Below are 144,179 nucleotides of genomic sequence, written 5' to 3'. Positions count from 1 at the left end.
TCTTCTGTCCAGGAATGAAATTGTGAAGATAGTAGAGAATTAGTTACTCTAGGACATCTTAGCAATTCAGTGGTCAGCCATTATTTTTGGTTGACTTGTACCAGATGTAATGCAGTACACTTTATCCTCAGTGCCACCTTGTGTATTATTTCATTTTGGGATTTTTTGATTTTTTTTTTCTCTCTCTCTCTCCAGAGAAAGGATTGTGGCATTGAGTTATGTTTAAAGGTTGCATTTTAAAACAAAGCCAGAATGACCAGAGACATTAAACAATTTATCATTTGTCTCAGACGGCCAAACAAATCTTCAGACCCACTGTGGGGAGGACAGTTCTATTCATGCGGACACAGCAGGACATGTCTGCAGAAGATATACCCCTGGGTGAGTGAGCAGTTGGTCGACAGGCCTGTTGGTGGATCCCTGCCTGGGATTGTGTCGGACACATTGCCCCACTGCCTCCTCAAGCCAGAATTAACAGACAGAGAAAAAGGATAAATAGTTCCAAAACCTAGAAGCTTAAAGTTCTGGTTTGTTTTTAAGAAGTATTGTTAATGCCAAAAACAGCGCCGCCACCCCGAGAGAAGCAAACCTGAAGATAGAGAGAGAGAGAGAGAGAGAGAGAGAGAGAGAGAGAGAAAGAAAAGAAAATTTGCATTTATATAGAAACATAGAAAGTAGGTGCAGGAGCAGGCCATTCGGCCCTTCGAGCCTGCACTGCCATTCAATATGATCATGCAACCTCAGTACCCCACCCCTGCCTTCTCTCCATACCCCCTTATCCCTTTAGCCATAAGGGCCACATCTAACTCCCTTTTGAATATGTCGAATGAACTGGACTCAACAACTTTCTGTGGCAGAAAATTCCATAGGTTCACAACTCTCTGGGTGAAAAAGTTTCTCTTCATCTCGGTCCTATATGGCTTACCCCTTCTCCTTAGACTGTGACCCCTGGTTCTGGATTTTCCCAACAATCAGGAACATTCTACTTGCATCTAACCTGTCCAGTCCTGTCAGAATTTTATAAGTTTCTATGAGATCCCCTCTCATTCTTCTAAATTCCAGTGAGTATAAGCCTAGCCGATCCAGTCTTTCCTCGTATGTCAGTCCTGCCATCCCGGGAATCAGTCTGGTGTACCTTCGCTGCACTCCCTCAATAGAAAGGATGTCCTTCCTCAGATTAGAAGACCAAAACTGCACACAATATTCTAGGTGTGATCTCACCAAGGCCCTGTACAACTGCAGTAAGACCTCCCTGCTCCTATACTCAAATCCCCTCACTCTGAAGGCCAGTATGCCATTTGCTTTCTTTACTGTCTGCTGTACCTGCATGTCTACCTTCAATGACTGATGTACCTTGACACCCAGGTCTCTTTGCACCTCCCCTTTTACTAATCTGTCACCATTCAGCCTTCCTGTTTTTGCCACCAAAGTGGATAACCTCACATTTATCCATATTATACTGCATCTGCCATGCATTTGCCCATTCACCTAACCTGTCCAAGCCCCCTGCAGTCTCTTATCATCCTCCTCACAGCTCGCACTGCCACCCAGCTTCATGTCATCTGCAAACTTGGATATATTACCTTCAATTCCTTTGTCTAAATCATTAATGTATATTGTAAATAGCTGGGGTCCCAGCACTGAACCCTGTGGCACCCCAGTAATCACTGCAATGCCATTCTGAAAAGGACCCGTTTATTCCCATTCTTTGCTTCCTGTCTGCCAACCAGTTCTCTATCCACGTCAATACATTACCCCCAATACCATGTGCCTTAATTTTGCACACTAATCTCTTGTGTGGGACCTTGTCAAAAGCCTTTTGAAAGTCCAAATACACCACATCCACTGGTTGTCTCTTATCCACTCTACTAGTTACATCCTTAAAAAACTCAGGACGTCCCAAAGCGCTTTACATTACATCAGTGACAAGTTCGTTGGCTGTAGTCAGTAGAATTTGTTTTGATTGTTACAACTGATCTCTGGTCTCGTCTTAGCAAGTGTTTCAGCCCGTCTTCAAAAAGATTGGAGAAACGCACGTGAGATCATGTGTGAAAGACATGCTAGTCAGTTTAAAATCACAGGGGTTACCTCAGTTTATGTTAGCTTACAATTAGATACTGAGATTTGCTACCAAATGATTAATAAAATAACTGCAGTGTTTGAATATTCATAAGATAATGGCACGAGATGGAATTAATCCAGGAATAGTTGAGTGAATGAAGTTCAAAATGAACCATGTGTGATTTTTTTTTAAACAAGTCATTAAAGGCACATGTTGTAAATTGAAATCTAAATTAGTTAAATGGTAAGAAAAAAGGGTGGCAAACTGTTGTATCAGTTCTAATCGAAGTGGACAGTTATGACCAGTGGAGTACCTAAGGAACAGCACTGTTCATAATGTTGATAGATGGTGAACATACTTAAAAGTAGAATATCTTAAGTTTTTTTTCGGTGAGAATCAAGGTGTCAAAGCCCATGGTGAAGGACACCACAGGTCACTGATTGGAGCATGGGAAAATACATCAGGAGCGGCGAGTGATCAGGGCCCAGGAGAGGCGAGCGACTAGGGCAGCACGGGCTAGCCCACACTGCAATATGTGTGCGCACTAGGTCTGTGCAACAAAGCTGGTCTCCAGTCGTCTTGGTTAATCCTTGCCACTGGACCAAGACCTAGCTCTGTCAAACCAGTATGGTGGCTGGTGTGCAACAGCCACCACACGTTAAAAAAAATCCACGCACAGGCATCTTCCCCCCCCTTCAACATGTAGTTCGGATCCTGGAATATTAGGTCCCTCATTGAAACACTGTGACCTCATCCCTTTTTGGCGTGGAAGCAAGTCATCCTCGATACGAGGGATCGCCTATGATGATGACTGGTGTTACAGGCACACCCTTAAATGCAAGACACTCATGCTGTTCACATGAGTGACTAGCACCACAGTATCGAAGAGAATATCTAAGGCAGACTTTAAACAGGTAACATTTAAGATATGATGATGATAATAAACAGCACTACTGCTGAAAGAGATGTCTGGCTTGAATATGAGCCTTTTATTGAAACTTCAGAATTTCAGGATTAAAGTCCACATTAATTCTTCCTGTATGTGCAAAGGCACTCAAATTGTAAGTCCTATACATAACCTCTGAATAATAATCACTGTTTCCATTCATGGTTCAGATTTACATGAAAGAGCAAAGATCCTTTCCATGACTCCATGTATATTTACAGCGAGTACATTGTTTGTGACCTTCAGGGTTGTTTGTACAACTGTCACCTGGTTTATGGTTTAATTGGGTGCTACAATTTTTGGTGTTATGCCATGAATTGATGTCATATCATGTCATGCCTGGTCACTGAAAACCCAGAATTAGCTTGTATTTTGAAAGAGCTCCAGTTTATATTTTTTTCCCCAAAAAGTAACCCATGTAAATGAAACAGACAGGAACATTTTATGCGTCTGAATTGACCATTAGTAACAATTTAGCCAACATCAAAACCTTGTGTATATAGCTACATGTTGGGAAATAATTATAGTTGTGCATTACCAACTGTTATTAAAATAATATAAATTAACGTAGTCTAGTGTTTTTCTCTCATTTTCACTTTGCTTTAATTCACCCTCCCTTTCTGGCCCATTTAAGACTGCTAAACCACATGTACACCAAAATCAAAATGAAGTGGTTATATTTAAGATTGTATTTTAATCCACGGATGTAGTAGAACTGTTCGGTTTTTATTGGTGACTAGCTTTGCACCATAACATACTCTTAATATTTTTGTATATTAAAGTTGTATATCGCAGACACACAGAAGTTTTTCTTTTAGGTACTCAATTATTTTTTCATTGTGGCAGGTGGTACAGGAGAGTCCAACTATGTAATGAGGGAAGAAGAAGGACTTGCATTTATATAGCGCCTTTCATGAATTCAGGACATCCCAAAGCACTTTACAGCCAATGTAGCACTTTTGAAGTGTAGTTGCTGTTGTAATATAGAAAATACAGTAGCCAATTTGTGCACAGCAAGCTCCCACAAACAGCAATGTGATAATGACCAGATAATCTGTTTTAGTGATGTTGGTTGAGGGATAAATATTGTCTCGGACACCGAGGATAAATTCCCTGCTCTTCTTCAAAAATAGTCTTTTACATCTAACCGAGAGATCAGACAGGGCCTCGGTTTAATGTCTCATCTGAAACGCAGCACCTCTGACAGTGCAGCGCTCCCTCAGTACTGCACTGGGAGTTTTTTATTAATTCGTTCATGGGATGTGGGCATCGCTGGCAAGGACAGCATTTATTGCGCAACTCTAATTGCCCTCGAGAAGGTGGTAGTGAGCCGCCTTCTTGAACCGCTGCAGTCCATGTGGTGAAGGTACTCCCATAGTGCTGACTTTTGTTGTAGTGGTTTGATACAACTGAATTGGCCATTTCAGAGGGCAGTTAAGAGTCAACCACATTGCTGTGGGTCTGGAGTCACATATAGAGCACACCGGGTAAAGATGGCAAGGTATTGGTGAGGCCACACCTGGAGTACTGTGTGCAGTTTTGGTCACCTTACATAAGGAAGGATATACTAGCTTTGGAGGGGGTACAAAGACGATTCACGAGGCTGATTCCAGAGATGAGGGGGTTACCTTATGATGATAGATTGAGTAGACTGGGTCTTTACTCGTTGGAGTTCAGAAGGATGAGGGGTGATCTTATAGAAACATTTAAAATAATGAAAGGGATAGACAAGATAGAGGCAGAGAGGTTGTTTCCACTGGTCGGGGAGACTAGAACTAGGGGGCACAGCCTCAAAATACGGGGGAGCCAATTTAAAACCGAGTTGAGAAGGAATTTCTTCTCCCAGAGGGTTGTGAATCTGTGGAATTCTCTGCCCAAGGAAGCAGTTGAGGCTAGCTCATTGAATGTATTCAAATCACAGATAGTAGATTTTTAACCAATAAGGGAATTAAGGGTTATGGGGAGCGGGCGGGTAAATGGAGCTGAGTCCACAGCCAGATCAGCCATGATCTTATTGAATGGCGGAGTAGGCTCGAGGGGCTAGTTGGCCTACTCCTGTTCCAAATTCTTATGTTCTTATGGCAGATTTCCTTCCCTAAAAAGGACATTAGTGAACCAGGTGAGTTTTTCCCGATAATATGGTCATTTCATTATCATTATTACCGATACTTCCCCCTAGCTTTTTAATTCCAGGTTTATTTAATTCATTGAATTTAAATTGCTGTGGTGGGATTTGAACTCACGTCTCCGGATTATTAATCCAGTAACATAACCACTATGCTACCATACCACTAGATTTTTATGTTCAAGTCTCTGGAGTGGGACTTGAACCCACAACCTCTGATTCATAGGGAAGAGTGCTACCAACTGAGGCTCAGTTCAGGTGGTGGTGGTGGTGGAGGAGGAAAACACCAAGATGGTGGATGTGTTGGGGATTCAAATTGCAAGCCTCGTTAACCAGGTGTCTAAAATCTGACTTAGTATCAGGCCTGCTCCTTAGATGGGCCTTTGTAATATTGATGCCAGTCCTACAAGAGGTTTCAAGTTCAATCTGTTTTACACTCACCGTCACAAATATACGACAATTCTACATTATAACTCATAAAAATTGCATGAATGTGTGCAATTTGGAAGATGTTTAGTGCTCTACGGATTAAAGAGATTAATTGATTTATGTTGTATTTTTAAGTTTGAAAAATTTATGGAATTCTAAAATGTTCTGTAGTTTATACAAGATTCATTTTTAAACCTGCTGCTGGTTTTTTGAAAGTTTTTTTTCTGTTTTGACGCTGGGTTGACATTTGAAATAACCTATTTCCAGGTGTTACTGGACCTACTGTATATTTTCTGTCTTTGTTACAGATTTTCAGCATTTGCTGTACTTTTCCTTAAAAATGCAATACCTGAATCATGGGTTGTTTGCAATTAGTACAAAGCACAAACATGACTTATCATTAATATTACTTCTGAAAGACATTGCAATCTTTAAAACCAGTATGAACTTTTTTTTGAGAAAGTAATGATTTCTATTGAAATAAATTCAGAGACGTCTACACCCGTCATCTCAGCAATGCCACCAAACCTGATTAGCAAGGTCATCAGGTACAGGGTACAATTGATATTTAACACTTTTAACTGGTAGCCTTTAATATTATCTGAAGCAACATTCCTAACCTGTCTCATTAAAACACACTAAGCACTCCTACACACAGCAACAGTGTCTCATCTAACTAATAGTAAACTCTCCCTTTCAACATAGGCAAGGTGTGTATTTGTATTTTCACCTGCACAACCAGGTAAAGGAAATGAAAACCTCACTTGACATTTTAACTCTGTACTTAGATCTTTAAGACACTCCCAAGGAATAAAATATAATCCAAAAAAAAAACTTACCATTCTGCTTCAGAGTGAAAGATAGAAAGTTTTAACCTCTCTCAAAATCACTACAAAACATTTCCTGTGAACCCATGGCAGTTATCCCAGAATGCTTTGGGTTTTAAGCTCCTCCCTGCCTGTGGATTACACATTAACTGGCAGTAAAGCTGCAGAGTAGAGAATACCTTGTCTTTGTTTCATTATCCTCGGGCCTTATTATCCTGATCCTTAACATTTCATGTTTTGTACAGATAGGATAGAGAAAAGCTGATCAACATTGTAAGTAAATTAAAGTACATATTAAGATTTGATTTATTGCTATTTTCGTGGCTGTGCGAATGGCAAACTTTGGAATGCCAAACTTTTTGAGTTTTACTGTCAATAATAGTTTTTGGTGACTGAAGGCCAGACAAATGAAAGTAATTTACACTGTAGCTCATCATTAGGGTGAGCATTAATGGGCAACTATGTTGGCCTGTGAAATTTTTTCTAAATATATTGGCGTAGAAATTCCGCTTTCTCCTTCCTGCGGACATTTGACTAGATTTTAGAGAAAAATGTGCACCTACCCGAAGCTTCTGCACCCGCTCGAGTTCCCGATCCACAAGCCTCCTCTCCCTGCACATCGCAGCGTGTGCTCGTAGGGACATGCGCAGGAGTCACGTGTGTGTGGACACCTAATCATAGGTAAGTATTTTCTCATTCATCATAATGGGAAGTTGGAATTCCCATTATTATGAATGAGAAACCCCCCCCAAACACCCAAAACACTAATAAAAAATAGAAAATATACACTACATATTTAAGATTCATTTAAATTAAAGTTATTAATGTCTTATAAAAGAAAATATTTCCCCGATTTTTAAAAAGGTTTTTTTAGTTATGTCTTAAAATAAACTTACCGTAGTGGGGAGGATTTTTAACAATAAAATATGTTTTCATAACTTTATTTTAATATGTTTTTGTGTGTTTTAAAACACTTGCGCCTATAAAAGTAGGCAGGCGCAAGATTTTTGAGGACATTTGCTGGGCAAGATATGCGTAAATATCACAATCTTGCACGTACAAATGTCCTCACTTCCGATCTGGCTACGACCTGTCAAGCTCCAGCTTGACAGATCAGAAAAGCCGGCTTTCAGCGCATGCGCATTGCGTGCTGAAAACCGGCTTTTCCAATGCCTTCCCGGGTCCGTAGAAACTTCGTACGGTCCCGAGAACGTCAGAATTTCTACCCCATTAACTTTTTTCCAGCTTCTCTAACAATTCAATCTTTAATGTTTAGTTTAACCAAAAAGCAATCTTACAATACAACTAACCAGCGTTTTATGCTTATAAATCAATAATACTTGTCAATGTCTACTCTTGAAATTATGATGGAGACTCTTGTAAAGTTGACTTAACTTGTTCAGGTTAATTTATATCAGGAGCACAATGAAAAATATTGACTGATTTTCAGTTGTTACATGTTGTGGAGAATTGTGAATTCCCACAGCAGGATTTTCCGCAAAGGCAAAAATTCGAGTGGAAAAATGGCAGAATGGGATTCACACTCATTGAATGGAAGTGGCTGACTCCACCCAATTTTCTGGGATCAACTTAATTTTCATTTTGCAGCTGAGCTCCTGGCAATAGTACCACCTCTGATTGGGCGCTTGCCATTTGCAGGGTTGGGAAATTATGTGCTGCTTCAGCATTTAAAAACCTTTAACACCTTGAATGAGCCACACCATCAAAAATTGTTTTGGCCACACACCTTCTAATTTACTTATCATAAATGTCTGTAAATTTTGAATGAGAGCCAAAAGGTCCCCAGTTAGGCGAAGAGGCAGTGGACATGCTTCCTCACAAAGGCAAAGAGAGACCATACTGTTTGGGTTAAAGAGACGCGGGCCCCGTAGGAAAGCAGCATGGTAGCAGTGGCAGGTGATGGCCAGGGTAGTCAACGGTAACAGTACTGCACCACGTATAGCAGCTCAATGCCACAAAAAGTTAATGACATTACAAGGGGAGGCAAGGTAAGACACATCTGCAGCACCTTGCAAGGATGCATTATACAAAGCATGCCAACCTTTTATTGTAATTTTCCCTCACTCTGTATTGTGCTAATCCATTAATGCCCAGGAAGTAGCAGGGTTCATTTTTGCTCCCCCCTCCTTCCCAAACCTTGGCCAGATCTTCCCAGCCCTACAAGTGCGGGATTGGAGGCGGGCCCGCTTTCAAACTGGGCGATTGACAGCGGGGTGGAAATCCGCTCTGAACTCGCCTCCATGTCAGTTTCTCAACTGTCGGGTCTGAGTGTGAATTGCAGACCCGACACCAAGCAGTGAGCCGGCCAATTAAGATGCTTAAGAGATAATTTAAAGGTATTTAAAAGGATTTTGCCCAGGCACTAAACATTTTACCAAGTTTTCAACGAGTTTCACGCCAGGTAAACGTGTTGGGTTCTCAGTGACTCTCTATTGCTTTGGCAAGTTGACAGCTGCAGAAGTGGTATAAAAGCTACCATTTCACAGTTGTTCACTTTCCAATGTCAGAAGCTGAAGCTGAAGCATCGTCGGAGGCGGAGCGGCAGTTGGGAGTTCGTTGCTGAGGCCTACAAAAGGCACAGCAGGGAGTCCTGGGAGCAACGTCATCGGAAGCGGAGTGGCAGTTGGGAGTTCGTTGCTGAGGCCTACAAAAGGCACAGCAGGGAGTCCAGGGAGCAGCGTTGTCGGAGGCGGAGTGGAAGTCGGGAGTTCGTTGCTGAGGCCAGCCGGTGCAGCTGCAGCAGGGAGGCTAAAAAGAAGTAGAAAGAAATCGAAAGGTGACTTCAAGGGGGTAAGTGATTGGCTGGTGATAGGTAAGTAGTTTTTCTTTTTCTTTTCTTTATCAGTAAGTAACATTTATCATTGTTGTTGCCAATTTAAGTGTATCTAAGGGTTAAGTCATGGCAGGAGAACTCGGACACGAGTTATGCTCCTCCTATACTATGTGGGAAGTCAGGGACGCTTCCGGTGTCCCTGACGACTACGTGTGTAGGAAGTGTATCCGCCTGCAGCTCCTGACGGACCATGTTGCGGAGCTGGAGCTGCGGGTGGATTCACTCTGGAGCATGCACGTTGCTGAGAAAGATGTGAATAGCACATTTAGTGAGTTGGTCTTACTGCGGGTAAAGGGTCCACAGCCAATGGAAGACCAACAGGAAGAGTAGTGCAAGGAAGGTAGTGCAGGGATCCCCTGCAGTCATCCCCCTGCAAAACAGATACACCACTTAGAGTACTGTTGGGGGGGATGACTCATCAGGGGGGAGCAGCAGCAGCCAAGCTCATAGCACCGTGGCTGGCTCTGCTGCACAGGAGGGCAGGAAAAAGAGTGGGAGAGCGATAGTGATAGGGGATTCAATTGTAAGGGGAATAGATAGGCATTTCTGCGGCCGCAATCGAGACTCCAGGATGGCATCTTGCCTCCCTGGTGCAAGGATCAAGGATGTCTCGGAGCGGGTGCAGGACATTCTGAAAAGGGAGGGTGAACAGTCAGTTGTCGTGGTGCATATAGGTACCAACGATATAGGTAAAAAACGGGATGAGGTCCTAGGAGACGAATTTAGGGAGCGAGGAGTTAAATTGAAAAGTAGGATATCAAAAGTAGTAATCTCAGGATTGCTACCAGTGCCACGTGCTAGTCAGAGTAGAAATCGCAGGATAGCTCAGATAAATACATAGCTTGAGCAGTGGTGCAGAAGGGAGGGATTCAAATTCCTGGAACATTGGAGCCTGTTCTGGGGGAGGTGGGACCAGTACAAACCAGACGGTCTGCACCTCGGCAGGACCGGAACCAATGTCCTAGGGGGAGTGTTTGCTAGTGCTGTTGGGGAGGAGTTAAATTAATGTGGCAGGGGGATGGGAACCTATGCAGGGAGACAGAGGGAAATAAAATGGAGTCAGAAGTAAAAGATAGAAAGGAGAATAGTAAAAGTGGAGGGCAGAGAAACCTAAGACAAAAAACAAAAAGGGCCACATTACAGCAAAATTCGAAAGGGGCAAAGTGTGTTAAAAAGACAAGCCTGAAGGCTCTGTGCCTTAATGCGAGGACTATTCGGAATAAGGTGGACGAATTAACTGCACAGATAGCAGTTAACGGGTATGATGTAATTGGCATCATGCCGACATGGCTCCAGGGTGACCAAGGCTGAGAACGCAACATCCAAGGGTATTCAGCATTTAGGAAGGATAGATAAAAACGAAAAGGAGGTGGGGTGGCGTTGCTGGTTAAAGAGGAAATTAATGCAACAGTAAGGAGGGACATTAGCTTGGATGATGTGGAATTGGTATGGGTGGAGCGTCAAAGGGCAGAAAACGCTAGTGGGAGTTGTGTACAGACCACCAAACAGTAGTAGTGAAGTTGGGGTCAGCATCAAACAAGAAATAAGGGATGTGTGCAAGAAAGCAGTTATCATGGGCGACTTTAATCTACATATTGATTGGGCTAACCAAACTGGTAGCAATGCGGTGGAGGAGGATTTCCTGGAGTATATTAGGGATGGTTTTCTAGACCAATTTGTCGTGGAACCAACTAGAGAGCTGGCCATCCTAGACTGGGTGATGTGTAATGAGAAGGGACTAATTAGCAATCTAGTTGTGCAAGGCCCCTTGGGGAAGAGTGACCATAATATGGTAGAATTCTTTATTAAGATGGAGAGTGACAGTTAATTTGGAAACTAGTGTCCTGAACTTAAGGAAAGGTAACTTCAACGGTATGAGGCATGAATTGGCTAGAATAGACTGGCAAAGGATACTTAAAGGGTTGACAGTGGACAAGCAATGGCAAACATTTAAAGATCACGTGGATGAACTTCAGCAATTGTACATGCCTGTCTGGAGTAAGAATAAAATGGGGAAGGTGGCTCAACTATGGCTCACAAGAGAAATTAAGGATAGTGTTAAAGCTAAGGAAGAGGCATATAATTTGGCTAGAAAAAGCAACAAACCTAAGGACTGGGAGACATTTAGAATTCAACAGAGGAAGACTAAGGATTTAATTAAGAGGGGGGAAAATAGAGTATGAAAGGAAGCTTGCAGGGAACATAAAAACTGACTGCAAAAGCTTCTATAAATATGTTAAGAGAAAAAGATTAGTGAAGACAAACGCAGGTCCCTTGCAGTTGGATTCAGGTGAATTTATAATGGGGAACAAAGAAATGGTAGACCAATTGAACAAGTACTTCGGTTCTGTCTTCACGAAGGAAGACACAAATAACCTTCTGAATGAACTTGCGGACAGTAGGTCTAGTGAGAAGGAGGAACTGAAGGATATCCTTATCAGGCGGGAAATTGTGTAAGAGAAATTGATGAGATTGAAGGCCGATAAATCCCCGGGGCCTGATAGTCTGCATCCCAGAGTACTTAAGGATGTGGCCCTAGAAATAGTGGATGCATTGGCGATCATTTTCCAAAAGTCTATTGACTCTGGATCAGTTCCTATGGACTGGAGGGTAGCTAATGTAACACCACTTTTTAAAAAAGGAGGGAGAGAGAAAACGGATAATTATAGACCGGTTAGCCTGACATCAGTAGTGGGGAAAATGTTGGAATCAATCATTAAGGATGAAATAGCAGCGCATTTGGAAAGTAGTGACAGGATTGGACCAAGTCAGCATGGATTTATGAAAGGGAAATCATGCTTGATGAATCTTCTGGAATTTTTTGAGGATGTAACTAGCAGAGTGGACAAGGGAGAACCAGTGGATGTGGTGTATTTGGACTTTCAAAAGGCTTTTGACAAGGTCCCGCACAGGAGATTGGTGTGCAAAATCAAAGCACATGGTTTTGGAGGTAATGTACTGATGTGGATAGAGAACTGGTTGGCAGACAGGAAGTAGAGAGTCGTGATAAACGGGTCCTTTTCAGAATGGCAGGCAGTAACTAGTGGAGTGCTGCAGGGCTCAGTGCTGGGACCTCAGCTCTTTGCAATATACATTAATGATTTAGATGAAGGAATTGAGTGTAATATCTCCAAGTTTGCGGATGACACTAAACTAGGTGGCGGTGTGAGCTGTGAGGAGGACGCTAAGAGGCTGCAGGATGACTTGGACAGGTTAGGTGAGTGGGAAAATGCATGGCAGATGCAGTATAATGTGGATAAATGTGAGGTTATCCATTTTGGGCGCAAAAACACAAAGGCAGAATATTATCTGGATGGCGGCAGATTAGTAAAAGGGGAGATGCAACGAGACCTGGGTGTCATGGTTCATCAGTCACTGAAAGTGGGCATGCAGGTACAGCAGGCGGTGAAGAAGGCAAATGGTATGTTGGCCTTCATAGCTAGAGGATTTGAGTATAGGAGCAGGGAGGTCTTACTGCAGTTGTACAGGGCCTTGGTGAGGCCTCACCTGGAATATTGTGTTCAGTTTTGGTCTCCTAATCTGAGGAAGGACGTTCTTGCTATTGAGGGAGTGCAGCGAAGATTCACCAGACTGATTCCCAGGATGGCTGGGCTGTCATATGAGGAGAGACTGGATCAACTGGGCCTTTGTTCATTGAAGTTTAGAAGGATGAGAGGGGATCTCATAAAAACATATAAGCTTCTGACGGGACTGGACAGGTTAGATGCGGGAAAAATGTTCCCGATGTTGGGGAAGTCCAGAACCAGGGGACATAATCTTAGGATAAGGGGTAGGCCATTTAGGACTGAAATGAGGAGAAACTTGTAAACCTATGGAATTCCCTGCCGCAGAAAGTAAATGATGCCAGTTCAATGGATATATTCAAGAAGGAGTTAGATATGGCCCTTACGGCTAAGGGGATCAAGGGGTATGGAGAGAAAGCAGGAAAGGGGTACTGAGGGAATGATCGATCTTATTGAATGGCCATGCAGGCTCGAAAGGCTGAATGGCCTACTCCTGCACCTATTTTCTATGTTTCAGGATTTGGAAGAAACTTTTGAGCTGTATGCAGTTTGGAAGTGTTTGCAGTGAACTCTCCATTCACTGTTACCTCCTTGGAGCAACCTCTCTCACCATTGACAGATTGCTTCTGCCATCTCAACCTCACCTGTTCCAGCAACATCGGTGCCCTTGAAAAAATCTCACCTTGGTCCTCAGAATCCCATGAACTGCCCCAACACCCAAAATCACGAAACACACCAGCATCACCAACAACAACACGAATCACCTGATGCTGTACAGGACATGGGGCATCAGCACCTGACCACATTGTTTCCCGGGAGGCCAGGGATGGCCTCACCATGGCCACATTTACTTCACTTTACACGGCAACATGGCTGCCACATGATGTTCCAGGTTTGCACCATCCCACACTAGCACCATAAAGCATCCCTGCAATACCCAAGCCATTCCTTTCACAATCATCTCCATTGTGCGGGATACTCTTATGTCTGACCATTCACTACAACTCACTTAGCCACTTCCAAAGGTGATCACAAATATGTCCAAGAACACAAAGTGTTCAAAATAAAGAATTCAATGTTTGACAACACATTAGCAGAAACTCTATATGAACATTGGCTAAAACACCTCTAAGTGCCTACCCTTGTGTGTTGTTAGTTGGTATGATTGGACAAGAATGAGGGCAAGTGTGAGGGGTAGCTAGTGAGATGGGGAAGTGATACTGTAGGTAGAGGGATGGGTGGAGGTTGTAGAAATCCCGACTCTCAATATAAGACTCTAACACAATCAGTTCCGGTAGATGTTCCTTTAATAAGTTTTGCTTGCAGCAAGGAAGAGTCTCACTCAGTCAAAGGCTAAGCAGAGACCCCCAATATGGTACAGTTTCACAATGTATTTATACAGTAGAACAAACAAGTTATGGTTCCACCCTGTGTATTGGTTCTGCCTTTGCAGTCAGCGAAAACAGATGAAGAGTTCTCCAATCAGTTAATGATTACCACATCCTTGCCTTTTACATTTTTTTCAAATGTCACCTTTGTCATTGTTTTTGGTGGGCTAGTCAGTAGTAATTTGATTAGGGTGTGATAATGTGCTATCACTGGTTTTGCATTGTTTTTGGATTGTCCAGTTTCCTGGCCACCTACTTGGGCCCATGATTTCCATAGTGGTTGATTGGGTAATTGGCTTCTTGCATATTATGGATGAGTTCTGTACAAGAGATAATGGCTGGTAATTTGATTATCTCTTAGGGGTGAATTGGTGCTGCATCTTTACAACCTTTATCTAGCCCTTCTAAGGTATGGCATAGCGGCAGACTATTGATAATACAGGGGAGCACAATGGGTGGTACTTATCTCAGCAGTCTTAATGTTGTCTGGTGGCTATTAATCAGCTCTCAGCAGTTTCAGTCAAGGTTAGCATGTTTATGCAAGCAGACTGTTTGTTGCAGAAGCTTCTGGCAGGACTGGGACTCCATTTTGTTTTATTGCAAAAAGGGTACAAAAAACAGCGTAATGCAACTTTAAAAATACATTTCCACAAGGTGAAAGGTAAGTTTGTGTGAGTAAGGATGTGCAGGAGTAGGGAAGGGAAGACAGAGTGATGGGGATGTGATGAGTGGCTCAGCAGGACGAGGTTGAGTATAGCTTTGCAGTAGCGTTTCATGATCTACTGAGATCATTGAAAGGTTTGCACCTCTGCAGCCAATTCCTCCTGACGACATCCCTGCTTGTGCCCTCCTGTGCAATGCGCAACCAGGCTGCGTTGGTGTGCTAGGTGATCTCTTCCACCCATTGGTGCAGTCGTGCACCTTTGTGCAGTGCTTGTCAGTGTTTCCAGCACCTCAATGCTACACAATACTGACAGAACAACTGTCATAAAATAGTTGGCCATGGTCCCTTTAAGGAAACCGGCTGATAACACATCATCAGATGACGTGATCAGACGCCTTTCCTGTTAATCGTCCGGAAACTTCGCAGGACGGGTTTAACAAGCCCCATCGAGGGAAGATTGTGTTGAGAGGGCGGGATGGAGCTGGGAGCGCGATCCCTGCACGCCACCAATGTCAACTGCACTGGACTCAGTGCTGTTGCCGAAATTGCGGCCCTTGAATTCAAAGTATTCATTTTCTCAGAGCCTTGAATATAATCATCACACTAAAATCTTTGCATGGTGCATCAGACCCATTCGGGGTGGCTTGCTGACACCTTAATTCTGCATATTCTTATGTCACCCAAATAGCAATGATAACTTTTTCAATTTATTTTCAAAAAGGCCGCCCATAATAACAGGATGAGAAATATCACAGGGACCTCCCATCAGTCTCAACCCTCTTGGCCAAAGCTAGTGGGAGGACAGAAGATTGGGAAGCTTTTAAAAGCCAGCAAAGAATGACTAAAAAAATGATTAAGAAAGGGAAGATAGACTATGAAAGTAAATTAACATGAAATATAAAAACAGATAGCAAGAGTTTCTGCAGGTATATAAAAAGGAAAAGAGTGGTTAAAGTTAATGTTGGTCCCTTAGAGAATGAAACCGGGGAACATGGAGATGGCAGAAATTCTTAACAAATATTTTGTATCGGTCTTTATGGCAGAGGACACTTAAAATATCCCAACAGTGGATAGTCAAGGGGCTATAGTGGGGGAGGAATGTAACACAATCAAAATCACTAAGGCGGTGGTACTCAGTAAGATAATGGGATTAAAGGTGGATAAACCTCCTGGACCTAATGGCTTGCATCCTAGGGTCTTAACAGAAATAGCGGCAGGGATAGTGGATGCATTGGTTTTAATTTACCAAAATTCCCTAGATTCTGGGGAGATCCCAGCAGATTGGAAAACTGCAAATGTAGCGCCCCGATTTAAAAAAGGAGGCAAACAAAAAGCAGGAAACTATAGACCAGTTAGCCTAACATATGTGGTTGGGAAAATATTGGAGTCCATTATTCATCATCATAGGCGGTCCCTCGAACAAGGATGACTCGCTTCCACATGAGTTCACAGATGTTTCAATGAAGGACCCGATGTTCCAGTCCAAGAAGCAGCAGCAGGACATCTGGAAAAGCATAATTCGGACAGGTAGAGTCCGCATGGATTTATGAAGGGGAAGTCATATTTGACAAATTTACTGGAATTCTTTGAGGATGTAATGAACAGGGTGGATAAAGGGGAACCAGTGGATGTGGTGTATTTGGACTTCCAGAAGGCATTTGACAAGGTGCCACATAAAAGGTTACTGCATAAGATAAAAGTTCACAGGGTTGGGGGTAATATATTAGCATGGATAGAGGATTGGCTAACTAACAGAAAACAGAGAGTCGGGATAAATGGTTCATTCTCGGGTTGGCAATCAGTAACTAGTGGGGTGCCGCAGGGATCAGTGCTGGGACCCCAACTATTTACAAACTATATTAACGACTTGGATGAATGGACGTAGCCAAGTTTGCTGACGATACAAAGATGGGAGGAAAAACAATGTGTGAGGAGGACACAAAAAAACGGCAAAATGACATAGACAGGCTAAGTGAGTGGGAAAAAGTTTGGCAGATGGAGTATAATTTTGGAAAGTATGAGGTTATGCACTTTGGCAGAAAAAAATCAAAGAGCAAGTTATTATTTAAATGGAGGAAGATTGCAAAGTGCTGCAGTACAGCGGGCCCTGGGGGTCCTAGTTCATGAAACACAAAAGGTTAGTATGCAGGTACAGCAAGTGATCAGGAAGGCCAATGGAATCTTGGCCTTTATTGCAAAGGGGATGAAGTACAAAAGCAGGGAAGTCTTGCTACAGTTATACAGGGTATTGGTGAGACCACACCTGGAATATTGCGTGCAGCTTTGGTTTCCATATTTAAGAAAGGATATACTTGCTTTGGGGACAGTTCAGAGAAGGTTCACTAGGTTGATTCCGGAGATGAGGGGGTTGACTTATAAGGAAAGATTGAGTAGGTTGAGCCTCTACTCATTGGAATTCAAAGAATGAGAGGCGATCTTATTGATTATGAGGGGGCTTGACAAGGTGGATGCAGAGAGGATGTTTCCATTGGTAGGGGAGACTTGAACGAGGGGGCATAATCTTAGAATAAGGGGCCGCCCATTTAAAACTGAGATGAGGAGGAATTTCTTCTCTCATGGGTTGTAGATCTGTGGAATTTGCAGCTTCAGAGAGCTGTGGAAGCTGGGACTTTGAATAAATTTAAGACAGAGATAGACAGTTTTATTAAACGATAAGGGAATAAGGGGTTATGGGGAGCGGGCAGGGAAGTGGAGCTGAGTCCATGATCGGATCAGCCATGATCATATTAAATAGTGGAGCAGGCTCGAGGGGCCGAATTGCCTACTCCTGCTCCTATTTCTTATGTTTTTGTCCAAAAAAGGAGGAAACCCTTGCTGCCCTAGGAAGGGACAGTACAAGGGAGGTTGGAGATAGTAAAGTAGAAGGGCGGATGCCGTGAATGGGAGCTATCACTTGCATGTTGCCATTCTGCTAGTTGCAACGGCGATCGGACCCCCTTCAACGGCGATTGGCCTCCAGCGACGGCAGCTGGGCCTCCTCCTTGGCAGCGATTGCCCCTCCTCCTCTTCAGCAACGATGGTTGACCTCTCTTCCTCCTTCAACGGCGGCTGGACCTCACCTCCTCAACGGTGATCGGGCCTCCACCCCTTCATCGATGACTGGGCCTCGCCTTCCCTGTTGGTAACCTGGCCTCTTGTCCCCCAGTACGTGGTGAGTAACATGGCTGTGACCACCCTGACCTTCCACACTGAACTCCAGCGGACCGCTGACCCTCTCAATGCCTGCCCCCAACCAAGTAGCAGGCCACCTACCATCAAGGGCGCTACTCAGCGCCGAGCTTGCGGCCAACATCTCGCCGTAGGCAACTAGACTCATACAGCAGTGCCTGGTCTCCAGTCGACCCCCTTGCCACTGGACCAAGACCTTGCTCAGCTAAGCCCGTGTGGTAGTCGTGAGCAACGCCCAGCCCATGCCAAAAGAACTCGCGCATCTTCCACTCATCTAATATGAAGTTCGGGACCTGGAACGTCATTTTCCAACATTCCATTGACTCTGGATCAGTTCCTATAGAGTGGAGGGTAGCCAATGTAACCCCACTTTTTAAAAAAGGAGGGAGAGAGAAAACAGGGAATTATAGACCGGTCAGCCTGACATCGGTAGTGGGTAAAATGATGGAATCAATTATTAAGGATGTCATAGCAGTGCATTTGGAAAGAGGTGACATGATAGGTCCAAGTCAGCATGGATTTGTGAAAGGGAAATCATGCTTGACAAATCTTCTGGAATTTTTTGAGGATGTTTCCAGTAGAGTGGACAAGGGAGAACCAGTTGATGTGGTATATTTGGACTTTCAGAAGGCTTTCGACAAGGTCCCACACAAGAGATTAATGTGCAAAGTTAAAGCACATGGGATTGGGGGTAGTGTGCTGACATGGATTGAGAACTGGTTGTCAGACAGGAAGCAAAGAGTTGGAGTAAATGGGTACTTTTCAGAATGGCAGGCAGTGACTAGTGGGGTACCGCAAGGTTCTGTGCTGGGGCCCCAGCTGTTTATATTGTACATTAATGATTTGGACAAGGGGATTAAATGTAGTATCTCCAAATTTGCGGATGACACTAAGTTGGGTGGCAGTGTGAGCTGCGAGGAGGATGCTACAAGGCTGCAGAGCGACTTGGATAGGTTAGGTGAGTGGGCAAATGCATGGCAGATGAAGTATAATGTGGATAAATGTGAGGTTATCCACTTTGGTGGTAAAAACAGAGAGACAGACTATTATCTGAATGGTGACAGATTAGGAAAAGGGCAGGTGCAAAGAGACCTGGGTGTCATGGTACATCAGTCATTGAAGGTTGGCATGCAGGTACAGCAGGCGGTTAAGAAAGCAAATGGCATGTTGGCCTTCATAGCGAGGGGATTTGAGTACAGGGGCAGGGAGGTGTTGCTACAATTGTACAGGGCCTTGGTGAGGCCACACCTGGAGTATTGTGTACAGTTTTGGTCTCCTAACCTGAGGAAGGACATTCTTGCTATTGAGGGAGTGCAGCAAAGGTTCACCAGACTGATTCCCGGGATGGCGGGACTGACCTATCAAGAAAGACTGGATCAACTGGGCTTGTATTCACTGGAGTTCAGAAGAATGAGAGGGGACCTCATAGAAACGTTTACAATTCTGACGGGGTTAGACAGGTTAGATGCAGGAAGAATGTTCCCAATGTTGGGGAAGTCCAGAACCAGGGGACACAGTCTAAGGATAAGGGGGAAGCCATTTAGGACCGAGATGAGGAGGAATTTCTTCACCCAGAGAGTGGTGAACCTGTGGAATTCTTTACCACAGAAAGTTGTTGAGGCCAATTCACTAAATATATTCAAAAAGGAGTTAGATGAAGTCCTTACTACTAGGGGAATCAAGGGGTATGGTGAGAAAGCAGGAATGGGGTACTGAAGTTGCATGTTCAGCCATGAACTCATTGAATAGCGGTGCAGGCTAGAAGGGCCGAATGGCCTACTCCTGCACCTATTTTCTATGTTTCTATGATCCTAATGGACAACTCCCAACAGAGATATGCCGGAATGCCGCACCGCCATAGTTGCCCGGGAACTTAAGACACTTTGAAATCGACATCGCTGCCCTAAGCGAGACCCGGCGGGCAGGGGAAGGGCAGCTCAAGGAACATGGTGGAGGTTATATCTTTTTCTGGAAAGGAAAACCAAAGGAAGAACGCCACCTTCATGGAGTCGGCTTCGCCGTCAAAAAATGAACTGGTCGGCCGCCTCAAAGACTCCCCCTGTGGGGTTAACGAATGCCTCATGACTCTTTGCCTTACCCTATCCCGCAACAAATACGCCACATTGATCAGTGCGTACGCCCCAACACTCAATGCAACAGATGAGGCTAAAGAGGGTTTTTATTCCAACCTCGAGACATCCCTGTCCCACGTCCCCACAGGCGACAAATTGATCCTCCTCGGTGACTTTAATGCCAGGGTCGACAAAGACACAGCCCGCTGGGGAGGCGTGATTGGCAGAGAGGGGGTAGGGAAATCCAACTCCAACGGCACCCTACTCCTGACAAAATGTCTGGAACACGAACTCATCACAAACACCCTGTTCTGCCAGAGGGACAAATACAAGGCATCGTGGCAACACCCTCGCTCCAAACACCGGCACCCACTGGACTATATCATCGTCCGAGCCAGGGATCGCAAGAATGTGCGCATGACCCGTGCCATGACAGTAGCTGATGACTGCTGGATGGACCATCGCCTAATCCGATCCATCATCAATATTAACAAAGCAGAGAGGACAGCAGAAGCAGTGCCACAAAAAAGTTAATACTGGGGCACTTAAGGTCCCAGCTAAGAGAGCCCGATATAGCCAGCGGGTCACAGCCATTCTGGCGTGCCTTGATGACCCTGAGATGCTCAATGCCCGCAGCGCTTGGTCTTCCCTCCAGACCTCCATAAACAGTGCCTGTGAAGAGACACTTGGTTACTCAACCAGAAAACACCAGGACTGGTTTGATGAAAACGATCAGAAGATCCAAGAGCTAATAGATCGTAAGCGCAGAGCATTTCTGAGTCTCAAGCAACAACCCAACTCGGGAGCTGCAAAGCAACTTTACAGATGGCTCAAGGCTGAGGTCCAACAAAAAACCCGGACCTAAAGAACAAGTGGTGGATGGAGAAAGCGCTGGTGATACAACAACTAGCCAACAGCCACGACACACGAGGATTCTTCATTGAAGTCAAGGCCATCTACGGTCCAAACTCCCAAGGCCCCACCCCACTCCTGGCCAAGAACGGGGAAATACTCATCAAGGACACCGAGGCTGTCAGGGCTTGCTGGAAGGAGCACTTTGAAGATCTCCTCAATCGAGACTCTGCCTTTGATTCGAGTGTTCTCAACTCCATCCCGCAGCATGCAACCTGCCACCGTCTCAGTGAAACCCAACACTGCACGAAGTAGGCAAAGCCATAAAGCAGCTCAAGAATAACAAGGCTACGGGTGCGGATGGAATTCCTGCTGAGGTGCTAAAATATGGCAGAGAGGCGCTGTTGGTGCGGATACATGACCTCATCTCTCTCATTTGGAGGGAGGAGAGCATGCCGGGAGATCTCAAAGATGCAGTGATCATGTCCCCTTTTTAAAAAGGGGAACAAATCCGACTGCGGCACCGACAGCGAAATCTCCCTGCTATCAACCACTGGGAAGGTTGTCGCTAGAGTTCTCCTCAACCGTCTTCTCCCTGTGGCCGAGGAGCTCCTCCCGGAGTCACAGTGCGGATTTCGTCCCCTACGCGGAACAATGGACATGATCTTTGCAGCACGACAACTGCAGGAAAAATGCAGGGAGCAGCGCTAGCCCTTATACATGGCCTTTTTCGATCTTACTATCGACCGTGAAAGCTTGTGGAGCGTCCTCCTCCATTTTGGATGCCCCCGAAAGTTTGCCAACTTCCTTCGCCTGGTCCACGGCGACATGCAGGCCGTGACCCTTACCAGCAGATCCATTACAGACCCATTCCACGTCCGGACCGGGGTCAAACAGGGCTGCGTCATTGCTCCAACCCTCTTAACCTTCCTCGCTGCCATGCTCCACTTCACTGTCAACAAGCTCTCCGCTGGAGTGGAACTAAACTACAGAACCAGTGGGAAACTGTTTAACCTACGTCACCTCCAGGCCAGGTCCAAGTTCACCCAAACCTCTGTCGTTGAACTGCAGTACGCGGACGACGCCTGCGTATGCGCACATTCTGAGGCTGAACTCCAGGATACAGTCGATGTATTCACCAAGGCAATTGAAAGCATAGGCCTTACTCTTAACATCCGTAAGACAAAGGTCCTCCACCAGCCTGTCCTCGCCGCACAGCACTGCCCCCCAGTCATCAAGATTCATGACGCGGCCCTCGACAACGTGGACGACTTCCCATACCTTGGGAGCCTCTTGTCAACAAAGACAGACATTGATGCGGAGATTCAACATCGTCTCCAGTGCGCCAGTGCAGCCTTCGGCCGCCTGAGGAAAAGAGTGTTCGATGACTAGGCCCTCAAACCTACCACCAAGCTCATGGTCTACAGGGCTGTAGTAATACCCGCCCTCCTGTATGGATCAGAGGCATGGATGATGTACAGAAGACATAGCAAGTCGCTGGAGATATATCACCAACGATGTCTCCGCAAGATCCTGCTAATCCCCTGGGAGGACAGACGCACCAACATCAGTGTCCTCGCCCAGGCTAACATCCCCAGCATTGAAGCACTAACCACACTCGATCAGCTTCGCTGGGCAAGCCACTTAGTTCGCATGCCAGACACGAGACTCCCTAAGCAATTGCTCTATGCAGAGCTCCTTCATGGCAAACGAGTCAAAGGTGGGCAGCGGAAATGTTACAAGGCACCCTCAAAGCCTCCCTGATAAAGTGCAACATCACCACTGACACCTGGGAGACCCTGGCAGAAGACCGCCCTAGGTGGAGAAAGTGCATCTGGGAGGGCGTTGAGCTCCTCGAAACTCATCGCTGCGAGCATAAAGAGGTCAGGCGCAGGCAGCAGAAGGAGCGTGTGGTAAATCAGTGCCAACCCCCCCTTCCTCCAACGAATATCTGTCCCACCTGTGACAGGGTCTGTGGCTCTTGTGTTGGACTGTTCAGCCACTAAAGAACTCGCTTTAGGAGTGGAAGCAAGTCTTCCTCGATTCCGAGGGACTGCCTATGATGATGATGAGTTGCAAACAAGCTGAACAGTGAATGAGTGGAATCCTTCCCTGTTTCTTAGGTGGCAGCATTGATGAAGGGAGCATGTATGGCCAAACAGGTACAACCTTTGAATCTTTGCACTTTGTGGAACCTTACTACACTTTGCAAATGGAGCTATGTTTGCATGACAAATGATCGGTGTTTCCATTAGGATGTTGACAAGCTAAGTACCAGCACTAAGTTAAGTAATTTGTACTACATTCTAATTAATTTTAATGGAAATCTTGGCAACAATATAGAACTAAATTTGATTAGGAAAAAAATCTGAATTTTACCAATTCGCTATGCAGTAATTTATAATTCTTTGATCAAATGAGACAAATGTCTCTCCTTAGATTCTGGTCCTCTTTTGAAAATGCGTATGCCGAGAACTATTTATCTAGCAATGACGACAGGCAGTTAAAGGTGAAAAATATAAGACGCATAGATATTCTGGAGTTTTGCCAAGTTTAATAGTCTGCTGTTCGTCTCCACCCCTCACTCTCAAGCAACTTTGACTAGCCCATTTGATCTCCTTAAGGTCCATTTTAAGTGGATTTTAAGTCTGTTAAAGGATTGGGTTTACTGGACCATTTGATCTTGCTTTAGGAACTGTCCATGTGTCTGCCAATACTCTCAAATGTTTATTTCTTTTTGCCAAAAATTGCTAAAAACTTTCCTTTGCGGTAATCTTATGATCAATATAGAAAGAAGTTCTAGTTATAATTAGATTTCCATGCCTGTTCTGTTCTTTTGATTACTGTAGGGCTGCTTTATGAATGACGTCAAGCCACTTTCTACATTCTGTCTTCTCTGTAAGGTACTTGTCAATGTTGTTCCCCTTTCCCGATTGATTTGGACTTTCTTGAACAATTTGTTGGCCTTTGAAAACTCTCTAATTCCTGCATATCCCACAAGTATCTTTACAAGTTATTAGAGCAGAGTATCTTAGCAACTGAATTAGTAATCATATTACTATGTTCTACTATTAAGTGTTAGATTTGACAAAAAAATCTGGAGTCCATATTCCCAGTTTTGAATTAATTGGTGACACTTCCTGTGATCCTTACTATGATCCCATTGCTGTCATAGACACCATATCATGCTTATCTTAACCACTACATGGGGGAAACTCAGGCAATCTGCAGTTTAAAAAGATTAAAAACAAACACTGCATTTATGAATGCGTATGTACTATTGTTGGTTTTAGCTCATTTGTGTTATAAACTGAAGATACCCACAGACAGGATTGCACTCCTGCAATCGGAGCTAGCCCCATGTCTCCAGGTATGCAAGGACATGACTCATGGTAGATTTAACAAAGTTCACATCTCAAATACCTTGAGAAGTACAAAACAGTCATTTACTTTCAATCTGCTGGACTTCAAAATCATATATAATCTGAAATTGGTATCACGGGAAGCCTTTATTATAAAAATCTCTTTTGAGATCAGTGCTTCATACTACCCTGCAAGTGCAGGAAACATTTCCCCTCTAGAAACTCACAAATTATATACCACTCGGATACAAAATGAGACTTGTACCAGAGACCTTGCAAATCTAGAAACCACTAACTGGTTTAATTTGAATCACTTCATTTCACCCATCACTTAATCTGTAAATAATGTAAAAATGCTAGTTGTATATGGTAAGGGAATTTGTCTCTCGCTTTCCTGTCTTTCTGTTGCTTTATCAGTCTGTCTCCTTTTCAGTCATTCTCTCCATACCTTTTGCTTATCTCATTGTCCTTTTCTGCTTCTGTGTCTGCATTTTTCTTTTCTTTTGGGTGGGAGGTAGTGTGTGGTGTGGTGGGGAAAAGAGATCCTGATGGCTGGAAGCTGCACTTTATGGTGGCAGCTTGTAACACTTGGCACCCCCTCTCCCTGTTACTCTTGCTTCCCCACCCCGCTACCCAGATACTTGCTCCTATTTGGACCCCTATCTTTTTAACAGTCCAATATTACCTTCTCTTTCAGTAAACCCTTCAGTTCCATCACTTCCATGAGGAAGGTAAATCCATAAAATTACTTTCAATTTTGAGTGTAGAATAAGGGCCACAGGTTCAAATTGGTAAAGGGAAGATTTAGACCTGATAAAAGGAAGTTGTTCATACAACGAGTAGGGGACATGATCTTGCCCTGCAATAATATCAATAGCAATTCTTTTACCCAAAAGCATCAAGACAGAATCAATTCTTCCATGTTGCAAGGAGAAGAGTCAAATATAAAATCTCTTCCCACCTCTCCCTTTCATTCATAAATCCACAAAGATTTCAGAACCACAATTAGTATGGGCTTCCAACCGCTTCCTTGTCCCAAAGGGCTATCCCTTGACCCCAAAAACTCAGCAGGTGGGTCATCTTCCAGGTCCACCAGGGGTCCCAAAGGGGGCACATTTAACCTACCAACAACACATTTGGTTATCATAATTTTAGCAAAGCACTCTGTTCCATTCTCAGGACCACCCCTAACTGATGTATAGCTCTTTACTCTACCTCTTGGTGTATTATCTGGATAGTAATACAATCTCCACCCATCCAATTTTATTTATTTGCATTCTCACCCACCAAATGTGTTTCTTGAATGGTTCTCAAAGTCCCAAACTTAGCTCATTTCATTGGTAATTTCACACCATAACTGTTCCAGGAAACCAAACTGAGGGCTGCTTTTTGAACCATAGGCAATTACGAGGCAAAATAGAAAGAGGAAAAAATTTGCATTTATATAGCGATTTTCACAACCTCCTGAAGTCCTAAAATGCTTTCCAGCCAAGGAGGTACCTTTTGAAGTGTTGTCACTGTTGTAATGTAGGGAAATATTATTATAGAAATTCAACATTTCACTGTCTTGGGGCACTGATTACTGTACACAGAGGATTTAAGATCCACTCAAAGGGAAAAGAAGAAACACAATCATTCAATTTGTACCCTTCAATTGCCAATCTCATTTAATAAATAGCTGGTTGTCATAGCCATAACTGAACCAATCACAAAGCCTGTATCTATTTGAAATCTGTGTGTTAGATTATCTCCTAAACCCATTAATAGGGAGACAGTAACAAGAAACGTTGTGACATATAACAATGTAGACTGAGGCATTGCAGGTGTTCTATAGTGTATTTGATTCAAAAGGACCAAAACCAGACAGAACTGCTTCAGATTTGTCACACGCACTACATATATGGCATTATAATGGAGTTATAGTTGGATCTCTACCTTGGCCACCCCGACCTGTGAGAGAACATCTCCGCGGGTCGGGGCTATAAAAAGAGCTGGAGTGCCAGGCCCTGCGATATCGTAGGCCACCCTGACCTGCAAGAGGACACCACCGCAGGTCGGAAGGATAAAAGAGCTGGAGCGTGGGCCCTACAACATCGTGGGCATACCACTACAACTTCCAATGCGAGCCGTTCCAAGTATGCAACAACTTCGAGGTGGGTGACTGGATGACGTCATTAAGGTCCAGTTAGCCATTTGGAGCATGGGCAGGAACATCGGCGGGGCCCAGGCACAGCGGAGGAGAGAGAAGGTCGGGGCCGATGAGCGGCGAGAGATCGTGGCGGAGGTGCGGCGAATGATTGAGGCGGAGGAGTGATGGGAGATCGTGGATGAGATGTGACAAAAGATGAGTGGCAAGAGATCGTGGCGGAGGTGCGGCGAATGTTTGGTGCGGAGGTGCGGCGAGAGATCGTGGCAGAGGTTCGGCAAATGAGGGTGCGGGGCCCAGAAGAGCCCAGGGCCCAGGGGCAGCACGGGCCTGCCCACACTGCTGTGTGCACACTAATCCGTGCAGCAGAGCAGGTCTCCAGTCGTCCTGGTTTACCTTTGCCACTGGATAAAGGCCGAGCTCTATCAAGCCCATGTGGTGGCTGATGTGCAATGGTCACCACACGTTAAAAAAATCCACGCACAGGCATCTTCCACCCCTGGAGTTCAGGACTGGAATATCGGGTCCTTCATTGAAACATCAGTGAACTCATCCCTTTTGGTGTGGAAGCAAGTCATCCTTGTTCGAGAGACCGCCTATGATGATCTATCTTGGCTCACCTTGTTTGAGAACAGTCATGTTTTTGCATCACTGCAGCAATATTAGTGGAGCGTTTCCATTTGCATTGATGTCACATGCATATTTCTTGAGGGCATTTTGCCGATGGGATTGTTCATGTAATGGATGGAGCGGGTAAGGTGCCATCAATAAGAGCTTGATGAACTGCAATGGCAATTGGCAAAAGTGGCTTCCCTGTCTCAACCATATTGTTTGCTAGCTGCTGGTTATTTCCTTCCTCCTCTGGGTGGTCTATGTTAATGCCTTGTACTGTAAAATGATGCCGAATGCAAGAGAACATGGTGAGGCTGGAGATTCTGGCCAGCTGTTATAGTACTCCTCTCCTCCCCCCACCCCTCCATCCATCTAGGCATCGGAATCACTGCTTCAGCCTATCTACTGTTTATTTGATTATGGCTATGGCGCTGAGTGCAACTTCTTAAACTGAGCAGGATCAGGTACCTGGTTGCTGTTAGAGTAGCAGGAAACACGGTCTCTGAGAAGCCAAGTTTGTAATAATCTTTCCTTTTCCATCCAACCACAATTGAATAAAGGCACTATGGCTAGTTGTAGGCAAATTGTAAATTGGTGTAGTGATAACCCCTGTAGTGCATGAATGCTGTTTATTATGTAGTGAAGCGGCACCATATCTATTCCAGAGATTGGTTGCAGATCAGCTTATTGCATTATTGTTTCACAGCCTTTCTCGTGCAGCTTAGCCAGGTCATCCACTTGCCTCTGACAAGTCCAGGTAAGTTCACCTGTTTCTGCAGTTGGGAGGGCGATCGTGGGTACAATCTGATATGAGTGCCATCCCTTCAAGTGCTGTTAAAGAATCCACGGTACTATTCAAAAAGAACTGGCAGTTCTCTCCAGTTCACCTTGCCAAAATTCTTCCCTCGATTGCTGCAAAATCAGATTAGTCATTCATCTCATTGTTGTTTGTGGGACATTGCTGAATACAAAATGGCTACCACTTTCACTGCCACTGCCCATTCCTTTTGTCAGGGTGAGACTTCTGCCTGCACTCCAAACCCGATCCAGTTTCCTGGGCTGGGAGTTATTATCTATGAGCATCCTCTCAGGATTTCCACTGCCAAGAGGGACCCAGCAGTGGGGTGGGTGGGGGGGAAAGAAATGTGGTAAAGCTGAAGTGGAACAAGCACTGCAGCATCAGGAGGAGGAGGCATCTTTTAAGGGGGCAGAACAAAGACCAGCATGAAATTTTTCATTTCATCATCATAGGCAGTTCCTTGGAATCGAGAGAGACTTGCTTCCTCTCTTAAAATGAATCCTTAGGTGGCTGTACAGTCCAATATGAGAACCACAGTCTCTGTCACAGGTGGGACAGATAGTCGTTGAGGGAATGGGTGGGTGGGACAGGTTTGCCACACACACTTTCCGCTGCCTGCGCTTGATCTCTGCATGCTCTTGGCGATGAGACTCGAGGTGCTCAGTGCCCTCCCAGGTGCACTTCCTCAATTTAGGGCGATCTTTGGCAGTGGACTCCCAGGTGTCAGTGGGGATTTTGCACTTTATCAGGGAGGCTCTGAGTGGTTGGGACACAGAGGAGTAGGAGAGGTGACCATTCCTGCGCCCTCTCCCTCCAATAATGAGATCGACCGGCTTTCTACCACTGTCCCGTGGGCTATCACTTCCCCTCTGCTGGCAGGTCCTAGGTCAATGGTGCCAGTAGAGGAACCAGGGAATTCAGCCAGGTTACCACACCTCACTTTCCCATCATGATTTATTTGCAGCAGGGTGGGGAAGGGATATCCTGTAGCCTTCCCTGCTGGTTTGGGTGGGGGATGGGGGGGGTATGAAGAAAAGCCAGGGTGAGCGTGTGGTAGTAGGCCTCACTGCCTCATTTATCTTGGCTATACTGCCCGATCTTGGATGGTATATAGAGGAGGAAAACCCAGCCCTAGATAATCACATCTATAGAGCAATGTCCTCCGTAAGCTGCACTTCCTCCCCCAATGTGCAGCCCATTCAAAGTTTTGCACCTGCGTGGTATCTACAATGTAAAAGCAGATGAGTGGCCTACGCGGGACCTCTCAGACCACTGCACGGCCATGTGCGCATCTTAGCAGGAACTCTGCTTCAGAGATACGGGGCAAATTTTGGTGCGAGTACTCGCCGTTTGTTAGACTAGCAATTGCCCATAGACTCTTAGCAACTTGCCAGATACAGACCCATCTGTCAGCTGGACATCCAAACAATGCGGTGCCCTCTACAGGGCATCTGGGAACTGTGTGAGCAGGACAAATAACTATGTTTTTCTTTAACCAATCAGATTGAAGAATGAGCAGCAGAGTTTCAACCAGGAAGTGTAGGTTAAAATATTGAATTCAATGTCAAATCAGGTATGGAAAGCGAAATAGAGGGAAAGAAAGATTGGACTGAGAGAGAGAGAGAGATAAGAGAATGAAGAAGTAATAGTTTATTATTTACATTTAATAAAAAAACTCAATAATAATTAAAATCTGAAGGAATGAGACTTCATTCTTGTAAAATGTAGTTTTCAGTGCCAGAGAGGTTGTTTGGCAGTAATTAAGTCTCATTTTGCTGTTAAAGGGGTACTTAGACTGGAATGAGCAAGCCCTAACTATCTGTGGCGAGTTTAGTCTGTGTCTTATGACACCAGTACTGGAACTTCTTGCCGTTCCAATACAAGAATGGTGTCATTTTTACACAGCTTATGGAGAAACGGCGCAGCTCGGACAGCAACTTCTGGATTCTCACATTTAACTGCTCATGTGTGCCTGCCTAAAGTTGCTGTCCGATTTGCATATAAATAATCGTGAGCGCCATGTTAGAATATTTCAATGTGGTTTAAAGGTCAGGTTTTCCTGCAGGCTTTGCATTTAACCGTTTAACCGGAAAGCAATGTGAAGGGAGTGGAGATGGAATCTTGGTCTTGGTGCTTGTGAACAAAAGAAACTTAGAACAGAGAATACTGAAGTTCCCTTTAGCTGTACCTCCCAAGTCAAGAGGATGATCCTTACCCTCGGTCAGAAAGCTGGTTGCTTGGAAACCCACACACCCAACATGGGAAACTGCTCTCACTTGTAGGACTTGGCGGCGATAACTAGTATTCTGATAACAGAATTGCATTCCTGAGAGGACCAAAATGTTCTTCAATCAGATAGAGGATGAAGCAGCTGCAGGATGTGGTCCCTGTGAAGTCAACTAACACAAAGTCAACATGGGGATGGGATTAACAGCTAAGAGACAGCTAGAGATGTGTACATGCAGCCCAAGGTAGTTGAATAGTATATAGATAGAGACTGTTCCCCAAATGTCAGAGAAAACTCGGGGCAGTCGGAAGTCAGGCAGCCTTGAGAGCCATAACTGCAGTCTAGGAACCAGGTTGTATGACTTGCATGTCATATTCTTGCATGTCTTTTAATATAACACTGTAGAACAGGTGGACAAGACCATTACTGTTATTAGTAATCAGGGAGCAGTGCGAGCTGGTGCAAGAGGGTGACGGCAGTGAAGAGTAACGTCATCAAGGTCCAGGTTGGTGATTGGAGCATGGGCAGATACAGCAGGAGCGTCGAGGTCGGGGCGAAGGAGTGGTGAGAGACTGTGGAGGGACGTGATCGGGGCCCATGGGAGGCATGATTTCGGGGCCAGGGGCCCAGGGGCAGCACGAGCCAGCCCACACTGCGATGTGTGTGCGCATTAGGTCCGTGCAGCAGAGCTAGTCTCCAGTCGTCTTGGGTAATCCTTGCCACTGGACCAAGACCTAGCTCTGTCAAACCCGTGTGGTCGCTGGTGTGCAACGGCCACCCCACGTTAAAAAAAAAAAGCACGCGCAGGCATCTTCCACCCTTCAGGATGTAGTTCAGGTCCTTCGTGGAAACACAAACTCATCCTTTTTTGGCGTGGAAGCAAGTCATCCTTGTTTCGAGGGACCGCCTATGAGTATTAGTTAGTATTTATAAGCTTGTTGTTTGAAATTATGAGCCAGAATCACGCACAAGTTATTGCTGCAGGATTAACAACCCTTTGTTGAGACAGTAACCACTGTAGAATATTCAATGGCTTTCACTCTTTAGCCTCACTTATTTCCACAGAAAAATGCAGCTCATTCAATTTCAAATCTCACTGAAGTTATAGATACTAGTCTCCACCTAGTGGTGGAAGCTGGTCGGACTTCAGCCATAGCAATAATATAACTATTGTAAAATCAGGCATCTGTGTTATGAATATCAAGTACTTTTTCGACTGGTTTGTTTGAAGTGAATATTAAAAGAAGTGGAATAAAAGTTTATAAATATTTTCCCCCTCTTCCTTCATATCCTTTTTTCTATTCATCAATGGTGTACACAGGCTTATATCCCTCAGTGCAAGTAGGTTATGACCTTGAATCAGTCGTGTGATTTAATGCTCGTCATTCCCAATATTGTATTAATGGGTGATTCAGTCCTGTTTAGGTGGGGGAGGAGGAAGGAAAAAATACATTAGGATTCCTGAAGACTATCTAGCAACCCTTACTGTAGTGCATATATAGGGACATCATGAGAGGGCAGGAGAAGACTCATTCACGTAACGCCTCTATGCTCAAATAGCCAGCAACAACAACTTGCATTTATATAGCACTTTAACATAGTAAAACGTCCCAAGGCAGTTAACTGTACCCTTTGTCCAGGCTCACAGATAGAAAATGGCCACAGACCACCATCACTGCAAGGAGGCAAAGCCTTCGAGAGGAGAAAATTGGCTACGTGTTCTCCCATATTAATACACCCTTTCTGATGCATTGAAATACAATAACCTCTCGGCCTTTTGGCTAAGATCATACGTAACTGACCTGACAGGGGAGTAACCACCATAACCCCAAGGTGGTTCTCCCTGGATCAGGAAGGTATATGCTTGCTTTTTTGGAAATAGGAGGTGGGTGGGGTGGCTTGACCCATCCACCTCCACGGAGGTGTGTGGGGGACCTGACCCATCCACCTCCATGGCACGAACCTGGTATTGCAGTACTTCCAGGAACGGTGCAGTGGCTCTAGGCCTTTTTGGCTAAGAGCATTGGCGCAGTGTGATCCTTGAATGGGCCCAAGGTGACCTCTGGCGTTTGTGATTTGACAAAGAATTGGAACGATTGGCTACAAATTTCAAAAAAAAAAACCTCAGCTGATGAATATTCTGTTAAAGTTTATAATTTTAATTTGAGGCTATGTAAAAACTAACACTTATCTGTGACTGTGCTTATGGATAAGTAATCAGTCAATGTCCAAGTATTGTTCAATTATCCACTTGAGAAGAAATAAGCAGGCAACATTATGGACTAATATTACAACTATGCAAAAGTCTTGAATGTTACTGGACCTTGAGAGATTTAAAGAGCTCCTTTATCAAATTAATAGTTTTATAGGTTAGGAAACTATTTCAGACTGAGGGATATTGAAAAGATCAGTTTTATACTCATGAAAATTGGATAGTTTTATTACTCTGTACTACTCGATTATTCAAATCATATGTTCAGAGTAAAATCAGTGATGAATTTGTGTCATTCACTCCACTCACAACAGCAATATACCCAAGAAATTCATGTTTAGAAAGCAAGTTTATTTTATGGCAGCAAGTTAATTACAATTTTGATGTATAGCATATACCAAGCGGAAACTATCATGAAATTCAGTAGCATGAGCATAAAGTAAATGGTGATTTCTTTGTGAAATACCAAGCCATTAAGCAATGCTTGGTACTGTTCTTTATGATGTATACAAATACTTAAAGGGAGACCCAAAGACTATTCAAATTGCTGCTCAAGAACAGAACTGGAATAGATGTTCTTTCAACAGCAAAATGTCTGTGTTTGTCGATGCCATCTGTGTAAAGCTTTCAGCATTTCAGTTTCATTTATATTTTTCAACATAATAGACACTCTCTGCACAAAATACAATTTTCCAGGCTTCAGACAATAAGACTTATTTTCAACATGATACATGACAATACTTCAGCAGGAAGAAAGATTTCAAGTATTCGGTTATTCTGCAAAGTAGAAGTTTTTGGGAGTTGGGGAGGAGATTGGAAAGTGTTCTGGACCAAAGTTTTTCATTAACCCCATAAGTACTACCTTGCATTTGGTAAATACAAACATGAACTTTGAGGACTAAATTATCTTGTTTCTCATTTTAATATTTAATAAAGCAACATATTTTCCATTTTCCTTCCATTTCCCAATACATCATTTGAAATGAGACACTTCAAAAAATAGTGGATTTAAAAACTTAACTCTTGGTATAGTGCACATTTAAAAATAAAGGTCAAAGCTATTGATCAAAACATTAACATATGTGTATACTAACTATCCAAAAGAAGGGAATGTTAGACAATTAAAGGGCAACACTAAAGCTCATTTTGGACAACTGCACATTTAAACAGTCCGATGTTGTCATTCAGTCACATGGGAAGATCTACAGGTGTAGTTTAGTATTATTGAAGTGGTTTGCCTTATGTCACCACTCATAATCCCTACCACCCGTGTATGCATTCACTACAACAGCATTCTTGGGTCAATACCTCATTTGAGCTTCTAAAATTAAAGTGGTGAAAATTCTTCTGGCAAAAAGATTTGACTGAATTTTTTTTTTAAATCAGGCAAAAATTGGAGGGGAGAAATAACTTCTTGGTTGAAGGACTATTTGAAGCACACAACATATTGTAGTGCAAAGTTTGCAGAGTATCATTCAACTGCACATTTTAAAATTATTCATTGATTATGCATAGGAGGTATATTTTCCACCAATCTTCCATTATTGTAAATTGCTCAGTGCAGAGCTTGGTCACATGGAGTCAGCTCAGTTGAGCCGGAGAATATTAAATAGGACGACCATAGCAAACATCCAAAATCACAAAGCAGTTACTCACTGGTATTACCATCAAAATTCTAACAGCATCACCTGAGGTAAAAGACTTGTAACTTGCATAAAATTAATGCTGACTACTTATTCAATCTTAGTGAGAGCTAAACACAGATTGTAATTAAATACCTCAAAATGATTAGAAGTTTCAAAATGTTTTCTGCAAAAAGGTTCATGAAAATGCTGAAGAACATTACTGTACGGCACATTCAAAAGATTATGATCACTATAACGCCACGATTCTTTCATTCCTCCTTATCAAATCATGTGCTCCAATGCAAAAGGAAGGGTATTCATTGTGTAGGTGTCAAAGAAAAACACTACTCCTGACCCATCATTGGAAAAAGAGAAGTAAAATTGATGGGCATAAGTGTTTTTGTAAACCCAAGTATCTCCTGTGTCATTATAAAAATGCAGCTTATGTTTCCCATAAAGTGCCCCTGTTTATCCATGCCTGGTCACAAACTGCATACAACAGGCATTTGCAGTGTACAACTAAATCAAACACTGAAAATCATTGTACTGTAAACAGACCAAGACTCACTATAATCTACAATGTCTAAATTGCATGATGATCAGGATAAATCACTCTTTGTATCTAAAAATTATCTTGCACTGTTTTGCTTCATTAAAGACATTTATTAAATCATGTTAGGTTATGCACAGAATAAATATAGAACAAATATACTATATATGTAATATCGGTGCTATTTTACAATTCTTTAGTCAGAAAAGGTCTTTTTTTTACTATCTATTTGCAGAGTTTTTGCTGTGCTTATGGCATTGGACACAAACTGTATTTATTAAGTGAATATTCAGTCCTTTAGGCAAAGTAGAAGTTTATCACCAGAATCTTGACTCAGCTTTAATAGCACTGTCTCCATGGTAACATGTAGGCGGGACTGGTTCTGAGCTGTGTCGGTGAAAGGTACACTGTCATGGGAGGTCAGAGGTCAACGGGAAGAAAAACCTGTTGCCAGACTGCAGCCAACAACTGGTGTCATATCCCAGATCTGCAGATAAGGCAAAGAAAAGACAAGAAAAAAGGTTTAGCAAAGAGGCGATTATTACATTAATTAATACTGAATTCCCAGATGTATAGGTTACATTATTATACTTGCTAAATGTTCACTTTCTGAGCAGCCACTGCTAGCTTTTTCATCTCCCGACCACCCCCTTGCAAGATGTCTATTACAGCAGCTTTCCTGGCTCTGGTCAACTCTTGCAGATGGACCGGTTTCTGGCATGTGGGGATTGTGGGTGGCATGAATCGCTGTTGTTGGCCAATTTAAAATGATAAATTAGCAGCACGAATCCTCAAACCATGTGAGGCAGGCAGGCCTTTTTGGTCAGAGTGCTGGACGCGTGCCACTAATCAAAGGAGAGTTAGACAGAGAAGTCTGCCTTGGGACAAATGATCAGAGTCTCTGAGGAAAGACCAAGCGAACCAGATAGGACAGTATAGAACAGCAACTGTCCTGCCACCATGTACCAGGGCCTGGGGTGTTCACTGCCCTGTCCGATTTCAAACACTGCATTAGGGCCTGTCCTTCCTCAGAGGCTCTGATAATTCAATCCCCTGCAGCCATTGCTTGCTGTACTCTCTCCTCTGCCTCATTCGGTCACACACATCCGCTATCTGGGCCATATGACGAACCGTGTCTCACAGGATATGAAAACTCCGGCTGCTAGTCAATGTTTGTCATTTTAAAATGGAAAACACTGGGGCTCATGTTGCCCACAATCCCTGACATGCCAGAAACCATTCCATTCACCAGGATTAGCTAAAGCCAGAACTACTATTTTAGTAGATACCACACATGCGGCATAAACAGGAATGTGGGCGAAAAAGCTGGCCACCCATTCAAAAAGTGGACAGTTTACAACTGTGATTTTGTGTACTTTAGCTTTTCTCCTGTAATTCAACTAATGGAATATTGGGTATAGCTGCAGCTTAAGTCATGACAAGTTCATGTCCCACTGCAACTATATCATTTTGTATATCGCAAGTCACTGGATTTCAGTTTTCGTGGAAAAACTGAATTAAGGAATCTGATCCCAAAACATTAAAAATCAAATGTAATAAATATTGAATTGAACGTACTCAGTTGCTCTGAAACATTGGCCTTAGTCAAGGGCCTTCCTTCAGGGTGGTTTTTCACTTCTTGTCTCTATCTTTCCATTTGTGCTCTCAACTCCAAAGGAGGGCCTATACCAAACAACCCTTCCTGAGTGCATGGGACTAGGGACTGCCCAGCAGAATGGGTATGTCATTATCATTGAGACAGGTTAATGAAGTGTCATCATTTATAGACTTGGGGAAACAATTGGCATTTTAACCAACTTTTGTTTCAATGCCTTAAAAAGGTGTGTGAATACATTGTGGGGAAATGGTCAAGACATCCTGAAATGTGACACCTCCATACAACTATGTAGTATGGAGGCTGGATGCTGATTAGTACTTCTACATGACAGAGAATCTAATTGACCATTAGTCATTCAAAATATTTAGCTGATTCCATGCTCTCAGTCAGAAGTGACGCTTGCAAGCAGCACTTTGTGGGAAACCATCGATTTTATGAAAGGGAAATAGTGTTTGATAAATTTCTTAGAGCTTTTTGAGGATGTAACTAGCAGGGTAGATAAAGGAACCAGTGGATGTAGCATATTTGGATTTCCAAAAGGCATTTGATACAGTACCAAATAAAAGGCTATTATACAAGGGCTCATGGGATAATATAGCAGCATAGATAGAGGATTGGTTAACGGATAGAAAACAGAGAGTAGGAATAAATAAAATCTTTTTCAGGTTGGCAGGCTGTAACTAGTGTGGTGTCACAAGGATCAGTGCTGGGCCTCTGCTATTTACAATCTATATTAATGACCTAGATGAAAGGACAGAGTGTAATGTATCCATACAAAGCTATCTGGGACAATAAGCTGTGAGGAGTACACAGAGTCTGCAAAGGGATTATAGATAGACTAAGTGAGTGGGCAGTAAGATGGAGTATAATATAGGGAAATGTGAGGTTATTCACTTTAGTAGGAAGAATAGAATATTTTTAAAATGTTAAACTTTTAAATGTTGGTGTTCAGAGAGATTTGGGTGTCCTTGTGCAAGAATCACAGAAAGCTAGCAAGCAGGTACAGCAAGCAATAAGGAAGGCAAATGGCATGTTGACCTTTATTGCAAGGGAGTTGGAGTATAAGAGTAAGGAAATATTGCTACATCTGTATATCATCATTATAGGCGGTCCCTCGAGTGACAGGGCCTAGGTGAGACAGACTTAGAGTATCGTGCATAGTTTTGTTCTCCTTATCTAAGGAAGGATATATTTGCCTTGGAGGTGGTGCAACAAAGGTTCACTAGATTGATTCCTGGGATGAGAGGGTAGAATGAGTCTATACTCTGGTGTCTAGAAGAATGAGAGGTGATCTCACTGAAACATACAAGATTCTGAAGCGGATTGACAGGGTAGATGCTGAGAGGTTATTTCCCCTGGCTTGAGTGTCTAGAACTAGGGGTCATAGTCTCAGGATAAGGGGTAGGCCATTTAAGACTGACATGAGGAGAAGTTTCTTCACTCAGAGGGTTGTTAATCTTTGGAATTCTCTGCCCAGAGGCCTGTGGATGCTGAGTCTTTGATTATATTCAAGGCTGAAATAGATAGATTTTTGGACTCTAGGGGAATTGAGATTCGTCAAGAAAGTGGAGTTGAGGTCGAAGATCAGGCATGATCTTATTCAATGGCGGAGCAGGCTCGAGGGGCTGTATTGCCTACTCCTGCTCCTATTTCTTATGTTCAAATGAGCAGAATTTCCTGTGGCACATTCACTTAAGCAGATTTCAGCCCTTATATTTCTTGTAATAATTTGGAGTTAAACAACCTACACAATGTCTACGATCCCCTCACAATCTTCCATTTAATTTCTGAAAGGAGAAAAAAATTTGGGCCTGGTTTTTCTGTCAAAATAACAGTGAGGCTAATGATGCTCGCTGTTATTTATGTGTAAGTGGTACAGCAATTTCAGGCGAAGGGCAAATGTGCAGTTAAACGTGAATATCCAAAAGTTTGCCGTCTGAGTTGCACCATTGCGCTCCACAAAAATTACATTTTGCTGACTAGCTCACCATTGACATACACTGAATGCCATGACATTGCTGTATTTGTGTGGTAGATACAAACTAAATAGTAGTGCAAGTACCCTTTTAACAATGTGATAAGTGTCAATTACTGGCAATCAAAGCACCAATAAAAGCACGGAGTCTCATTCCTTCAGGTTGTGAACTGCTTTAGGAGGAGATTTAAAAAATGACTAATTTAAAAAATGTCCTTTTCCTCTCTCAATCCTATCTGCCTTTCCTTCTCTTTCTGTACCGGATTTGGCATTTAATTCACCCTCCTTCTCAGTCTTTCTGCTATTTATTTCCCAACCTTAAATCTCATTAGTTAAGGGGATATCCTGTTGGTTGCCCTGTTTACTCGGATCCCGAATGCTATTTCCCTCACTGTGTCGTCACCAGCTCACACATCCAGCAACATAATGGGCATTTTTTTTTTTAAGCTGGTGAGTGCAGGAGGAAGTCTAGCTAATAACAGATGCCATTCGAAGCCCTGCTACAGCAAAATCTGGCCCATTATGTTTGCATGTTTCACATTTTCACGCACGACACTGAATGCAACATTCTGATCACTAACTTACTTTACAAATAATGCACAGAATTTACAAGGCAGCTCGTTTAAGTGTATTAATCTGATCCCCTCAGTCTTGCTGAGATTATGAAGTCAAACACAGCATGCATCTGATTTAGAAAGGAAAAAATACCTTCACAATACGATCACTTCCACAGGTTACCATCAGTCCTCTTGTGTTGTCCAGATTCATATGTGAAATATTATGTTTGCTTTCATGAAATGTTGCCAAAGATGTTCGACTGTAATAATAATAAATATTATAACAAGGATCCTTCAGTGTCATCAATAAAACATTCACTTGACAACAAAATCTTCTCACCATTGTGTCAAATTTCCACTATTATTTGCAAATAAATTCCACTTGAATCATTAATTTTCCTTAAATGCTCCTTTAAAAGGCAAATTAAGTTGCCTTACCAATTAACAAATGCCACCAAAATTGCCACTGAGCTCAATAGAATTTGCTCTGAAGTGGAATAGCATGTATTGGTCCAGCTACTGTAAGACATGATCATTTGAACTCATTTCTAAGGGTAGATAGATAGAAACGATTTCCTCTGGTGGGGGAGTCCAGCACAAGGGGATGTAATAAAATTAGAGCTAGTCCGTTCAGGGGTGTAGTCAGGAAGCACTTCTTCATGCAAAGGATAGTGGAAATCTGGAACACTCTCCCTCAAAAAGCTGTTGACGTTTTGTCAATTCAAAAGTTCAAAAATATACTTGGCATATTTATTAATGGATGTGGAACCAAGGCAGGTAAATGGAGTTATGATACAGATCAGCCACTCCTACTCCTATTCCTACTAATGGATAATAGATATTTTGTGACCCCCAGGTGAGAAATTATTCTTTTCTACAGCAGAATTTCAAGCATTACCAGCAATCAGAATAGTATCCTACCTGCATTCCTCAGGGTTTACATTTAAGAAAGACTTGCATTTATATAGCACCCTTCACAGCTACCGGATGTCCCAAAGCGCTTTACAGCCAATTAAGTACTTTTTGAAGTGTAGTCACTGTTGTAATATAGGAAACGCGGCAGCCAATTTGCACATAGCAAGCTCCCACTCACAGCAATGTGATAATGACTAGATAATCTGTTTTTAGTGATGTTGATTGAGGGATAAATATTGGCCAGGTCACCAGGGATAATTCCCCTGCTCTTCTTCAAAATAGTGCCATGGGATCTTTTACATCCAACTGAGAGAGCAGACAGGGCCTCTGTTTAATGTCTCATCTGAAAGACGGCATGGCACCTCCGACAGTGCAGCATTCCTGCGGTAGTGCACTGCAGTCTCAGCCTAGATTTGTGTGCTCAAGTCTCTGGAATGCAACATGAACCCACAACCTTCTGAATCAGGAGTGCGTGCTATCCACTGAGCCACTGGCTGACTGCCTCAAGTGTTAAAGCAGAAGTATACAGCAGTATACACAACTTTGCCATTCTAGTTAACAATTTGCAAGCTGGCCTCCAGTACCACCGCTCTCCTTGGACTTTATTCAAAACACTCCTTATGGTTTGGCTCCAAAACTATTTTAAAAAGAACCAGGTGAACTGAACAAACAATTCTGCCCATGGCATATCATGTTCAGGCATCTGGACCACTGATCTACTGAAAAGTAGACTTGCTTTCAGTGAAAATTTCACATCTGCACTCTATAGAGAAACTAAGCTTGTGGATCATTCAAGACCGAGGAAATCAAAATCGCAAGTCTTTATTTTTCTTATAATTTTCAATAGTTTCCTTTCTTCACTATTCCCCCCTCTCATGCACAATACCCTCACCTCTAGCCAAGTGACCTGTTCCCAATTTCACACATACCTACTCCTTGCAAATACACTAGCTCTGGCCAGGGTAATCCAACGAACTCATCCCTCTTTCCTTTCCTTCCAAAATGACAGCACTGTTAAGAGCACCACTTTCCCCCATGGGGAACACAGCTGCAACTCAGACCTTGGATTTAGTTGTTGTACACTTTGGCACGAATATGCCACACCATCCAATCTCCAATAGAAAAGCCTTCCCAAACTTAAAAGACATTTCAATCATTATCTGATTGCCAATAAATGCACTTCATTACAAAATGAAAAGTAAGGGATTTGTGGGAAAAAATTTTAACATTGAAAGTTTCTGATTCAGACAAAAAGCCACGTTTAACATGGAGATAGTATTTCGCTCAAATCAATTTTCCCTCTCCCCTAAAATCAGCTTACAGCATGGATGTGATGGGAGTCTCTCTCCCTGAGGAAATATTGAATCCAATGATCCAAAATGCAACAAATTGAATCCATAAGGATCCATGGACAAGCAGCAGGGACTCGAACCATAACCGCTAGGTAGGGAATGATTCATACAAAGCTGTTCATATCTTATAAATGAGTTTGTTGTACTGCAATTACTTTTTATTTATTTTACATTTTGTACTCTCTCCAAGGTCCAGATTGTTTTGAAGAGCATTCCTAATGCAAAAAAATAAAAGTGGCCAAGGGATGGAGTCTTATCAGACAGAAGTTGAAATGAACAGTACTCACTCTTCATCTTTGACTGTGTCGAAGCAGTCGTCACAGACTCGTACCTGAAACTCAAAGCCCATCACAGGGTAGGTAGAACGTTTAGTGCTGCATTTCCCACATACAGCTTTGCCACACTTTCTGCAGTGATGCTAAATACAAGTGTAAAAGAAATGTTTAGAGAAAATGTTAAAATAAAACACTACTCTACCTTAGACAGAGTAGAAGCATTCTTCAAATAGTGCCAGAACTTCTAATGGACTCTTGTGTCAATCACCAGACTCTTCAGATTCTGATCAACAAGTTTCTTTTGAATTGTTGCACAGAAGAAAAAGCAAAAATTGTGATATCTATCTTCACCGAATTGATTTGGATCGATGTTATTTAAAAAAACTAACAGCAATCTTATGGTTCTTAGACTAAATTTAACAATTTACAGCTGCAAAATATATATATATATTTTTTAAAAAGCACCATGTAAATTTGTTGCTATTACAGCATTTTGTGGGTTCACCCAAAGTGAAAGACATCTACATGGTGTGGTAAAGGCTTAGACTGGCCATTTAAGTACACTCTGAGATGGATGTTCCATTATAAGAGTGCATTGTTTGAGTCTTTACATGGCTCATGTTAAAATGTGCAGCAGTGCAACAGGCACGGGTAGGAGGCGTTGGCAGGGGGATTGGTTGGGATGGGCCTGCTATTGGCGGGGTGGAGGGGGTTAGAGTGTCAGAAAGTCTTGTATGCTACCACAAGTGTCAGAAAGCCTTGTACGCCACCAAGTGTTGGGTATTGACTAAGAGATCAAGCTGGGCAAACGTCATTTAGGTTAGCCATTCTTACCCAAGTTATCACCTGATGTGGTTGTGGTTGGTGACTCGGTTAGTGTAGATGTTTGGATCTAACCAGTGCTACAGACATTACACCAAAGGTTATGTCGTTGAAGATTTGTAAGATTTCTAGGGTGAGTGAGATTGTTAATCTGGATATTTGTTTTGAAAAAGCCCTTGTACCTTTCAATTCTTAAAAAAATCTTCAAGGGTGTTTTTTTCCAGCCATTTTCCTCTTGCTCCTATTACAAAGCCAAAGAATTTGACTGTGTTGCCATTGGGCAGTTCTTTAATTTGAGGCGTGACGTGCTTGTGTTTTTCACAGTTCGCAACCGCCATATTGTTGTTTTTGTACCTGATCGCGACGCCTACAAACACATCTTGCCCTTTCTTGAAAATTATGTCCATGGTGTTCCATCTGGTGTTCTGAGCCTGGGTTCTTGGTGAGAGATCCATCCATACTTGGACACTTGTTCCTTTAGTTTCTCCATGATCTTATTATGGTACTTGTTCATTTTTGACTGCTAGGCACCTTCCTGATGTGTGCAAGCAACTCATTCGCTAACTTGCATCTCCTGCGTGTTTTTATCACGTTTGTTCAGCCATAGGCAAGGCTGCATAGGTTGCATCTTAGTAGCAGTCCCTTTATGAACTGGGGTTGTTTCATTCTGTGCTGTGTTTGTGTCCACGAGTTGGACATTCTGTCAATGTGGTAATATCTGATGCCAGAGCCTTGACAGAGGTTCACCCACATTATGAACTCCCATTACCTTCATTCCCCGTACCTATTCCCAGGTTTCACACTCTCACTGGGTGGACTGGTGCGTTCTGCTTGCATATCCCGTTCCTCCTCCGGGATGGGTGGCAATCCATGTTGGTCACTGCCTTTAGTTGGGTGGCTTAGTTTGTTTTTTTAGGAATTCTTCGACCTCCCTGTGGGCTTTCAGGTTCCTAAACCTTTCAATGTTAACAATATTGTTTCACCACAGTATTGGACTGATGCCTCGATGACTGCATCATAAGAAATAGGAGCAGGAGTAGGCCATACGGCCCCTTGAGCCTGCTCAGCCATTCAATAAGATCATGGCTGATCATCAACCTCAACTCCACTTTCCTGCCCTAGCCCCATTTCCCTCGATTCCCCTAGACTCCAAAAGTCTATCTATCTCCGCCTTGAATATATTCAGAGACTCAGCATCCACAGCCCTCTGGGGCAGAGAATTCCAAAGAGTCACAACCCTCGGAGTGAAGAAATTCCTCCTTATCTGTCGGATGATCGCGAAAGGGATTTGAATCTTCAATTTTGGTAGGCCCAGGCCCCCATCTTTATTCTTTGTTTAAGGTATTCCATCTGCGATGTAGTTAGGAAGGTGGAGTATCTCCTTTAGTGACTTTTTGATTAACAAGTCTAATTCTGCAAGTGTATTCGGTGAAGCTTCAGTCAGGATCAGGTGATAATAAATCCTTGGGATTATGTGGGTTTTTAAGATCTTGAACTTTTGGGTAGGTTTTAGTTCAATCTCTAAGGCCCTTGAACCATGAACTAAGCTTTGTTGACCGTTTGTCCCCTGTGACTCCTGCCCATATGTCTACCCGACACCCAGGTACTTTTCCTTCTCCACCGGGTGTAGCTCACGGGACTCCAGTTTATCAACCAGTTATCTTTATGGTTGTACAGGAAGGTCTTCCTCTTGCTTGTGAAATGGAAGCTTGCCATTTTGTTATGAATCTTAAGCCTGTGTTTTTATAGATGACTACAATTTTGAGGTACTCGGCATTCTGGCATAGGGTTGCTGAGGATCGCAATATCGTCTGCAGAAGCAAGCGATGTGCAGGTGATGGACCTGGTTATTTAGTTTCATCGCTACACCCATATTTGCTCAATCTAGCAAGCAAATAAAGGGATTCATTAATATCGAAGAGTAGTGGGGATAGAGAGTTGCCTTGTTATGTAAATTGAATTGGATTTCATCCATCTCCCTCTAGGTTCTCTTTGAGGTCAATGAACCCTTTGGGCAAGCTCACCATTTTCAGGGCCTTTGATAGCATTTTGTGCCCTATTGTATCAAAGGCTTTGGCTAGGTCTAAGAAGACTATTGCCAGCTCTTTTCTATTGCTCTTTGCCCCCTCGTGATGTTTTGTTGGATGACAATGTTGAAACCCTTCTGGTTTGAGTTTCATGGCCTTGGTTAGCCTCTTCACTATGATCTTGAAGAGGCGCAGCAACTTGGCCGATAACAATCGGACCTATCAATTGTCGATGTTTTTCAGGATCTGTGACAGATTTACAGTGTCAGCTGTGGCTCAGTGGGTAGCACACTCGCCTCTGAGTCAGAAGGTTGTGGGTTCAAGTCCCTCTCGAGACTTGAGCACATAAATCTAGGCTGACACGCCAATGTAGTGCTGAGGGAGTGCTGCATTGTCGGAGATGCTGTCTTTCGGATGAGATGTTAAACCGAGGTCCCGATTGCTCTCTCAGGTCGATGTAAAAGATCCCATGGCACTATTTTGAAGAAGAGCAGGGGAGTTATCCCCTGTGTCCTAGCCAAATATTCATCCCTCAATCAACATAACAAAACAGATTATCTGGTCATTATCACATCGCTGTTTGTGGAAGCTTGCTCTGCGCAAATTGGCTGCCACATTTCCCACATTACAACAGTGACTACACTCCAAAAGTACTTCATTGGCTGTAAAGCACTTTGAGACATCCGGTGTTTGTAAAAGACACTATATAAATGCAAGTCTTTCTTCTTTTTTCCTCAGTTTTTGGAATCAGAACTGTTTGATGGTACTGATTTGAGCCATAGTGTGAAGAGTCTTGGGAGTAGGGTCTCATCATCTCCCATTATGTTTAGAGGGTCACTGAACTTCATGCCGTCCGGCCCGGCTGCACGCATCTTCTTTATATCTTTAAGTACTGTTTTAACCTCGTCTTTGTGTATCACCATCATCAGCAGATTTATTTATACTCGGTTTGTTGTTTGGTTTACTGAGCTTTATTGAAAAGCATTTTTCCAGCTCCTCTTTGGTTGGAGGACATTTTGCAGCGGCGGGTGCACCCATGATGTGGCGTGCCAACCTTCTCCTGTCTTTCGATTATAATGTCTATCATTTTGTAGGCTGCCCGTCTCTTTTTGGCAGCGGTGTGAAGAGCTGTTCCGACTCAGTGTTTGTTCACATTATCTGCCTTCTTCCAACATTGGTCTTGCAAGGATTGGTGTTGATGTTCTCTAGCACCATCTCTGCAATGCATTCAATTAAACCAATGCTGAGGAGCCTGCTTTCAAGGTCTTCCTTGTAGCAGAGTAGTTCTTCAGCCTGTGTTAGGTAGTCGTCAAGATTATGTGTTTTGGATTTCCCCTTGGTGGGATTATTGCCCGCGTTTGACATGTGTTTTGTGGTTGGTCAGAGTCTGCCAACTTCTCCAAGTCGAGGGCCCTAAATCATTAGCCACCATCGTGGTGGAGTTTGGTGCCACCGTCTCCGCTCTTGCTGTAGCTGTTGTCTCTGGGCCCATTAGAGCACTGTCTGTGATCATCTAAGTTTTTGCTCCCTTGGTGTCATTAAGGCTTGATGTATATTGTTTGGGCTGCAGTGACGAGTGATGCCCCCCGGGCTTGTGAGGCACTCATTCTCAACCTATTGGTTCTCCCAATCCTAGGGTTCTGGCTGATGGAATCAATTGCCAATAGGGCAGGTAGTACGATCTTATCAGTCTTAGATCCTCCTCACTGGTCTGGGTGGAGGAGGACATTTGCGCTAATCTGGCAGGCACAGAGCTAGCTATTGTGCAGCACGTACTTCTTCATGCAATGTGCTGCTACATCCAGCACACTGCAGAGACGTTCTTCGTTCAGAACTTGTCCCATCTGGTTAGGATTAACCCATTAGAGTTATCCATCACTTTTTCTTAAGTTTTGGTTACTGGGGCAGTGATCTATGCAGATTACGGTCCATCTCGTGGCTCTTTCAGAGTTGTTTTGGCCAGCGATAAAATCGTTGTTCCCGGCGGGACTGCGGGATCACGAGTCACTGGTCGGTAAGAACACAGAAGACAACCACAGCTACAGTAACTGTCCAGATTGACGCTTCACCAAGAGAGTCATAGTTACTACAAGTTGTTGTTGTACACCATTTAGTTACTGTAAACTGCTGAAAGGCTACTCCCAGCTGCACCACTCGGGATCAAGTTGAATCACTTACAAGGTGTCAACACTGTTCTATGAAGCTCAGCTGAAAGAAGCCCAATGGGCAGCTAAGCAATAACTGCTGATATTATGGTGTTAAATAATTAGCCATGAATGACAATACTGGGACCCCAGCTATTTACAATATATATGTTAATGATTGAGACGAAGGAATTGAGTGTATAAGAACATAATAAGAACATAAGAATTAGGAACAGGAGTAGGCCATCTAGCCCCTCGAGCCTGCTCCGCCATTCAACAAGATCAGGACTCAGCTGCACTTACCCGCCCTCTCCCCATAACCCTTAATTCCCTTATTGGTTAAAAATCTATCTCTGCCAAGTTTGCAGATGACACTAAGCTGGGTGGCAGTGTGAGCTGTGAGGATGATGCTAAGAGGCTGCAGGGTGACTTGGGATAGGTTAGATGAGTGGGCAAATGCATGGCAGATGCAGTATAATGTGGATAAATGTGAGGTTATCCACTTTGGTGGCAAAAACAGGAAGGCAGATTATTATCTGAATGGTGACAGATTAGGAAAAGGGGAGGTGCAACGAGACCTGGATGTCATGGTACATCAGTCATTGAAAGTTGGCATGCAGGTACAGCAGGCAGTAAAGAAAGCAAATGGCATGTTGACCTTCATAGCGAGAGGATTTGAGTATAGGAGCAGGGAGGTCTTGCTGCAGTTGTACAGGGCCTTGGCGAGACCACACCATGAGTAATGTGTTCAGTTTTGGTCTAATCTGAGAAAGGACATTCTTGCTATTGAGAGTGTGCAGCGAAGGTTCACCAGACTGATTCCTGGGATGGCAGGACTGACATATGAAGAAAGACTGGATCGACTAGGCTTATATTCACTGGAATTTAGAAGAATGAGAGGGCATCTCATAGAAGCATATAAAATTCTAATGGGATTGGACAGGTTAGATGCAGGAAGAATGTTCCCGATGATGGGGAAGTCCAGAACCAGGGGTCACAGTCTAAGGATAAGGGGTAAGCCATGTAGGACCGAGATGAGGAGAAACTTTTTCACCCAGAGAATTGTGAATCTATGGAATTCTCTACCACAGAAAGTTGTTGAGTCCAGTTAATTGGATATATTCAAAAGGGAGTTAGATGTGGCTCTTACGGCTAAAGGGATCAGGGGGTATGGAGAGAAGGCAGGAGTGGGGTACTGAAGTTGCATGATCAGCCATGATCATATTGAATGGTGGTACAGGCTCGAAGGGCGGAATGGCCTGCTCCTGCACCTATTTTCTATGTTTCTAATACTATGCCTGTAGATTCGGAGATTAATGGTATAGATTTCCCAATCAGATATAATCTAGATGGGAAAATTGCACTAGCTGATCCATCGTACACTATCTTGCATCAATTGCCTAGATCAGCATAGTTGTAATATGATGGGTGAGCCTCAGCCATGGGAACCACCTCTAATTGGGAGCTTGCCTATTGGTAGGATGTTTGGAGCGGGGGGTGGGGCGGAATTGTATACTGATGCAGGATATAAAGTCCTGCAGCAGCTTAGAGGCAGGAATTAAAATTGTTAAAATGTGGACAATAAGCAAGCTTCTAATATAAAAATAAGTTTGGAGGGAGTGGAGTTAGTCATAGAAACATAGAAAATAAGTGCAGTAGGCCATTCGGCCCTTCGAGCCCGCACCACCATTCAATATCATGGCTGATCATTCCCTCAGCTCCCCTTTCCTGCTTTCTCTCCATACCCCTGGATTCCTTTAGCCGTAAGGGCCATATCTAACTCCCTCTTGAATATATCCAATGAACTGGCATCAACAACTCTCTGCGGCAGGGAATTCCACAGGTTAACAACTCTCTGAATAAAGAACTTTCTCCTCATCTCAGTCTTAAATGGCCTGCCCCTTATCCTAAGACTGTGTCTCCTGGTTCTGGACTTCCCCAACATCGGGAACATTCTTCCCGCATCTAACCTGTCCAGTCCAGTCAGAATCTTATACGTTTTTATAAGACCCCTCTCATGCTTCTAAACTCCAGTGAATAAAGGCCCAGTTGATCCAGTCTCTCCTCATATGTCAGTTCAGCCATCCCTGGACTCAGTCTGGGTGAACCTTTTGCTGCACTCCCTCAATAGCAACTGTTTCAGTGACAATGAGGCAGGGGAGGGCCTCTCTTTAGCAATAAGTACCAGAGGCTCCTAGGATGAACGTCACTTCCACCTCACTAGGGAATAGTGCAAGGAAAAGTTCAGTGATCTTACCAGAACAGCCAAGGTAGCAGAACACACAATAACCGCATTAATACAGTGTGCAAAGCATAACAGGCACTTAAAATTAACTCCCCTCACACAGTCTTAAATATCTTACCATGAATGGCCATGAGGCAGTGCCTTTACACCCCAAACGTCATCTTGATGTGTTCCAACATTCACATCCTTACAACATTCAGCCCAAACGAATCCTCCCATCAGTACATGTACTATGGCTGCATGCTGCCACTTCGGCCTTACTGCACATCATCTTCTCAATTATTTTACTCTCCTTTAGGAGGAGAAGGCAGCCCAAAACCACCACGAGAAATCAATGACAAGTGACGGATCCCCCAACCTTAGAATGCTGACCCTTTGAAGAAGCAGCAGCCCTCAACATCTCAAAAGGAAGCTAAATAGGGCATATGTACCCCACAGGCAGTAGTTTGGGCAGTCATACCACATATGTATTTGTGGAAAGCTGAAATATGTTGACATAAGCATTTACAATGTTGAATATCTGATAAAGCTGTGAAGTATTTTAGATTTATCAAGAGCTACATCACAGACCTGTCGCAGACCAAGGCTCTTTGTATCCCACATCTGTTTGAAGTTCCAGAAGAATGGCTGTTTACAGTTTTGACAAGAATCACTTTCCTCCCATTGTGGAGCCTATAAAGCAACAATGAAAAAGTTTTTAAAAAAAACCTGGAGCAAACAAATTGACTCTGTTGCTGTTATAAGAATACAAGGAAAGTCAGGAACAAGAAAATCTATCATTTTTCTGCATGTGCATCACAAGACAGCAAATTCAGTTTTTGCATTGGTTTACTGGGCTTTTTATTTAAAAAAAGGTAAAACCATCCATTGGTAAGGAGCACAACCAATTTATTTGCAATACAAAATAAAATATATTGTGCAATTTTTCATTAGTAAAATATTTTCCTCAATTTACAGTTACAGTATATACACCATTTTAATTTCATTAAAATATTTTAAGTTCATTAAAATATTTTAAGCCTTTATATCTATTGATATTCACTTGGTTGTTGTCATTTTATAAGTCATGTGACCTTGGATTGGCTTTCCTTACTTTGTCTTTGTTGCATTTTGTTTTAATTTTAAATCTTTTTTTCCTTGTTTATCTTCCCTTTCACCCAAGTCAATCCCAATCCGCAATGTCAGAAGTGCAAAGCATTAAACAGACAACCCCTAGGCATGAATCAGGATATGCCATCTATTGTAGATAGCAAAGGTTTCTCTGAAAATCTTAGTCATTTTTTGTTTCTTTACTTGTCCCATTACCATCTCCTTTTGCCTTGCACCATGATCCCTTTTATCATTCAATCTCTCTTGCCTTCCACCCGATCAGACCTTTTGTTCTTTCCTCCTTCCCCCTTTCCCTGCCCTTGCTCCAGTTCTGACGAAGGGTCATCGACCTGAAACGTTAAATCCGTTTCTCTCGCCACAGATTTCCAACATTTTCTGTTTTGATTTCAGATTTCCTGCATTTGCAGTATTTTGCTTTTGTAATCATTTATTGGTTGGTACAAAATCCAACAGCACAACAATAAATACTGATCGAATGGCAGAACAACCACCCCACCGCCTCCCCTCCCCTCCCCGAACCTGTTTTTTTCCCTTCTCCTCGTCTCTAATGATAGCTGTTCATTATTCCGCCATTCACACCCTATCTTGACATGTTTTTCTAACTCCTGGCATTATCATTTCAATTCGGCCCATCATCCCTTTTGTCTCTCTAATCTCTCCTGCTTTCCTATCACAGACCTTCCTTTTTGTTTCTCTTCCCCTCCCCCATCAGTGCTCGTTAAGAATGTGTTCTTTTCGAACACACTCCAGTTTTGATGAAGGGTCGTCGACCCAAAGCGTTAACTCTGCTTTCTCTCCACAGATGCTGCCTGACCCGCTGAGATTTCCAGCATTTTCTGTTTTTAATTCCAGATTCCGCAGTATTTTGCTTTTGAATGAATAGTGATCAGTGGACTTTTCAACCGTTTGGCTGCTGCCCTTTGGATGATGCAAGGCGTCTTTAGTCGAATGTTAATCTAAAAACTTGCCCATACAAACCAAATCATGTAGAAATATGTAAAAGTGGAATGGGGGAACAGAGTAAAACACATAGCTTATTTCTTCAGTGATTAACATAAGAAAAGTAAAGGATGAGAAAAATGTCCTTCAGCCCACCAAAACTGAATCTTTGAAAAGCATAACTCCTTTAAGTCTAGCATCGAACTGCATCTCGAGCACCCCTAAAGTCGCATTTCTATCAACCTGCCCAGGAGATTAATCCAGACATCCATCAATCGTTGCATGAAAAAAGTCTTTCATTAATCAGATTTAAATGTATTTTTCAGATGTTATACTTGTGACGTCTGGTCTTTGCTGGCCTGTTTTATTTTAATGTAATATTGTGGATTAACCTTTTCCAAGCCCTTTAACATTTCATGTATAGTTAAACCAAGTCCCTTTAACATTTAGGATGAAATTCCACACAGCGAGTTGCACTGCTTTTACACCAACGGTGAAGAGATTTGTGCCCATCGAAGATCCGCGGAGGTATTTACAGAAGAGTTTCCTGGATCAGCTCCTTAGTACATGCACTGGAGTAGTGATTGGTGTTAATACCATTTCTAATCTGCAGGGCTGCATGGAAATTAGAGTGCAGCTTTTAAAAAGCCAATACTGATTGCTGACCTCAACAGCAGACTGGAGAACAAGCAGCTAAGTAAGGGTCAGTGCTTGGCTCACTCACTTGACTGTCAGCTAACGTCACTGCATGTCTCATGAATCCTTCACTGACACTATCAATGAGATGAGAAGCTGGCACATGCAGCTAAACAAGGGCATGACACATAGGGAGACAAGAGGAGGCCAGAATTTCTCAGTCTTATCTGAAAGCCCTTCGAGGGAACTAATGTCAGGAGACTCAAACTGCTGGATGTCTGTGACATTAAACCTGCCAGAAATATCAGTCATGTCACCTGGACTCTATCACCCAGGATTACAGACCAGTGCTGCATGATGTTCAATGACTTTACCAGAGCAGGTAAGGTAGTACACCAGCCCACTCCATCTTTTCTTCCACAGCCACCCTAGGTGCCAGCACACTCTTCACCCTCTAAAAGTAACAGCTGTATAACTTAGGACCGAAATGAGGAGAAACTTCACTCAGAAGTTTCCTGTGGAATTCTCTACCGCAGAGAGTTGTTGATGCCAGTTCGTTAGATATATTCAAGAGGGAATTGGATATGGCCCTTACGGCTAAAGAGATCAAGAGGTATGGAGAGAAAGCAGGAAAGGGGTACTGAGGTGAATGATCAGCCATGATCTTATTGAATGGTGGTGCAGGCTCGAAGGGCCGAATGGCCTACTCCTGCATCTATTTTCTTTGTTTCTATGTACCCATCACAATGTACTCTGGATAACGGGGTTTCTAAGATTATGGCTACCCATCTTTCTGAACAGCAATTAATTGAACGCACAACCCTGAAACCCCTTTCTCCACTTTAACAGGCTGATACCACCATATCTCTTACTTCGGATCTCCCATGAAACTTGGTTCACACAATTAGCCTTCACCTAATTTACTCAATCTTGTTGCAGGAGAAATTAACACACAATGCCAACGAGCAGAAAACCTCCTTCAATACCTCATGCACCATGACGAGAAGATCATGGAGCTCATGGGAAGGAATTCTGTTTGTGCTGTGGGAGATGGTGAGGTCAGAGGCATATTGCTAGCACCAGGTTAGTGACTAGGCACCTACACTGTTGCCCTGGAATCCCTGTGAAGCACCACACAGACACGAGCTCCTACCCCTTTCTCAGTTCCCCTAATCCCAAGGGAGTAATGCTCACCCTTTCTTAGCCTCTTCCCTATTTTGTTGCAGATGCACCACAGCAACAGGTTCATCTGCTTGTGAACTATGATGACGATGAGGAAGCCAAGGAGGATTATTAAAAAAAAAAAGAGATGAATTTAAAGTCAGAGTGAAGTCCACCCACATGTTCCTGCAGAGACCTCCTATCTCATGTTCTCCTCCCCAACCCCCGGCACCTCACCCAGAGTTGTTTGCCTCTTTAACTTCCACACACCAGATCAGCTACACCCAGAGAATGAGATAGTGTTAATGAGCACGTGCTAGTGGGTGATTCACAAGAGCATGCGGGAGCGGGAAGTGGGTATGAATGTGCCACATTCCCAGCTGAGGCCAAGGCTTCAGAGTCCTGAGTCCAGAATGTATGGGTACTCATCTGAAAGGAAGATGTTTGGGGCACATCACACCTATGTACAGGTACTAAAGTGCGTGAGAAGCAAGCCTAACTCTATATATGCAGAATGGCAAAAGAAAATATTGCTGTAAAGAATGGATTCGAGCTGCAGAAATCTCTATTGAAACTCTCCACACTCTACAAGCACTGAAACTTCTTCCCCTCTCAGTTGATGCTAGAAACAGCCGTATCTTATAATTCTCAAGCTACGTTATTCCACGTGTTTTGAATGCCGCCATCATTATAATATTCATAATCTGCTTATACAGGTCTGCCATTGCTTCGGACAGTCCTAGACCACAGGGAGATTTTCAGAGTGAACAATTCTTCGGAGCAGGTATGGCATACCCTATGGTATACCATCACTCTATATAGGGGCCAAGTTTCGGCCTGAGTTGCTCCTGGTTTTTTGGAGCAACTGGTTTAGAATGGAGTATCTTAGAAATTTGAATTCTCGGCATTTAGTTTGCTCCAGTTCTAGTCAGTTAGAACAGTTTCACTTTGGAACAGAATTTTTTTTTCCAAAAGGGGGTGTGTCCAGCCACTTACACCTGTTTTCAAAGTTTAGGCAGTGAAAACTTACTCCAAACTAACTTAAAATGGAGTCAGTGAAGATTTTTGTACGTTCGAAAAAACCTTGTCTACACTTTAGAAAATCAGGCGTAGGTTACAAATTAGGCATAGGGAATGGGGAGGGGGGGGGGTTTAAAAGGGAAGTTTACAAACATTAAATACTTCAGTTTTACAAATAAAGAGCCATCATCAATAATAAATGATAAATACATCAATCAAAAAAAATTAAAAAATTTTTAAAAAATAAATAAAACATTTTCTACTTACCGAGTGCAACACTGGGAGTCCTCCAACAGCGTGCTGGGATGGCCCCCCCAGTTTGTTTCTGTCAGTGTCTCTATCTCTCTGTGTGTCTCTCACTCTCTTTCTGTCAGTGTCTGTGTTTCTGACAGCGAGAGGAGGGGGAGAAGGGGGTGAGGGAAGGGGAGATGAGAGAGGGAAGGGAGATGAGAGAGAGGGGAAGGGGAGATGAGAGAGGGGGGGGAGATGAGGCGAGGGAGGGGGAGGGGAGGAAGGAGGAGAAAGGGAGAGGGGAGGGAGGAAGGGAAGGAGAGGGAAGGAAGGAGAGGGAGCGGGAGGAGAGGAGAGGAGAGGGGAGGGAGGGAGAGAGAGAGGAGGAGGAGGGGGAGGGAGGGAGGGGGAGAGGAGGGAGGGGAGAGGAGAGAGAGAGAGGGGGGTGGGGAAGAGAAAGGAGAGAGGGGGGTGGGGAAGAGAAAGGAGAGAGGGGGGTGGGGAAGAGAAGGAGAGAGGGGTGGGGAAGAGAAAGGAGAGAGGGGGTGGGGAAGAGAAAGGAGAGAGGGGGGTGGGGAAGAGAAAGGAGAGAGGGGGTGGGGAAGAGAAAGGAGAGAGGGGGGTGGGGAAGAGAAAGGAGAGAGGGGGGTGGGGAAGAGAAAGGAGGGGGGGGTGGGGAAGAGAGAGGGGGGGGGGGGGGGAAGAGAAAGGAGGGGGGGGAAGAGAAAGGAGGGGGGGGGGGGAAGAGAAAGGAGGGGGGGGGAAGAGAAAGGAGAGGGGGGGGGGAGAGAAAGGAGAGGGGGGGGGAAGAGAAAGGAGAGGGGGGGGAAGAGAAAGGAGAGGGGGGGGGAAGAGAAAGGAGAGGGGGGGGAAGAAAGGAGAGGGGGGGGAAGAGAAAGGAGAGGGGGGGGGAGAGAGGGGGGGGAAGGAGAGAGGGAGGGGGAAAGGAGAGAGGGAGGGGGAAAGGAGAGAGGGAGGGGAAAGAGAAAGGAGAAAGGAGAGAGGGGGGGGGGGGGAAGAGAAAGGAGGGGTGGGGAAGAGAAAGGAGAGAGGGGGTGGGGAAGAGAAAGGAGAGAGGGGGTGGGAAGAGAAAGGAGAGGGGGGGGGAAGAGAAAGGAGAGAGGGGGGGGAAGAGAAAGGAGAGATGGGGGGGGGAGAAAGGAGAGAGGGGGGAAGAGAAAGGAGAGGGGGGGGAAGAGAAAGGAGAGGGGGGGGAAGAGAAAGGAGAGGGGGGGGAAGAGAAAGGAGAGAGGGGGGGGGGAAGAGAAAGGAGAGAGGGGGGGGGAAGAGAAAGGAGAGAGGGGGGGGAAGAGAAAGGAGAGAGGGGGGGGGGAAGAGAGAAAGGAGAGAGGGGGGGGGGAGAGAAAGGAGAGAGGGGGGGGGGAAGAGAAAGGAGAGAGGGGGGGGGGAAGAGAAAGGAGAGAGGGGGGGGGAAAGGAGAGGGGGGGGGGGAAAGGAGAGGAGAAGGGGGGGAAAGGAGAGGAGGGGGGGGAAAGGAGAGGGGGGGAAAGGAGAGGGGGGGAAGGGAGAGGGGGGGAAGGGAAAGGAGAGGGGGGGAAAGGAGAGGAGGGGGGGAAAAGGAGAGGAGGGGGGGAAAAGGAGAGGAGGGGGGGAAAAGGAGAGGAGGGGGGAAAAGGAGAGGAGGGGGGGGGGGAAAGGAGAGGAGGGGGGGGGAAAAGGAGAGGAGGGGGGGGGGAAAGGAGAGGAGGGGGGGAAAGGAGAGGAGGGGGGGGAAAGGAGAGGAGGGGGGGGAAAGGAGAGGAGGGGGGGGAAAGGAGAGGAGGGGGGGGAAAGGAGAGGAGGGGGGGGAAAGGAGAGGAGGGGGGGGAAAGGAGAGGAGGGGGGGGAAAGGAGAGGAGGGGGGGGAAAGGAGAGGAGGGGGGGGAAAGGAGAGAGGGGGGGGAAAGGAGAGAGGGGGGGAAGGAGAGAGGGGGGGGAAGGAGAGAGGGGGGGGAAGGAGAGAGGGGGGGAAGGAGAGAGGGGGGGGAAGGAGAGAGGGGGGGGAAGGAGAGAGGGGGGGGAAGGAGAGAGGGGGGGGAAGGAGAGAGGGGGGGGAAGGAGAGAGGGGGGGGGAAGGAGAGAGGGGGGGGGAAGGAGAGAGGGGGGGGGAAGGAGAGAGGGGGGGGGGGAAGGAGAGAGGGGGGGGAAGGAGAGAGGGGGGGGGAAGGAGAGAGGGGGGGGAGAAGGAGAGAGGGGGGGGGGAAGGAGAGAGGGGGGGGGGAAGGAGAGAGGGGGGGGGGAAGGAGAGAGGGGGGGGGGGAAGGAGAGGGGGGGGGGAAGGAGAGGGGGGGGGAAGGAGAGGGGGGGGGAAGGAGAGGGGGGGGGAAGGAGAGGGGGGGGGAAGGAGAGGGGGGGGGAAGGAGAGGGGGGGAAAGGAGAGGGGGGGAAAGGAGAGGGGGGGGAAGGAGAGGAGGGGGGGGCAAGGAGAGAGAGGGGGGGGCAAGGGGAGAGGGGGGGAGAAAGGAGGGGGGGGAGAAAGGAGAGAGGGGGGGAGAAAGGAGAGGGGGGGGGAAAGGAGAGGGGGGGGGAAAGGAGGGGGGGGGGAAAGGAGGGGGGGGGGGGAAGGAGGGGGGGGGGGGGGAAGGAGGGGGGGGGGAAAGGAGGGGGGGGGGGAAAGGGAGAGAAGGAGGCTGAACAGGCGGGCCCAAGACATTGGGCTGGATTTACAGGTAGGTGGCGTCAGGTCTTGGGGGAGAGGAGGAGGAGGGGAAGGGTCGCGGAGGTCGGGGTGGGGAGAAAAGAGAGTCGCAGAGGTCGGATCGGGTGGGGAGGTCGGGTCGCCGGGGGGGGGGGGGGAAAGAGAGGGGGAGGAAAGAGAGCGGGGGTGTCGGGTCGGGTCGGGTGGAGGAGCCTTATCCACGCAGCCCCAGTGAGGCCAGGGCCCACTATAGCGCGCATGTGCAGAGGTCCCGGCCCTGTTTTCAGCGCAGGGACCTGGCTCCGCCCCCAACAGCTCGTGCTGCGCTGCGCCCAGCTCCCGAGGGCCTGCAGGGAGCCGGAGAATAGGTATGTTTCTTTTAGGCCCACTTTGTGGCGCAAAAAACGGGCGTCCAGGTCCGGGCTGCGCCATTTTAGGTGCGGCCCGAAACTTGGGCCCTATATTCGGTGGTCAATTGCGGAAGAGCCAAAAGGCACAATGAAATTCAATAGTATTCTGTGGCAGAAAACCAGTAGAAGTGGCTTGTGCCCCATTTTCCTGCCACAAAAAGTTACTTGTCCCGATTATTGAAATAACATTTAAAGCAGTGAGAAAATTCTCCCACTACTCTCTGGGCTGTAGAGCGTGAGCTTGTTCAAACTATTCTCATCAGTCACTCGTCTTAAACTTGAATTGTTCTCATTACTCATCTCTGTAGCACCCCAATGCATGCTGGTCCTTTTTGCAGCGTGATGAGCAGAACTACACATAGTACTCCAAATGTTGTCGGACGAGTGCATTGTACAGCCTCAGCAGAGCTTCTGTAAACTTGTATTCCACTGTTCTAACTACATATTCCAGCATTTGATTAACTTTTCGTCTGGACATTGATGGTGTGTGTCAATGGGCCCAAGTTTCCACATGATTCGCGCCTGATTTTTAGGAGCAACTAGTGGAGAACGGACTATTTTAGAAATCGCAATTCTCCACATTTTTTTTTCTGCAGTTCTAGTCAGGTAGAACAGTTCTAGTTTAGAACAGAATTTTTTCTTTAAAAGGGGGCGTGTCCGGCCACTGACGCCTGATTTGAAAGTTTCCACAGTGAAAATGTACTCCAAACTAAAGTAGAATGGCGCCAGTGAAGATTTTTGTAGAACTGAAAAAACCTGTTCTACACATTAAAAAATCAGGCGCAGGTTACAAATTAGGCGTCCAGAATTGAGGTGGGGGGGAAGGGAACTCATTAAATTTGACAATAAATCCTTATTTATACTTCTACAAATATTATACAAATAAATCCAACCTGAATAAACATTTATAAGCCAAGAAAAGATGAAATAAACCATCTTCCTACCTGTGTGAAAGTGCTTCAGCCAGGGAGAATTCTGCAGCTGTTCGTGCTGCTGAGCGAGGGAGAGAGAGAGAGAGGGGAGGGAGAGAGAGAGAGGGGAGGGAGGGAGGGAGAGAGAGGGAGGGAGGGAGAGAGGGGGGGGAGGGGGGGGGGGAGGGGGGAGGTCGGGGGAGCGGGTGTCGGGTCGGGGGGGGGGGGGGGGAGAGAGCGGGTCTCTGGTCTCTGTCGGGGCGGGGGGGGGGGGAGCGGGTGTCGGGTCGGGGCGGGGAGCGGGTGTCGGATGTCGGGTCGGGGCGGGGAGCGGGTCTCGGGTGTCGGGTCTCGGTCGGGGGAGCGGGTCTCGGGTCTCGGTCGGGGCGGGGGGGGGGGAGCGGGTGTCGGGGCGGGGGGGGAGCGGGTCTCGGGTGTCGGGTCTCGGTCGGGGCGGGGGGGGGAGCGGGTCTCGGGTCTCGGTCGGGGCGGGGGGGGGAGCGGGTCTCGGGTCGGGTAGGGTCTGATCGGCGGGGGGAGCGAGTGTCGGGTCTGGTCGGGCGGGGAGCAGGAGCTGGCCGTGGGAGGAGCCTCATTCACGCAGCCCCAGTGAGGCCATTGGGCCAGGGCTAGGGGCTGCGTGCTTCGGGCCCCTCCCACAGTTCGATGCCTGGAGCTACTGCACTTGCGTGCCGACTGTAGCGCGCATGTGCAGAGGTCCCGGCAATGTTTTCAGCGCAAGGACCTGGCTCCGCCCCCCCACAGCTCGTGCCGGCTGCGCCGAGTGCCACAGGACCTGTAAGTCGGTGGAGACTACTGAGGATTTTTTTAGGCGCCGTTTTAGGCGCGAAAAACGGGCGCCCAGCTCGGAGGGGCGCCCGTTTTTTTTCTTGTGGAAACTTGGGCCCATTATATATGGATGTTCATTACAAACCATTGTGCTATGTTAACTAAAATGAAGTTTCAATAAATTGAGCGGCATGGAGTGTGTTAAATATCCACGCCAAATTAAACTATATGGGAAAAGTTTAGGTTCCCATGCTAGTTGGAATTTATATGGCTGCAAAACAAGGATATAGCAGACTCCAGCAAGACTGTAACAAGAGCATTGCTAACCCCAAAAAGTTTAAAGTTCTGATATGTAGATCTGCACTCATAAAGCATGTAATTAACTCTTGAAAATAAGTAAACAAGCAACCTTGAGAATGGTTAAAGGCAAGATCAGGAAGACAGCAGTTAGTAAACAAGTAGGTTTGAGGAAAAAAGGTAAAATTGTCGTCATTGTACAAGACAAGTCAGAAACATCAAGGCAGGATTACGGATCATCCCTGGACGTGGAATAGATGGACTAAGCCATTGTTTGGGCATGCGGACTCGCATTGTGCTGGGCTGGCCAGTGTGTTAAACGTTACTTCAGAATAATACTGTATTATCAATTGCAAATTGTAGAAACAGTATATAAATTAAGAAATCAAAATATCTGGTTTTGGAATCCCTCTGTTCCTGAATCGAACAAAGTTGATAATGCAGAGATAGGCTGACAGATAAGTCTGTAACCTGGGCAACCTGAACACAGAAGTCGTCGAGAGGAGTTCTAATTAACCCAATTAAAATTGGATATACCAGAGCTGAATTCACTATCATTCCCAGGCCCCTTTCTTACTTTTACTGTGCTAATTCTGTTTCATTCTTTGGAGGAAACATGACAGAGGAATATGATACAGTTGTTAAAATAATGAAAGGCTGAAGTAAGCAGGTTATATAAAATCAGATAAAAGGAGCACAAGATTGGAGAACACAAATACAAAATGCTCAAATCCTGGTTAGAAAAATAAACTTTTTCACCCACAAGATAGTGCACATTTGGAATAGACTCCCAGTGTAGGTAGTTGATTTGGGGCCAATTCACAAAAGGGAGCTAAATCTGCATCTGTTGAGAAGGGAATTAAGGATTATTGAGATAGGAAAGGTGTTTAGTGTTCCTTATAATAGGGGATGAAGAGGTGGTGGGAGTAAAGGAGTCCTCAATATTGAGTAACTATACGAGGATTCTGGATGGATAAACTAGTTCTGATGAAAGGTCATTGACCTTAAATGTTAACTCTGTTTCTCTCTCCACAGATGTTGCCTGCCCTGCTGAGACTTACCAGCATTTTCCGTTTTTAAACATTTTTGAATCATCTTTTTTGTCCTGGATTTATACAAGTCTTAAGACACACCCTTCCTGCTACTCTTTCTATTTTAGTGTCTGAATTCAAGTCATGTATGTAAATGAAAGCAGAGATCCAAGCACAGATTCCCATGGGACTCTATTCAACAATTCCTTATAGTCAGACATTACACCTCTCACTAGAACTCTGGTTCCTATATTTTAACCAATTTCATGTCCAATTCTATACTCTACACTTGATTTTCATGGCCAGCAGCTTAATTAGAAACCTTCTATTTGTAATGATATTGAAAGCCTTCTGAAAGCTAAAAAATTATAGGGAATTCACTGCCCACTACGTCAATATAGCACAGCACAGATTCACTAGGATACTGTCTGGTATGAGAAAATATAAATACTAAGAAAGACTTGAAAAATTGGGCTGCTAAAAATGAAAAAAAAAACACAGGGTGATTCAATAGAGATGTTTAAAAGGATGAAGGGATGGGGCAGAGTAGATAGCAACAGATTGTTTCCAGCAATTGGAACTAGGGGACGTAGATACAAGATTTATCGCAAGTGATTGAGGACCGAGAGCAGGATAAACATTTCCTACACAGAGGGTTGTAAAATATACCACTGGAGTTAATGATTGAAGCAGAGACCAGTTCAACATTTATAAATAGGCTAGACCAGTGGCTGGAGAAAAAAATAATAAAGGGATATCGGAACAGTGTGGGCATGTGGGGCTAGGACAACTGCTAGTGTGGAACATGAACACCAATATGGATTGGTTCAGCTGAATGTTTCTATGTCATAATTTCTATGTAATTCACCTTGAATATCCACATGAAACTGGAGGATTTTGGCAAGCATGATCTTTGTCTTCTAAATCTACGTTGGCTGTCTCTTGTTAGGTAGACTAGAGGAGTACATGTATAATAATCTAATAGAGTGATTTCCACTATTTGGCCTGGTACTAAAGTTAGGGTAATAGGCCTGTTGTTGCACAGATCAGATTTGTCAGCCTTTTTAAGATACAAGTATTTACTTGCTTCCAATCTGGTGGAACTTCACACGCACCCATAAAGATATCGACAATGCCTCAGAGATTTCTTCCATAATTTCCTTTCAGTGTTTTTAAACTTGCCCAGTATATTTGTCACACTGTTTCCCCAAGTGGAAGCACTGGATATAACACTGTTTGTCCTCTGTGCATTTCACATCTACAACATGTGTGGAGAAATGCACTTGTTTCATTAAGGATAAGTATAATAAGAGGAAATTTTAATTTTTTTCCCCACTGTCACAAGCTGGCACTAAAGAGATGCAACTGTCTATTAGTCAAACAATTCCCAGTGTTCATGTTGACACCAGACACTAGTGCTTTCATTAGTGAGTCATAGAGCTGTTGTGCATATTGCTCCCCATCACCACAACATTTCATGAATATTTGAACAGGTTATCACTTTCTGCCGACTGTTATATATTGGACTAGTAGGTAAAGTCCCACATGCTAATTACAAATAAAGGTTATGTGCAGGGGACTCAGTCAGGGATATTTAGTGTCTACGATGACCCAATTGGATAATGAAGAGTTCATTACATGGAAGCAAGTCTTCCTCGATCCCGAGGGACTGCCTATGATGATGATGATGTTCAATATCTGCCCATTTAAAATGAATATACAGATCTTGACAATTTTAAAAAGCAACTGGGTGCAACAGAATGTTTTGTAGGATATTCATGTTTGAAGAAACACTGAAGCTCATTACCTCTTCTCTCTGGACATCCATGTTCCAAATGACAATACTCCCATCAACTGCACAGGAAATCAGCTGCCGTGTTAGCTGCAAGTAGCACAGAGATTGCACTTTGTCACTGTAAATAAATCAGAAATCTGTTAAATATGGAGACTCCTATTGCTAAAATATACATCTATTGAATTCCCTTGGAACATTTCTGGCAGTCACATTGAAAACAATTATGGATCAAAGTCAGCACTTAAGTCAAGAATGCTTGCACATTTCTCCAAAGCGAAGGCCCTTTTACTCAGTGACTAAAGAATTTCCACTAAAACACTTTATTACTTTCTTAAAAACAGTTTGTTTCCTCTCTTTCAACAATAGTTCCTATAAGCAGACCTCTGATACAGAAGCTGTACCATTTCAGTAATCTCTGCCCTCAAGATTTAGCAATCAACTTACCAGTAGTAATGTTAACTGGATTAAACATAGTCTTATGCACTCTGAATGGGTATATATTATACATAAATCAAGTTTTTTTTTAAAAAGCTAAAACATCAAATTTATTTAGTTAATTGGAAATACAAAGAATTCAGTAAAAATGTTGATAATATCAAACATAAACACAAGCAAGATCCATAATGTGCTAGTTATTCTTTTCAATAATCACTCCTGAAGTAATGGAACCAGTTTCACAAGTCCGCATACTGAAAAAACAAATTCACTTGGTTTCAACTTCTCACAGCGCTTTCAATTGGAATTGAAACGTGGTGTACACAACACAAATCTCAAGTTACAGAAGTCTCCATCTGATAACATTCAAACTGAAGCTACAACAACTTCTAATTTTTAAATATTTATTTTGAAGCAAAATAATACACCATTCCAGACAAGCTGATTTTAGGCCAAGCATCATAAGAATTGCACAATGGAAAACTAGCAGCTTGTACAGAAAATATCTTCAACTTCCATCAATTCAGCCATGTACAATTTAAATCAGCAAACTAATATACATTTGGATGCATGGGCAGCTTGGGGGAGAAATTAAACTCACAGGCGTCCATATCTAATTAGTGGCCAGGAGTTGAAAATCGGGAGGGGCACCTCGGCCGCCCCATTGATGCCTATGATCCGCCTCCTATCTCAGTCAGGTGAGCTTGTAAATGGGTGAGCACCCTGACTGCCTGAAAAAGGAATAAGGCTGCTTTACAGGGTTGTAGAACTCCAATTCAAAATGCAAAATCAGATGCAAATGGGCAGAGCTTGCACCTTAAAGGGACCAATGGAGACCTCTCAAAAAATGGCCTCAAAACCTTTTCAAAGATATGTTTGTGTGGAGCCAGAAGGAGCTGGAGTGCTCACAAGTTCATAGGGCTAATCAATAGCAAAGGTGGGGACGGTGTGGACAACAACATATAAAGATCAAGAATACATATCTGCCTCTTTATAAAATATTAGTATATCTATACTCTTTCCCTTTGCAAAATGTTCTAATCTCTTTTTAAATCAGTCCTGTAAAAGGGGTTCTCCTGCCTGTCATATACAAGTTCTGATAAAACTTTAGCCTGTTGTTCCTCTTTCAGGTGCCTATTAGACCCACTGTGTATTTTTGTTTTAGCACTTTTAATTTTTATTTAAGAATTCCATAAGATTGCCTTGCACAGTCACAGAGTGCAGCTACTTGGTTTGTGTTTTATATTAGTTTCTCATGCATAAAGCTGCCCACTTACATATTATATCCAGCCAGTTAATAATGCTTTCACTCGAATTCTGCCTGGATATTTCATCAAGAACACAAATACCAATATGTTTCTCTTGCAGACCTTTGTCTAGAGGACACAGATTGTATAAAAAAAAACCTCATGTCTCTTAGTAACAATACCCAACATCAGCAGCACCAATGACCAATTTTACTGCAGTTAATCTTTATATTTTAAAAAAAGATTAACAAAACAACTTGTATAATAATTGTTTTGGGCAGAATTGTAACCCCAAAAAAACAATGGAGTTAGTGTTGGGTGAGAGGTTAAAGAGTTAAAAAACTGAATCCTAACTCCAACCATCCACTTCTGGTCTTAACGGAGGTGGGAAAGGGTTGGGGGGGGGGGGGGGGGGGTGAGGAGAACGGGAGGCGGGCAGCCAATCAGCTGCCAGCCAATCAGCTGCCAGGAGTTGCGTCGCCTATTTAAATATTATAATGAAGCTGGCGTGCATCATGGCAATCCACCATTACAAATTTAACTCTGGCTGGTCAGGATTCCCAAGCCTCAGGAACCGCCAGCTAAAGGTAGGCGAGGACCTTTTGCCTTTGCCTTTACACCTGGATCCAGCATCATTGCAGCAACACCGCCCCCGCCCCACCAAGAGGTCTCTGATCTCCCTCACAAAGCCCCAAATCCCACCCCATGAGGCCGCTGATCACCCACCCGATCTTCCCTCCCTGACGCCTCCGATCCCTCCCTCGAGGCCTCGAATCTTGAAATGCTAATCAGACCCTGTTGTTAAATTCGGCAGGGCCTGTGGGAAATCATTTCTCCCGGATTTCTCAAACCGCTTTCTAACTCTTTCCAGACACTGCACAAAATGTCTGTAGCTCCTAAAGTTATGGTGACCATTATGCTGAACCACAAATATATCACCAATTAAAAATAATATAAGATGCCAGAGGTTGTGGGTTGAAATAGGAGGTGGATTGTAGTGGTACAGAAAGAGTAAACAATTTTGAATTGGAAAAATAAGAGCTACAGACATTTTGTGCAGTGTCTGGTGAAGCTGTGGTGGTATCCTTTAACAAGGAATGGCTGGTCCAGAGAAATGATTCTCTCAATTGATTGTTGTTCTTTATACATTGACATAAAGTTCATGAAATTAATTGATTTGTGCCTCACTTGCCTGTTTATATACCCAAAAGTGGATGCTTTTTCTCTTCCTTCTACAGTCCCTCCCCTACCTAAATGTGCAAGAAAAGATTAATGTCAGCCCCATTAGGAACTTGGCAGGAGCCGATGAGAGTGACTAGCTTTTTCCACTCTAATTTGAGATTGGCAAGCTATGAAGTGGTTGAAAGATTTTGTTCATCCATATTTGCATTGATGGGTAAAAATACCATATCTTGTCACACAAGCTAGTCACTAGAAGTTATTAATCACTGTAGAAAGTATCATAGAATTATTCATTTAACAACTACAATGACTTTAAATAACAAACATTCAAAGTGCTTTATAGGGGCATAATTTTTAAAAATGGATGTCGAGCCAAAAGAGGAGATATTAGGAGGACTGATCAAAGAAGTGGGTTTAAAGAAAGTTACTAGAGGAGAGGGAGTTGGATGTGTTTAGGGAGGGAATTTCAGCATGTGGGTCCTTAGGTAGCTGGGAGGCAAGAGATGGAGGTGGAGGGGGGAGTACGAGGCCAGAGGGACAGACAAACTAACCCAAGGTTGCTATGTATACTAATTTTAGATCTTCAGGTTTCCAGTCATCCAAACGAGGGTAGGGGAGGAAGATTCAGGAATTGCACTGGAAGCCTCATTTTGCTTACATCTATAGAAATGCTTCCAGCAGGAGTCCATGGATAGCAATCAGACAAACCCAAAATGATAGTTCCTCACTTCTGAGTTCACAGAAACATAGAAAATAGATGCAGGAGTAGGCCATTCGGCCCTTCGAGCCTGCACCACCATTCAATAAGATCATGGCTGATCATTCACCTCAGTACTCCTTTCTGGCTTTCTCTCCATACCCCTTGATCCCTTTAGCTGTAAGGGCCATATCTAACTCCTTCTTGAATACATCCAATGGACTGGCATCAACAACTCTCTGCGGCAGAGAATTCCACAGGTTAATAACTCTGAGTGAAGAAGTTTCTCCTCATCTCAGTCCGAAATGGCCTACCCCTTATCCTAAGACTGTGTCCCCTGGTTCTGGACTTCCCCAACATCAGGAACATTCTTCCCGCATCTAACTTGTCCCGTCCCGTCAGAATCTTAATACGTTTCTATGAGATCCCCTCTCATCCTTCTAAACCCCAGTGTATAAAGGCCCCGTTGATCCAGTCTCTCCTCATATGTCAGTCCAGCCATCCCTGGAATCAGTCTGGTGAACCTTCGCTGCACTCCCTCAATAGCAAGAACGTCCTTCCTCAGATTATGAGACCAAAACTGTACGCAATATTCCAGATAAGGCCTCACCAAGGCCCGTACAATTGCAGTAAGACCTCTCTGCTCCTATACTCAAATCCCCTAGCTATGAACATGCCATTTGCCTTCTTCACCGCTTGCTGTACCTGCATGCCAACTTTCAATGACTGATGAACCATGACACCCAGGTCTCGTTGCACCTCCCCTTTTCCTAATCTGCCGCCATTCAGATAATATTCTGCCATCGTGTTTTTGCCCCCAAAGTGGATAACCTCACATTTATCCACATTATACTGCATCGGCTATGCATTTGCCCACTCACCTAACCTGTCCAAGTCACCCTGCAGCCTCTTAGAATCCTCCTCACAGCTCACACCGCCACCCAGTTTAGTGTCATCCACAAGCTTGGAGATATTACACTCAATTCCTTCATCCAAATCATTGATGTATATTGTAAAGAGCTGGAGTCCCAGCTCTGAGGCACTCCTCTAGTCATTGCCTTCCATTCCGAAAAGGACCCGTTTATCCCGACTCTCTGTTTCCTGTCTGCCAACCAATTCTCTATCCACGCCAGTACATTACCCCCAATACCATGTGCTTTGATTTTGCACACCAATCTCTTAATTGGGACCTTGTCAAAGGCCTTTTGAAAGTCCAAATACACCTTGTCCACTCTACTTGTTACATCCTCAAAATATTCCAGAAGATTTGTCAAGCATGATATCCCTTTCATAAATCCATGCTGACTTGGACCGATCCTGTCACTGCTTTCCAAATGCGCTGCTATTTCATCCTTAATAATTGATTCCAACATTTTCCCCACTACTGATGTCAGGCTAACCGGTCTATAATTATCCGTTTTCTCTCTCCCTCCTTTTTTTTTTAAAAAGTGGTGTTACATTAGCTACCCTCCAGTCCATAGGAACGGATCCAGAGTCGATAGACTGCTGGAAAATGATCACCAATGCATCCACTATTTCTAGGGCCACTTCCTTAAGTACTCTGGGATGTAATCAGGCCCCAGTGATTTATCGGCCTTCAATCCCATCAATTTCCCCAACACAATTTCCCGCCTAATTAGTATATCCTTCAATTCCTCTTTCTCACTAGACCCCTGGTCCTCTAGTACATCCGGAAGGTTATTTGTGTCTTCCTTCGTGAAGACAGAACCGAAGTATTTGTTCAATTGGTCTGCCATTTCTTTGTTTCCCATTATAAATTTACCCGAGTCCGACTGCAAGGGACCTACGTTTGTCTTCACTAATCTTTTTCTCTTCACATATCTATAGAAGCTTTTGCAGTCAGTTTTTATGTTCCCGACAAGCTTCCTCTTCTACTCTATTTTCCCCCTCCTAATTAAACCCTTTGTCCTCCTCTGCTGAATTCTAAATTTCTCCCAGTCCTCAGGTTTGCTGCTTTTTCTGGCCAATTTATATGCCTCTTCCTTAGATCTAACACAATCCCTAATTTCCCTTGTTAGCCACGGTTGAGTCACCTTCCCTGTTTTATTTTTACTCCAGACAGGGATGTACAATTGTTGAAGTTCATCCATGTGATCTATAAATGTTTGCCATTCCCAACCACCGTCAACCCTTTAAGTATCATTTGCCATGTCTATTCTAGCCAATTCACGCCTCATGCCGTCGAAGTCAGCTTTCCTTAAGTTCAGGACCCTAGTTTCTGACTTAACTGTCAATCTCCATCTTAATAAAGAATTCTACCATATTATGGTCACTCTTCCCCAAGGGGCCTCGCACAACAAGATTGCTAATTAGACATTACACATCACCCAGTCTAGGATGGTCAGCTCTCTAGTTGGTTCCTCGACATATTGCTCAAGAAAACCATCCCTAATACACTCCAGGAAATCCTCCTCCACGCATTGCTACCAGTTTGGTTTGCCCAATCTATATATAAATTAAAGTCACCCATGATAACTGCTGTACCTTTATTGCACACATCCCTTATTTCTTGTTTGATGCTGTCCCCAACCTCACTACTACTGTTTGGTGGCCTGTACACAACTCCCACCAGCATTTTCTGCCCTTTGGTATTCCGTAGCTCCACCCATACCGATTCCACATCATCCAAACCAATGTCCTTCCTTATTATTGCATTAATATCCTCTTTAAGCAGCAACGCCACCCCGCCTCCTTTTCCTTTCTGTCTATCCTTCCTAAATGTTGAATACCCCTGGATGTTGAGTTCCCATTCTTGGTCACCCTGGAGCCATGTCTCCGTGATGCCAACTACATCAACTGCTATCTGCGCAGTTAATTCGTACACCTTATTCCGAATACTCCTCGCATTGAGGCACAGAGCCTTCAGGATTGTCTTTTTAACACACTTTGCCCCTTTAGAATTTTGCTGTAATGTGGCCCTTTTTGTTTTTTGCCTTGGGTTTCTCTGCCCTCCACTTTTACTATTCTCCTTTCTATCTTTTGCCTCTGTCTCCCTTTTATTTCCCTCTGCCTTCCTGCATCAGTTCCCACCCCCCTGCCATATTAGTTTAACTCCTCCCCAACAGCACTAGCAAACACTCCCCCTAGGACATTGGTTCCGGTCCTGCCCAGGTGCAGACCGTCAGGTTTGTACTGGTCCCACCTCCCCCAGAACCGGTTCCAATCCCCAGGGCCTGATGCACTGCATCCCAGAGTACTTAAGGAGGTGGCCTTGGAAATAGTGGATGCATTGACAGTCATTTTCCAACATTCCATTGACTCTGGATCAGTTCCTATCGAGTGGAGGGTAGCCAATGTAACCCCACTTTTTAAAAAAGGAGGGAGAGAGAAAACAGGGAATTATAGACCGGTCAGCCTGGCCTCAGTTGTGGGTAAAATGATGGAATCAATTATTAAGGATGTCATAGCAGCACATTTGGAAAGAGGTGACATGATAGGTACAAGTTAGCATGGATTTGTGAAAGGGAAATCATGCTTGACAAATCTTCTGGAATTTTTTGAGGATGTTTCCAGTAGAGTGGACAAGGGAGAACCAGTTGATGTGGTATATTTGGACTTTCAGAAGGCTTTCGACAAGGTCCCACACAAGAGATTAATGTGCAAAGTTAAAGCACATGGGATTGGGGGTAGTGTGCTGACGTGGATTGAGAACTGGTTGTCAGACAGGAAGCAAAGAGTAGGAGTAAATGGGTACTTTTCAGAATGGCAGGCAGTGACTAGTGGGGTACCGCAAGGTTCTGTGCTGGGGCCCCAGCTGTTTACGCTGTACATTAATGATTTAGACGAGGGGATTAAATGTAGTATCTCCAAATTTGCGGATGACAAGTTGGGTGGCAGTGTGAGCGGCGAGGAGGATGCTATGAGGCTGCAGAGTGACTTGGATAGGTTAGGTGAGTGGGAAAATGCATAGCAGATGAAGTATAATGTGGATAAATGTGAGGTTATCCACTTTGGTGGTAAAAACAGAGAGACAGACTATTATCTGAATGGTGACAGATTAGGAAAAGGGGAGGTGCAACGAGACCTGGGCATCATGGTACATCAGTCATTGAAGGTTGGCATGCAGGTACAGCAGGCGGTTAAGAAAGCAAATGGCATGTTGGCCTTCATAGCGAGGGGATTGGAGTACAGGGGCAGGGAGGTTTGCTACCGTTGTACAGGGCCTTGGTGAGGCCACACCTGGAGTATTGTGTACAGTTTGGGTCTCCTAACTTGAGGAAGGACATTCTTGCTATTGAGGGAGTGCAGCGAAGGTTCACCAGACTGATTCCCGGGATGGTGGGACTGACATATGAAGAAAGACTGGATCGACTAGGCTTATATTCACTGGAGTTCAGAAGAATGAGAGGGGACCTCATAGAAACGTTTAAAATTCTGACGGGTTTAGACAGGTTAGATGCAGGAAGAATGTTCCCAATGTTGGGGAAGTCCAGAACCAGGGGTCACAGTCTAAGGATAAGGGGTAAGCCATTTAGGACCGAGATGAGGAGAAACTTCTTCACCCAGAGAGTGGTGAACCTGTGGAATTCTCTACCACAGAAAGTTGTTGAGGCCAATTCACTAAATATATTCAAAAGGGAGTTAGATGAAGTCCTTAACTAGGGGGATCAAGGGGTATGGCGAGAAAGTGGGAAGGGGGTACTGAGGTTGCATGTTCAGCCATGAACTCATTGAATGGCGATGCAGGCTAGAAGGGCCGAATGGCCTACTCCTGCACCTATTTTCTATGTTTCTATGTTTCAATGTCCCAGGAATTTGAATCCCTCCCTTCTGCACCACTCCTCAAGCCACATATTCATCTGAGCTATCCTACGATTCCTATTCTGACTAGCACTTGGCACTGGTAGCAATCCTAAGATTACTACTTTTGAGGTCCTACATTTTAATTTAGCTCTGAGCTCCCTAAATTCGTCTCGTAGGACCTCATCCCGCTTTTTACCTATATCGTTGGCACCTATATGCACCACAACAACTGGCTGTTCACCCTCCCTTTTCAGAATGTCCTGCACCCGCTCCGAAATATCCTTGACCCTTGCACCAGTGAGGTAACATACCATCCTGGAGTCTCGGTTGTGGCCGCAGAAACGCCTATCTATTCCCCTTACAATTGAATCCCCTAGCACTATCGCTCTCCCACTCTTTTTCCTGCCCTCCTGTGCAGCAGAGCCACCCAAGGTGCCATGAACTTGACTACTGCTGCCTTCCCCTGATGAGTCATCCCCCTCAACAGTACCCAAAGCGGTGTATCTATTTTGCAGGGGATGACTGCAGGGGACCCCTGCACTACCTTCCTTGCACTGCTCTTCCTGTTGGTCACCCGTTCCCTATCTGGCTGTGTACCCTTTACCTGCGGTGTGACCAAATCGCTAAACGTGCTATTGACGTCATTCTCAGCATCATGGATGCTCCAGAGTGAATCCACCCGCAGCTCCAGTTCTGCAATGCGTCTGTCAGGATCTGCAGGCGAATGCACATCCCGCACATGTAGTCGTCAGGGACACCGGAAGCGTCCCTGAATTCCCACATAGTACAGGAGGAGCATAACACGTGTCCGAGCTCTCCTGCCATGACTTAACCCTTGGATTAACTTAACTGGGCAACAACAATGTTAAAAGGTTACTGACTGATGAAGAAAGAAAAAGAAAAACTACTTACCAATCACCAGCCAATCACTTACCCCCTTGGCTGTGACATCACCTTTCGATTTCTTTCTACTTCTTTTTTGCCTTCTCCCTGTAGCTGCACCGGCTGGTCTCTCCGACGCACCTCCCGAGCCTCTCCACGCACCTGGAACTCCCAAGCCTCTCCGACGCGTTGGGCCTTTTTACAGGCCTCTCCGACGCACCTCCCGAGCCTCTCCACGCACCTGGAACTCCCGAGCCTCTCCGACGCGTTGGGCCTTTTTATAGGCCTCAGCGACGCACCTCACGAGCCTCTCCACGCACCTGGAACTCCAATTAGCTTCAAGGACATTAAAGCTAATTGGAGCCACACCAACTGAGTGTATCTGTATCGCAATCAATATACTTCAGCATTAATTTGTGTAAAGTTCGTCGACCATGAAAACATTCTATGTAAATTGAACTATTATTGCCAACTTGGCATAGGCAGATGAAAACTGTCCATCCTAGTTTGAGGAGCTCATGAATACGCCGGTGGTACATTTGACTGCTGAGCCATTAGGATAACTTGGATTGTCACATTCTAATCTCATATTTTTTCCTCTTATGGTTCTCTATATAACAAACAATTCCCAAGCTAAGAGGGTAGGTGCCCTGTTCCCAAACTTTTCCCAATGTCACTCCTCAGCTATTGAGGCATAGGGTGTTGAGAATTGATCTCATCTCAGGCTTCTTCCCTTCAGGTAGAAAAGCATTTTTATCTCCATGATGATTATCCCAATTGAGATGGAAAATTGTAAAGTGTAACCTATTGCCCTACAGTCTGTGGTATAGCATATTGATACACCAAAATACTGCAATGTCGTAATGCACAAGGGCATAAACTGTATTCAATTAAACGTATCCAACTTTAACTGGAATCAGCCTTTTGCACAGGAAAGAGAAGATTATTTTGAAATATTAAGCAGCACTATCTTCATGAAAAGTTTTGGCAAATTGAACCAAACAACATTTCAATACGTATAACATCAAATACATCACTGCTTCACTTGCACGCAATGTCACCTATCATGGCTAAAACAAAGCTTCTCCAAACATTTGCATGAAAAGTGTTTAAAGAGAGAATGTTTCTCTGTAAATTAACATTCAAATTAACAAAGCTAATTTAGAAGGTTTAACACAGACAGCAGCAGCTATCAACATTTTAGATTAGAACTGACTTTTGAACTTTTAATTAGCGAGAGATGACACACAGCAGCATGAATATGACTCATCACTTACTGATGACCCTGAAGCAGTAAAGTCCTGCCTTTCCTCCCACCAATGTCCCACATGATAATGCTGTGGTCAGATGCTCCAGAAAACAGTAGCCGGTGGATAGGATCCCAACAAAGGGCTCCGATACTGCCTGTTAGAACAAAGAGCAAATGAATGATGCAACCTACAAATGCAAACTTTCTTGGAAGAAAATATAAAATGCTGCAGCAAGAAAACTATTTTACCACAACATACATCTACACCATACACATCATTCTTTATACAGTGCTTTTTTCAGTTTGAGGCTTTGTGCTTGGGGTGGGGGGGCGAGGTACATCAGTGCATGAAAATGGAACTCACTCCCACATTAAACATAAAAGCATCAGAATCAACCATCACCAGATCAGCACAGCATATTCTGATGTACATTAGATGAAAACCAGGTAATGAAATACTTAAAAGGTTGGCAGTGCTCAAAGTAGAAATGTCAATCGGTCCGGATGGGATGCATCAAGTTTGCTGAGGGAAGCAAGGGTGGAAATTCCAGAGGTTCCAACCACAATCTTTCAATCCTCCTTAGGTATGGGAGTGGTGCTAGAGGACTGGAGGGTTACAACAACAACTTGCATTTATATAGCACCTTTAACGTAGTAAAACAGCCTAAGGTGCTTCACAGGAGCATTAACAAAATTTGACACCAAGCCACATAAGATATTTGAGCAGGTGACCAAAAGCTTGGTCAAAGCTGTAGGTTTTAAGGAGGCTCTTAAAAGGAGGAAAGAGAGGTGGAGAAGTTTAGGGAGGGAATTTCAGAGCTTGGGGCCTAGGCAAAAGGCGGCACGTCCGCCAATGCTGGAGGGATTAAAAGCGAGGAAGCGCAAGAGACTAGAATTGGAGGAGTGCAAATATCTCAGGGGATCGTGGGGCTGGAGGAGATTACAGAGATAGGGAGGGACGAGGCCATAGAGGAATTTGAAAAGAAGAATGAGAATTTTGAAATCGAAGCATTCCTCAACTGGGAGCCAATGTGGGTCAGTGAGCACAGGGGTGATGGGAGATCGCATTGGTGTGATTTAGGATACGGGCAGCAGAGTTTTGGATGAGTTAAAATTTATGGAGGGCGGAAGATGGAAAGCTAGGCAGGAGTGCATTGGAATAGTCAAGTCTCGAGGTAACAAAGGCACGGATGATGGTTTCAGCAGCAGATGAACTGAGGCAGAGGTAGAGTCGGGCGATATTACGGAGGTGGAAGTAGGCGGTCTTAGTGATGGCACGGATATGTGGTCGGAAGCTCCCCTCAAGGTCAAATATGACACAGAGGTTGCGAACAGTCTTGTTGCAAATGTTACCCCCTGTTGAAAAAAAGGGGAGTGGGATAAATCCTGCAACTACAGGCCAGTCAGCCCAACGTCAGTGGTAGGGAAGCTTTGAGAGAGATTAATCCAGGACAAAATTAATTGGCACTTGGAAAAATATGGGTTAATAAATGAAAGCCAGCACAGATTTGTTAAAGGCAAATTGTGTTTGACTAACTTGATCCGAGTTATTTGATGAAGTAGCGGAGAATGTTGATGAGGGTAGTGCAGCTAATATTGTGTATATGGACTTTCAAAAGGCCCTTGACAAAGTACACATAATAGACTGGTTTGCAAACTTAAAATCCATGGGATTAAACGGACAGTAGCAGTTAGTCAAAGTTGGCTAACGGACACAAACCAGAGAGTAGTGGTGAACAGTTGTTCTTTTCAAACTGGAGGGAAGTGTGCAGTGGTGTCCTCCAGGGGTCGGTGTTGGGACCACTGCTCTTTTTAATATATATTAATGACTTGGACTTGGGTATACAGGGCATAATTTCAAAATTTGCAGATAACACGAAACTCCAATGTAGTAAACAGTGAGGAGGATAGGAACAAATTCAGAAGGAAATAGACAGACTGGTGAATTGGAAAGAAACATGGAAGATTAAATTTATTGCACAGAAGTGTGAAGTGATGCGTTTTGGTAGGAAGAATGAAGAGAGACAATAAACTAAATGGTACAATTTTTAAGAGGGTGCAAGAGCAGAGAGATCTGGGGGTGTATGTACACAAGTCTGTGAAGGAGGCAGAACAAGTTGAGAAGGCCATTAAAATAATATGGGATCCTTGGCTTTAGAAACAGAGGCAGAGAGTACAAAAGCAAGGAAGTTATGCTAAATCTTTATGAAGCACTAGTTAGATGGTGTATTGTTTCAAATTCTTGGCACCAGACTTTAGAAAGTATGTCAAGGCCATTAGAGAGTGCAGGGGAGATTTACTAGAATGATGCCAGGGATAAGGGATTTCAGTTACGTAGAGAGATTGAGTTATGTGGAGAGATAGAGTAAATAAGGAGAAACTGTTTTCAGTAGCAGAAGCGTCATTAACCAGAGAACACAGATTAAGGAAAAAGGACCAGAGGCGACATGAGGAAAATAAATTATGCAGCTAGTTACGATGATCTGGAATGCACTGCCTGAAAGATTGGTGGAAGCAGATTCACTAATAACTTTCAAAAGGGAATTGGATGAAGTGGAAAACCTTGCAGGGCTATGGGGAAAGAGCAGGAGTGTAGGACTAACTGAATAGCACTTTCCAGTGGGGGTGGGAGGATTCGGGAAAGTAGATTTAAAAGCATCGAGAGAAATGGGTAAAAATAAGCAGAGTGGGTCAGGAAGGGACAGAGAGGGTAACAAAAGGTAATAAGACATCAGTGACTAAGGTGACATCAGGGAAAAATAGAAAAAGTCCAAGCTAAGGGCATTATATCTGAATGCGCAAAGCATTCACAATAAAATAGATGACTTAATAGCTCAGATAGAAATTAATAGGTTTGATTTAATAGCCATTACGGAGACCTAGTTGCAAAGTGGCCAAGGTTGGGAACTAAATATTCCAGGATACTTAACTTTTAGAAGTGATAGGCAAAATGGAAGAGGAGGGATTGTCCTGATAATAAAGGATGGGATAAAGACAGTAGAGAGAAAGGAGCTAAGAAGCTGCAAGGGGCAGAAAACATTGGTGGGAATTGTTTATAGGCCCTCAAACAGTAGTTATAATGTAGGGCAGAGTATATACCAGGAAATGAGAGGTGCATATAACAAGGGTATCACAGTAATCATGGGGGACTTTAATCTACATGTAGACTAGGCAAACCAAATTTGCAGTAATAGTGTGGAGGATGAATTCATGGAATGTATACAAGATAGGTTTCTAGATCGGTATATTGAGGAACCAACTAGGGGACAGGCTATTTTAGATCGAGTAGTGTGCAATGAGAAAGGGTTAATTAATAACCTTGTAGTAAAGAGGCCTTTAAGGAAGAGTGACCATAATATCATAGAATGTATAGAGTCTGAAACTGATTTAGTTAAATCCGAAGCTAGAGTCTTAAATCTAAACAAAGCAAACTGCATATATATGAGGGGAGAGTTGGCTAAGGTAGATTGGGAAACTACATTAAAAAGGTATGACGCTGTATAAGCAATGGCTAGCATTTAAAGAATTAATACATAATTTACAATAAATATACATTCCTTTAAGGCACAAAAACCCCACAGGAAAAGTGGTCCAACCATGGCTAACAAGAGAAGTTAAAGATAGTATTAGATCAACGGAAGTAGCTTATAATGTTGCCAAAAACAGTAGTACGCCTGAGGATCGGAGGATTTTAGAATTCAGCAAAGGAGGACCAAAAAATTGATTTAAAAAAAGGGAAAATAGAATACGAGAATAATCTAGCAAGAGGCATAAAAAGATTGTAAAAGCTTCAATAGGAATGTGAAAAGGAAAAGAATAGCGAAAGTAAACGTGGATCCCCTACAGGCTGAAACAAGAGAAATTATAATGGGGAATAAAGAAATGGCAGGAAATTAAACAAATACTTTGTGTCTGTCTTTACAGAAAAAGGCAAAAAAAAGTTCCTAGAAATAGTGGAGAACCAAGGTTCTAGTGAGAATGAGGAACTGAAAAGAAATTAGTATGTCAAAAAATAGTACTGGAGAAATTAATAGAACTGAAAGCTGACAAAACCCCTGGACGTGATAGGCTACATGCTAGGGTTTTAACCGAGATGGTTATAGAGATAGTGGATGCATTGGTTGTCATCTTCCAAAATTCCATATATTATAGAACGGTTCCCGCAGATTGGAAGGTAGCAAATGTAACCCTGCTATTTAAGAAAGTAGAGAGAGAGAAAACGGGGAAATACCAAAGCTGTTAACCTGACATCAGTAGTAGGGAAAATGCTAGAATCTATTATTAAGGATGTGGCAACAGGGCACTTAGAAAATAATAATAGAATTGGGCAGAGTCAAAGCGTATTTATGAAAGGGAAATCATGATTGACAAATCTGTTTTGAGGTTGTAACTAGCAGAATAGATAAGGGGGAACCAGTGGATGTGTATATTTGGATTTTCAGAAGGCATTTGATAAGGTGCCACACAAGAAATTAACAAAATTAGGGCACATGGGATTGGTGGTAATACAGATTGAAGATTGGTTAACCAGACAGAAAACATAAAGTAGGAAAAAATGGGTCATTTTCAGGTTGGCATGTTGTAACTAGTGGGTTACTGCAAGGATCAGTGCTTGGGCCTCTGCTATTTACAATCTGTATCAATGATTTGGATGAGGAGACCAAATGTAATATATCCCAGTTTGCTGATGATACAAAGCTAGGTGGGAATATAAGTTGTGAGGAGGATGCAAAGAGGCTTTAAGGGGGTATAGACAGGCTAAGTGAGAGGGCAAGAACATGGCAAATTGAATATAATATGGAGAAATGTAAATTTATCCACTTTGGTAGGAAAAATAGAAAAGCAGAGTATTTTTTAAAATGGTGAGACATTGGCAAATGTTGGTGTTCAGAAGGACCTGGATGTCCTTGTGCACGAATCATTGAAAGTTAACATGCAGGTACAGCAAGCAATTCGAAAAGGAAATGGTATGTTTGCATTTATTACAAGAGGATTTGAGTAAAGACGTCTTTCTGCAATTATATAGGGCTCTGGTGAGACCATACCTGGAGTACTGTGTACAGTTTTGGTCTCCTTACCCAACGAAAGATATAATTTCCATAGAGGGAGTGCAACGAAGGTTCACCAGACTAATTCCTGGGATGGGGGGGGGATTGTCCTATGAGGAGATTGAGTAGACTAGGCATATATTCTCTAGCGTTTAGAAGAATGAGAGGTGATCTCATTGAAACTTACAAAATTCTTACAGTGCTTGAAGGGTAGATGCAGGAAGGATATTTCCCCTAGAATAAGGGGTCGGCCATTTAGGACTGAGATGAGGAGAAATTTCTTCACTCAGAGGGTGGTGAATCTTTGGAATTCTTTACCCCAGAGGGCTGTGGAGATTTAGTTGTTGAATATATTCAAGACAGAGATAGATTTTTAGATATTAAGAGGATCAAGGGATATAGGGATAGTGGAGTTGACGTAGAAGATAAGTCATGATATTGAACGGCTGGGCAGGCTTGAGATGCCAAATGGCCTACTCCTGCTCCTATTTCTCATGTTCTTAAGTTCGAAGAGCAGGCATAGGGACGATAGGTCAAATGGTCTCTTTTGTGCTGTATCATTCTACGATTCTATGATTAATGTTTCCTATATTCCGTTTCAAAACTTTAACCCTTAAATCAACATTTCCCTTCTGCATCAGTGTGGTTCCTTCCCCCATTCCTTTTTCCATCGGAGTCATCCTTAGGTATCAAAATGTGATTGCAATAAATGTGATTGCAATTTATGCTGAATTATGGACAGCACTGCACTGTGAATCTCCATCCTCTTGAGATTGTCCCAAGTCCCGTTCCATAGAAGCACTATTTCCATCAGTCTGATCGAAATTTAAACCCAGGATCCAGAACCAGAATAGGTGAGGAATTTATCAGTTTTTCGCACAATTAATTGGTCAGTTCCTTTGCCTCTGTTAAAATCATTAACTGTTGCACCATCTAGTGGATAGGGACATGGAAGATCCTTTCGCACCTTCCGTGTAGTATCATTGTATTCATTTTCTTTTGTACCACTTAAGAAGTGACATTTGATGCACTGAGTATTTTGACAGGTTTATGAAACATTGATACTGTGCACATAAAGGGGTCAAATCTAATTTAATGGCTCTCCTGTGGTTTAAAAATAGAACAGAAAATTAGCGACGCATAGCAACTCACACAGCAATGACCAAGAGACTGGATGAGCTGCTGCCTCACATTCAACATGGAATGAGTAGCTATTCTTTTTTTAAAAAACTGTTACTTGCGTTTTTCCTTCTCCCTCTTCTATTTTCCCTGCTTTCATTTGTGGCCCCCATTGGCACTCCTTCTCCTCCCCTTCTTAGCTTTTTGTCTTTTCTCTTTCCTTCTTCCTTTGATTTTCACCCTTCTCCTGTTCTTGTCCCATTATACTTTCTGTAGCTCTTTCTTGCCTTTCTATTTTATGGAGCAACTGTGTGCAGAAAGGAAGGAACATAGCACTGACAAAGCTCAGGGAGAGAGCTACAGGGTGAAGCAAGAGGTCAGCCACTATTCAGCAGGCAGCAGTCTTTGGGACCAAAATTGCCCCGCGCCCGGTTTTGGATGCATAATTTTAATTAAAAGAAAATATAGTGCCAGACGAGATGGGCCGCTAAATCTCGGAGAATAAAGGGGAGGGCTACTGCGAACTCTGCAGCCGCTTTAGTGGCACCCACTGGGCCACCAGGGAGGAGGTTGGCCGGGCCAGCGCCCAAAAGGGGGCGCCGGGCTGTATGATGGCAGCCACCATTGTTGGGCCGACTGAAAAGCTGTAGGCGGCAGTGCTACTGTCTCCCCTTTAAGGGCAGCTGGGACACCCCAGCCATCTCGGCTTCTCGCATCGCCCCGCGCCAACCTTGCTTCCCATGGGGCAATTTCCCCCACGGAGCGCAAAGGGGTCGTGCGGTACGGCGATGATATCATCATCACATCATCATCATGCTTGTGCCGCTAATCACTGGGTGCGGCACAAAGCCCCAGGGGCTCTGGCCACCGCGTCCGGGCGAAAACACTTTAGCTAACGAGCCTCAGAGGTGCAATTTCGGCCCCTATATCTTGCTCCCTTTGCCCCCCATTAGTTGGTGGGAGATGGGAAAGGGAGCGAGAAAGAGGGTGGGAAAGAGGCCAAAACCCTCAAAAAGGTCCAATTCCAGATCATTGGTCTTTTAACAGTAATGTTCTTTCACAACATTTGAATAGGGAAAGGGGGAATACCAGTAATTTTAATCCTTTCTGCTACCAGAAGAGGGTAGATAAGTACATAAGCGGGAAAGGAATAGGTTATGCTGATAGGATTAGATGAAGAGGGGTGGGAGGAGGCTTGTGTGGAGCATAAACACCAACTTGGGCCAGTTGAGTCGAATGGCCTGTTTCTGTGTTGTACATTCTGTGTAATGATGTTCGGAGGGTGAAGGCCATTAGTGAGGCCCAGAGAAGTGCACAAGAGAAGAAAAAAAAAAAGAGTCGGAGTGATTACATGACAGAATGGGTACATTTATGTGCAAATTTGTGATTTTTTTTCCCTGTGTTCTTATGAATTTTATTTTTTTAAGTATATAATAGGATGGATCTGTGATGATGGTTGTATGTCACAGAACATGTTGGTAAAATGTGATTTAAAACCCATCAGGAATATTAGCAATCCGATTGGCTCTGGATTCTGGAATTAGATTGTTTGGAAGCACAATGCTCTCTGAATTGTGATTGATTCAAGGGCTCGTGATCTCTGATGATTACCTGATTGGTCAAAATAACTAATTGACAGACAGACATGACGCGCAGTCAAAACCTTAGCATCTAGCAGCTGCAGTAAATATGCACACATTACCTTCATGTCCTTTTAACGTTGAAATGATACTGCAAGAATTCTGTTCAAGCTTTAATAATGTGATCTGTCCAGAGTAATCACCCACAAATGCATGCCTTGTTTCTACATCATATCTGAATAAATTATTAGTCAAAAAGAATAAAAGTTGATGCCATTCTCCAGATAACACCACTAGCTATATAACAAAAGTATGAAAAGAAAATTGTCAGAATGCAAAATGGCTGCTGATTTGCTATTGGCTATTTTGCACTCGTGTCGAAGATGAATTTATACCAAAATATCTTTTTACAAACCTGAAGTATTAATAGATTTTCATCTGACGAAGGTATGTTTACAGCAATAACAAACAGAGGCAGACCACTTTCCTTTGATATTAATAGTTAACTGCTGGCTGCACTGTGTTTTTCGTGCAGACAGGCCCTCACGACAAGGATGAAGACAAAAATAAATTCCTTTCAGAAGCAGAGTTTCTTTTAAATTCCAAACACTCACCTAGCTAAAAACTTGTAAGAAAATATAATTCAGAAATATTATAATATGAAGCAAAGGGGAGCTCAGTTTCCATCACACTGCACTTCATGGGTTTCTCTACTTTAAAATAGCTGGTTTAGACCTAAACTGATTCCAGAACCAAGTGCAACACAAATTACATTCCGGGTTACAGCACATTTTTCAGATTCTATGCATTATCAGTCTGTAGCTATTAAATTTTAAAAAAGTGTCAGATGTTAAGCAATCTAGATGGAAATCAATGCCTTCTCTCCTTGCCAGAATAATCAGTTGGTGAAAAAAAAAAGGATATTTTGGTTCAGTACATAAGGTGCACTCTAATATGGAATTTGATTAAATGTCAGAAATGGAAACTAAATATCAACATGTTATGCAAAAACAAGTGGAAAAATCTATTTCCAGGACAGTTAAGAAAATAATGGGAGAATGGAAAAGAATGCAGAGAGCAGGAACTTTAGAAGGCTCAAATGGTAGTTTGGGGAAGCCTTCTGTTCGGCAGTCCTGAAATGCTGTTAGTTAAGCAAAATGTGATGCATTATTTATTTATTTTTAAAAGAGGTAAACAGATACTCTGGAGTGGGAGCTCCTGTACCCCGTGATCATTTTTTTTACAGCAAGATTATTATTTGAAACTTTTGGTTTGAGAACAAAGACATGTTTGTTGTTTAGTGCAATACTTTAAAGATCTGTAGTGGCATTTTAGCAGGATCCAATTATGTGCTGTAATTCTACCCTGGTTTCCAATTCACTCAACAACCTAGAAGTATTGCAATTCAATTGAAAATGGTGCCAGCCTCAAAGATTTTTGCTGCAAGAAAAATTAACTTGGTGCTGTATGTATAACACATATTGTTTAAACTGAAATGGAGACCAGCTGTTGAAATAAAGGGGTCAAGTTTCGGGCTGCGCCTATAACGGCCCAGCCTCGCGAGCCAGGCCCGATTTCCGCGCTGAAAACTAACCTCGGTATTCTCCCCTCCCTCAGGTCAATCCAGGCCCTCGGCGCAGTGCATGTGCAGTAGCTCCAGGCACCAGAGGCTGTGTGGGAGGTGCCCGAAGCACGCCGCCCCTAGCCCTGGCCGAATGGGCTCACCAGGGCGGCGAAGATTGGACTGCACCTCCTTCCTCGAAGTCTGGCTCCGGCTCACCACCCCCTCCATCCCGCTCCCTTCCGCTCTCTCCTGCCTTCCTCCCCACCCCCCACAGCTCGGCTTTCTCCCACACCCTCCCTCTCAGCTCACACTCCGGCTCTCTCCCACACCCCCTCCCCCCCCCCCCCCCACCCCTTCAGCTCCCGCTCCCAGTCCGACTCTCTCCCGCAACCTCCCCCCGTTCCCCAGCTTTTTCTCCCAGTCTGGCTCTCTCCCCTCAGTTAAGTTCCCACTCCGCTGCCTACCACTCCCCCCCAGCTCCCGCTCCGGTTCACACACACACACCCCCCCACCCCCCCAGGTCCGGTCCGTCCCCCCACATGTTTTTGGCGGGGCCGCCCGCCCGGCATCTTGCTGGGAGCGGGCCCCGCCCAAAATCTTCGGCCTGGCTTCCTCTCGTCGGCCGGGCCCGTTCAACCTCCCCCCCCCCTCTCCTCTCCTCTCCTCGCCTCTCCTCTCCTCTCCTACCCTCCCCTCCCTTCCTCGCCTCTCTCGCTCCCTCCCTCCCCCCTCTCACCCCTCTCCCCCTCCTCTCCCCTCCCTCCCCAGCTCCTCCCCTCCCCATCCCTCTCCTTCCTCCTCCCCCCTTCCCCTCGCTGTCAGAAACACAGAGACACTGACAGACAGAGAGAGAGAGACACACACTGGTGTGGGGGGGGGGGGGGGGGGGGGGGGAGCGTCCCAGCACGTTGTTGAAGGGCTCCCGGTGCTGCAGTAGGTGAGTAGAACCGTAATTTTTTATTTATTGATTTTTAATGTTTTTATTTTTAATTTTTTTTTGATTTATTGGTTGATTTATTGATTTATTTATCATTTATTATTGATGATGGCTCTTTATTTGTAAAAGTGATGTGTTTCATGTTTGTAAACTTCCCTCCCCCCCCCAATCTCTCGTTCCCTACACCTGATTTATAAGTGTAGGCAAGGTTTTTCTGAGCGTACAAAAATCTACACTTACTCCATTCTAAGTTAGTTTGGAGTAAGTTTTCACTGCCTAAACTTGCAAAGCAGGCGTAAGTGGACGGACACGCCCGCTTTTGAAAAAAAACTGTTCTAAAATGAAACTGTTCTAACTCACTAGAACTGGAGACAAACTAAATACTGAGAATTGCAATTTCTAAGATATTCCATTCTAAACTAGTTGCTCCAAAAAAAAATAGGAGCAACTCAGGCCAAAACTTGACCCTATAGAGGGGTGCGCACAGACATTGGTTAAATGACTAGGACAAGGAAAATGTCTCCTAAGGACATATTCACAATCATTTCTTTTGGTTCAAACCCACCACACAAAGGACTCTCATTGACCAACCTTGATATTGATTACTTGCCTACAAGTCTAAAATAGAATCAGTGCAAAGGTTAAGGATACTGTAGGCATGAAGCCCATGCACTAAAGCAGTGTTTTCCCTGCAGACATCCACTCCTGGTACACATCCAGCTGAGGTATTTGTCATGTCCTGTGCTTATAACCCATTCCGTCACTGGAGAAAATATGACTGCTGAAACACGATTCTGATGTGCTGGAGAATAAAGAAAAACATTACAACAATATTTTAATCATTATAAAGCAAATGGTTAAACTTGTGGAATCGGAGTTTGTGAGCAATTACATTATGTACAGCACAAAAGGGTAGATTTCCCTTCGTGTACTCATGTTAATGAAAAAGTTGGCAGTATTATAAAATGAGCTTTCCACTTTAAACTCACAGGAACAGAAAAGGGATCTCCCCCGTTGAACATTATAAAGAATGAAAGAATGAACTTTCATTTGACTTTTCACATCCTCAGGACATCCTAAAGTGGTTCACAGCCAACACGTTATTTTGAAGTGTAGTCACTGGAAGTGTACAATGTCCCAAAAACATTCATCTGTTTTTGGTGGTGTAAGATTAGAGATAGCTGTTGGCCAAAACACTAGGAGAATTCTCCTGCTCTTCTTCAAATATTGACATGGGATCTTTTGCACCCACCTGGACAGGCGGACTGGTTTAACAACTCAACAATGCAACACTCCTTCAGTACTGCACTATGCATCAGCCTAGATTATGTGCTCAAGTCCTGCAGTGGAACTTGAACCCGAACCCATGAGCTGCTGAAGAGGAGGCAAGCATGCTACCACTGAGCTAAGCAGATATTTAACACATTTCTGGGATGTTTTACTATATTAAAGGTGCTATATAAATGCACAGTATTGTTGTTTGATTAAATAATTCTTTCAAAGAAAATCAGTGAGGGAAGATGTATTTAAGGTATTTGGTAAGCTGCCATATAAGAAACAGGTTGTGAAAATTAAGGCACGATAGAAGAGATGGCTAGGGGACAGATAGTAATATTAGGAATAAATAGATCAAGAGTACAGTGTGGACATCCCATACTATTTCTGGTGTGTAATTTGAGAAATGAGTCATGGTTAGTCCTTTAAGCTAACCCATTCATGCAGTGGACAAGGTTTGTAAGCGTCGGTTCACAGGAGATATGGGCCTCCCTATGGAAACTGCCTTGTTGTTGTGAGAATGAATCAAGTGGTCGGTGAAAGCATGAACTTTAGTCCCAACAGCCTTTTAACTAATATTAGCAAATGGAGGACAACATGCCCTTAAGCTAATTACAATTTAGTTTATGTAATTTGATTATGATTTCTATTTAACATAAAGACTTGCATCTACGTAGTGCCTTGCATTCTCTCAGGACATCCCAAAGCAATGTATGACAAATGAATTATTTTTTAGGGTAGTTGCTGTTCTTGTGTAGGCAAACATGGCAGACAATTGTGTGCAAGAACATCCCATAAATACTAAGGAGATGAATAGTCAGTTAATTGAATTTAGTGGAGTTGGTTGAGAAATTAATATTGGCCAGGACATCAAGAGAACTCCCTACTTTTCTTTGTAAGAATGCCATGGGATCTTTTAGGTCCACCTGAACAGGTGGATGGGGCCTCAGGTTAATGTCGCATCTGAAAGACAGCACCTTTGATAGTGCAACACTCCCTTGATAAAGCACTGAAGTGTCAGCCTAGATTATATGCTCAAGTTCTGCAGTGGGGCAAGAACCCATGACCTACTGAAGCAAGAGTATCACCACTGAGCCAAGATGATGTCAAACATGTCGGTTTGTAATGGTAAAGAAAAAAATTACCATTAATGCCTGATATAAAGAGCATTACATTTTAAAATGTTTGACTAAATGTTTAAATATTTTACAGATTCATAGTATTAAAAATGAATGTGTACTAATCATACAGCAATGTTTATGTAATTTATTTTTGGGAGGCAGCTGTCTCAGAAGCCAATTTTCTAATTATTAGATGTTTATTGAGTAATAAACATCTAATAATTAGATGTTTGAAATTCCAAAACATTTAGTTCTCACTCTTGGTTGGATAAATGAAAACTACAACATTAGGCTTTTCATTTTAGTGTACAAATGCTGTTTACCAGTACTAGGCCAATGAGAAGTCAGTTGTTCAGCATATAATGCAAGAGGCATCCCCAACTACCATAATGACATTGCAATAGGCCATTGACTGGTTGCAAAACTTAATAGCATCATTAAAATTGAAATATCTATCCCACCCATCTCAAACAGACAGCGTGCCTCTGGAGGTACCTAACCTCTAACCAACAAAATCATCCCAGGAAAATAAAAATAAAGCAAAGTAAGAGAACCACCAACAGTTATGCAAGAAAGCACAAATAAAAAGCATGGAGGCAAGTTGAAAGAACTGGAATCATTGCTCATCCAACTGGGTAATCAGTTTCTTTTGAGCATCTCTATTGGGGAATTTACTAAATTAAAAATATGCTGCATCTACACAAAGATCTACTCCAATTACAGAAGAAGTGTAACTGAATACTGCAGCATGGACAGGCTTCAAGCCAGGACCTGCAATGCTCATTTGGGAAGAACAGCATCAGACAGCAGCATTAAGTTGAAAGTGGGTTAACTACCACGAACCACAAGAATCTAATTATTCAGCAGTAAACACATATCAGGTAACAAAGAGCAATTTACACATCTAGACTTTTGCTTCCTTTCAACAAAACAATTGGGGCTTTAAAAAAAATGGTACTTCAAATGAAGGAGGATACATGTGAACATACAAAACAGGACCTAGATGCCCTATTAGTGTATTTATGAAGATTTTCCACAGCTTATAGCAATTCATCAGTTAAAAAAAATAGGGGCAGCTAGGTAGCACTTCTGGGACCTGGATTCAAATCAAGCTCAGGCTACTGGAATGAAAGTTTTCTCTGTCTGCAAGAATCCGACATGAAATTCAGATCCTAGATCTACTGCAAAAAACTGTCATTTAATGGCAATCTCACAACTCCTCAAACAGCCTACCCATGTACCCCCCCTAACTTTTTTTTTTGAGTGCGTAGCCCATTCACAGTTATGCGCATGCGCGAAACTTAACATTGCAAAAAACGGTCTGAACGGCGCATCTTATAGGGAACATTGCAGCCTACCCAAATTCCTGATTGAGATTATTTAAGGGGGAGGAACAGTGATCTTTTATTTACCTCCAATCCTGAGGTCAGAGTTGAGTCAGATACAATGGGAGTAATTTTAACCTAATTTATTGGGCACGAAACTTACAGGCTTGGGTGGAATGCCAGTTTTACACCCGCCCAATATTACTCTCTATCGAATTCAATGCGAGTTTCTTCACGGGTGGGTTAGGTTAAACTTGACGTCAAGCACTCAAACCGACCTCTTGCGAAATACCCTACAGTAAACCCAACTCTAAACTAGTCTGGTTTGGATTTCAAGGTCAGCCAACTGGGATGGCCTTTGAGAATCTGCTCCTTTTCCCTGGTACAACTACTATTTTCACTCTAGTGAAGTAACTGATGTTATTCTGGGTGGCATGGAATCTGTAATATTTCCATTTTCTGTTAACTTTGGTATTACACCTAAGTGCAAGCATGGCTATTCTGTTGCCTCTTGTAAAACTTCTATTGTACCTGGCATCAGTCTAAATCATCCCAAGCCAACTCTATCTCTGCTCAGAACATCCATAAATTCACAAATACAACTTCTAACTGCAACTTTATTGAAAATAAGGATCCTGCTAGCTTGCTGCCCCTTTAACAACCAGTCCTTCTGATCCTTTATCAAAAAACAGTCTCTTGCATCTTCTGGGAAGCCTCCTTTCCACCCCTACAACTGCTTAAACATCGGCGGCCGTGCCTTCAGCTGTTTGGGCCCCAAGTTCTGGAACTCCCTTCCTAAATCTCTCCGCCTCCCTTTCCTCCTTTAAAATGCTCCTTAAAACCAATCTCTTTAAAGAAGCTTTCGGTCATTTGCCTTAATTTCTTCTTTTGTGGCTCAGTGTCTTGTAACACTGTTGTGAAGCAGCTTGGGACGTTTTACGTTAAAGGCGCTATATAAATAAAAGTTATTAAGTTATTATGGCTCTTAAAGAAAGATCTGCATAATCTGGTTTTCAATTCTGGTCTACAATTATAACTGGCCCACCAGGTCAGTCAGATGCTCTTTCCTTCCTCCTCCTATCTTCAGGTCCTTCAAGCACAGGCTTGGCATCATCTAATTACCACTTAATTATTTACTTCATCTATTTTTATTCTTTCCAAACTTTGGGATTAACTGCAATTTGGACCTTTACTTCTCAATTTAAAAAATAATTAGGTTACTTCTCGTGTCTTGAGAATATGTATAAATATTTGGAGAGAAGTTAGTATAGCTCACCTGTTATGCCACCCTGTAATCATACTGCCTTCCTAAAAGTTACTGGTCTAGGCTCATATGAAGAATGGTCATTTGGACAAGTTACCAGAGGGTGCTCAGCACCCATGGAACTTGGGGGAGAAAATAAGTATTGAAAACCATTTGTGAAACCTCAGCATTTCAACAAGTCTCACCATAATGTCCTGCAAGCCAAAAGTTATCAAAATGATAAAAACCTTCAAGGTGATTACATTGACCTCAATCAGGAATCACCATAGTGAAAGGGAATGGGGTACAACCCGATTATTATTCCAAAAAGGTATTTATAAAAATAGCTGTTTGTAGATATTGGTACATTTTTACGGGTGTTTTTACTGGTTAATGGGAGTACTTGGAGCACTTATCTAAGTTCTGATGTTTTATATGCATTTTTGTTCCAAAATAAAGCACAATGATAGTAGCTTCAGTTCACTCAGCAAACAGTATCCACATTCTAAATGCACCCTTCAATCACATGTCTTGGAGCAACCACTGTTATTAAGATTACTGAATGCCACGTTTCAACAAAGATTAGTTCCTCCACAATATAAAGATTAATTTGCAAAGAACTGAAAATAGCTTCAAAACATCAGCAGTTTAAAAATCTAACAAACAGCTGATACATCCAGCACATCACCATTCATCACAAAGAGAAGATGTTACATCCACTGACAACATATTTTAAAACTCCCCATAAATACAATTAGTGAAAATTCACATTTTCACTAACATCTCAGTGTGCATCAATCCAATTATAATAAAGATGTACAAGTACACTTTGAAAGGCAGGTACAGATATATTTTATATTGCGACATTACTGCATAACCTACTAATGAATTCATTAAATACGAGTCAATGTCAGTTCCATCAAAAGCAAATAATTGTCGTTTGCTTCTCAAGTGTTTGCAGCATTGTAAAGTAAAATTAAATGTACAGATTGAAAGGCTTGTCTATCAGCCCTTACTGAAGCATTTGGTGCTATAAAAATTACATTGGAAGTTTGAATTTGAACTCGGGTATGCTTTGTAAAACCCTATTTTATTCCAATTTAAGACTATTCCATCATTAAAATAATTAGATTACATCTCAACCTTCTCTGTAAGAAGACCAATGGCATACATTCGAAATGCACAAAAGCAAAATACTGCATAACCTTCTCTGGACCCATCTTTTGTTTCTTTACTTGTTCCATTATCACCCCCTTTTGCCTTGCACCATCTACACTTTTGTCATTTAATCACTCCTGCCCCTGATCTTTCCCTGGTTCTGTACTTCATCTCCAACACCTTCCAGCTCTGATGAAGGCCACTGTTTCTCTCTCCACACATGCTGCCTGACCTGTTGAATGCTTCCAGCATTTTCAGTTTTTAATCCCGAATACACACCTGTATAATAATTTTCACTTTTAGCTTTTAAAAAACAATCCAGAATTTTGTATCTTGGTTTAAAGAGAGCTAGTGCCACCAATGAAGACACAAGACTTGATGCTGATAAGGACCAACTCTTTACAAACCTTCAAGAACGTGTTCGGTGTATTTTTGAAAAATGACATGATCATAGCAGAAGGAAGATAAGATTCCAAGAACCAATGTGGGATCTCCTGGGGCTTGCCTGATCATCTTTGAGGGCTCAGAGCAGAGAAGAATTTTCAGCAGACAATTCCTAAACTGACTACAGGTCTGTGTTTTTTTTTTAAACTCTCCCAGGAGGTAATGCAATGAAATGTTAAGGTACACGGGGATGAGTTCAGCAAAAAAAAGTACAGATCTGATGATCTTTTCTCATTCTAAGTATGTAACATGACATCCCCATCATTGGTATGATCACCAATAGTGGGCGAGGAAAGATTGAAAATTACCACTTCGCATGTGTTTGCAAAGCAGCTTTGGCAGATGCCTTAGAGGTGATCACCTGTTTAAGCCACCGTCGGAAGAATAGTGGATAATCTCGGTGAGATCCATGGTGGAGAAAGGAAATTAAATCTGCCAAGTGAGCCACTTTTATTGATAAGTTTCCAATTTAAGTCAATTCAGTAATAAAGATTTTCCTACATCAAATATTAGATCCTAACTGATCTCTTCATAGTCAGCCTGAACCCAGTAACAATCACACCTACTCCAACAGCTTTACCAATGAAGCAATGGGCCCCCAACTCACAGCAAAAAAGAGAAGACTTGCATTTATAGCGCACCTTTCATGACCACTGGATGTCCTAAAGTGCTTTACAGCCAATGAAGTACTTTTTGAAGTATAGTCACGTTGTAATGTAGCCAATTTTCACACAGCAAGTTCTCACAAACAACAATGTGACAACAACCAGATCATCTGTTTTTGTTATGTTGATTGAGGGATAAATATTGGGCAGGACACCGGAGATAACTCCCTTACTCTTCTTCAAAATAGTGCCATGGGATCTTTTCCGTCCACCCAAAAAGCATACGAGGCCTCGGTTTAACGTCTCATCTGAAAGACTCCCTCAGTACTGCACTGGAGTGTCTGCCTAGATTTGTGCGCTCAGGTCTCTGGAGTTGGACTTGAACCCACAACCTTTTGACTCAAGAGGCGAGGGTGCAACCAACTGAGCCAGTAACTAGAAGATCAAAAAAAATTGACTTCTTGGTATTTCTGACATTTGTCTCAAATAGTGAGCACATAAATAAAGTTTAGTAACACAATACCTGAGGTAACATACCTGGGTAAGTCTTTGTATAAGTCATCTTATTGAAATCTTCAGCCATGAGGAACTCCTAAAGAAAATATATGTATACACATGCTTACTCTTTAAGTAGTACAAGCAGATCTCCTAAGGTGCTGCTCACCATAGTTTAGAGCATATGCAGTTTTAGAAGGACAGGTGTTTCATAAAATGTAATGTTTTTGTTTTAATACCTGCACACACTTTCCTTAGGGAATAATGTGAAGTAATGGAAAGGTTCGCAGGTATCTTTATACCAGCATGTAGGGCGGTTAGTCCTATACAGTGTAAGGTTTTATGGGCTCCCATGACCCATGGTATTGGGGGGGGGGGGGCATACCAACCAGACATGAATATCCTGTTGGATGCCACCCTAGAACCTTGCACCTGCTGACTCAAAGGCAGCAATGCTACCACTAAGCCAAAGGTTCACTCCATACCATACAATGCATTATTCTTCCTCTAAAGTACAACTGTGTGTAACTGATGTATATCCTTTTGTGGTTATAAAATGCCTTCCTGGGTTAATTAAAGGCTAATTGTTCTAAGCAGACCCTCAAGTCAGTGAGAGATCTGAATTGCTCTCTTTTTCTTTTTTTTTTTTAAAAAAAAGTGTTTGTCATCAAATCAATATGAATGTATTCTCTGTTGGTGAAAAATATTCTCTATTTTGAAAATGCCTGGTTTTCTTCCATATTTAAAAAAAAAACTGACACAGAAATTTGCCAGTGTGACACCTGACTGTGATATGGACATAGATTACATTCCAGTCTTCGTAAACTCACTGAACAACTTAATTTGGAAACTTCATTTGGAAGCCTCAATTCTGATAGTTTTAAAGGCAGAAACTGTAGAGTCGGAAGGTTATACCAGGTACAGTAGTATAGCTGCCTGGCATTCGTTCCTTGTGCTACAGGATACGACGTTAAATCCATCATTGCCTGAAGAATTCAGGATCTGAGCTGAATATAGGGAGCTGGAAGTGGACACACAAATGGTTTCTCCCTCTGAAGAAAATTACTTAAGGCCATTCTTTGTGACAAACAGCTGGTTCAAGTGGAACACTGATAAAATCCTTTGAAGTAGGTCACTTATCCACCTTCTCAGCTGGGGACTGAGAACTGTGGAGTGGGAAGGGTGGGGGGGGGGGGCGCGGGCACAATGAATTAAAAATATAAATCATTCAGTGAAACATTAAAATGTAAACTAATGCACTTAGGACATTGCTAACGTCTGAGCAATGCAATGAAATGAACATTATGTCCAGCACTGAACATGAATCAACAGATTTTTTGTATTATCCCTGATTTTGTTTCAGCAAGAAACAAGAACTGTAATCTTAATCCTTATGAATAGAACAGAGATAGGACATAAGGCAGGCATACGTACCACAATCGCTCCATTATCCTGCCCTATAAAAATCCGTTTGTTGTCAGGATTGTAGGAAATGGCAGAGCAGGGAGCTTTAAAAATAAAATAAAAAGTGGGTAATTAACACAAGCTGGTCACATCAGAAAACATTTTCATTATTCTTTAAAGGAATACTCCAAGGAGGATTCACAAACTTATTTGTAACTATAAAGTTGATACCCATTTCTGTTTAGAACGACTGGTTTTCTAGCATCAGTGGTTGTCTCACCTTTCTAGATCCATGCAATTATAGTCCACCCATGTTGATTTAAAGAAATTTACACCAATCAAAAACTGAATTAGGACAAGACAACTTTTTCGTGCTCGACAGAGTCCCTGATTCACCTATTTCCAAATAGAATCAATCAGATATAGAATCCAAATAATAGGCTCAATTTTCCCCAAATATCTGCGCCGTTTTGTTGGCGCTTGCCGCTTTTTTGGTGTAAATTAAAATATCCACATTTCCCCAAAGTTTCTGCAACAGCATAACTCAGTTAGTTACGATTTTTTTAGGTTAGTTTTTTTTGCGTCATAGACCTGATATCTGTGCCAGTTTTTCAGATTTAAGCAAGTTGGCTGGCAGAATCGCGCCCTCGCACAGCGCAGGGGCTCGGCTTCAAAAGATGCCAGGGGGGGTGGGGGTGGGATGGAAGCCGAACTGAAGGGATGCGAACCCTTATACATATAGCAGCTTCAAAAGAAACCGGGGGGGGGGCGGAGGTGGCAGAGTTGGGTGGAAGCCAAACTGAAGGGATGAGTACCCTTATACATACAGCAGCTTCAAAAGAAGCCCGGGAGGGTGGTGGATGCCGTGTCTGTGTTCGGATGAGGGAGCGATTCTGCCGGCCGACCCTCGAGCCCGGTGAGGAGACGTTCGGTTGGTGGTGGGGTGGTGCTTTGAAAAAAAATCAAGCATTAAAGAATTGCATTTGACTTCGCTGCCCCAAATGTCTTCGTTGAATGCCTAGCTTCCCGTTCTAAGCAAGCATACTGCGCATGCGCAGACCAGGGTTTGGTTCATAATAGGGGGTCGTCCTTTGTCCTGCTGTTTTGAGCTTCTTGCACAGCTACAATTTAATTATGGGGGCAATATTGACAATGCCATACCTCGTGTAAGCCTTCTGCATGATGGTGCTGTGGAGGAGACATTTGATTAGACAGCATCGCATGAGGAACCTCCGAGCACATAGGATGATGGGCAGGAGGCCTTACCCACATCGAGTATATCGAATCAGACATACATATCTGCACCTGAGTGATGCAGACTGTGTGAGAAGGCTGCGTTTCTGCAAAGAAGTTGTAACCAAGATCTGTGAGTTAGTAAATGCAGACCTGCAACCTAGATACATCAGGAGGACTGCTTTGGCAGTTGAAGTAAAGGTTACAGCTGCACTTTCATTTTAGTAGAGTAGACAAAGATGGTTTACATCCAACCATGGGAAAACTGAATGCAATTGGAAATGCACCCACTCCCAGGAATGTCACTGAACTTCGTTCATTCTTGGGTCTTTTGAACTATTATGGGAAGTTCCAACCAAATTTGGCTACTGTATTACATCCAGTGAATGAACTATTGAAAAAACAGGTCCATTGGAAGTGGTCAAAAGAATGCGATACAGCATTCAAGGAGTGTAAAAGCAAATTGGTAGAGAGCACCGTGTTAGTTCACTATGACATATCTAAGGAGATTAAGCAAGCATGTGATGCATCTGCGTATGGTGTTGGGGCAGTAATCTCTCATGTATTACGTAATGGGCAGGAGAGACCAATTGCTTTTGCTTCACGCACTCAGTGCCAGAGAGAGTAATTATGCACAAATCGAAAGGGAAGCTTTGGCATTAATTTTTAGAGTCAAGAAGTTTTACAAATACTTGTATGGTCGTAAGTTTACCATCGTTACGGACCATAAGCTCCTAACAACAATCTCCATCCAAAGTCCCCACTTCCAACATTAGCTGCAGCCCGAATGCAGAGATGGGCTTTGATATTGTCAGCATATACATATGATATTGAATACAGACGATCAGCGGATCACAGTAATGCTGATGCTATGTCTAGATTGCCTTCCCCATCACAAGTTACACCCGATAGGGAAGAAGTGTTCTATTTTTCATACATTGATAAACTGCCAGTCACAGCTGAAGAGATTGGTAGACCAACCAAACGTGACCCAGTGATGTCAAAGGTGTATGATTATATTGCACAAAGGCTAGCCAAACCAGGTAACAAAGATATTCATCCATTCTTCATTCGTAGGAATGAATTATCAGTCGATAAAGATTGTATCATGTGGGGTGCAAGAATGGTTATACCAAATAAATTCAGGTCCAAATTATTAGGAGACCTCCATGACCAGCACCTGGGAATGTGCTTGACCAAGAGTTTTGCATGCAGTTACTTATGGTGGCCAGTTCTTCATAAAGATAGAGTACATCGTGAGTCAGTGTACGACATGTCAAATCGGTAAGCAAGCAACCACCATCAGTACCATAACTACCATGGAAATGGCCTCCCACGGTGTGGTAAAGGCTACATATTGATTTTGCTGAGCTAGGACAATAATTGTTCATTGTGATTGATAGCCATTCGAAGTGGGTCGAGGTGTTTCTAATGTGGAAAATAACAAGTAAAACATTAGACATTTTGCGAAGTTTATTTTCTTCATTTGGCCTCCCAGAAGAAATTGTTTCGGATAATGGACCACAATTCCGTTCAGAAGAATTTGCACAGTTAATGAGCAAAAATGGTGTGAAACATACCAAGGTTCCACCATACCACCTTGCTTCGAATGGTGCAGCAGAGCGCACTGTACAAATTGTAAAATGTGCCCTCATAAAACAAATGTTAGATCCAAATCCAAAGAAACAACAGTTGTCATTGGATCACAAATTGGCTCATTTTCTAATTACGTATCATAATACTCCTCATACAACTACTGGTAGAACACCAGCAGAGTTGTTTCTCAAACGGCAGCCATGAACCAGATTCTCATTGTTAAAACCAAATTTGGCACAGTCCGTAGAAGAGACAGTTAAGGCAGAAAGTGAATCATGATAGAGGTAGAGTAAAAGAGAGAAGTGTGAAATTAAATCAGAAGGTGAGAGTGAAGAACCATCACCATAAGTGGGTAAAGTGGTTACTAGGTAGAATGGTGAAGATATGTGGTCCTCGCACATATTTGATAAAGATGTTGGATAATGGACAGGTTAGGTTTGTTCACATTGATCATATTTTACTTACAGACATGGAAGTAATTGAAGGTGGGAATGATTCAATTATTTCTGACTCATCAGATAGTTTTGATACACTAGTAGCATATCCTACATCTAGTGTACTGGAAAGAAATCCAAGAGAAAATCAGAACTTAAGTCTGAGCCCGAGTCAGGAAACCCAACAGTCTGAAGTTGGAGTAAGTTTAAATGGAAATCAAGGGCAACCCTTGGAGGAAAACTTTCCTCAGCATCAGCCTCAAATGAGTTTAAATTCGACACCATGTTTGGAAGGTTCTGTTCGAGAGCGAAAGTATCCTCTTCGAAACAGAAAACAAGTGGTAAAGTTAAATTTGTAAATATGGCAAAATAAGTCCATATCCTTTGTTATGTATAAACATGCAAGTTATATATAATGTTTGTTATAATAACTTCTTCATTAAGGAGGGAGAAGTGTAATGTCTGTAAGCTTGTAATGTTGTAGTTCTACACGGTGGATGTGGACATATTGTGTTGCTGCAACGAAAGGTGAATAAATGAGTCAGCTGACCAGAAGCTTCTGGAACTTCTGAGATGCTATCTGCCATTATAGAAAGCTGTATGTGCTGTGCTCTGTGAATATATCACACTTAGAAACAGTGATGCTTCAATAATGTAATAAATCATTAAATCATACAACACACCACAGCTTTTAACTTTTCATTTTGCTACACTATTCCCAAAGACAAATAACTGTACTTGAATGGATAACAAAATGCTGGAATTCTGCCATGATATGCTTTCAAAATAGGCTTTCAGAGGACGGAATAGAAAGAGGCACTTCAGAAGATTGTAGTTGTAACAATGTTTTTTAAAAATCATTTCAAAGTAGCAATATTCAAAACCGCCAGAAGCAAGTGGCTGTCTCATGTGATGATATCACAAGGTAACACATTATAACCCCTCCAGCTTAATCAATCAGTTTGTTTATGGGACCCATGTTGAAACCTTTAATGACAGCAACATCATTTCAACTTTAAAAGAAATTAAGCCAAGGGCTGACTCAGACATTCACTTTACATCCCTATGGTTGCAGGTTCAGGCTCCCAGTATTCGTCCAAATTTGGATCTTCCAGCCACATTTGCAATGACGCATTCTGGGCTGGAAAATTAAGAGGCTCTTCACAGTAACAAAGGGCCCAAGTTTCGAGCCGCGCCTAGAACGGCGCAGTCCAGACCTGGACGCCTGTTTTTCGCGCCACAAAGTGCGCCTAAAAAAAACCTCCATATTCTCCACCTCCCTGCAGGTCCTCTGGCCCTCGGCGCAGCGCAGCAGGAGCTGTAGGGGGCAGAGCCAGGTCCCTGCGCTGAAAACAGTGCCGGGACCTCTGCACATGCGCGCTACAGTGGGCGCGCAAGTGCAGTAGCTCCAGGCGCCCGAAACTGTGTGGGAGGGGCCCAAAGCACGCAGCCCCTAGCCCTGGCCGAATGGCCTCACTGGGGCTGCGTGAATAAGGCTCCTCCCACGGCCAGCTCCTGCTTCCTCCCGACCCGACTCGACTCCCGCTTCCCGCCTCCGGACCGGACCCGACACCCGCTCCCCCCCTCCCCCCCCCCCCCCGCCTCCAGACCGGACCCAACACCCGTCCCCCCCCCCCCCCCCCCCGCCCCGGACTGGATCCGACCTGACATCCCTCTCCCTCTCCCGCTCCCTCTCTCCCTCTTTCCCCCTCCCCCGACCCGAACCGACCCAACCCAACGCCACCTACCTGTAAATCTGGTGCTGGGGACGGGCCCTGCCCGAAGTCTCGGGCCCGGCCCATTCAGCCTCCCTCCCCCTTCTCCTTCCCTCCCCCCCCCACAATCTCCTTTCCACCCCCCCATCTCCCCTTTGTTCCCTTCTCACCCCTCTCCCCCCCCCATCCCCCCCATCCCTTCCCCCTTCTCCCCCATCCCTCCCCTCCCTCTGCCCCCCTCCCCTCGCTGTCAGAAACACAGACACTGACAGACAGAGAATGAGAGACACACAGACAGACAGAGAGATAGAGACACTGACAGAGACACACTGAGGGGGGCATCCCAGCACACTGTTGGAGGGCTCCCGGTGCTGCAGTCAGTAAGTGGAAAATGTTTTATTTATTGATTTAAAAAAAAAAAAATATTTCTTGTTAATTTCTTTTGATTATTGGTGTATTTATCATTTATTATTGATGATGGCTCTTTATTTGTAAAACTGAAGTGTTTAATGTTTGTAAACTTCCCTTTAAACACCCCCCCGCCCCCCCACCATTCCCTACGCCTGATTTGTAACCTACGCCTGATTTTCTAAAGCGTAGACAAGATTTTTTCAAGCGTACAAAAATCTTCACTTACTCCATTCTAAGTTAGTTTGGAGTAAGTCTTCACCCACGAAACTTTGAAATCAGGCGTAAGTGGCCGGACACGCCCCCTTTTGAAAAAAAAATTCTGTTCCAAAGTGAAACTGTTCTAACTGACTAGAACTGGAGCAAACTAAATGACGAGAATTCCGATTTCTAAGATACTCCGTTCTACACCAGTTGCTCCTAAAAATTAGGAGCAAATCATGTGGAAACTTGGGGCTATAATGTGTTGCCAGCATAGGGCAGTGGATTTGGAATACAGTTCTGTTTGATATTTCTTAATAAAGTCAGAGAATACGGTGAACAATTAAATAATATTGTGCTTATAAAAGAATGAGCAAAGGCATTTAAGTAGCATCTTTCAAGTCATCAGGATATCCCAAAGCACTTTATAGCACACAAGTTAATGTTGAAGTTGGTATGTTAGCAAATGCAGCAATTTATGCACAAGGTCCCAATAAATTAATCTAATTTGTTGCGGTCAGAAGTGGGACCAAGATTAGCTTGGACTTCTTCAAATAATTCCATGGGAACTTTGAAATCCACCTGAACAGATGGCACCTGTGATAATGTAGCACTCCTTCAGTCAGCCTAGATTATGTGCTCAAGTCCTAAAGGGGGGCTTGAACCTACAACCTTCTGACTCAGGAGAGGAGAATGTTACTACTGAGTCAAACTTAAGCAACATCATAAACTGTAAGCAATGCATGCCAGGAAATTAAAAACAGAAAAAAGAACAGAATGAAACACTTGATAGAAAAAAAAATAGCTGCCATTTTGTCAACTCCTTTCCCCTCTAAGAAGAGTAGGACAGTAACTGGGGAGAGTAGGTGGTGATGGGGAGGAAAGAGAAAGAAGGACCAGGAAGGAGAATGTGTGGAAGATCAGTTTCCCAGGGCCTATTTCGTTGCTGTGTGGAGGAATGGGGCAGTGGACCAGCGTGGAATCCCCTGCTCAGTGGGGAGGGGGTGCAGCAGATGAAATGCTGCTTGATGGGGCTACAGAAAGGAACTGAATTGCTGGTCAGTGGCAATGGGGCAGAAATGCTCAGTGTGAAAAAGGGGAAGCAAGGTCTGTGAAAAAGGGTCTTTGCACAAGTCGATATGATACGGAGTGTGGTAGAAAGTGGCCATTTTGTTGGTCCATAGAGGGAGGCAGAGAAAGGTTGAATGCAGTATTGTGGGGGGAGGGGGCCGGTAAAGATATAATTGCTGATAAATGGGTAGTGGTGAGGTGCGGCCGGGGGGGGGGGGGGGGGGGGGCGGTAGGAGGGGACACTTAATTTTAGAACTGTAAACAAAAGGTGTAGGAGCTGAGAAATTAAGGGCTGAGTGGGGACAGGATGTAGTGGACAATCGAACAGGTGAGCACAAAGATTCGAGTGTGCAATTAATTGGAAAGTCGAACAGGTAGATTAACGGATTGGGAAGAAGCCAGTCAAGTAAACAGATTGGTGGGGTGAGTATAGGTCCTGGGGAACTAAAAGGGAGCTAACGGGCTGGAGGATTAAAAGTTTAAAATTCACATTTAAACTCTAACCTACCTGCTTTACTTACCTATACCAACATGGCTGTCAGCAGAGACGAGAAGAAATTTTTAAATGAATTGTACTGGTCATTTTCTCCCTGAGCTGGTAAGACATTCTGTTACTATGACCTGTCTCAGCAGACCTCAATGTCCATTGTACCATATGGGTGATACTTTGTGATTTCAAACCAATATCAACAGATACTTATACATTTCAAAGACTGCTTCAGCAGTGATCTTACACTGCATATTAGAACACGGTGCAGCCTATTAGAAATCTATCGCCATATTTTGAGTTTCACATTGTGTACTTCTGATGGTACAAGTTTCTAGAATTCTTTTGATCATTCTGAGACTTCACAAGCACCACAATATGGTGAGAAAGATCGGTTGATAAAAAAATCTGTTCTACTTTCTTTATACACTGATTAGACATATGAAAGAAAATCCTCAGGGCTCCAGTAGAAACCACTGGTTCATGTATCACACTTATTCCTACTTTGCAAAAGCAACTTTTTGGAATCAACCTGAAGTTGGAAAAAGAGCTACATTAGTGAGCACTGTATTGAAGCCACTCTAAATCTATTAATTTGAATGCGTTACTCACCTGCTACTGTATGAAAGATGCTTGGCCAGTACTGACCGCTGTCTCGCTTCAACCACACACGTATTGTTCTGCAGAAAGAGCAAGGGGCATTAGTAAACAGTAAATGGGAGAGTCTCACAATCATGTACATTCCCACTGGAATGGAACATGGAATCATAATCCTTGTTTCAATCACCACAAATTGAATCTATCAGCCTCAGTCAGCTCACATTTTCCCTATTTTGTTTTAGGAGGAAAAAGCTAGAGAGTTCTTCTACCTATAAGCAATTTACAGTTTTCTCTGCAGTTCAGAATACATGATTAGGATTTTTAATGAGAGCAAGAGGGTCAGGCCATTAAGATGGGAATTTCATACTTACTATCCAGCACATATCTATGGAAGCATAATTGTGCAAGGGATGCATTCTTTCTACATTAATCCTTGCACTTCAGTTTTAATAGCAATGTATTCAACTTAATTACAGGAACATAGTTAGCACAGCACTGAAAATTCATAGCACCCTTCTGTCGGCATAGCTTGTCACAGAGAGAACACAAGCAAATGAGGGATTAAAAAGTAAAACTCAGCTGAAAGACACCACAAGAATTGATGGCTTTACACATCTGTCTGCTTAACAAGATAAAGAACATAAGAAATTGAAGCAGGAGTAGGCCATTCGGCCCTCGAGCCTGCTCCGCCATTTAATATCATGACTGACCTTCTACCTCAACTCCACTTTCTTGCACTCTCCTCATATCCCTCGATTCCCTTAATATCCAAAAATCTATCGATCTCAACTCAGCCGCCACCTCCCTCTGGGGTAGAGAATTTCAAAAATTCACCACCCTCTTGGGTGAAGAAATTTCTCCTCATCTCAGTCCTAAATGGAATCCACTTATTCGGAGACTGTGATCCCTGGTTCTAGACTTCTCAGTCAGGGGAAACATCCTCCCTGCATCTATCCTGTCAAGCCCTGTAAGGATTTTGTATGTTTCAATGAGATCACCTCTCATTCTTCTAAACTCTCGAGAATATAGGCCTAGTCTACTCAATCTCTCCTCATAGGATATTCCTCCCTATCCCAGGAATCAGTCTGGTGAACCTTTGTTGCACTCCCTCTACAGCAAGTATATCCTTCCTTAGGTATGGAGACCAAAACTATACTAGTTGAAAAAACTATACACCTACTCTCTGTTTTCTGTCCATTAACCAATCCTCAATCTATGCTATTATGTTACCCACAATCCCATGAGCCCTAATTTTGTTTAATAATCAAATGCCTTCTGAATATCTAAATATATATCCATTGGTTTCCCCTTATCTATTCTGCTAGTTACAACCTCAAAACAGATTTGCCAAACATGATTTCCCTGTCATTAATCCATGTTGACTCTGCCCAATCCTATTATTATTATTTTCTATGTGCCTTGTTACCATGTCCTTCATAATAGATTCGAGCATTTTCCCAACTACTGATGTCAGGCTAACTGGTCTGTAGTTCCACATTTTCTCACCCCCTCCTTTCTTAAATAGTGGGGTTGCATTTGCTACCTTCTAATCTGCAGGAACCGATCTAGAATCTTTTGAATTGTGGAAGATGATGACCAATGCATCCACTATCTCTATTGACACCTCTTTCAAAACCCTCGGATGTAGGCCATCAGGTCCAGGGGATTTATCGGCTTTCAATGCCATTAATTTCTCCAGTACTATTTTTTGACTAATACAGGTTGAACCTCCCTTATCCGATACCCTCGGGACCTGGCCTGTGCCAAATAAGGGATTTTTCCAGATAAAGGGAGGTTACGGGGTTGGGGGGGGAAAAAGGGTGGTGGAGGAGGTGGGTGCCCCAGGTGGGCCAAAGTGTCGGCGACCTGAGTGTCGGCGGGCCCCCGGCGTGCTGAGTGTCGGTGCGGCCCCAAAGTAGGGGTGGAGGTTGGCCTCGTTCTGCGCATATGCCCCTGGCCACCAGAATCATGCCGGACGAGGGATAGTGCCGGATAATGGATTCCTGGATAAGGGAGGTCCAACCTGTACTAATTTCTTTCAATTCCTCATCTTGCTAGATCCTTGGTTGTCCACTATTTCCGGGAAGTTTTTTGCGTCTTCTTCCATGAAGACAGATACAAAGTATTTATTTAATTTTTCTGCCGTGTCTTTATGGCTGCATCTATTTGTACTAACTGAAAGGCAGCTGTTTCTCTGATTGGCTCTCCATTTTCACATGACCTATTGCTGATTGGTCCCCTTGGAGGTTAACCCACACCCTGAAGTTCCTCTGGAATGTATAACTGGAACCGCCCAGCCCAAGTTCTGAGTGCCTTTCCAATTTGTAATTCAATCCATTTTGACTTTAGAAGCCACAGAGGATAGATCTCCCCAAAAACCACCAAGTTCCAGCCAAAGTCCATTACCCCAGTGTAAGTGCATCCCTCCGCCAGCTGGAGACCCTTACCCCAGCACATGTGCTGCCTCCCACAGCCGAAGTCCCTTACCCAAGCGCAAGACCTTAGCTCCAGTCATAGATGGGGCATTTTGTGCGGAATGTTAACAGGTTTATTGGGTATGACGTGAATAGTGATAGTGTCATGACTTCTGGATTTCATCCACCCCAATGATGTCCCTTGTAACACACCGATCTTGCACGCACTAGGGGGTTGGAAGAACGTAATCCGTCTTCTCGGAGTTCCCTCTCTCCCCGCCGATCCCCCGCCCATTCCCCCCCCCGCCCAACTCTCTCTCTCCCTCATCTCTCTCTCTCTCTCTCTCTCTCTTATCCTCTCCGCTCCACCCCCTCCCCAAAAGTTCTCTCCCAGCTTCTCTCTCTCCCCGCTCACTCCCCCTCTCCCCTCACCCCCACCCACCCACCCCCAGCAGACGCTTGCGGCGCTGTGGGTGGCTCGTGACTGCTGCTGGATGGATCCGAGGCAATGTGGTGTTGGATGCATGTGCAGAACAGGATTAGTGGGAATTGCGCTGGGGGGGGGGGGGGGGGCGGCGGCACAGAGTCAGTGATATTTGTCCTAACTTTCACTCCTGCACATGCGTCAAGAAACGCATGCGCAGAAGAGAGACTTAGTACAAATAGTTACTCAGTTTCTTTATTCCCCATTATAATTTCTCCTGTCTCAGCCTGTAAGGGACCTACATTTACTTTCACTAATCATTGCCATTTTACATACCTATAGAAGCCTGTTTTTATGTCTCTTGCTAATTTACTCTTATATTCTAGTTTCCCTTTCTTTATCAATTTCTTGGTGAATTTTAAAATCCGCCCAATCCTCAGGCTTACTACTCTTTTTGGCAACATTATAAGCCTCTTCCTTTGATCTAATATTATCTTTAACTTCTCGTTAGCCACAGTTGGACCACTTTTCCTGTGGGGTTTCGGTGCCTTAAAAGAATGTATATTTGTTGTAAATTATGCATTAATTCTTTAAATGCTAACCATTGCTTGTCTACTGTCATACCTTTTAATGTAGTTTCCCAATCTACCTTAGTCAACTCGCCCCTCATACCTACATAGTTTGCTTTAAGACCCTAGTTTCAGATTTAACTAAATTACTTTCAAACTTAATACAGCATTCTAATCATATTATGGTCACTCTTCCCTAAGAGCTCCTTTACTACAAGGTTATTAGTTAACCCTTTCTCATTGCACAATACTAGATTTAAAATAGCCTGCTCCCTTACTTGGTTCCTCAAAATACTGATCTAGAAAACTATCTTGTATACATTCCATGAATTTGTCCTCCACACTATTATTGCAAATTTGGTTTGTCCAGTATATATGTAGGTTAAAGTCTACATGATTACTGTATTACCCTTAGATTAAAGACAACATCAATGTAAACAGCCCAAACACATTCTTTTCCTACTCTACTCAAATATTTTGACTAAATCACATTTCTTTTTTTAATTAATCAGGCTCACAGTTTTCCTGACTTTTGACGGCTAATGAAGGGATAAAAGATACCAAGAGGGATAAATAAAAATTACTGCTTTCAATGTTATTCAGCAGTCTCAGTGTGACTACCATGAAAGGACAGAAAAATAGTCAAATCCAACAAGCAAACTTGATCTGTTCATATTGCTGGCAAATTTCAAAATAAGTATAAGCAGCATTTATTCTTAAAAATCATAAATAGTTCGAGTGAATCAGTTCTAGCATGGTCATTTTGGCTATTAAGAAACACTTTTTTAATTCACCTCAATGTATGGTTTTCTTGACAAAACATTACTGCAAAACTGAGTTACAAAAAATTAATTCCAGCATAAAAAATTGGTCACTTCAGTAATATTCAGACCAACGAGCATACCGCTTAGAAAGCAGTAAAATCTGTAAAAAAAAAATGGTCTGCTACTTGAAGCTGAAAGAAAAGATTTATAAGCAATTTTTAAACATTTTCATAAGTAATGGAGTAAACACACGAAACAGGTCTATATAGGATGCCCCCCCCCCCAAAAAAAAACCTCTCATTTATTAGGTGCTGGGTTTAATGATCATTTAATAAACAATTCGTCAGAACCATCAATAAGAAATAACCAATTTATACAACACTTTCAAACCTAAAATATTCAGTAATAGCTGCTTCAAGATTAGAAAACCGTTTTGTTAAAACTTGAAAAAAAGCAGAATATTTAACGTCAGAGCATCCAGTTGCAATAAATCTTTGATCTTGCCTTGATATTATTTTATTATACAAGAGACAGAAAATAACACACTCGAGTCTGTAACGTTTGACAGCTCAAAACTCTAGGAAACTCTGATTGTCTTTCATACTGTCTGGGATGTATTCACAAGAGAGAGTATTAATTCATTCAACAAACATGCAGCTCCACAGAATTTAAAAAAAAACTGACTTTATACATTTCCTATATGTAAGCCATCATTGTTTAATTGTGATAAATTTATATTGTCCCGAACATCGCCTGACTCTGCTCCTGCCTCAGAACTACTGCAGAAACCCTCATCCATGCCTTTGTTACCTCTAGACTTGACTATTCCAAAGGACTCCTGGCTGGCCTCCCACGTTCTACCCTCCATATACTTGAGGTCATCCAAAGTTCTGCTGCCCGTGTCCTAACTTGCACTAAGTTCCATTCACCCATCACCCCTATGCTTGCTGACCTACAGGCTCCCGGTTAAGCAATGCCTCAATTTTAAAACTGTCATCCTTCTTTTCAAATCCCTCAATGGCCTCAATCCTCCCTATCTCTATAATCTCCTCCAGCCCCACAACCCAGTGAGGTATCTGCACTCTAATTCTGGCCTCTTGACCATCCCCGAATTAAATCGCTCCACATTGGTGGCTGAACACTAAGCTCTGGAACTCCCTCCCTATCGAAACATATAAGATAATGAGGGGGCTCGACAAGGTGGATGCAGAGAGGATATTTCCACTCATAGGGGAAACTAAGACTAGGGGGTATAGTCTCAGAATAAGGGCCCGCCCATTTAAAACTGAGATGAGGAGAAATTTCTTCTCTCAGAGGCTTGTAAATCTGTGGAATTCTCTGCCCCAGAGAGCGAGGCTGGGTCATTGAATATATTTAAGGCAGAAATCGACAGATTTTTGAGCGATAAGAGAATAAAGGGTTATGGGGAGCGGGCAGGGAAGTGGAGTTGAGTCCATGATCAGATCAGCCATGATCTTATTAAATGGTGGAGCAGGCTCAAGGGGCCAAATGGCCTACTCCTATTTCTTATGTTCTTCTTATATTCTACATTTCTTTCCTCCTTCAAGGTACTCCTTAAAACCTACCTCTTTGACCAATCTTTTAGTCATCTGACCCAATATCTCATTAGGCTCAATGTCAAATTTTGTTTTAGAATGCTCCTATGAAGCATCTTGGGACCTTTTAAAGCCACTACATAAATACAAGTTGTTGTTATTCAATACAGTAGTGAAATCCTGTTAACATGTGTCCTTTAGAGAGTTTATACTGTACTGAATAGTTTCCAAAGTATCAAAACTTTTCAAAAACAGTGTTCAATACACTGTTACTTCTACATTTCAAAAGATGTTTTAAAGCATTTTGAAACAGGGGGTATAAGCAGAAGTTTGTGTGTGTGGAGGAGTTACAGTCATCATCATCATAGGCAGACCCTTGAAATCGAGGAAGACTTGCTTCCATCCCTGAAGTGAGTTCTTTGGTGGCTGAACAGTCCAATACCAGAGCCACAGACTCTGTCACAGGTGGGACAGACATTCGCCGAGGGAAGGATTGGGTGGGACTGGTTTGCCGCACGCTCCTTCCGCTGCCCGCGCTTGACCTCTTCATGCTCTCGGCATTGAGATTCGAAGAGCTCATTACCAACAAATACAACTAGTTACATTACCAACAAATGCAAATGACATAATCTCAAAAATGAAGACAGTTTAATTATGTATCTCATTCCACCTGCTCAAACCAGTTTCCATGCAGTTTTAATCTTTACGATTAAAAGAAAAACGGGGCAGCATTTTCCTAAAAATGTAAACAAAACAAAGCTCTTGATGCAATGACAAATTGCGTCACTTATCCATGCCGTCTCGGTGACAAAAAATGACACAAACGCTCTACTTTCAAAACACTTCAGATCTCCGGAAAACAGTGCCACTTAACCACATACTTAACCTATAGTGCGAAATACGTGGCGTTCTTTTCAAAATTAAGGCTCGGACTTTGATTTTTTTTTGGTCCATAAACCCAGCTCGCTCAATCTACCTCCCCAGTCAGACTTCGTTTGTACATCGATTCCAGACCCGGGAAACGGGTTTTCAGGCCATGGAAAAGTTCGCAGTTGAGAAAAACACAAAACAACAATGTGGATAGGATTTTTTTTTTTGCATTCAAAATGGGTTTCTCACGGAAAGCACCCCAAGGTGGCAAACTTCAGCGGCATTCGCTCTCAGGACGATCTGAAGCGTGGGGTCACTGTAGCGTGACACCGAAGCCAAGAGGCGCAGCGACTTGTAAACAAAGCTGCAAGCGGCCGGCCGGCAGGCCGGCAGAAAGCGGCCAAGTCCCCGCGGGAAGCGAGGCACTCGCGCAAAGAAAAGCCGCTCGCACTCCCCGCGGGCCACACACACGCGCGCACAAAAATCCCGCACCCAATTCTGTTGCAAGAGTTGCGGCTTCCAACATTTGCTATTTTTAAAGAAAAACAGAATTCCAACCGCATATCTGCAGAAAGATGTATTGATTCCCGCGCCCCCCGCCCGCGCGGGGCTCCCTACCTGTCCTCGCTCACCGTGATCACCCCGTCTTCCTTCGGGATGAGCACGGCCGCGTTCACCGTGTCCTGGTGCCCTTCGATTTTGTTCAGCAGGACCGGGCGGCTGCTTTGCATCCTGGAGTGGATTTCTGCCGCCATCTTTCTGCTATTTTTTGGAAAGCAATCAGCTGACAGGCTCCGTTTTACTCGGTCTCTACCGTATTCACTGAAATAGCGGCGGTTAGCACACCGCATTTGCAAAGGGCGTGCTTGGAAGATGATTGGCAGCTGGCTTCGTGCAACAGATGTTATTTTCGCAATAAACGTTTGGTATTGGCCTAAAAAGCTCATAATCATTCAGCGCAGACACATCCCAGCTATTATGGACCCGTTTTCCAACACATCTAATTTCCCAATTTCTCCCTACACTATACAATCTACCCACCCCATCCATAATAGTGTATGAAATTATATATATATTAAAGATGGGGTTGAGAAATCATGGTGCATTTTTTTGATAATACGGGAATTGCAGTTACTGTATAACATATTAAAATGAAAATTCTCAAAAGCTACAACAGGACATAATCTTGCATATTTAAAGTGCAAACACTGTTATTGCTTATTTATTTTGAATTGGCTAACTGACTCGCCAGGGAACTGGAAGGGCAATTTTGCCAATTTTGTCACATGGATAAAATATCCGATTGACATAATTATATTTTCTTAACACATTTTGACATGTTTCCGCACGAATTATGTCATCGCTTTATAGGAGCAACAACAACAAAAGTTTGCCGAAACTGTTCTATGACGCCACCGTATTAAGACACGCTCCCAATTTGCAACACGTGAACTTTGGTATTTGGTCGTACTGGCAAGAATTTGTAACAAAAACAGGAAATGCTGGAAAGACTCAAGTGAGGCAGCATCAGATAAATTAACCTTTCAGGTGCAAATCTTTTATCAGAACTGGAAGAAATGACAGATCAAGAACATTTAAAAAGGAACAGAAAAAAGGAAGTGAGAGGGGAAACACACACACACACAGAAGTAGAATGATTCGTGAAGTGCTTAAATAGAAAACAGGAGATGGCTCAAATGATTGTTGAAAATATTTACATGATTATTTCCTTTCCCTCCTTAATTTAAAGAGCGATAAAGCATCTTTATCCATTTGGGATGTGCTTACAGAAATACAAGTTATGTTCTTTAAATGAATGCTTTACATCAAAATGTTCTATTATTGTCAGTTTCAATAATTTTTTAATGTTGTAAGCCAAAATCAAGTTTTAATCGTCCCTCATTACAACTACTTTCATTTACTATATTACTAAAAAAAAATCAGATACATTTTATTACCTTCAAATTCAAAATCAAAATGCTGGAAAATGTACCAAAAAGTATAAAGAAAAGTCAAAGTTTCCTCGAAGGAACATTCCCCCAGACCCTAATAGAAAATAAATTTTGCATTATCAGAGCTCAATTTCCCACCATATCCCTCACTCCACCATGACCATCAAGCCAGAGGACCAACCCTAGTTCAAAAGAGTGCAGAAGAGCACGAAAGGAGCAGCACCAGGCGTACCTAAAAATGAGGTGCCAACTTGGGAAATCTGAAACACAGGACTACATGCATGCTAAACAGCAGAAGCAGTATGCTAAAGACAGAGCTAAGCGATCCCACAATTTATGGATCAGATCAAAGCTCTGCAGCCCTGCCACATCCAGTCGTGAATGGTGGTGGACCAGTAAACAACTAACGGGAGGAGGAGGCTACATGAATATCCCTATCCACAATGAAGCTCAGTATACGTGTGCAAAAGACAAGACTGAAGCGTTTGCAACCATCTACAGCCAGAAGTGCCGAGTGGATGATCCATATCGGCCTCCTGAGGTCCCTAGCATCACAGAATCCAGTCTTCAGCCAATTCAATTCACTCCATGTGATATCAAGAAACGGCTGAGTGTGCTGGATACAGCAAAAGCTATGGGCCCCGACAACGTCCCGGCTGTCATGATGCAGACTTGTACTCCAGAGCTAGCCGTGCCTCTAGCCAAGCTGTTCCAGTACAGCTACAACACTGGCATCTATCCAACAATGTGGACAACTGCCCAGGTATGTTCTGTCCACAAAAAGCAGGACAAATCCAATCCGGTCAATTACTGCTCTATCAGTCTACTCTCAATCATCAGTAAAGTGATGGAAGGTGCCGCCGACAGTGCTATCATGCAGCACTTACTCACCAATAACCGGCTAACCAATGCTCAGTTTGAGCTCCGCCAGGACCAGTCAGCTCCAGACCTGATTATAGCCATTGTCCAAACATGGACAAAAGAGCTTAATTCCAGAGGTGAGGTGAGAGTGACTGCCTTTGACATCAAGGCAGCATTTGACCGAGTGTGGCATCAAGGAGCTCTAATAAAACTGAAGTCAATGGGAATCAGGGGGAAAACTCTCCACTTGCTGGAGTCATTACTAGCACAAAGGAAGATGGTTGTGGTTTTTGGAGGTCAATCACCAGCCCCAAGACATCACTGTAGGAGTACCTCAGGGCAGAGTTCTGGGCCCAACCATCTTCAGTTGCTTCATAAATGACCTTCCTTCCATCATAAGGTCAGAAGTGGGGATGTTTGTTGATGACTGCACAGTGTTTAGTGCCCACATGCAGCAAGACCGGGTGACATTAAGTCATGGGTGGATAAGTGGCAAGTAACATTCGTGCCACACAAGTGCCAGGCAATGACTATCTCCAACAAACAAGAGTCTAGCCACCACCCCTTGACATTCAATAGCATTAGTATCGCCGAATCCCCCACCATCAACATCCTGGGGGTCACTATTGACCAGAACATAACTGAACATAAATACTGTGGCAACAAGAGCAGGTCAGATGCTGGGTATTCTGCGGCAAGTGTCTCACTTCCTGACTCCCCAAAGCCTTTCCCCCATCCAAGAGACACAAGACAGGAGTATGACGCAGCTCCAATAATACTCAAGGAGCTCAACACCATCCAAGACAAATCAGCCTGCTTGATTGGCACCCCATCCACCACCTTAAACATTCACTCCATCCACCACCAGTGCACCATGGCAGCAGTGTGTATCTACAAGATGCACTTCAGCAATTCACCAAAGCATCTTCGACAGCACCTCCAGAACTCACGACCTCTATCACCTAGAAGGACAATGGCAGCATGCACATGGAAACACCCTCACCTGCAAATTCCCCTCCAAGCTACACACCATCCTCTTGGAAGCATATCGCTGTTCCTTTATCGTCGCTGGGTCAAAATCCTGGAACTCCCTCCACACAACACTGTGGGAGTACCTTCACCACATGGACTGCAGCAGTTCAAGAAGGTGGCTCACCACCATCTTCTCAAGGGCAATTAGGACTGGGCAATAAATGTTGGCCTTGCCAGCGATGCCCACATCTCATGAACGAATAAAAAAACAGCCACAGCAGCAGCAGCCAGAACACCAGCAGCCTTCTCCTCAATTACCTGATGTTCCACAGGACAGAAGGGGTCAGCACAGGGGTAATCCACACCAGAGGCGATACCCCCAACACAGGGTATACAGGCAGAAGATGAGCTTCCTGGACATTATTGAGCAGCAGTGTTTCAGGAGGCTGAGTGACTGTACCAAGTCATCGCAGACATTTGTAGCTTGTGAGCACACCTTACCAGTGGCTGTCAAAGTCACTACCATCCTCAACTTCTTTGACTCAGGCTCCATCCAGGGAGCTCCAGCAGAGATTTGCAGGATCTCGCAGTCGGCCATCCACAAATGCATCATCCAGGTGACCGATGCCATGTTTCAGAAGTCAGCCAAATATGTAAACTTTGCCACTAATGAGGCCAGTGCTGCTGAGCGGGTGCTCAGCTTTGTAGCTCTGGCTGGCTTCCCACGGGTGCAGGGGGTCATCAACTGCACATATGTGGCCATCAAGGCACCTGCATATTACCCAAAAGTTTTTCTGAACCACAAGGGCCTCCACTCCCTTCATGTGCAATTCGTTTGCAACCATAAAAAGATCATGCATGTATGCACCAGATTCCAACTGACATGATGAAGATGTGCTTCAGATGTCTTGGCAGATCTGGAGGAGCCCTTCAGTATGCACCAGCCAGGGTCTCCAGAATCAATTTTGTATGCTGCGCGCTGCACAACATAGCGCCGCAGCGAGGATTGGAGTGGGAGGAGGAGCAAGGCGCAGAGCGCAGACCCTCTTCAGAGGAGGAGGAGCAACAGGTGGTACACAAGGAGGATGAGGAAGAACCTGAGGTGGAGAAGGCACAGCAGTGGTATACATTGCTGCCCATGAGGCCTGGGATAGCCTCATAATGGCCAGATTTACTTAACTTGCACCAGTGCAGCCATATGTCACCCAGTTGCTGTGCCAACTTCCCCCACCCCCCAAAAACACCACAAAGCAGTCCTACAATGACCAAGCAATTCCGATCACCCAAACCTCCATTGCTTGAGGTTAAATAATATCTCACCATTCACTCCAAGTGAAAAAGCCACTTCCCAGATAGCAGGCAAAAATGGACAAGACAGGAAAGTTATACAAAGAAATAAATTTACGTGCATCATAAATATAACTGACACGTAACATTAACATTTGTTCATAAACCGCTGTGCATACCCTTTTGCAACTAGGATTTTGTCATTTTTCGTTTACGCGTGCTTCTACAAGGTTCAAGCCCTGAGGCATCAGCAGAGGTAGAGACAAGCTGCTCACTTCTCTGCTGCAACTGCTTCGACACTTTTGGCAGACATCCTCTGGGCTTTGGAGCTTGTCAGGGCCCCACCGAAGACTGCTCCTCCTGCGACTGTGCAGGGGCAGACTCGGCCATCGTGATCCGAGGAAGCATGTGGAGTTCTGACTTAGGGGGAAGCAATGGGGGAGAAGTGGGAGAGCCTTGAGCGGAGCCCCCACTTCCATATCCCCTCTCACCATCAGCCCGCCCATGAGCCACCCGCACTTAGCTGTTAGCAAGGAGCTGGAAATCACCTTGCTGTACATCAGTGGGGCGATGAAGGTCCAAGTCTACATCAGTATGCCCCCCTTGAGAAGAGGTCAATGAGTGTCTGCAATCTGTTGTTCACAGCAAGCATGTTCTTGCTGGACTGGCGCAGTTGATGCTCCATGCAAGTGGCTATTCTTTTCATGGAACAGCACGTGTCGCCATCGCATGCGAGATTGTGGCGCTCATGTTGAAGATGGACTCCTCCATTCTCTGTACATTTGCACACGTTGCGGCTGCAAAAGCTGCCAGAGCCTCACGCAATTGTTGCTGCTCCTCTGAGATTACCCTCTTTCTCGATGGCCCGCAAAGCTGAGCATCTTTATGCACCTTCACTGCTGGGGGACTCTCCACTGCTGTCCCTGTCTTCACCATCTGCTCTTGGTCACTTATGATGTGTGAGATACCAGGTGACAACACTACTCTATATCTCTGACAGGACCCATCAAGGGGCGCATGTCTGCGCTGGTGCTGGGTATGCATGGGTCTGTTGACGGTGTACCCTCAAAGACTGGAGCTTCCTCTGAGGAGTCGTCTTCCTCCTGCAGTTGGACAGTGGGGGGGGGGGGGGTACTTGATGGATCTGTGGGAGAGTAAGGAGATGAATTAGAAGCCTTCTGATAAGAATGCACATGATGACATTTCACTGGCTGTTGACATCGGTCACCATATGAGTGACTGCTGTATGCCATGTGGCTGTAGGAGATTTAACTCTGTCACCAGGTTTCTAGAATGTCCCCCTCTCTCCAATTCCAACCACTAGCAGCTCTGCATCTCCAGAGATTTCCAGGGCCTCCTCCTCTGCTGGAGTCAAATTTGTGAATAGTGGAGGGCCACCTCTGGTTTTCTGCCTCTGCCTGCTGTTGTGGGCTCTCTTTCCTGCAAAGAGGGAAAGAAGAGAACTTTCAGTGTGAGTGATGGAATGAGTGTAAGGAATGGATGGGCCTATGACAATGAGGTAGTAGTGTGACATTGCAAAATGCTCGCCTTCTGTGGTAATACTTGCTATGATTCCATTAGGATGAGGATGAGTGTCAGTGATGGTTAGTCAGATGGGGATGTGAGAGGGTGCATAGACAGAGAGGGATGGATGCATCTGCAAGATAGGTTGGTATGAGGAGTGATGTGTAGGGGTAGGCTTGTGAAAGCAAAGTGATGGGGTTGGGTGACAGGCACATCAGGAGTGGGGCATTGCACTCACCTTTCCTGACCTCATGAAATAATTTAATCTTTTATGGCACTGGATCCACATTCTCCTTACCACATTCCTGTTGCTGACCTCCTCTGCGATCTCTAGCCATGCCCTCTTCGTGCCTCTGGCTGGTCTTTTTCGGCCATCTGCAGGGAAGAGGATCTCCCTGTGTGCTCTTACTACCTGGACCAGCACTTCCAGGGATGCATCTGAGAATATTGGTGCAGCCTTCTGTCTGTGTGTCGCCATGACCCACAGAAATCTCAATATTATGCAGCAATTTGTAGCTGTTCAAAACACTTGATCTCTCCTACAGCAACCATCAAAAGAGATGTCAGCAAGGCTGCTTTAAATATCTGCTCTGAAAACAAATCATCAGTGACGTATCAGGCCTGCTCCATTTAATTGGGCCTGGAAACCCACATGCCTCTTTCAATTGATGTAATTGAGTTCGACACGCAGTGCAGAACGGGCTGTTGAAAAGTTCAGGATGGTGACCTGCTATTCGGCCTGCATGCACCTGCCCCAACATTTAGGTAAGGATTCCGGCCAATATAACTCGAGTGGTCTGTGCTTTAGACTCTGCAGCTATCGGTCTCAGATCAGTGGTGCAATGTAACTGCAGCTTCAGATCATTAGATTAAAAGGCAAAGAAAATATCCTGGAGGTTGTAATGAGAAAGGACATATTTAGGTATGCCTACACCTTTTAGAAACTTTATATATAGAAATAAACTTCCAGAGCTGAGGACTCACAGGCATGTAACTAAGTGCAAGATATTAGTGCAAATAATTTAAATAACCCTACATTTGTATTTCTATGCAATCACACAAGAGGTAGGCTCTTTATATCTATTCACAGTATGACATTCAGTATCACATATGTAAAGTATATATAATAGAAGTACAAGTTAAACCTCTCAAATCCGACACTCTTTGGTCAAGCAACCCCCCCCCCGGTCCGGCATCAATCCCGGCTGGGGGGGAAGTGCATGCGTAGAACGTGGCCGGTCATTGACAGCAGCCTTGTCAGCAGTACCCGGTAAGGTACTGGTAAATTTGGATTTTTTTATTTAGTTACTCGTCGTGACAATGCAAGGCTGAGAGGTGAGAGTAACAACACAATAACAAGGAAGGGGATTTCAGGATGAGAACAAATTGACTGCCTTTTACTGTGAAATGTATACAGGTATAGTGGACAGAAGACTGTTGGATGAATGCATTATGCTTTCATCTGCTAGTCTCACGAGTGATTCTGGACTAAGTGCTGCACAGTAGCCTTCTGCGCAAATCCTGCTTCGGGGATGGGACGCCATCTTGTCAGGCAACGTTTAACAAAGCAGCGCAGAGAAGGAGCACGCCGGGAGTTTTGGAGCTGCAGTGTGGCGGAGGTGGTCAGGGGCACAAGCACTGTCATCAGGACCCGGGAAGTCGAGGGTCAGCGTGACCTTCCGTGGTCCGGCAAATTCTCTGGTCAGGCACAGGCCAGGTCCCGAGAGTGCCGGATTAGAGAGGTTCAACTTGTATGACTATGAAATTATAGTGTGCCACTTGAAGTTTTTTACATGGAATTTGAGGATAGGTTGAACACCATGTGGGCATGTTTACCCACATGTGGAATTAAATAATGATGCTGAGCACTATATTATCACAATAGTTGGTAAAGGCTCTTATATAATTTGTCTGAAAATTCTGAGGCCTGCACAGAGTTTGATGAGCAGCTTTAATAGATGCAGGCGATTTATTTTTAGGGGAGTTGTTCCCAGAATGTCTAACCACAGGATTCTCCTTTTGTTATCAGGATAAAGTGCCTATAACTCTTCTACAGTTATATTGTTTTGTGTTAGCATAGGTTTTGTGCCATTGTGAACGATTTTAAAAGGTTATGTATATCTGTGAAAAATTGACAACAATACTCACTACCCACAGGAGTTGTTCTGCTTTTCCTGTCATTGACAAGTTGGATAGGAAAGCTTTTATGTGTAATGCTCATGTTAATTATGTATGTGCTGTCACCTTCCTGGTTCAGAAAATAACGCTAATCATCATAATCATCATCATAGCCAGTCCCTTGGAATCGAGGAAGACTTGCTTCCACTCTAAAAATGAGTCCTTAGGTGGCTGAACAGTCCAATATGAAAACCACAGTCCCTGTCACAGATGGGACAGATAGTCGTTGAGGGACAGGGTGGGTGGGACTGGTTTGTCGCACGCTCTTTCCGCTGCCTGCGCTTGATTTCTGCATGCTCTTGGCGATGAGACTCAAGGTGCTCAGCGCCCTCCCGGATGCACTTCCTCAACTTAGGGCGGTCTTTGGCCAGGGATTACCAGGTGTCAGTGGGGATGTTGCACTTTATTAGGGAGGCTTTGAGGGTGTCCTTGTAATGTTTCCTTTGCCCACCTTTGGCTCATTTGCCGTGAAGGAGTTCCAAGTAGAGCGCTTGCTTTGTGAGTCTCGTGTTTGGCATGCGAACAATGTGGCCTGCCCAGCGGAGCTGATCAAGTATGGTCATTACTTCAATGTTGGGGATGTTGGCCTGGTCGAAGACGCTAATGTTTGTGTGTCTGTCCTCCCAGGGGATTTGCGGAGACATCGTTGGTGGTATTTCTCCAGCGACTTGAGGTGTCTAGTGTACATGTCCATGTCTCTAAGCAATACAGGAGGGCGGTATTACTACAGTCCTGTAGACCATGAGCTTGGTGGCAGATTTGAGGGCCTGGTCTTCGAACACTCTTTTCCTCAGGCAGCCGAAGGCTGCACTGGTACACTGGAGGCGGTGTTGAACCTCGTCATCAATGTCTGCTCTTGTTGATAAGAGGCTCCCGAGGTATGGGAAATGGTCCACATTGCCCAGGGCCGCACCGTGGATCTTGATGACTTGGGGGCAGTGCTGTGCGGAAAATAATATTGGGCTAGAAATTGTGGTCAGTGGCAAACCTCCAGAGTACCCCTCCAACCCACAATAAAATTACAAAACTACCTGCTGGCAGCGAGACTGTGAAAACTTGTAGGCTCAAGCCTCGAGCCAGAGGGAAGCGCGGATCCCAGGGACGCAGGCGGTGCAAAAGCATTCCTGGGATCACGTGGTCCTGGTCCTCCAATCACAAAGCAGAATTCTATTTTAATTATTTACAAAGAGAATCCCCTAATGAGATGGCAATGGAATCCCCAAATCTAATAATTATACAATTTACAGATTGGAATTTTATTCATAATTACCTTAATTCCACCAACCTCACTAAAAATTAAATTTTTAGATCATAATTTTATACATCATTTAAACTGTAATCTGAGCCAATATTTGCATAAACTTATTTCATACATAGTGTATGTGCATACTTTAGGATATGAAAATCGCTGACCAGTAGGTGGGAAAATAGCCCAATTCTGTGGCAGCAATTACTTTATTGTGGCCCGCACAAATGGCCTATCAACATGTACATTGACAGGTCGCAAGTTCCAGATTTTGTGCATGCAGAAATCCCAAACATGCGGAGGATTTCAAAAGGGAATACAAGGGCATACTCTGAGAGTACGCCGTCATACACACCACAATGGAAAAGGATGGGGTTACAGTATTCAGTTCAGGATCAGTCACACAATGTGTCCAAACCATTACTCTTTGTTTGCTGTTCGTTAGCCAACTTCTTATCCATGCTTCCATTTTGCCTTTAATACAGTGTCATTTAATCATATTAACAAGCATCCTATGTGCCATTTTATCAAGTGATGTTTGAAAATCCATATACATGATATCCAATGAATTTTCTTTATCGATATACTCCATTATTTCATACATTTCATAGAATCATTAAATGGTTACAGCACGGAAAAAGGCCATTCGGCCCGGCGAGCCTGTACCGACTCTCTGCAAGAGCACCTCAGCTAGTCCCACTCCCCCCACCCTTTCCCCATAGCACTGCAAATGCTTTTCTTTAAGAAAGACTTACATTTATATAGCGCCTTTCACAATCACCGGACAGCCAATTAGCTACTTTTAGAGTGTAGTCACTGTTGTAATGTGACTTATCAAACTCCTTTTTTGATTGAGTCTGCCTCCACCACACTTTCAGGCAGTGCATTCTAGATCATAACCACTCGCTGTGTAAAAAAGGTTTTTACTTATGTCGCCTTTGGTTCTTTTGCCAATCACCTTAAATCTGTGTCTTCTGCTTTTTGAACCTTCCACCAATGGGAACAGTTTCTCTTGATCTACTCTGTACAGACCCCTCATGATTTTGAACACTTCTATCAAATCTCCTCTCAATCTTCTCTGCTCTAAGGAGAACAACCCCGTCTTCTCCAGTCTATCCACATAACTGATGTACGTCATCCCTGGAACCATTCTCGTAAATCTTTTCTGCACCCTCTCCAAGGCCTTCACAGCCTTTCTAAAGTGCGGTGCCCAGAATTGGGCACAATACTCCAGTTGAGGCCGAACCAGTGTTTTATACAGGTTCATCATACTTTCCATGCTTTTATACTCTATACCTTTATTCATGAAGCCCAAGATCCTGTCAGCTGTTTTACCCGCTTTCTCAACCTGCCCTGCCACCTTCAACAATTTTTGCAAATATATCCCATGGTCTCTCTGTTCATGCATCCCCTTTAAGATTGTACCATTTAGATTATATTTCCTCTCCTCATTCTTTCTGCCAAAATGTATCACTTCGCACTTTTCTGCATTAAATTTCATCTGCCACGTGTCTGCCCATTCGACATCTATCACTATCCTCACTGTTCATTATACTTCCAAGTTTTGTGTCATCTGCAAATTTTTAACCGAACCTGCCTGGCAGGAACAAAGTGGGCTCGAGTCAAATGCCTGTTTTACACCCTACCCAATTTTATGCGGCATTGAAATCAATGATTTGATACATGTCTAAGACAGACTAGTGATCAACCACAATCAGTCACCTGGTGTTACTGTCCATCATTTAATTATCTAAGACACAGCAAGGTATTGTCACAGCAACCATCATCATAAGCAGTCCCTCGAAATCGAGGAAGACTTGCTTCCACTCCAAAAGTGAGTTCTCAGGTGACTGAACAGTCCAATATGGGAATTACAGTCTTTGTCATAGGTAGGACAGACAGTCATTGAAGGATAGGGTGGATGGGGAATCTGGTTTGCCACACGTTCCTTTCGCTGCCTGCACTTGTTTTCTGCATGCTCTCAAAGATGAGACTCAAAGTGCTCAGCGCTCTCCCGGATGCTCTTCCAACGGTCTTTGGCCAGGGACTCCTAGGTGTCGGCTGGGATGTTGCACTTTATCAAGGAGGCTTTGAGGGTGTCCTTGAAACATTTCCTCTGCACACTTGGGGCTCGCTGGCCATGTAGGAGCTCCGAGTAGAGTGCTTGCTTTGGGAGTTTTGTGTCGGGCATGTGAACAATGTGGCCCGCCCAACGGAGCTGTTCGAGTGTAGTCAGTGCTTCGATGCTGGGGATGTTGGCCTGATCGAGAACACTAACGTTGGTGTGTCTATCCTCCCAGGGGATTTGCAGGATCTTGTGGCAACATTGGTGTTATTTCTCCAGCGATTTGAGGTGTCTAATGTATATGGTCCACGTCTCTGAGCTATACAGGAGGGCGGGTATCACTATAGCCCTGCAGACGATGAACTTCGTGCCAGATTTGAGGGCCTGATCTTTGAACATTCTCTTCCTCAGGCGGCCGAAGGCTGCACTGGTGCACTGGAGGCGGTGTTGAACCTCGTCGTCGATATCTGCCCTTGATGGTAATAGGTTCCCGAGGTATGGAAAGTAGTCTACGATGTCCAGGGCCATGCTGTGGATCTTGATGACTGGGGGGCAGTGCTGTGTGGTGGGGTCAGATTGGTGGACAGACGCATTTGCATTACTGTGGACCTACAGACATCTCTTTATCACTTTAGTCTGAAATGCTGCAATCAATTGTTAACTATTTGTTGGTACATCAACGTTCAACTGCTCATCCTAACTGGATAGTTCCCTCATCCAGTAATCCTTAAGCTGTCCCTAATTATGCCACAATAAACTGAGCTATTTCTTGAATTCATCATTTACAAAACTGCAGCATTTCACAAAGTCTGAAAGCAATTGCTTTTAAATCTCTAAATATTTTATGGAAAATGTTACGTTATTTCTGAATAATCATATGTTGCAGATCTGGTATGAATTTTGACAGCTATATAGGAGGAATGTTGGTGTAATTCCAAACATCAGCATTACATAAGGAACAGTAATGAGGCATTGGATGCTGCTTATTTTGACACTGTAACAGAGTTTGGTCAAATCCATATAGATAAGCTGTTCTAAGGAAATACTTGACACACAGGAAAGGAGTTTGAATTTATTTTAAAAATATCAAGCTTCAAAAATATGTAATTATACTTTGAATTGCAGAAGTATGTTAATAAGACGCGGGAAAAAAAATTTGGAAACAAAATACGAGAAAAAAGGCAGGGGTAAAACCCATAGGAAAAAAAAGTCTCAACTGTCTAAACAATTCTAATGGACGATTTAAAATATTTATAGAATCCATTACTTATGGGCACATTGGGGGTAATTTTGACTTTATGCGATAGTGTAAAATGAGCATTAGCAATTTTTACATCTCTTTCAATTTTAATTTCCATTGAAGTCAATAGAAATAATAATCTTAATAATAATAATCTAAAACGGGCTGCCGATTTCCTATTGCCCATTTTACACTATCACAAAGTCAAAATACACCCATTATGTCTTTGTCCCATTATAATGTCAGGTATATTTTAGTTCTGGTTGCTCTAATTCAGCTGTGCTGTGAGCTAAATCCTCTTTGTTGTTGCACAAGACCAGCCTGCTTGACTGGCAATTTTCCACCACATGAAACCGAAAGAAAGTTTATTGATGCTATAAATGGTGTCAAATGATAAATAGCACACTTGGCAGTGATCTAACACTCCTATATATTCTATAAAATGTTGTTTTAGTTGTAATTTACAGCATGCAGTAGGATCCAATAGTATTTGCTTTAGATATTTATGAATTTTGCTGTACAACATATACATGTAATTGAAGTACTTTTCTCAGATTTAGCAGGACTGAATCAATAAATATAGACATTATAGAACATTTACGAAGAATTGAAGCTCCCTTGAAACAGTGACTATGTATAATCACAGTGACAGGAACCTTTTGCTATTTAAATGGGGTTTTATGAGGAAAATCTATCTGCATTTTACTCGCAAAATCTTCTGAATGTTATTCACTCAATATTTGTAATCATCTGATTTTTGTATATATATGTATATATATATAAATGCATAAAAGCATATTTACATATAAAGAAAATATACAGAAATATATTTAAACCATGATAAAATATATTTTGAATACATCAGGTATAGCATTGTTTTCCTCTTTGTAAACCCTCCCAAGCCAAGTGATAGAGATCTCAAGTATGGAGCTTCACACGCTGAGAGTAAATGTGGGGATTTTGAGTGTGGAAGTCAAATTCCACAATTTATGTTAGCACTGCATTATTCAACCTATGGAGATAACACCCATGAAGTACAATTTTTACTAAACTATTTCAGAATGTGCAGAGCAGTTAAATTCTAACAGGTGTTTCCTGTCATTGGTGCTGTAGAAAACCCCACGCTAAGCAACACATGTTCCTCCAGCAACCACACATGCATGGTATCTGAGGCAATCAATTAAATGGTCTCTGCAGTCATAGCAATGATAACATCAGCAGACCCAAGGAGTTTTAGACATTGCTTTGACAAAGCGTCTCACCTGTAATATAATTATATGGTGCATCACTTTAATCCGCAGTAAGTCTGCCTTACTTTTATCACTATTTACACCACAGACTTTGTTCCAGGGGTATTACTTTACACCCAATTCCATTTGTGCCCATGAGGGTAAATTTTATGAATTTGCACTCAACATGGAGCTGGAATTTTGGTGTGAAGATTAGATTTTTCTTTTGTTTAAAACAAATGGACAGAAAATCCTATGGGGCCTCACTTTTGGCGTGGAAGCAAGTCTTCCTATGGGGCCTCCTGACTTCCACTTAAATTCACCATATTTACTCTCAGTATGTGAAGCTCCATGCTGGAATATTAATTCTTTAAATCAACCCTCAGGTAAAAATAGAAAATATATGGGAAAAGTAATATTCAGTAAACAGGCATAGCTGACATCATAACACAACTGCATCTTCAATTTTGCTTCATTATTCAGCTGGTCTGTTCATTTGATAACTGAATCTGGCGTTGAAATTGCCAAGAAGGATCAGCTTGTCATCTGTGGGGCCTCAGGACAGAGATTGTTCAAGGCTGGAGCATAATTCCTCTTTGGTCTCATCTGTAGCATCCAGTGTTAGAGCGTACGCACTGATGACCGTAGCACACTGGTTCTGGGCTAGAGTGAGCCGAAGAGTCATGAGACATTCGCTTATCCCTCAAGGGGAGTCTCTGAGACGGCCCACCAGCTCATTCTTGATGGCAAAGCCAACTCCATGGAGGCGGCTTTCTTCTGGTTTGCCTTTCTAGAAGAAGGTGTAACCACCACCTTGAAATTCCCCATTGACATCCGGACCAGGGTCAAGCAAGGCTGCGTCATCACACCAATGCTCTTTTCGATCTTCCTTGCTGCAATGCTTCATCGCACCTTTTGCAAGGTCCCCGCTGGAGTGGAGCTAAATTATAGAACAGATGAGAATCTGTTCAACCTCTGCCATTTCCAGGTCAGATCCAACGTCATCCCATCCTCAGTCACTGAACTACAGTATGCAGATGATGCTTGTCTCTGCGCACACTCGGAGGCCGAACTCCAAGCCATCGTCAACACCTTCACCGAGGCATACGAGAGCATGGACCTTACGCTAAACATCCGGAAGACAAAGGTCCTCTACCAATCTGACCCCGCCACACAGTACCGCCCTCTGATTATCAACATCCTCGACGAGGCCTTGGACAACGTGGACCATTTTCCATACCTCGGGAGCCTACTGTCACCAAGAGCATATATTGACGATGAAGTCCAACACCACCTTCAGTGTGCCAGCGCAGCCTTCAGTTGCCTGAGGAGGAGAGTGTTTGAAGACCAGGACCTCAAAATGTTCTCACTCAGGCCAACATCCCCAGCAGTGAAGCATTGACCATGCTCGATCAGCTCTGTTGGGCAGGCCACGTCGTATTGCTGTACCTGCATACTAACCAGAACCCCCAGGTCCCGCTGTACTTGCACTTTGCAATCTTTCTCCATTTAAATAATAACTTGCTCTTCGATTTTTTTCTGCCAAAGTGCATAACCTCACACTTTCCAACATTATACTCCATGCTGTGGCTACAAGAACTGCTTAGAGGGGATTCTGCACCAAGTGGCTCATCTCCCCATCTTCTTTTGTGCTAGGTATGACTCCAGCCAGTAGATAGTTTTCCCACATGATCCCTGTCATGTCCGAATCCGATGCCTAGATCCATGCCAAGTGGTTTGTCTGGTTTTATTCTTATTGTACTTTTTTTGTGGCTTTCTAGGCTATTTAAGTGTCAACTACAAAACCTTCCACTACACACAAGGCACAAGTCAGGAGCGTGATGGTATACTCTCCATTTGCCTGGATGGGTGCAGCTCCAACAACACTCAAGAAGCTCAACACCATCTAGGACAAAGCCACCCACTTGATTGGCACCCCATTCACCACCTTAAACATTCATCTGTCCACCACCACAGCAACATGGCTGCTGTTTGTACCTTCTACAAGATGCACTGACGCAACTTGCCAAGGTTTATTTGGCAGCACCTCCCAAACTCATGACATCTACTACCTAGACGAACAAAGGCAACAGGCACATGGGAACACTATCACCTTCAAGCTCCCCTCTAAGTCACAAACCATCCGGACTTGGATAGTGCCGTTCCTTCATTGTCGCTGACTCAAAATCCTGGAACTTAAAGGACCTCAAAACTGACATCAAGCTCATGGTCGACAGGGCTGTAGTAATACCTGCCCTCCTGTATGGCTCAGGGACATGGACCATGTACAGTAGACACCTCAAGTTGCTTGAGAAATATCACCAATGATGTCTCCGCAAGATCCTACAAATCCCCTGGGAGGACAGGCGCACCAACATCAGCGTCCTCATTCAGGCTAACATCCCCAGCATTGAAGCACTGACCACACTCAATCAGTTCTGCTGGGCAGGCCACATAGTCCGCATGCCAGACACGAGACTCCCAAAGCAAGTGGTCTACTCGGTGCTCCTTCACGGCAAACGAGCCAAAGGTGGGCAGCGGAAACGCTACAAGGACACCCTCAAAGCCTCCCTGATAAAGTGCGACATCCCCACTGACACCTGGGAGTCCCTGGCCCAAGACCGACCTAAGTGGAGGAAGTGCATCCAAGAGGGCACTGAGCACCTTGAGTCTCAATGGTGAGAGCATGCAGAAATCAAGTGCAGACAGCGGAAAGAGCATGTGGCAAACCAATCCCACCCACCTCTTCCCCCAATGACTACCTGTCCCACCTGTGACAGAGTCTTTGGCTCTCGTATTGGACTGTTCAGCTACCAAAGGACTCACTTCAGGAGTGGAAGCAAGTCTTCCTCGATTCCGAGGGACTGCCTATGATGATGATGATGGAATTATCTACACAACGTGAACTGCAGTGGTTCAAGAAGATGGCTCACCATCACCTTTTCAAGGGCAACTAAAGGTGGGCAATAAATGTTGGTCTTGCCAGCGACGTCCACATCTCATGTATTAATAAATAAAAAAGGCCCCATAATACAGTTATTACCAAAACAGGAGGCGAGATCAGTGACAAACAGTTGAGCTTTGTTGCTGTTTTTTTTTACACTTAACAAAGTTTAGATAATCAAATGTTTTGCCATTTTATTGTGAATTTTCTCATGTTTATCTCATTTGGCAATTATTTGCTACTAATTCCACACTGATCACTCTCATCCTGTAATTTCTTTCTGCCCTTTGAATTCTGGATGTATGTCCTGTAGCTTTTTCTCATGGGTTATGCTCTCTTCCTGTACATTCATCTTGTGGTTTCTCATCATCAGACAGTCTTCCTGGAATTTTGAAATTGATTAATGGGTCACTTTGAATGAGAAATCTTTGCAGCTAAAGTAATCAGCATGGGACAAACAGAAACATTGGGAGGAATTTTAACGTGAATCAGCATGTGGGTTTGGGTGCGGGTGGGGGGTTAAGTTCGCCGATAATATCAGTGTCCCCAAAAGCTGGCTCCAACCCACTGACATCCGGATTTAACTCAGGCACATTGGGCTGGTTGCACACTACCCTCTCAGGAGAGATGGGTTAGCTATTAACATATACTAAGCTCTCAATTATACTGATATTTCAACACACTTTCAAATTTAATGTCGTATCCACAGGTTTCCTGGTCTTTCTGAAATACGCCATTGAAATCAAGGCGAAAACACAATGGCAATTCATGGGGCTGATTTTAGTCATGCAAATGCTCCAATGTATACTCGGTACTCACTGGGGTTTCTTACCTACTGGTGGAAAAGGGTTTGTTCACAATACTTTTGTTGAAAGTTTACATTATACACTGTGGAGGTTTACAGAATCAGATCAGGATGGATGGTGACTTGGTTGCCTTAGATTGGACCTCGAACAGGCTGCTTTTGATAGACCTGTAGCTGAACATCACAGAGTGGAGAGCAGCAGAGGGATGCAGCTTGTAGGAGGCACTACCCACGAAACAGGGTGTACAGGCAGAGACTGAGCCTCCTTGGCCTGTCGGAACAGCAGAGTTTCCGGAGGCTCAAGTTGTCTTGTCAGGTGTCTACCGTCTGCTAGAAGAAGACCTGCTCCCTGCTGGACCTGGTGGCCACGTGTTACCAGTGACTGTCAAAGTGACCACCACCCTCTACCTTTTTGCCTCCAGATCCTTCCAGGGCACTGCCAGAGACATATTCAGGATCTCCCAGCCGACAGTCCACAAATGCATAAGGCAGGTGATTGACAGGTTGTTTGTCAGGGCAGGCAATGTTTTTTTTTAATTCATTAACGGGATGTGGGCCTCGCTGGCAATGCCAGCATTTATTGCCCATCCCTAATTGCCCATATGAAGGTGATGGTGAGCCGCCTTTTTGAACCGCTGCAGTCCATGTGGTGAAGGTACTCCCACAGTGCTGTTCGGGAGAGAGATCCAGGATTTTGACCTAGCGACAATGAAGGAATAGCGATATATTTATCTGAATGGCTTCCCACAGGTGAAGGATGTCATCGACAGCACAGACGTGGTAACCCTGCAGCCACAGATCAACCAAGAGTATTTGTGAACTGCAAGGGCTTCCACTCCATCAATGTGCAGTTGGTGTCTAACCACAAAAAGTTATTTCTGCAGGTGTACACAAAATTCCTGGGGAGCTGCTATGATGCTTTCGTCCTGCGGCAGTCCAAGCTCCCTGATAGCTTTGGACCTGCAAGCAGACTTAAGGGGTGGTTGCTAGCGACAAGGGATACCCCCTTCAAACTTGGCTGATGACACATGTGAAAGCCTGACCAATGAAGCCCAAGTGCGCTACAATGAAAGCCTTATGACCACCAGTTGTGTCATTGAGCAAATGATTGGCATGCTCAAGATGCACTTAAGGTGCCTGCACAGATCTGGAGGTGCCCTTCAGTACGCACCAGCTAGGTTCTCCAGAATAGTTGTGGTGTATTGCGCTCTGCACAACATTGCGCAGCAACGAGGATTGGAGCTGCAGGAGGAACAAGCATACATCGTCTGCAGATGGATCTGAGGAGGAATATGAGGAAGGTGACGATGCCAATGCAGCACCCATTGCTCACATTACTGCTTGGGATACCGTTATTAATGCAAGAGCAGTTAGTTACCAACACTGGACTGATGTCGAAACCATATGCAACACCCATCTTTCCCCATCCCCAGTCAATGCGACTGACACAAAGCAGTCCTGCAAAAACCAATCACCATTGCTCATCTCCCCTTTGGCTCCCGTCAATTCATGTCTTCCCATTCACTATCAGACAAATGAAAAGGTGAGTTGTCACCCAACAACCATGAATGGGCAACATGAGAAAGTGGTGCAAACTAATAAAGTTCACGTGATTCAACTACAGAATGGTAATTTCACAACATAACAATTTCTCATCACCCATGTACTCACTCACTCATAAGCAGTCCCTCGAAATGAGGATGACTTGATTAGAACATAGAACATAGAACATGCCATGCCAAAAAAGGATGAGTTCACAGGTGTTTCAATGAAGGACCCGAACTACATCCTGAAGGGTGGAAGATGCCTGCACGTGGATTTTTTTAACGTGTGGTGGCCGTTGCACACCAGCCAACACATGAGCTTGACGGAGCTCGGTCTTGGTCCAGTTGCAAGGATTAACCAAGACAACTGGAGACCTGCTTGTTGGCCTTCATAGTGAGGGGATTTGAGTACAGGGAGAACTCCTGTTCCTAATTCTTATGTTCTTATGTTTGTTGAGGCTAGCTCATTGAATGTATTCAAATCACAGATAGATAGATTTTTAACCAATAAGGGAATTAAGGGTTATGGGGAGCGGGGAGGTAAGTGGAGCTGAGTCCACGGCCAGATCAACCATGATCTTGTTGAATGGCAGAGCAGGCTCGAGGGGCTAGATGGCCTACTCCTGTTCCTAATTCTTATGTTCTTATGTTTGTTTTTTACTACAGTTGTACAGGGCCTTGGTGAGGCCACACCTGGAGTATTGTGTACAGTTTTGGTCTCCTAACTTGAGGAAGGACATTCTTGCTATTGAGGGAGTGTAGCGAAGGTTCACCAGACTGATTCCCGGGATGGCGGGACTGACATATCAGGAAAGACTGGATCAACTGGGCTTGTATTCACTGGAGTTCAGAAGAATGAGAGGGGATCTCATAGAAACGTTTAAAATTCTGACGGGTTTAGACAGGTTAGATGCAGGAAGAATGTTCCCAATGTTGGGGAAGTCCAGAACCAGGGGTCACAGTCTAAGGATAAGGGGTAAGCCATTTAGGACCGAGATGAGGAGAAACTTCTTCACCCAGAGAGTGGTGAACCTGTGGAATTCTCTACCATAGAAAGTTGTTCAGACCAATTCACTAAATATATTCAAAAAGGAGTTAGATGTAGTCCTTACTACAAGGGGGATCAAGGAGTATGGCGAGAAAGCAGGAATGGGGTACTGAAGTTGCATGTTCAGCCATGAACTCATTGAATGGCGGTGCAGGCTCGAAGGGCCGAATGGCCTACTCCTGCACCTATTTTCTATGTTTCTATGTTTTCTATGCTCTGCTGCACGGGCCTAGTGCGCACACATATCGCAGTCTGGGCTGGCCCGTGTTGCCCCTGGGCCTCTGGCCCCAAACTCATTCCTCTCCTAGGCCCCGATCACATCCCTCCACAGTCTCTCGCCGCTCCTGCTGTACCTGCCCACGCTCCAATCAGCGACCTGGACCTTGATGACGTCCCTCTTCGCTGCCGTCGCCCTCCTGCACCAGCTCGCGCTGTACCTTGCAGTAGTATGCCTCCACGCCACCCATGGCCGCCGCTCGCCACTCCTTTTATGACCCCGACCTGCCGCTGATGATTTCTCGCAGGTCGGGGCCTCCACGCCGCCCATGGCCACATGTCAGTGTGGAGTGTAAGAATTTGGCGAAAACATCAGTGTAAACTTTTGGACTTTTGGACATTGCTTGGACATATTTTCTGTTACTGCAGAGAGCAGACAGCACTGATGTGGGGCAGGTCCCATGTGCATACCTTTGGTGAACTACAAAGCTTTTCTCTTCCTTTTCCTACCGCTCCTAGTGTTAGAAATAGCTAAGTTTAAGGCTATCTCCGGTCATTTAAATAATCAGGATTGACTGCAAACCAATCTGGTGGGTGTTGTGTATGCATGCCTGTTTACTGTGTGATGTCTGTAACACTGTTATGCCACACTGAATGTACCCTTACACTTACACACCTTACCTGTACACCAGAGGGTGCTGCTGCTGGAGACCTAAGGGTTACTCGTGGAGTCATTACTAAAGGTGCCTACATACACTACAGTGGGTATATTGTGTTTAATCAGAGTTTAAGATGGAATATAACACATTAGTTATATAGTAAAAACATACAACTGTAACAGGATTGGACAAACGGCTGGCGCACGTGAGCAGTTCTCTTTCTCTGTTGAGAGCTTCCTTTGGTAAAGCATGAAATCACTCAAAAAGTGTTCAAACAGCTCGACTTCTGTTCCGCTCTCCCCTCACATCGACTGTGAGAGCAACCTTGAGGAGGTTACCTTTATTCTATTTTTAGGGGTGGGCCTGGCCCTGGATGACAAGACCTTTTGACCTATAGAGGTTCCCCTACAAACTTAATATCCAATAAGGCTTCTAGTTCTTTGCCTTGATTCTCGAAACAAAGGCCGCCCTAAAGATGTCTTACGAATCTGACCATATGTCATTCTGTTTACACTAACCCAGGGTTTCTTCCTGTGGAAATCTTTCTTGCCCCTATCCTCTCCTTTGATCCCATGAAGCCAAACCAGAAAAATACTCACTTTAGAATCGTTATCTCTTTTACAATGTAGCAACATGTTTACGGTAACTCTCTCAACTTCCATCCATTATCTTCGCCAGGAGTTTTGTTAAGGTAACTTCAAATCCTACCCTTCGCATTATACATAAAATACATAAACAAGGTTCAAGTCTTAACTTAAAAACAACAGATAATCGCTTAGCAACAGGGAGATTGTAGATGGTACAAAGTACTATACCCTCCATAGGAAACCATTAACATTTCTCTGATCTGAAGAAACATTCTGTCTACAGTTCAAAACAATGATTTAAACACAGCATTCGTAACAGTTTTATACTTTCATATCAGTTTTATACACTTTTAGCCATCCCTGAATTCTAACACTATGTGGTGCAACCTTGTGGCATCAGCAGATGTAGAGACAGGCTGCTTACATCCTTGCTTTGATTGCTGAGATGCCCTTGGCTGATGACTACGTCTTGGTTTTGGAACCCATGAGGGCCCCACCAGAGAATGCTCCACTTGAACAGGGGTAGATATCAGGACAGGAGGCAGCATGTTGGGTACTGACTGAGGGGGTTCGGGGAGAGGCATGGGATAAAGGGTGAGAAATGGAAGCACTTTGAGTGGAGTACCCAATTCCACGTCCTCTCTTCCACGTCCCCATTTGACATCATCCCGCTTATGGGCTGGCCGTACTTCGCTGTTATCACTCTACTGGAGAGCACTTTGGTGCTGATCAATGGGGTACTGTAAGGCCAAGGCTAAGCTATCTGTCATCCTAGTTAAGGCAACAGACATTTTGGCAGGCAGAGTGTGAATGGCCATGGACAAGGCATATATGGACTCATTTGATTGCTGCGATTGATGTTCCACGGAGTTGGGCCAATTTATCCATGTAAGAAGGCATCCTCGCAATGCCTTGTGACGTCATCCCACTCATGCTTGAGGCAGACTCCTCCATTCTATCTGCAATTCTGGACAGTGTGCTTGGAAAGGGCTGTCAGCACATCGCAAATTTTCCAGTGCTCCTTAATGATTATCCTTTTCATCGACAGCTCCTGGGGCACAGTATCTGTGTCCCGCTGAGCAGAGCTTGGAGAGGGCTGTGTTCTCTGATGCAGACTCTCCATTGCTGTCCCTCCTCTTGCTCAATTGTGAAGTGTGAGTCACTAGGTGAAAACCCAAGTATCTGTCCAACTGGCTCCACCAAAGTGCGAGTATCTTGTGATGGTGCACCCTCAGAAGGAATCAGCTCCTCTGAGGATTTGTCGTCCATGAGGTCCATGAATTCCTGCTGCACGCATAAAGGTCCAGGCAGAGTGAAGAGATTTGAATTACTACTGGCAAGATAAGAATGTTGCAACTTATGATGAAAATGATCATATTTCACTTGCTGCTGAAATCAAGTCAACATGGCTGAGTGTTGTATGACATACGTGTGCTTTATATTTCATTTGTGGCGTGGAGCGAGATGGGGAAGAGGTAGAGGTGGGGATAAGAAGGGGAGGGGGGAAGGAAAGTGAGGTGCATGTCCGCAGGTGATGGCTGTGTTATATCTCCATTTGGGCGTATGCAATTTGTTGTAATGTATTTGGGTTGGGGGTCACCCTCCTGCTTTGCATTTGTATTCTGTGTTGCCGGACATGTTGACCATTTGATTGATGTCAATAGTCAAAAAAGTGGGGTGTGGGCAGGGGTGCGGTGTTTTAACCCGTGATACTGATGATTTCAGACCAATGGTCGTATAATTTTTTTTAAATTCAACACAACCTTGTTGCGCATTATCTCAGATAGCTGGACCGTTACACACTGGTGATTCCTTAACATGAAAGGGTTAAATAAAACTTAACTTCAATCAACTTAAACTTTAACTGGCACCAAAGTGATGCCCACCATTAATGTCAGAGCTGCACACACACAGCAGTGTGTCAGCGTTGTCACTCACAGCAACGTTCTTCCAGGCAAATCGTTCAGTTATGAGCTCCTGACGTAAGAGTCTTGCAGCTATGTAGCCACCACGGGCCCTTTACTGTGGTCTGGAAGGGGGCGTGGCCATGGTTGCATAGTCAGCCTGATTGTCTGGCCCAAGGTCAGCGTCCAGCCCCTCGTCCTCCTCTTCCTCTCTCTCCTGAGGTGGACCATCAGTCCCTTCTGGCAATTCTTGTCCCCTCCTGATAGCCAGGTTGTGCAGCATGGAGCAGACGATCACGAATTTAGCTACTTGCTCAGGGTTGTATTGTACCTCCCGTCCTGAGTGGTCCAGGCATCTGAAGCGCTGCTTAAGCACAGTGAATGTGGTGTGTTTGGATTTCCAGAAGCCATTTGACAAGGTGCCACATAAAAGGTTACTGCACAAGATAAAAGTTCAAGGGGTTGGGGGGTAATATAGAAACATAGAAACATAGAAAATAGGTGCAGGAGTAGGCCATTCGGCTCTTCTAGCCTGCACCGCCATTCAATGAGTTCATGGCTGAACATGCAACTTCAGTACCCCATTCCTGCTTTCTCACCATACCCCTTGATTCCCCTAGTAGTAAGGACTTCATCTAACTCCCTTTTGAATATATTTAATGAATTGGCCTCAACAACTTTCTGTGGTAGAGAATTCCACAGGTTCACCACTCTCTGGGTGAAGAAATTCCTCCTCATCTCGGTCCTAAATGGCTTTCCCCTTATCCTTAGACTGTGTCCCCTGGTTCTGGACTTCCCCAACATTGGGAACATTCTTCCTGCATCTAACCTGTCTAACCCCGTCAGAATTTTAAACGTTTCTATGAGGTCCCCTCTCATTCTTCTGAACTCCAGTGAATACAAGCCCTGTTGATCCAGTCTTTCTTGATAGGTCAGTCCCGCCATCCCGGGAATCAGTCTGGTGAACCTTCGCTGCACTCCCTCAATAGCAAGAATGTCCTTCCTCAGGTTAGGAGACCAAAACTGTACACAATACTCCAGGTGTGGCCTCACCAAGGCCCTGTACAATTGTAGCAACACCTCCCTGCCCTTGTACTCAAATCCCCTCGCTATGAAGGCCAACATGCCATTTGCTTTCTTAACCGCCTGCTGTACCTGCATGCCAACCTTCAATGACTGATGTACCATGACACCCAGGTCTCTTTGCACCTGCCCTTTTCCTAATCTGTCACCATTCAGATAATAGTCTGTCTCTCTGTTTTTACCACCAAAGTGGATAACCTCACATTTATCCACATTATACTTCATCTGCCATGCATTTGCCCACTCATCTAACCTATCCAAGTCGCTCTGCAGCCTCATAGAATCCTCCTTGCAGCTCACACTGCCACCCAACTTAGTGTCATCCGCAAATTTGGAGATACTACATTTAATCCCCTCGTCTAAATCATTAATGTACAGTGTAAACAGCTGGGGCCCCAGCACAGAACCTTGCGGTACCCCACTAGTCACTGCCTGCCATTCTGAAAAGTCCCCATTTACTCCTACTCTTTGCTTCCTGTCTGACAACCAGTTCTCAATCCATGTCAGTACACTACCCCCAATCCCATGTGCTTTAACTTTGCACATTAATCTCTTGTGTGGGACCTTGTCGAAAGCCTTCTGAAAGTCCAAATATACCACATCAACTGGTTCTCCCTTGTCCACTCTACTGGAAACATCCTCAAAAAATTCCAGAAGATTTGTCAAGCATGATTTCCCTTTCACAAATCCATGCTGACTTGGACCTATCATATTACCTCTTTCCAAATGCACTGCGATGACATCCTTAATAATTGATTCCATCATTTTACCCACTACCGATGTCAGGCTGACCGGTCTGTAATTCCCTGTTTTCTCTCTCCCTCCTTTTTTAAAAAGTGGGGTTACATTGGCTACCCTCCACTCCATAGGAACTGATCCAGAGTCAATGGAATGTTGGAAAATGACTGTCAATGCATCCACTATTTCCAAGGCCACCTCCTTAAGTACTCTGGGATGCAGTCCATCAGGCCCTGGGGATTTATCGGCCTTCAATCCCATCAATTTCCCCAACACAATTTCCCGACTAATAAGGATTTCCCTCAGTTCCTCCTCCTTACTAGACCCTCCAACCCCTTTTATATCCGGAAGGTTGTTTGTGTCCTCCTCAGTGAATACCGAACCAAAGTACTTGTTCAATTGGTCCGCCATTTCTTTGTTCCCCGTTATGACTTAGCATGGATAGAAGATTAGCTAACTAACAGAGAACAGAGAGTCGGGATAAATGATTCATTCTCTGGTTGACAACCAGTAACTAGTGGGGTGCCGCAGGGATCAGTGCTGGAGCCCCAACTATTTACAATCTATATCAACGACTTGGAAGAAGGGACTGAGTGTAACGTAGCCAAGTTTGTTGACGATACAAAGATGGGAGGAAAATCAATGTGTGAGGAGGACACGAAAAATCTGCAAAAGGACATAGACAGGCTAAGTGAGTGGGCAAAATATTAGCAGATGGAGTATAATGTCGGAAAGTGTGAGGTCATGCACTTTGGCAGAAAAAAAATCAAAGAGCAAGTTATATTTAAATGGAGAAAGATTGCAAAGTGTCGCAGTATAGCGGGACCTGGCGGTACTTGTGCATGAAACACAAAAGGATAGTATGCAGGTACAGCAAGTGATCAGGAACGCCAGTGGTATCTTGGTCTTTATTGCAAAGGGGATGGAGTATAAAAGCAGGGAAGTCTTGCTACAGCTATATAAGGTATTGGTGAGGCCACACCTGGAATACTGCATGCAGTTTTGGTTTCCATTTTTACAAAAGGATATACTTGCTTTGGAGGCAGTTCAGAGAAGGTTCACTAGGTTGATTCCGGGGAGGAAGGCTTTGACTTATGAGGACAGGTTGAGTAGGTTGGGCCTCTATTCACTGGAATTCAGAAGAATGAGAGGTGATCTTATCGAAACGTATAAGATTATGAGGGGGCTTGACAATGGGGATGCAGAGAGAATGTTTCCAGTGATAGGGGAGATTAGAACGAGAGGGCATGATCTTAGAATAAGGGGCTACCTATTTAAAACAGAGATGAGGAGAAATTTCTTCTCCATGAGGGTTGTAAATCTGTGGAATTCGCTGCCTCAGAGAGCTGTGGAAGCTGGGATATTGGATAAATTTAAGACAGAAATAGACAGTTTCTTAAACGATAAGGGGATAAGGGGTTATGGGGAGTGGGCGGGGAAGTGGAGCTAAGTCCATGATCAGATTAGCCATGATCTTATTGAATGGCGGAGCAGGCTCGAGGGGCCATATGGCCTATTCCTGTTCCTATTTCTTATGTTCTTGTTTTCTGGACCACATTGCATGTGTCTCTGTGGCTCTGGTTGTATCGCTTCTCGGCCTGGGTGTGGGTATCACGCAGGGGGGGGGTCATCAGCCAGATGGCTAGGCCATATAGGTTGTCACTAAGCATCCGTAAATAATGCAATAGTAAGGAAGGCCATTAGCTTGGATGATGTGGAATCTGTAAGGGTAGAGCTGCGTAACACCAAAGGGCAGAAAATGCTAGTGGGAGTTGTGTACAGACCGCCAAACAGTGGTAGTGAGGTTGGGGATAGCATCAAACAGGAAATTAGGGATGCGTGCAATAAAGATACAGCAGTTATCATGGGTGACTTTAATCTACATATGGATTGGGCTAACCAAAATGGTAGCAATACGGTGGAGGAGGATTTCCTGACGTGTATAAGGGATGGTTTTCTTGACCAATATGTCGATGAACCAACTAGAGAGCAGGCCATCCTAGAATGGGTCTTGTGTAATGAGAGAGGATTAATTGGCAATCTTGTTGTGGGAGGCCCCTTGGGGAAGAGTGACCATAATATGGTAGAATTCTTCATTAAGATGGAGAGTGACACAGTTAATTCAGAGACTAGGGTCCTGAACTTAAAGAAAGGTACTTCGATGGTATGAGACGTGAATTGGCTAGGATAGACTGGCAAATGATACGTAAAGGGTTAACGGTGGATAGGCAATGGCAGACATTTAAAGATCACATGGATGAACTTCAGCAATTGTACATCCCTGTCTGGCATAAAAATAAAACGGGGAAGGTGGCTCAACCATGGCTAACAAAGGAAATTAGTGTTAAATCCAAGGAAGAGGCATATAAATTGGCCAGAAAAAGCAGCAAACCTGAGGACTGGGAGAAATTTAGAATTCAGCAGAGGAGGACAAAGGGTTTAATTAGGTGGGGGAAAATAAAATATGAGAGTAAGCTTGCAGGGAACATAAAAACTGACTGCAAAAGCTTCTATAGATATGTGAAGAGAAAACGATTAGTGAAGACAAATGTAGGTCCCTTGCAGTCAGAATCAGGTGAATTTATAATGGAGAACAAAGAAATGGCAGACCAATTGACCAAATACTTTGGTTTTGTCTTCACTAAGGAAGACACAAATAACCTTCTGGAAATACTAGTGGACCGAGGGTCTAGCGAGAAGGAGGAACTGAAGGAAATGTTTATTAGTCAGGAAATTGTATTAGAGAAATTAATGGGATTAAAAGCCAATAAATCCCCGGGGCCTGAAAGTCTGCATCGCAGAGTACTTAAGAAAGTGGTCCTAGAAATAGTGGATGCATTGGTGGTCATTTTCCAACATTCTATAGACTCTGGATCAGTTCCTATGGTTTGGAGGGTAGCTAATGTAACACCACTTTTTAAAAAAGGAGGGAGAGAGAAAACAGGAAATTATAGACAGGTTAGCCTGACATCGGTCGTGGGGAAAATGTTGGAATCAATTATTAAAGACGTAATATCAGCGCATTTGGAAAGCAGTGACAGGATCGGTCCAAGTCAGCATGATTTAAGAAAGGGAAATCATGCTTGACAAATCTTCTAGAATTTTTTGAGAATGTAACTAGCAGAGTGGACAAGGGAGAACCAGTGGATGTGGTGTTTTTGAACTTTCAAAAGGCTTTTGACCAGGTCCCACACAAGAGATTAGTGTGCAAAATTAAAGCACATGGTATTGGGGGTAATGTATTGACGCAGATAGAGAACTGGTTGGCATTCAGGAAGCAAAGAGTCGGAATAAACGGGTCCTTTTCAGAATGGCAGGCAGTGACTGGTGGAGTACCGCAAGGTTCAGTGCTGGGCCCCCATCTATTTACAATATACATTAATGATTTGGACGAAGGGATTGAATGTAATATCTCCAAGTTTGCAGATGATATATAAGGAGAGATTGGATCATCTGGGCCTGTATTCACTGGAGTTTAGAAGTGTCATGTATTCAACCAGCATTGTAACCCATGTATAAACTGACCTAAGTTGTACACCGTGAGAACACTGACCACTAGGTGGAAGACACTCCTAACCTGGACCTTCAGGTATAAAAGGGGAAGCTCCACCCACCTTCATCACTTGAGTGCTAAGGAATAAAGGACAGGTCACAGACTGACCTTCTCTCAAGCATGGGCCTCGTGTGCATTTATACTGTATAGTAAGGACGTATCAATGGCGACAAGAAACTGGGATTTCAACCACGCGAGCATGGCCACTAGCAGAACAGACGAGAGGTACTGTTTTAAGGAATGGTTGGGACAGAGATTCAACATTGTTAAAGCAGCACACAGTTCTCCAGGCAGACAAGGGCAGTCGGGCATGCCCCAACATGTAGTCGAACCCAGAGGGGGAGTTCGACAGAGACAATGGCAAGCTGAACAGCGATTCACGCCATTGCAAGGGACAATGCGGCTAGTAATGGGGCCATCAACACCTGTTAATGGTGCACTCAAGGACAATAACAGTGGCAGTCAGGGACGATCGACTGGCAAGGGACCTTTTGTTTCAAACCGCAACTCATGCTGGAGGCGTGGAGGCACACACTCAGCCGGAGTTTGCAGAGATGAGCAAAATACCTGCAGAAATTGCAGAAATGGACACTGGGGGAAATCGCTGGAAGCTGAAGTTCAGCGAGTTCGTGTGGAGCACGTATACAGTTCATACACCAGGACGCCACCGATAATGATGAAAGTGCTCCTCAATGGCATCCCAGTATCAATGGAGTTAGACACGGGTGCCAGCCAATCCCTGATGGGTATCAAACAGTTCGAAAAGTTGTGGGCATCCAAGGCCAGGAGGCCAAAATTATCGCCGATTGACGCACAGCTACAGACTTACACAAAGCAGATAATTCCGGTGCTTGGCAGCGCCACGGTAGTCGTGACCCACAAAGATTCGGAGAACAAACTGCCACTCTGGATTGTCCCAGGGGACGGTCCCGCACTACTGGGGAGGAGTTGGCTTGCTGTCATGAACTGGAAATGGGGCGATGTCAATGCAATTTCCTCTGTGGAGCGAATATCATGCTCACAGATCCTGGACAAATTTGACTCATTATTTCAACCCGGCATTGGCACTTTCATGGGGGCCAAGGTAGTGATTCACATAAACCCGGACGCCAGGCCAGTACACCACAAGGCCAGAGCGGTGCCGTACGTGATGCGGGAAAAGATAGAAGGCGAATTGGACCGCCTGCTGAGGGAAGGCATCATCTCGCCAGTCGAATTCAGTGACTGGGCGAGCCCGATTGTGCCGGTGCTCAAGGCGGATGGGTCGGTCAGGATATGTGGCGATTACAAGGCCACCATCAATCAGGTGTCACTCCAAGACCAGTACTCGCTACCGAGAGTGGAGGACTTCTTTGCGACGCTATCCGGTGGCAAACTTTTTTCAAAATTGGACCTGACCTCAGCTTACATGACCCAGGAGCTGGCGAGTGAGTCGAAGAAGCTGATCACCATCACGACACACAAGGGGTTGTTTGAGTACAATAGATGTCCGTTTGGGATTCGCTCGGCCACTGCGATCTTCCAACGAAATATGGAAAGCCTCCTCAAGTCGATTCCAGGGACGGTGGTTTTTCAGGACAACATCCTCATTACAGGTTACGATACTGAAGAACACCTCCACAACCTGGAGGAGGTGCTACGCAGACTGGACCGGGTAGGTCTGCGACTGAAAAAGGCGAAGTGCGCCTTCCTAGCTCCAGAGGTAGAATTCCTGGGGATGAGGGTAGCAGCAGATGGGATCAGCCCTACTGCGTCCAAGACGGAAGCGATCCAGAGAGCACCCAGACCCCGTAACACGACGGAGCTGCGTTCGTTCCTGGGGCTCCTGAACTATTTTGGTAACTTTCTTCCCAAATTGAGCACGCTGCTAGAGCCGCTACACGTGCTCCTACGCAAAGGTCGCGAATGGGTCTGGGGGGACAGCCAGGAAAGGGCTTTTAATAGAGCACGCAATTTGTTATGTTCCAACAATCTGTTAACGCTACATGACCCATGTAAGAAACTTGTGTTAACGTGCTATGCGTCGTCCGATGGTGTCGGGTGTGTGTTGCAGCATGTCAATGCCAAGGGTCAGTTACAGCCGGTAGCTTATGCCTCCAGAAGTCTGTCCCAGGCAGAAAGGGGCTACGGGTAGAAAAGGAGGCGCTCGCATGTGTATTTGCGGTGAAGAAAATGCACCTGTTTGGCAGAAAATTTGAGCTGGAGACAGATCACAAACCCCTAACGTCCCTTTTGGCCGACAACAAGGCCATAAATGCAAATGCATCGGCCCGCATACAGAGGTGGGCACTCACGTTAGCCGCCTATGACTACACAATTCGGCACAGACCGGGCACCGAAAACTGCGCCGATGCACTCAGCAGGCGCCCACTAGCCATCACTGAGGGGGCTACCGAGCATGCTGCTGAGATGGTCATGGCTGTTGAAGCTTTCAGAAGCGAAGGCTCACCCGTGACAGCCCGTCAGATTAAAGTCTGGACAAATAGAGACCCGCTATTGTCTCTAGTCAAGAAATGTGTCCTGAATGGCGACTGGGCAGCCACGTACAGGGCATGCCCTGAGAAATTTAAACCATTTCACAGGCGCAAGGATGAACTCTCGATTCAGACCGATTGCCTACTGTGGGGAAACCGCGTAGTCATGCCCCAGATGGGCAGAGAGGTGTTCATCAGAGAACTCCACAATGGGCACCCGGGCATTGTCACGATGAAGGCAATTGTCAGGTCATACGTTTGGTGACCAGGGATAGACGCAGATCTGGAACTTTGTGTTCGCAGGTGCAACACGTGTGCCCAGCTGGACAATGCGCCCAGGGAAGCCCCCCTTAGCCCCTGGCCATGGCCCGCCAAGCCTTGGTCACGCATCCATGTGGATTACGCAGGTCCTTTCATGGGGAAAATGTTTTTGGTTGTAGTAGACGCCTACTCCAAATGGATCGAGTGTGACATTTTAAATTCAAGCACATCCTCTGCCACGGTAGAAAGTCTACGGGCAATGTTCGCCGCCCACGGTCTACCAGACATCTTGGTCAGCGACAATGGCCCGTGCTTCAAAAGCACTGAATTCCAGGACTTCATGGCAGGCAATGGAATTAACCATGTTAGAACGGCACCGTTCAAGCCGGCCTCAAACAGCCAGGCAGACGAGCAGTGCAGATAATCAAACAGGGGATGCTCAGAATCCAAGAGGGTTCCCTACAAACCCGCTTCTCACGCCTCCTGTTGGCCTATAGATCCCGACCACACTCGCTCACAGGGGTTCCACTCGCAGAGCTACTAATGAAAAGGACGCTCAAAACCCGGTTATCCCTTATACACCCCACCATGAAAGAAATTGTCGAGAGCAGGCGCCAGTCACAATATGACTACCATGACAGAAATGCGAGGGCGCGATGTATTGATGTAAATGATCCTGTTTTTGTCCTCAACTACGCTGCAGGGCCCAAATGGCTCGCAGGCACTGTGGTTGCCAAAGAGGGAAATAGTATTCTGGTAGTTAAACTTACCAATGGACAAATCTGCCGCAAACATGTGGATCAAACAAAAAGGAGGTTCAGCAACCCCATAGAAGAAGCAGAGGAAGAACACGATATAGAGTTCACTCCACCACAGGTGACCAAACACTGGAACCAAAGGGAGGAGAGCCCAGTCACTGTGGGCAGTCCGGACAAGCCTGAGGCACCGCAAACAGCAGACACTCAGGCCAGCGCCCAACAACCGGAGCCCCAACTCAGGCGCTCTACAAGGGAGCGTAAACCACCAGAGAGACTCAACCTGTGATCTCAATAAGACTTTGGGGGGGGAGGTGATGTCATGTATTCAACCAGCATTGTAACCCATGTATAAACTGACCTAAGTTATATACCGTGAGAACACTGACCACTAGGTGGGAGACACTCCTAACCTGGACCTTCAGGTATAAAAGGGGAAGCTCCACCCACCTTCATCACTTGAGTGCTAAGGAATAAAGGACAGGTCACAGACTGACCTTCTCTCAAGCATGGGCCTCGTGTGCATTTATACTGTATAGTAAGGACGTATCAAGAAGAATGAGCAGGGATCTCACAGAAACATATAAAATTCTGACATGACTGAACAGGTTAAATGCAGGAAGAATGTTCCCGATGTTGGGGAAATCCAGAATCAGGGGTCACTGTCTAAGGATAAGGGGTAAGCCATTTAGGACCGAGATGAGGAGAAACTTCTTCACTCAGAGAGTTGTTAACCTGTGGAATTCTCTACCGCAGAGAGTTGGTGATGCCAGTTTGTTAGATATATTTAAGAGGGAGTTAGATATGGCCCTGATGGCTAAAGGGATTAAGTTGTATGGAGAGAAAGCAGGAAAGGGGTACTGAGGTGAATGATCAGCCATGATCTTATTGAATGGTGGTGTGGGCTTGAGGGGCTGAATGGCCTACTCCTGCACCTATTTTCTATATTTCTATGTTGCTATGACACTAAGCTGGGTGGCAGTTTGTGCTGCGAGGAGGATGCTAAGAGGCTGCAGGGTGGCTTGGACAGGTTAGGTGAGGGGGAAAATGCATGGCAGATGCAGTATAATGTAGATAAATGTGATATTATCCACTTTGGTGACAAAAACAGGGAGGCAGAATATTATCTGAATGGTGACAGATCAGGAAATGGGGGGTGCAACGAGATCTGGGTGTCATGGTACATCAATCATTGAAAGTTGGCATGCAGGTACAGCAAGCGGTGAAGAAGGCAAATGGCATGTTGGCCTTCATAGCGAGAGGATTTGAATATAGGAACAGGGAGGTGTTACTGCAGTTGTATAAAGCCTTGGTGAGGCCACACCTTGAATATTATGTACAGTTTTGGTCTCCTAATCTGAGGAAGGACATTCTTGCTATTGAGGGAGTGCAGAGAAGGTTCACCAGACTGATTCCTGGGATGGCAGGACTGACATATGAAGAAAGACTGGATCGACTAGGCTTATATTCACTGGAATTTAGAAGAATGAGGGGGGATCTCATAGAAACATATAAAATTCTGACGGTATTAGATGCAGGAAGAATGTTCCCGATGTTGGGGAAGTCCAGACCAGGGGTCACAGTCTAAGGATAAGGGGTAAGCCATTTAGGGCCGAGATGAGGAGAAACTTCGTCACTCAGAGAATTGTGAATCTGTTGAATTCTCTACTGTAGAAAGCTGTTGAGGCCAGTTCATTGGATATATTCAAAAGGGAGTTAGATGTGGCCCTTACGGCTAAAGGGATCAAGGGATATGGAAAGAAAGCAGAAATTGGGTACTGAAGTTGCATGACCAGCCATGATCATATTGAATGGTGGTGCAGGCTCGAAGGGCCTAATGGCCTACTCCTGCACCTATTTTCTATGTTTCTATCCAGCATTGTCCTTGTGGCTGACTCTTAAAGATGTCAGAGACAGCGCTCTCACGCAGGATGTGAGTCTCATCGAAGCTGTCCGGACATTTGGCATTCACTGCCATTATGATCTGGTTGTGGTCGACAACAAGTTGGACCTTCAGGGAGTGAAATCCTTTTCTGTTATGAAAAAGCTCTGGGTCCTGAGAAGGTGGCTGCATGGCGATGTGAGTGCAATGTATTGCTCCCTGCACCCTGGGGAACTTAGCAATGCGGTAGAATGCTCCAGTCTTGTCAGTCTGAGCTTCCGTGGTCATGGAGAAGCTGATAAAGTCCATCCTTTTTGCGTACAGGGCCTCCGTGACCTGTCCAATGCAGCGATGTGTAGTATGGTGAGACAGAGGGGAAATCTCGACCGTGGAGGCCCGAAAGGAACCGGACATGTAGAAAGGCGGTGACCTTGACCTCGATCGACACTGATATCCTGATGGCAGGCTGCATATGTGGCCTGATGAGCTCACATATTTCATTGATCACCACCTTGTGGAAGCGCAGTCTCCGAAGGCAGGTGTGCTTGGATATGTCGAGGTAAGACTCTTCTCCCTGTAAGCGTGAGGTGTGTATGATCTTGACGTCCTCCTCATTTTGGCACGTCTTAAATTGGGCACATAATGATGTGCATTAGACATTGAGCCATTTGCACTCTGCAGCATCTGTGTATTAATTGATGCAGGCTGAGAAATGGCTGACTCCATTGCAATGAAAGTATAATAGCGATTGATCAGAAGCAAAAATTTCCTCACTAAAATACACCTACAGTAAACCCCAATAATCCAGAGTCTGAAAATATGTCTGTTGAGCTGGTCACTTCACCTGAGAAGAACTCCAGAGTCAATGCAAACTCCCCCGAAGTTGAAGCAGCCTTTTGAATGAAGCGACCTGCAATTTTAAAAATGGCACCCACACGCTGTGATTCATTCAGAACAGTTCTACTTTTTCTGGCCGTTTTTTTGGGCGAGCGATATTGTGGGTGAGATGTGTGTGAGGTGGTGAAAGTGATGCTGGGTGCTCTCCTAGGCGTTAGTGTCGGCAAATGTGATGTTTACGACAAAAAAAAAGTGGGCGGTTGGTATTATTGAATCTCGGCGTTAATTCCGTGCGGAAAGTAACGCTGGGCGATATTATGGGCATTCGTTTCGCCCATTCTGATGATTCCGCCCAAAAAAAGTGGGCGTGCGGTATTATTTTTTCCCGGCGTTACGCACATGGGGAAAGTAACGCTCGGTGATAAGTGTCTGAAAAATGGGCGTCTATTTCCATTTTGTAGCTATGGGCGATATCTAGGCATTATACCTCATTTCAGCGGTAAAATGAACGTTAAATGAGCGTTATGCATGCAAAAAAAGTGTAAAATCTAGCCCACAATCTTTCATTGCTTGCATAACATGTAATGCTAATTCACTTCTGCAAACACTCAGCTAAGAAGAGCTTAACTGAAGTGGAGACTCTGATTTTGTTATCAACACCATCAGACTGAAGCCAACCCTGTTATTACCTCTTCACACACTTACTTATTTTTTGAATTTGGCACAGTGAAAGCAACAAAGACTGCAATACTATATCCCATTTTGAACTTCAAATAAAGGAAGGCCAATGTCAAGCTCAAAAGCCACACAAGATACATCCAGTTTGGATTTATTTGAGCAACAAAGGACAACAATGGTCATGCTCAATGCGTGATGTACTGTGAAAATAACTATCCAGTGAGAATTTTAAATGAAATTGTTAAAGCCAGATTATTTCCATAAGCAGAGGCAACAATGGTGTATTTAAAAGCCTGTGGACTTTTCAAGGACAACCAGAAAGTGTCTATTAAAACAAAACCATTTCTGAAAAGACATGTGACAGTTAAAGAGGCACTCAAAGCATTGCAGTCAGTATGGCTGGTGAGCTGTTGGGACAGGAAGCGGCTGACAAAACAAAGTATACAGTTACACAGCATATTGAATAACTGCCCTGAGATCTGGAGTAAAGTTATCATAATTGCTGCCAGTAACAGTGTAGTATTGCATACATGACAAAAATAACCCATTGTTTATAAAGGGATTGAAACATGCTGAAGACAAAGCACTAAATCAAGGAAAGATCTTTCAACTGGTTTTAGCTCTTGCCAGACTAGACTTTTTCCCATTGTTCTGAATCTAATGTTATTGAATTGCCACCTGTGCAGTAAATGATGACATGCTAAACATGACATCATGAATTCAATTTGAAATTAGTTTTAATGCTTGCTATGTGTCTACTAGAAATGAACTGAACATTACATTATAGAAATGTGTTATTAGTTGTGATGCTATCATCTTCTGAAGATTTCGTAGAACTGTACAACACATGAAAAATATATACTATGGCTATTTTTCAATAGTTTTATTGGCCCTTACTCCCTGCACAAATACAATAAGGAAATGTGGGTCCAAATTGCAACACATGCCAGAACAATACAGCAAGTGAAAGTGCTGGATCCAGGGCTGTTTCAAAGCCTCAAGAATGTTTTTTAATATGAAATGGTAAATTTTTCAGTATGTAGAGATAAATGGATCACTTGCACATACGTAAAACAACTGTTTACTTATCAAGGAATTGAACAAATGCTGAATTGTACATTAGCTTGTACATAGAAAATAAATTGCAACTGCATTAGCAGCGCGAGAGCGGGATCAGCGGTGGGGTTAAAAATAGTTAGCTGAGAGCAGCGCGAACGGACCTGCGAGGGAAAAAAAATCAAAGTGTGACGTCACAGGAAAGTAGGTAAGTGATTGGAGTATTTTACTCTTTTCTTTTTCTAAACTTAGGCATTTGTTTAAATTAAGAGTTGTGATTAAAAACTAAACACAGATCATTGATATTTCAAAACTTGGAAACCTAATTAGTTAAATAAAGTACAATAGAGATGGCAGGGCATGCGATGTGTTGGAACTGCAACATGTGGGAGCTGGTGGACACCAGTGTGATCCATGGCAACCATATCTGCAGTAAGTGTTGGCGGCTCGAGGAACTTCGGCTCAGAGTTGATGAGCTGAAGTCCGAGCTTCAGACGCTGCGACACATCAGGGAGGGGGAGAGTTACCTGGAAGCTGTGTTTCAGGACGCAGTCACACCCCTTAGATTAAGTACTTCAAATTTTGTCTGTGGTCAGGGACAGCAGGGTATGACTATGTGAGGCAGGTATGGGGCTCCAGAAGGTAGCATTGGAGGAGCCTCATCCCTTGCGCTTGACTAACAAGTACAAGGTTCTTGCTCCCTGTGTGGATGAGAGCAGGGACTGCAGGGAGGATGAGCAACCTGACCACAGCACCATGGTACAGGGGGCCATTCAAGTTGGGGGAGTAAAAAAAAATGTAGTAGTGGTGTGAGGGACAGTATAGTTAGGGGGGTAGATACTGTTCTCTGCAGCCAAGAGCATGAGTCCCGAAGGCTGTGTTGCCTGTCTCCTCTGGGCTGGAGAGGAACTTGGAGTGGGAGGGGAAAGATCCAATTGTCGTGGTCCATGTAGGTATCAATGACATAGGTAGGACAAAGAAAGAGGGCGTATGAGCAGCTAGGAGCTAAATTAAAAAGCAGGGAACCACAAGGGTAATTGTTATGTATGGAGAAAGAGTCAGACTGAACACTGTGAGCTCAAAGTGAAGTGTGACATTAGTTTTCTATTGCAGGTCTCCAGA

At 44.1% G+C, this 144,179-nt stretch overlaps 2 protein-coding genes and 1 pseudogene across 2 annotated transcripts in view; 1 reads left to right on the top strand and 2 right to left on the bottom strand.

The window, feature by feature from the left end:
- ap1s3a (adaptor related protein complex 1 subunit sigma 3a) overlaps positions 1 to 6,482 on the bottom strand; it is a 61,977-nt gene extending 55,495 nt beyond the window's left edge. Inside the window, exon 1 of the mRNA XM_070882353.1 lies at positions 6,402 to 6,482. Within this exon, the coding sequence (XP_070738454.1) occupies positions 6,402 to 6,404 (3 nt within the window). The 5' untranslated portion in view covers positions 6,405 to 6,482. The remainder of the gene's footprint in view (positions 1 to 6,401) is intronic.
- A 25,357-nt stretch (positions 6,483 to 31,839) lies between these two features.
- Positions 31,840 to 32,078, top strand: LOC139266426 (U2 spliceosomal RNA; annotated as a pseudogene).
- Positions 32,079 to 32,620: 542 nt separating this feature from the next.
- wdfy1 (WD repeat and FYVE domain containing 1) lies at positions 32,621 to 106,315 on the bottom strand. The gene is made up of 12 exons (XM_070883591.1): positions 106,098 to 106,315; positions 98,895 to 98,962; positions 91,168 to 91,241; positions 89,776 to 89,830; positions 82,719 to 82,869; positions 79,689 to 79,801; positions 71,848 to 71,974; positions 61,376 to 61,481; positions 48,966 to 49,067; positions 41,170 to 41,300; positions 38,767 to 38,875; positions 32,621 to 34,952 (listed from the first exon to the last, which is right to left on the bottom strand). The coding sequence occupies exons 1-12, from the start codon at positions 106,232 to 106,234 to the stop codon at positions 34,893 to 34,895; spliced, it is 1,233 nt and encodes a 410-aa protein (XP_070739692.1). The 5' UTR covers positions 106,235 to 106,315; the 3' UTR covers positions 32,621 to 34,892.
- Between the last annotated feature and the right edge of the window lie 37,864 nt (positions 106,316 to 144,179).

Source organism: Pristiophorus japonicus, chromosome 6, assembly GCF_044704955.1.
Source record: "Pristiophorus japonicus isolate sPriJap1 chromosome 6, sPriJap1.hap1, whole genome shotgun sequence".
NCBI lineage: Eukaryota > Metazoa > Chordata > Chondrichthyes > Pristiophoridae > Pristiophorus > Pristiophorus japonicus.
Note: the sequence above shows the minus strand (reverse complement) of the source record. Positions and strands in the feature narration are given on the sequence as shown.

What these genes read in the sequence shown, in the direction of transcription:
- wdfy1 (XM_070883591.1), bottom strand. Translation starts at nt 106,234, where the DNA reads ATGGCGGCAGAAATCCACTCCAGGATGCAAAGCAGCCGCCCGGTCCTG. An exon ending in CATCTTTCATACAGTAGCAG is followed by an intron (nt 91,242 to 98,894) that starts GTGAGTAACGCA and finishes TTATTTTTAAAG; the next exon opens with CTCCCTGCTCTGCCATTTCC. An exon ending in GAAGTGATCGTATTGTGAAG is followed by an intron (nt 34,953 to 38,766) that starts GTATTTTTTCCT and finishes CCTTATCTGCAG; the next exon opens with ATCTGGGATATGACACCAGT.